The sequence below is a fragment of the Homalodisca vitripennis genome, chromosome 3 (assembly GCF_021130785.1).
Source record: "Homalodisca vitripennis isolate AUS2020 chromosome 3, UT_GWSS_2.1, whole genome shotgun sequence".
Lineage (NCBI taxonomy): Eukaryota > Metazoa > Arthropoda > Insecta > Hemiptera > Cicadellidae > Homalodisca > Homalodisca vitripennis.
In genome coordinates this window covers 132079918-132215000 of record NC_060209.1, presented here as the reverse complement: position 1 = coordinate 132215000, position 135083 = coordinate 132079918, and the positions used below count along the sequence as shown (strand labels likewise).

The 135083-nt window shown below is 33.7% G+C and overlaps 4 protein-coding genes across 9 annotated transcripts; 2 read left to right on the top strand and 2 right to left on the bottom strand.

Annotated features, from left to right (window-relative positions):
* The first annotated feature begins 39601 nt into the window (after positions 1 to 39601).
* On the top strand, positions 39602 to 48813 carry LOC124357516 (coagulation factor XI-like). 3 transcript variants are annotated; one of them, XM_046809393.1, is made up of 6 exons: positions 39602 to 40001; positions 44104 to 44250; positions 44366 to 44586; positions 44787 to 44854; positions 46263 to 46431; positions 46638 to 46822. In XM_046809393.1, the coding sequence occupies exons 1-6, from the start codon at positions 39681 to 39683 to the stop codon at positions 46696 to 46698; spliced, it is 987 nt and encodes a 328-aa protein (XP_046665349.1). In that variant the 5' UTR covers positions 39602 to 39680; the 3' UTR covers positions 46699 to 46822. The 3 variants fall into 3 exon arrangements, with proteins under 3 accessions (XP_046665349.1, XP_046665348.1, XP_046665351.1); XM_046809395.1 differs by lacking the exon at positions 46638 to 46822 and adding an exon at positions 48665 to 48813 and having other exon boundaries at positions 39603 to 40001; XM_046809392.1 differs by lacking the exon at positions 46638 to 46822 and having other exon boundaries at positions 46263 to 46605.
* A 79-nt stretch (positions 48814 to 48892) lies between these two features.
* LOC124357515 lies at positions 48893 to 105425 on the top strand. 4 transcript variants are annotated; one of them, XM_046809390.1, is made up of 21 exons: positions 48893 to 49017; positions 70337 to 70490; positions 71265 to 71416; positions 71930 to 72092; positions 73504 to 73646; positions 75159 to 75315; positions 77972 to 78117; positions 78609 to 78771; positions 81647 to 81753; positions 83434 to 83596; positions 89492 to 89631; positions 90126 to 90285; positions 91667 to 91812; positions 92471 to 92628; positions 94521 to 94645; positions 96574 to 96740; positions 97729 to 97813; positions 98228 to 98385; positions 99525 to 99667; positions 100804 to 100905; positions 105253 to 105425. In XM_046809390.1, the coding sequence occupies exons 2-21, from the start codon at positions 70390 to 70392 to the stop codon at positions 105352 to 105354; spliced, it is 2781 nt and encodes a 926-aa protein (XP_046665346.1). In that variant the 5' UTR covers positions 48893 to 49017; positions 70337 to 70389; the 3' UTR covers positions 105355 to 105425. The 4 variants fall into 4 exon arrangements, with proteins under 4 accessions (XP_046665346.1, XP_046665345.1, XP_046665344.1 ...); XM_046809389.1 differs by lacking the exon at positions 48893 to 49017 and adding an exon at positions 68974 to 69095 and having other exon boundaries at positions 71933 to 72092; XM_046809388.1 differs by lacking the exon at positions 48893 to 49017 and adding an exon at positions 68974 to 69095.
* Positions 50315 to 59202, bottom strand: LOC124357517 (vacuolar-sorting protein SNF8). The gene is made up of 3 exons (XM_046809396.1): positions 58997 to 59202; positions 52503 to 53064; positions 50315 to 50589 (listed from the first exon to the last, which is right to left on the bottom strand). The coding sequence occupies exons 2-3, from the start codon at positions 53061 to 53063 to the stop codon at positions 50377 to 50379; spliced, it is 774 nt and encodes a 257-aa protein (XP_046665352.1). The 5' UTR covers position 53064; positions 58997 to 59202; the 3' UTR covers positions 50315 to 50376.
* Positions 105426 to 112153: 6728 nt separating the features above from the next.
* On the bottom strand, positions 112154 to 130363 carry LOC124357514 (mitochondrial import inner membrane translocase subunit Tim8-like). The gene is made up of 2 exons (XM_046809387.1): positions 130091 to 130363; positions 112154 to 112408 (listed from the first exon to the last, which is right to left on the bottom strand). The coding sequence occupies exons 1-2, from the start codon at positions 130229 to 130231 to the stop codon at positions 112238 to 112240; spliced, it is 312 nt and encodes a 103-aa protein (XP_046665343.1). The 5' UTR covers positions 130232 to 130363; the 3' UTR covers positions 112154 to 112237.
* Positions 130364 to 135083: the final 4720 nt, after the last annotated feature.

Below are 135083 nucleotides of genomic sequence, written 5' to 3'. Positions count from 1 at the left end.
CTGTCCAACGAACCATGTACGAGTATTGATCACACTATTCTGAATATCGCCCAATCCCTTCACATTATGCCAGATACATGTCGCACAGCACTAACCAGGCAGTGCTCATGCACTACACTAACATGCCACTGCCACATAAAGCCCAATAATTCCTCAAGGGCGTGCCGCTCCGCGGTCGGTTCCACACATTACCTCGCTAAACTGATCACACGCGGCCTAACCGGCTATGACAGGCGCATCTTCCCCACCCCAATTAACCCACAAAGACAGTGTCTGTCTGTCCGTCCGTCTATCCGTTTGTCTCTCTGTGTGAATTTATTATATACCTCGTTTTTACACTCATTACCTTTTTACAGTTACGGATATTTACCCGTCGCGTTTCGGCTTCATTTGGACATTTAAATATTTTCACGCTCGAAAACCCGCGTTTTAATTTGAATCGTTGGTACAATTCACACGTGTGCACTAGATTTAGTGGATCGTACGTAATGCGTGTTCTTTTGAAGTTTTTTGAAATTCAACGCGCACAGACTCGGTTTTATTTTTCTCTGTTTAATTCGTTGAATCGCTGGAAAAGGAATGGTAAAATGGGAAGATTGAGAAATTACAGACAGTTTAATAAAGCAACTTTACTTTCGTCAGTATTTCGTTGCTTTCACAAAATATGAAATAATATTTATTTAATATAATTCTTTTAAACTAATTTTCGTATTTTTTTAAGTACGAGCCAAACCAACACGTGTATGCGACCTAATTGAACACAATTTCACATTAAGATCAGAAAGTGGTACACTATTGCACTTTATGTGTGAGGCAAACCCGAGGGCAGAATATAAGTCCAGCACAGAAAGCGAAAAGGAAAAGACTAAATTTAGTTATAAATTTTGTTATAATTAAAAATAACAAAACAATAAAAGAAATAAGTATTAATTACGCTATCACCTTTCCAAATTCGCAACTTATAACAAGAATGTAAAATCCTCAGTTGTCATTTCCATCGGTTATTTCTCAAAATTAGAATCTCATGTTGAAGGTGCGCGGTCGATCATTGACAAAGAGTGATATAATTAGTCAATTTGACTGGAAAAAAGTTGAAAGTAAGCTCTATATTTGGTTTGAATAGCAAATTTATTAATAGCCTTGTTTTCATATTCGTAGGACCCCAGCGCTATATAAATAACTTTAACAAGGAAAGACACGGTGCAAACTCACTTCTATACAGCATTTACGTAAGAGAGTCGGTCGACTTTGGGTTAGAGATAATATAGCTTCAAATCTTGTCTGTTACATTAGCATTTTTATCAGTACCATCAACCTTGTACTGTACTGACTCTCCCCTTCTTCTGTTTAGCCTCCCACAGGCCAGCGGCCCACGAGGCCAAGCAGAGTAGGATTATAAAGTGGATTCCCTGCTCCTTAGCTTAAAAATAATGTATTACAATAATTATTCCAGTTTCACTTGGATTTATGTTGTAAATTTAATCCAATTAAGGGTGATAATAAACAACTAATAAATACCACTAATGAATTATAACACATATTTCAATATTAATTTAATTTTGCGAGGCCTTTCAGAATCGAGGATTTCATCCTCAGACACTTCACAAATGAATATTAATATTGATATATGTGTTTTAATTCATTAGTGGTATTAAATGAAAACATTTCCAATGCTCCAAGAATCTTTACTCGACTCTGGAATAGACTTCTGAATTGCTCTAATAAATGTTCCCTAATTTTTTGGTAAACACTTTCTGCGATAAACAACTTTGAGATCCAATCAAATCAAGTGCTCCCCTCGGAAGGGGTAAGATATGCAAGGCAAGGCAAGGGTAATGGCTCCTGATAGGTTGCTTCAAGTAATCGTCCGCTCAGTCTATCACTTCGCTCCAGTCTATTATTATTCATGATTCCAATTCCCTCTCAACAACCTTGTCCTCGTCCACTTAGATCAATCCACGACATCAAAACACCGATGGTTTGGACAGATTGTGACTACCCCATTTACTTTAGTGCTTATAATTTCTGCTTCAGGTAGTCTTGATTGGGTAATTGCACAACTTGCAAAGTAGCAAAGTCGTAAGATGCCTTCCCTAAAGGAAAGAAAAATAGAAACAAAGTTTTTAGTCACTGAACTAGGAATTATAGACATTTGAATAAATCATTCTGAGCATATTTGTAGCTAGACTTCAAGGGATAACGAATAAAGATAGAGATATCCTTTTTTTACAATATGGAATAATCTTACCCAATATTATAAATTCAAAAGTGATTTTGTTGTTTGTTATGCTTTCACCAGTAAAACTATTCAACCGTTTGTACTAAAATTATACAAGGACATTCTTTGCTTCAGGTAGTCTTGATTGGGTAATTGCACAACTTGCAAAGTAGCAAAGTCGTAAGATGCACTTCCCTAAAGGAAAGAAAATTAGAAGCAAAGTTTTTAGTCACTGAACTAGGAATTATAGACATTTGAATAAATCATTCTGAGCATATTTGTAGCTAGACTCAAGGGATAACGAATAAAGATAGAGATATCCTTTTTTACAATATGGAATAATCTTACCCAATATTATAAATGCAAAAGTGATTTTGTTTGTTTGTTATGCTTTCACCAGTAAACTATTCAACCGTTTGTACTAAAATTATACAAGGACATTCTTAGTATCCCTGGTTACCATAGGCGAATTATTAATTCGAAAATCCCTCCGGGCTTCGACCCAATGGTCTTTACAGTTGCGAAAAATCCTATCTTGGTCTCTAGAGTTGCATCACAGAAAACAGATATTATTAATTCTAAGAACCTCTTAAATATAATCAACTGTTCTGTGTAACCATGTTTTATGACAGCACAACGACATGTATAATTAATTTAATCATTATAATCAATTTGTTTACAAATATAATGTGGACCACACTTCTTCTTTCAACCTTTTCTACAACCGCTGTTGAGCATAGAGTAAGAAAATATTCATTTAGGACGCCTAAGAGTTTTAGAAAGAATTGCACATTTGAGCAAATATTAAGTATGCAGTGTTTTGTCAGTATTGTAATGCAGATTTAAAAGACAAAGTTACTACCTAATATTTACAATAAATTTAAGACTGTTATCAGAAGTCTTTTGATAGAAGTAGGCGTTTCAGACCTGTGTAAGTGTAAATATTTTCTTGGTGTGGAAAAAAACAGAATCAACTATGGGACAAAAAATACTAAAACCGGAATAAATTACAATGGCCATAAATTGGTAATTGTTCTTGGACGTGGCTACAAGGCAAACTCAACGTTGAAGTAGGAAATATAATTCACTCTAACAAGAAATGGTTACACTTGCGAAGCCGTGGGGTGACAGCTAGTCTTTTATTAAATTTAATAGAAACAATATCTTCAAAAAATATTGTTTGATAAAATTACAGATATTTGTAGTGATACTATGTTTTACTATATTTTTCATACAAAAACATTCAATCCCCTCTGGTCATATTTCACATACATACTCGTACAATAAACGTATACCGCCTAATATTCACCAGTACACTTAGTCGGATTTCAAAATTACTTAAACTACTACGCTAAATAGATATTCCTTGTGAAATTATTAAACATTTTTTTACAATTTCACTTTTTGCAGTGAAGGTGAATTACTATTAATATGAAAGACAGCAAAATGTAACCAGTTGCACATTATTTGTTGTATAAATGACTGCGGTGGACTATAACTTTATTAGCTGTTTGTGTTACATGTTTGAAAATAACTTTGTACTGAAGAGACACCAATATAGTAGACAATAGATAAATATAATATTGTGCACAGTACTATTCTGTTTTTGGAATTGATCCTTGACATTTTCTAAGCAAAACCGAAAGAAAGGAAAAACCCGAAGAATTTCCACATTTAAAGACAATGTCTTGGTTAATTGTCTTGGATTGAGTTGTTCCATTACTTAAACAACTTAATTACGGTTTGAATGTTATATTATTATTTATTTGTTTTATTTAAGAGATAGTTATATATTTTTATTTACCATTTCTATTTTTGTAATTTCTCATAAAGGACAACTTATTGAAAACCCATCGTGTTTCGCATGAAGAAATATATATATGAACCGAATTTGCTCTCTTTGGACATATGGACCCATTTAATTGGTTCAACAAAGGTTTTTGATTGACAACTGCTTGTTAAATATTTCCACGTTATGGGTCTGAAAGGTTGCAGGTAGCGACATCCGCCCAAACATCCAGTCCTTGTATGATGACAAATATTACACAATAACACGCTTGGACCTCGTCGTCTAGTAGGAGGGCGGTTTCCTGTCATTCTTCTGGTGGGCGTTCAAGTGTCCTCGGTTTGAGAAGCTTCATGACAACTTTAGGGGAACTCTAGAGAGCATAGCTTTAGAATGAATATTATAGGTACTTCGACCTGTATGTATAAAAGGATTTAGCTTTCCATACGTTTCTAAAACACTCATGGATTTTTTAAATAGCCAAGTTTTGTATTGGGAGTAATTAGGGAAAACTATACGGCATAGGTATATAACTACTTCTAGAGGTTTATTTGGCACAAATTACCCAAACTTTACCCTTGAAAACTTTTTCTCCAGCTTCCTCAAAGTTAAGCAATTGCAAAAAAGTAAGAAATTAATATTATGTTGTATTTCCATAATATTTATGCTTTGTAACGGAATAAAAAAACATATATCAATATAATTAAGTGTGCGTTCAAACAAATTTGTGTTTATCACAAAACAGTGTCGTTCGCAAACACCGTAGCCTACATCCAAAGATGTCAGAAAGAGCGGTTGTTTAATTCTTTAAGTATATTATTTTATTAATGGCACAATAAAAACATGATATAACCTTCAAATTTATAAACTTGCAATCGATTGTTTTCTGAAAATCTTTCCTGAAAATTGAAAAATATAACATATTTTGTAAATTTCACAAGTTAGTATTGAGAAATACTAGCTGGAGGAAATGAGTATAATATGTATGTACGTACATATGTATACAGTTGTGATAATACATTTTACAAAAATAATGTACTTATATAATACTGGATTGAAATACTTCTACGTTTCTCAGATTATTGTAAATTTTAAAATTACTATGACCTTAGACATATAAATTTAATTCTAGACTGCCTTCATTTAATAATTTAACGAGTTGCGACAGAAACATCAGTAGGATTCAAGTTTTCCTATCAATGGCTATATGATATTTGTAACACTTTCGTTTCCATGAAAAATAATAAATAATTTGAGAACTCATATGGTGCATACTATTGCTGATTACGTTAGCGTGATTTTGTTCCCTTTATATCTACCTTTTTCTTTTCCATGAGATTGGAACAAGCAGACATCAAGATAATGAAATAACAAGTTATTACCTGCTCAAAAGTGAATGCAAAAATAATAGGAGAAAATGAATGTAAAATGTCTTAGGAATCTGGGTTATGTTTAACGGGGTTTCTTATTATAAGTGTATAAGTTAACTTATTATAAGTGTATAAGTTAACTTATTATAAGTGTATAAGTTAACTTATTATAAGTGTACAAGTTAACTTATTATAAGTGTACAAGTTAACTTATTATAAGTGTATAAGTTAACTTATTATAAGTGTACAAGTTAACTTATTATAAGTGTATAAGTTAACTTATTATAAGTGTACAAGTTAACTTATTATAAGTGTATAAGTTAACTTATTATAAGTGTACAAGTTAACTTATTATAAGTGTACAAGTTAACTTATTATAAGTGTATAAGTTGTGGGCGATCAAACTCATGAGTGTGATGTTTTAAATACTTCTTTTTAGTAATATTTCTTAATATAAAACAAGATCTTACATAGAAATGATAAAATTCTTCTATCAAAAATTAAAACATATAAGTACGTATGAATATTTAAAATGTTCTTTTATTTTCACTATGTATGAAGAAAGGATAGTTAGTAAAACACAACGATAAGTATTTGTGTCAATAGATTAGTTATACAAAATCTAAATATTTTGAAGCACTGTAATTATTTTATCTAGTTTCACCCGTTTTCCTAAACCTTATATTTCAGGTTATACTGCAATTGAATGAGTAAGTGGAAAAAGGACAAAATTCCAAAAAAATAGGGAAATAAACTGAGATAGCAGAATTGTTTTAAGTTCCAGAACGCATTTTTTGAGTAGAAAAAGGATAAATTTCTTATGTTCTATGATGTAGTAACACGGATATAAATTATAAGTTGAGTGGAAGACGGATAATATTCCTACACCGGTCTTGGAATATTATCCTTCTTCCACTCAACTGTTTGCCGCGCACCGGTTTGAAGTCACTGAGTGCATGGGAATACTGTCCTTTTTCCGATCAACTAAAAATGGGTTTGATTCTAATCCTATTTATTAACGATTGAGCGCTAGTTTCGCATTGCAGCTGTAGATATTGAGAAACAGATGTTTTCCTTTATTTGTAGTTTGTCTCACAATGTGTTTAACTGCGTGTTTGAGGTTATGTTCAGACTGCTAACTTACCGTGTGCAGAACAGTGTTAGGGTAAACGCGCACTAGCACGGCCAAGACCAAAACCAAGACCACGACCAAGAACGTGCAGCCAGGATAACCTGAAATGATGTGGAGCAACGCGCACTAGTCAGACCAAGATACGACAAACGCAAGACAGACGCACGACCACAGCTGTACGCTCTGGCCGCACAGACCAAACGCGAGACCAGCTTGACGTTGCGGCCAGGCTTCCATGAGCTGTTATAGAACAACGCGCACTGCCTACGGCCAGGCTGCGACCAGGAGTAGTTGAGAGAGGTTGTGTGTGCGATTGATTTGTTTATGATTTGTGAACAAGTTTAGTAGACAGTATTGTAAAATGGCAACAGAATCAGTGTTTGATACAGAACGTTTGATACAGGAGGTAAAGGAAAGGCCTTGTTTGTGGGATTTTTCATCAGATGATTATGCCAATAGAATAATGAAGAAGCAAAAATGGGAAGAAATAACATTGCTATTCGGTGGCGATGTCTGTACAACAGCGGCACAGAAGAATGAATTATGTAAGTAGAAAGTGTTTTTTTTACCTGCCTCTCTGCTCTCAAGGGGTGTATCCAGTGTTTTTTTTTTACCTTTTACATATTTACGGTACACATACACGGCCACTGCTATTTCCTCGACATCCATTTTCAGACTGACTGTTGTCTGTTTAGTACATTACAAAACTGTCTTGGTCTTGGTCGAGGTTGTGGCCATGCTGTTCCAGACCAGTACTGGTCTTGGTCTTGGTCGTGGTCTTGGTCTTGGCCGTGCTAGTGCGCGTTTACCCTTAACAGTAGTTGTGTCTTATTTAAGTGACTTGTTCATTTATTAAAATGTCAGATTCGGAGCAAGATGCAGATGAGCCTAGGCGCAAGATTAGCAAGGTAAATAAACATTTACATACCAAAGAAATGATGAAAATAGCAAGAAGGAAAGGTGAAGAGTTTGTTACCGATAAGGGCAAACTAGTTGAGGCTAAAACGACCGGCCCAGACTGTACTTTTTCGGAAACTTTGTATGGAAACTTTTTCGCCAGACGAAAAGAAGGCTATTATAAGTAACTTATATAACGGTAGGCCAAAAATGAGGGAGATGTTTAATACAAGATGTTTAATAATGTTGTATGTTTAATACAAGGCTTAATCGAGAGGCGTGATGTTGCATGACATAGACCAAAGACAGCAGCCTCAAAACAAGCTACTGCCTCATTTACATTTCTCGCAATGAAAGGGAATGAAAGAGTTGAGGTTTTTCGTCAGGCCTATGGCAGTTTACATGCCGTATCTAATAAGGCTGTAGCCCGTTTGACACAACTGTTGCAAACTGGTAAATCACCACAAGACGGCCGTGGAAAGCATGGAAACAGAGGAAATGTATTGGCTACTGATGTAGTTCTTAAAATACATAACCACATCAACTTTTTCCCTAAACATATGTCCCATTATGCTTCTCAAATAATAACGTACCTGGACGCTGAACTTACGGTTACAAAAATGTACCAGTTATTTATAGAAAAACATTTTGAGCTGTTAGGAACGGTGAAGTATGAATACTACCTACATTACTTTAAAGACAACTTTGGCTACAGATTTGGACGTCCACAAGTTGATGTATGTCCAACTTGTGAGGAATTGAACACAAAAATAAAATCACCATTTTTGAATGATGCAGCAAAACGTGTGGCCGTAGCAGAACTAATGGTCCATAAGCGACGAGCACGTAAGTTTTATAATAAGATGCAAGATATAACAGAGCTAAGCAAATCTGATCCAAAAGTTAATGGAATAGTATTTGACTTTATGCAAAATTTACCTGTTCCGTTTATGCCTGTGCAAGACATGTTCTATTTGAGGAAGTTGTGGTACTACGTATTTAACATACAAGAGTTTAAAACACAACAGTCCATTTTATACAACTACACAGAGGGGGAAGCTTCCAAGGGTCCTAATGAGGTCTCCAGTTTCGTGTTGGACTATATTACCAAATATGTCCCAAAAGAAGTGGAGGGCCTCCATGTTTTTTGTGATTCCACAAGTGGTCAAAACCGTAACCACACATTGAGTCGTCTGTTAATGGCAATCTCCATGAGTGGACGATTTAAAGAAGTCCATCAATATTATCCTGTTAGAGGACATAGCTTCATGCCATGTGACAGGACGTTTGGCACTATTAAACTTCAGTCCGAAAATTTGATCGTATATACACACCCCATCAGTACATGGAAATAATTTGTAATGCAAAAAAGATTGCACCTCGTCATATTGTAACTCATGTTCAAACCGAAGACATTCTTGACGTAAAAAAATGGTGGCCTCCCTACTTTAAGAAGACACCAAAGAGTCTGCCTTTTGGGAATCCACCTCAAAAGGTTCAATTTGCTATTAGCAAGTACCTCAACTTGACATTTAAAAGAGAACAAAAAGGTGTTGTGCAGTGCTCCGAGTATATTGCCAGCGAGTGTACTATTCGTTCAAATTATGTAAACATAATGATGTACCTCTTCCTTCTGAAAGAGCATACGGCGGGAAAGTACCCATAAAGAAACCGAAGATTGATGACATTGGAAAAATCATCCAATACATACCCGATGAATACAAAGCATTCTATGAAGAACGTTTGGCGTGGCCTACTTCTGACTTAGCAAATGATGAAAATGAAGAGCAATGTATCAATATAAGTTAAACTAATGTTTCATTAAATTTCTTTTGATAACCATCAAAATTGTTTACAGTTTACCTGCGTTTACTACTTTTGAGTGGAAAAAGGATAATATTCCAACAAACAATAAAAAAGAAAAATAATTTTGCCCCATAACTATTAGGAATAAAAAACTTTCTTGTACATACATTTAAAGCCAAAGAGTTAAGGTACAAATCTTAAGTAGTAAATTTTTTGATAAAAAAATTGTAGGAATTAGAGTTTTTTTTTTATTTCCCAAATACTCGGGTTTGGGAATGTTATCCTTTTTCCACTCACTCATTCAATTTTGTACTAGCTAATTTTGTAAAACAGGTCTCAAAATTCAGCTGAAGACTATAGAATATGGCATTAAAATTAATCCGATTTCAATCCTATATTTCGGAAACATTTTTATTATTTTAAAATAATAATACAAGGATAGTTATTTTTACAATTTTAATACTGGGTTTCATGAGCTACCACAGGGTAATAAGAAAATATGGGATAAATATATAAGTAATTGCTATTTCCGAATGTGTTACCAACGAATACACACAGTTATTGTGTGGGTTTTGCTAGAAAAAACTTCAAAATATTATTTAAACAATAATTTTGACTTCCTAAAAAGGTAAACCCCATAGGGACACTCGGATTTTGGTATTATATATGTTTTGAATTGGGTGTTAAAATAAAAAAAAGAAGTGAATGGTGATTATTTTTACAACTAGAAAACTCAATTTTTATGTAGTAATTAATGTGAGTGTGGCAAGTAACCGGCAGGGGAGTATATGACATCGTACATACCAATGTTATCTTTATAGACATTTACCAGTGACCCGAAAATTCCGTAAAAACTAACATGATAATATAAGATCACTTCAGTACACTAGCACATAACTTATTTACACAGTACTTTAGAACCTCTTTATCAATCCATCACCCGGACTCTTTCATATTCATGTATGCAATATTATTCAGCATGCTTAGAGCTCTTCCAAATAATTAATGAATTTAAATTGCGTTTTTTCTAATTTAAAATACAAAGTGAAAATAAAATATCTATATAAGGAAACAGTTCTTTAGGAGATATGAAACAAAAGCAGGTGAGAGTACACTCTGTTTTTTTACAACAAACGGTAGCTTTAAGAAATAGAACATATTGAAAATGTATTGTTAAAAACTAAATTGTAGTAATGTGTCATTACATTTTTCAACAGTTCCAAATAAAAAATGTATATTCAATACTTGCCCACTACCACTGTAGGGTAGTCGATTTTCAGCCGCTCATTTTAAAATACTGCTCGAAAGTTGTAATATTTGGCAAAACATAATTTTTTGTAATAATCGAAACGAAACAAAGCATGAAATTCTTTTAAATCAAAGTGAAAGGAACTTGATACTTTAAGGCTGAATACATTTTAATTAGTATCAATTAGTATACATATTGGTTATTAATGATATTTAAAATTTAGATGTAATCACAAGAATCGACATTTTTTTGAAGAGTAGGTTATTGACTGAGCGCAAGTGAAGTCTATCAGCTAGGGAGCAGGAATGTTTCTCTCCAAACTCTGCACAGATTGAGCTGTACACTTCTGTATGAAAACCCCTTACTACAAGGCGAGAATGAGTTCGATAATTGTGCATGTCAGTCTGTGTGGTTTGGCCGATCGTTAAAGAAGTCTTACACTCAGGAGAATATTTCAGAAATGAGTTGAACTTAAGACTCTAAATGACGTTCTTGTGCAGGAGCCGAGAACCAAAATTGCATTGTATAAGCATACAACCCAATTTTTTCTTGAAATCAATAGAGTAACTACCCCTAGAAAAAATATATCGTCAGCCGCTCTAGTTTTTGCGGACGTCAAAATTGGAGTGTATCAAAAGCGTTAAAAGAATATAAAATTAGATTTTATGTCAGATCGTATTTCCACACTTAAACACTACCGCCATGCATAAAAATAAAATGTTAAATCAATGTCAGACAACTATTATACATACACTTTGCATAATTATTGTATGACGTTGATATAACTATCATATACTTGTATTGGTTACACTAGATACGGGGTTGCAACAAGCTGTGCTCAACATCCTCCCTTATTACTAGGCCTCGGAATCCAGCTTTCATCATTTGGATTTTTTGTATTTGATGCTTTTTCATGTCTAACACAAAGTATTCGGCCTATTGATTTAGATGACTTTACTCTATACTCCGGTTGAAAACGCCCCTCTCTAGCTGAATCCTACAATACACCTCCACTCCTCTTTTACTTTGTTTGTATTTTGTCCACTTTGAAATCCCAACCCATCTCCCATGCTCAGATTTTATTTACCCAAGTTTTTATTGGAAATAAACTGTTTCAGATTCATATTTTAAACTCGTTGGAATCCATTTATGAAGTTGATATGTGAGAAATTCTCACAGTGAGGGGAAATAATTGCAAATTAGCTCATTATACTGTTTCCCCAAGATTCATCAATCAAGCGGCCTGACCGGATGTGATGAACAATGCGGGGTGTAACAGTAGACCAGCTGTAATTGTTGCCACTTCCTGTAGATGTGCGATAGGCTAGAGTTACCTCATTACTTCCCCACCCTCAACATGGTAGATGTCGGCGGTGTCACGGCAGCTACGCTGTTAACCTCTCCTCTACCGCCTATTGGTCCGCGGCTCTGGACTTTATTTACATAACTTCCTCCTCTTTCTGCCATGTTATAGAGAGGATGTCCCATTAACTAGTCTGATATTGCATTAGTATATATTGTAGAGAGGTTTTGGCTCCAACGGTTAGACTATGAATAGTTCTTTCTCTAGCCTCTATCATATCTTTTCTCCTACATTAATAGAGAATGTGTATTTTACCTATAGATATGGTTATTCACAAAAATGTTGTTTCTGGTTGGAAGTACAATATATGAATTTCCAAAACCTGTACTGTACAATTATAGACATACCAACCATTTCAACAATTTTACAAATAGTCTAATGTTTCTTAATGTGTAATGTGGACATGGATATCCAGAGTATATTGTATCTGTTTGTGAACATTTCGTATAAGTAATTGTACAGCGAGTCAGTTAATGTTTAAAAATAATGTCTTTACTCGTTCTAAAATGGCGACAATTCCAAAATGTTTTACGCCAATTACTACTGAAACCGATATGAAACTAAGCAAATTACGAAACGTAATTCTCTCCATAAAGGTCACGTATATGTTTATTGTATTTGTAGTATGTCAAGCAATTCTTATTTTTATTTGTGTATAAACCTACGTGTGTTTCATTAAGTCATTTAAATATTTATAAATAACTGCAGATTTGTAATATATTATTTTTTTTTTCGACGAATTTTAATAAAGTAATATATAGACAGACAGACAGACAGAACTATCTTGTGCATAACCACATTATACCTATTGTGACCAAAAACAATTCTACAAATCATGTCCATAGAGCGTACGCATGTACGACAGTACATGTATAGTCTTGTTTGTTTGTTGAGAAATTTGGCCAAAGAATTTGGCTCAAAATTGGATTTATGTGTAATTTGTATGAAATGTTTAGTTTATGACGTTATATTTATAACATTTCTTACTGATAATTAAAATTCTCTCAAAAACCATTTAATTTTCTTTTGGGAGGCATTTGTTCAAAAAATATACAATATCTTGGTATACGAGTATAATAAGAAATTTACCTATATATATATATATATATATATATATATATATATATATATAAAACAAATTTATATTGATAAATCATTGGTTAATCAGACTTTTATAGCCAATGTATTGAGATATTACGATACAGAATACATTTATGAAGAAAATAGGACTATACGTTGTAAGGATTATCTGTTTTTATGTTAGAAACTTTATTACTATTATGTTATTGTAAATGATTGTGAACATTTTCATTTTTTATTAATTACAACAAATTAATAAAAAAAACCTATGATATAGAGTACATATCTTCTACCTTGATTTTAATTTTTCAAAGTTCATTTCGAAAAATTATTAATTGTATATGACATTATGCATCCTATGGAAATATATTTAGCGGGGAAGGTAAAAATAATTTTGACATTTAGAATTCATTTAAGTGGGCATCCCTTCCTTATGTTGCTATAATTACCTTTTATTCCAACTTAGTTCTTCTTAGGGTTGAATGATAAAGCAGGAAGCATTGCTCGAGTCTAAAATAAGATCTAAAACGGAAGTGATTAGAATATTGATAGACACTGATATTGATATTGCATTTTTACATTCTCTCAAGACTAAAATGTACATGATTAATATTTTACAAAAACATACCAAGACAAATGGCATTATGAATGACAACTGGGCTTTCAAATAACTCAAAGACCTCTATAGGAAGGTACAGGACGTGTTTTCAAAGTACCGACAGTCAGTGCCACACAGTATCTATATCTTGATATCCCTGTATCGTACATGTAGCAGTGAGTGCATGTCTGAATATCGTACAATCACCCGACATGGACACGGGTTTGGACAAGACAGCGTTTGATGTGAAGATGTCAACTGATGTGTGTATTATCTGTCTGTGTGTCCATCGGTCTGTCCCTCATCCCGACGTCAGTGCCACACATACCTATATCCCTGACTTGACATGTCCTGTATCGTACATGTAGCAGTGAGTGGTGGTGTAATGTACATACAGGTATAATAGGAGTCGGAGTTGGCTGATGATGAGACTAATCACCCGCACATGGACACGGGTTTGGACAAGACAGCGTTGATGTGAAGATGTCAACTGATGTGTGTATTATCTGTCTGTGTGTCCATCGGTCTGTCCCTCATCCCGACAGGTCATTGCCACACGGTTACCTATATCCCTGACTTGACATGTCTGTATCATACATGTAGCAGTGAGTGGTAGTGTAATGGACATACAGGTATAATAGGAGTCGGAGTTGGGCTGATGATGAGACTAATCACCCGGACATGGACACGGGTTTGGACAAGACAGCTTTGATGTGAAGATGTCAACTGATGTGTGTATTATGTGTCTGTGTGTCCATCGGTCTGTCCCTCATCCCGACGGTCATTGCCACACGGTTACCTATATCCCCGACTTGACATGTCTGTATCGTACATGTAGCAGTGAGTGGTGGTGTAATGGACATACAGGTATAATAGGAGTCGGAGTTGGGCTGATGATGAGACTAATCACCCGGACATGGACACGGGTTGGACAAGACAGCTTTGATGTGAAGATGTCAACTGATGTGTGTATTATGTGTCTGTGTGTCCATCGGTCTGTCCCTCGTCCCGACAGTCAGTGCCACACAGTACCTACAGTATATCCCCGACTTGACATGTCTGTATCGTACATGTAGCAGTGAGTGGTGGTGTAATGGACATACAGGTATAATAGGAGTCGGAGTTGGGCTGATGATGAGACTAATCACCCGGACATGGACACGGGTTGGACAAGACAGCTTTGATGTGAAGATGTCAACTGATGTGTGTATTATGTGTCTGTGTGTCCATCGGTCTGTCCCTCGTCCCGACGGTCAGTGCCACACATTACCTATATCCCTGACTTGACATGTCTGTATCGTACATGTAGCAGTGAGTGGTGGTGTAATGGACATACAGGTATAATAGGAGTCGGAGTTGGGCTGATGATGAGACTAATCACCCGGACATGGACACGGGTTGGACAAGACAGCTTTGATGTGAAGATGTCAACTGATGTGTGTATTATGTGTCTGTGTGTCCATCGGTCTGTCCCTCGTCCCGACAGTCAGTGCCACACAGTACCTATATCCCTGACTTGACATGTCTGTATCGTACATGTAGCAGTGAGTGGTGGTGTAATGGACATACAGGTATAATAGGAGTCGGAGTTGGGCTGATGATGAGACTAATCACCCGGACATGGACACGGGTTGGACAAGACAGCTTTGATGTGAAGATGTCAACTGATGTGTGTATTATGTGTCTGTGTGTCCATCGGTCTGTCCCTCGTCCCGACAGTCAGTGCCACACGGTACCTACAGTATATCCCCGACTTGACATGTCTGTATCGTACATGTAGCAGTGAGTGGTGGTGTAATGGACATACAGGTATATAATAGGAGTCGGAGTTGGGCTGATGATGAGACTAATCACCCGGACATGGACACGGGTTGGACAAGACAGCTTTGATGTGAAGATGTCAACTGATGTGTGTATTATGTGTCTGTGTGTCCATCGGTCTGTCCCTCGTCCCGACGGTCAGTGCCACACTGTACCTACAGTATATCCCCGACTTGTATTTATACCTGACTGTATTACAGACGTAGTAACATTTCATAGACTAGAAACTTCTGTTATGTAGTAGGGACCTTAACTTTGTAATCTTTGTAGTTCTTGAAATAGATCCGGCACGAAATAAAAAAGTTAATGTAATTATGTTATTGTCCTAGTTGTGTTCTTGTTGTCTTTGAAAATGTATAAATCTTATTGAGATATCCTCTGATAGGCAATTAATTAGGAAAAAGTCCGTATGGATTGTAACATTGCAGTAGGCAATCTTACAAGTTTATATAAAATAGTCTTATTAAAATAGTCTTATTTAATATACTTTGTGTATAATATATTCATTTTATGTGTATATTATAGATTTTACTTTTGTGCATATTCAACTTAAATATGCCATACAAAAGTCCGTTTAACAAAGCTACTGTGATTTAATATAAATTCGGAAAAACGCTAGTAATATACTTTAGAGTCTTATAAAATGTTATTTTGGTTCAGTGAAGGTACCTCATAAGAAATGCGCCTCTTGTTGACGCATACATACTACACGCGTTTCATAATGCCGCTATGAGACGGCCACTTCATTAAAAATTTTTGTTTTACTCACGTATTATTACGCTGATTTGTCTTAGTAGTGCTTTTTTAAACTTAATTAGCACAAATGTGAATTGCACTGTGTAGCAATAATGGCTTCCTTTGAGCGAATTGTAAATCAGAAATGAAAGCTGACGAAGCGTTTCCACTATAAACCCAAAATGTTAGCATATAACTCAAACAGGCACGAACATTGCATGTACACAAAACGGACGCGACTCGTACTTCGCAAAAACGTCTTTCATGAGATGAGCTCCATTTAACTATTTGTACGATTACATTTTCTCCATAACGGTTGCAAGCGAGAAAGTAAATAAAGAGGGTATGTGTGGTGAAGTGTTGGCGAGGTGGTGGGGTGAGGGGGACGGTCCAGCTGGGATACAGGTTATTAGCGGACTGTCAACTGCTGTCAGACGAGGTCCCCTGGGACCCTGTTCTTGCGGGTATGTAGAGTGGATCGCCCGCCCGCACCAGCACCCGCACTCGCCTGTCACACAGACCCCATCCCCATCCCCATCCCCATCCCCATCCAGTCTTCAAAAACACATTTCAGTTGTTGAGAAGATAAATTTTGTCCTCAAACACATACTTGTATCACCACGATGTGAAAAGGGACAACATTTATAGTTATTTGTATCATAGCAGAACAGTAACATGTCTCTTAATTCCGTAAAAAACAAGACACTGTTACTCAGTTATTGGATCGTAAAATTATTGTTACAATGTAATAGAATCACTCTTATCTATAATAGTGTCAGGAGTTAGAGAATATAGAAAGGCTTGCTAAATTAACATAGGAATTTCACAACTCAAACCAGATTAATTATTCAACAAAACATAACAAATACAATGGAAAACTAATAACAAAAGTCAATAGATTGTATCAAGTATTAAAAATTTCAATGGACATAAAATAATGTAAAACCACAATACTTTCTAGTAAGATCATTTAACTGCAATCAGCTGAACGAACACGCAGTGTTAATGCTATATCCTAATACATGACAATATTTTTAAACTTTTCAAAAATGTAGAAATGAGAATTTAAAAACACATTGTATTACGTGATCTTGATATTGTTCACTATACTGGTTTAAATATAGTGTGTCCACAAAGTCATGTCACACTTCTAAATAAATATATTTAAAAAAGTATATACAGCACAGGAATGAGATTAACATAGAATTAAAGAGTACTTTGATCAGTTTTACGTCAGTTTATCTGAGCTCAACATGAGCACCATGAATCGCCTTGTAGCGAACAATGGTCTCCTCCAATATTTTGATCAGGACCTCTGGGATAACTGATTTAATCACAGCTCTGATTCGTTGTTTTAAGTGTTCAATATAATGACCGTTTCGGTGATGCAGATTTTCAGAGAAGTAAAAGGTAGCCTTTATTAATATTATTAAAAAATGTATTTCATTAATAAAATTAAAAACAATTCTGTTTATAAATTGTTGATACAGTTCGTGTTCATACTGAGTAACAATATTAGCGAGATAAAAAGTAGGTTACTCCAAATGGAAAAGAGATTTGAGAGATTTAACAATTTAATCAAAGATACCGAAATATTTATGCAGTTTGTTATGGTAATATTGGTGCACAAAATGTAAAGTGAAAATTAAGTATATGATTTTAAATATAACAGTATTAATTATGAGGGCAGTACTATGTTAGGTGTTACCCCTATATTAAAAAGTACTCAACGCTAACAATTGCGTCACAAAATAGTCGTAGTCGTATTAAAACTAATTTAATTTAATGGGACAAAAACTCCGTTGAATTTAGTTACATATGTTGATATAAAGAGAGCAAAGGTAACGAAGAATGAACACTTTGGCACATAATTACCTTTATGAAACCAAATTGTTCTTGTTTTGATCAGGTTTAACGAGGAATGGAAATTTTATAAGTTGTAAAGGTAAATCTCAAATAATGATTTGTTATATTTTAAGACAAAATCTATGGAGTTCAAAACGAGAGTTTCAAATATCAAGCCTTTTATAAAATATGGGAAAAATTATGAATTCATTAATGTTTTATATGCGATTTTGTTTAAACACAATACAGTTTAGATTTAATCATTTTATTCCCATGTTGGATTTAAAGTTTTGCAATGTAGTTCAGGAAAAATGAGTGAACTTTGACTCCCTCCTCACTACACCTCGTCTTATCTGTTGTGGGGGCCCAGCCGACCGTATAGGCCGTTAAATGAACCGAGTCCTGATTGTGGCGCATTCTGTATGTGAACTGCACAGTTTATTTGGTAAATATGGCGACTGCAGCAACCTGCATTGCCGACATCTAACGATCAACCTCGTCAGTAGCGAGACTGATCAGAGTACAAAAAAATTATGCATTGTAACAGACGCCATTACAATATGACAGCATTAATGATGAGGGCAGATATGTGAATGTTGAGTATAACTCTGACAATATCACAGACTTCTGGAGTCATGTTCGTCTGAGAAGATCCAAAAAAATCGAAGACGAAGAAGCTCGAATGGAATTTTCGCATCATTTCGCCATCAAACAACTAAACAACAAAATATAGTGTAATCTTGATGAAGAGTTATTTTCATTCTCATCGGGTGCACAATTGAATACCCAAATGAATGGCTTCTTCATTCATTTTTGGATCCCTTCAGACGAACATGACTCCAGATTCCATGAGTCAAGTCTGTGACAGTATCAGATTCCAGACGCTGGTCTAAGAGGAAGGTACAAAGGAGCTAAACTCAATATTCACATTGAATCAACTCTTCCCACCATAGCTACGTCATGTGTAGAGCAGAAATGTTGGAAAATGCTGTCCATCTGATTACTTTTCATGGTACTATATTTTTCAGCCATACCACATATTAAAAAAATAACATTTTAGAACAAATACTTTGGGTTCTCCTCAAACATCTCAGATCAATAACTTTTTATGTACACAATAATAATAATAATCTATTATTGGAATGTTAGCTCAATGTCACACGTAAATTATTTACCAGAACCGATGGATTTGCGGAAACAAATCTGCAGCAGTGGAGGCTAAGGTCGTCCTCAGACTAACGTGATTCTCAATTACTTCGTTCGTCTTTTGTAACTTTGCCTTTTAGCAAATACAGTTCAGACGTAACTTTTAACCATTCAATATTTTTGGAAGGAGTACACAAAAACCATCCTTTATCATGATGATGGCCTATTCTTTTTTACTTGTCATATTACACCACAAAGGGCTGTTTATTACCAGACGGCGAGAAGCTTGGTAATGGTAATTTATGGTAATATACGAGTGCTAGGTACTGTAGTTCTTTAACACAGGGATTTCAGTGAACGCACGGACAAAGGTTGTTCAAGTTTATGCTTGAGGTGTAGTTAGCACAAGATTGGTAATATTATTAGGAAAACAAGTTCCACAGTGACGCCTACTTTATTAGCAAATTCTCAGCCAAGAAATTAATTTGCACGAAAATTATAACTGTTCTCACAATTCTAAGTAGACATAAATTTAACGAAAGGTTTTAAAACCGAACGAGTAAAGTATTTGTTAAACTTAGTTAGGCAGCAGCATCATGCTAACTTCAATAAAACTGCTATTTTCAACGAAGTTTCATTAAAGTTCTTATTACATTATGGCTGACGCTTAGTTGTATAGGCTACTGTTACATGTTAATAACTGAATTATTTATTTGTACTTATGGCAAGTCCCTATCAATGCCATCATGACTTTTATATCATCACTACATTCCAGTGTAAAATTGCACGATTTGAAAATAATCCTACTAATTTTGAACTCTAGAGAAGTTTATTCGAGTTTGGTATTTTAATTCATTCAATTGTTTATTTGTGGAAGCGTTTTAACTTCGACACAAAAGTATAACGGTAGGAAGTTAAGAAAAAAGTATTTACTTAAATAAAATGGGCCGTGTTTCTAAAACTATATATACACACCGGTGTAATCTATGATATCATATTCGATGTCGGTTCCAGTCCGTCGAGCGGAAAAGTCTCGCATATTTTCGGTCTCAAATCCCTTTCATGTTGGGATGTCGGCTTCGCTCAAAGAAACAATAAACAACAGAATCTTGGTGTAACCACCGCTTTACCACAATGTATATATAGCGCAATTTGGCCGCCTTTACTTTTGTAATTTAAAGTTTGCATTCTTATGGCTAGGATCGACTGCTACACATAGCAAAAGAAGACTTTACGAGAATATAAAAAAACCGTCAGTAACAATGTGCAATACAGTGGAAAAATAACTTCTCGCCACAGAACACCTGTTTAGTACTAAACGACTATTCATTTTCATTAAAATTATTAAAGATTTACCAACGTTTAACTTTAAAAACAAAATCTTAACTGACGGCTGAGATTGCAGCTGTAACAAAACAGTATTTTTGTGGTTTTTGGTCGTTTTGTTGCAATTTTTTTATTATTTTAGAGTACTTGTCTATTTACTTAATAATATTACAATGTAAATAAATATGATTTGAAATAGCTGTTAAACTACGGCTTCCCACGTTGGTTCCCACAATACCACAGGGGTCGTTGGCAATCCTTTACAAGCGGTATTTGATTTCTTAAGTTCCTTAACTTATAGGATCAAATAACTTTGGTAGTGGATAATTCATGGTACTCAGCAGATTTATCATGTATGGAACTATTTACGAAGTTGAGTTATTAAATTCGAAGTTTATTGGTTCGAAGAGAAAAACTTTGTTTGTAATTCTAATGTAACTTCTACAAAGTAACGTAAGTCTATAAAAGGTTTAAAGGCATGTGATGGAGTAATTTTTTGGGTTTTCGTAGTTACTGTTAAATATTTTGACTTAAGAATATAAAGCCCATGACATGAGACGAGAAACAATGAATATCTGTTCAATGTTTCACGATGGTTTTTGAGTATTTACAGAAAAATCATATGATTAGAGAGCGAATGAGTGAATAGACATATGAATGATAAATATGCGGTAATACAACGGATTGTAAAATGTATTATTTAGTAATTTTTTGGATTTATAGTTGTTTTAGTTGAGTATTGTATTTACTATTAAGACTGTCACTAGTGTACTAAACCATGTAGTTGATTGAGTAAAGCTAGATGCGGCCAGTAATAACAACATTTCTCAATATTATTTTATAAAGGAGTCACTTAATGATGACACCTCTGGTTTTGAAAGGCCTAAAAAACTAAATAATATTAGAAAATAGTTACATCCAACATCTAGTTTCAAATTACTTTCAACCGCCCAAGAGCCTTCAATTTGATTGGGTAGTTTCTGAATTGTTGTAGTAGACTAGATTATACTGACATTGTCAAGACATGAGGACGGAGACGTGGGTTCTAATAGCAGGACTTTTTTTAGCGCGCTTACATGAAGTAAAGTTTCATAGTATTAGGTTGGGTAGTTCAAGACAATTCGAGATCAGCGGGTCAGCTTGTGAGTTCATACGGTGAAGTAGTGACGCTCTTCTGCCTCACTAGCCTCCCAGAGCATACAACTTTACAATAGGAACTTTATGAGGAATGCTTACATTCTTACAAGCGATCTCAGAGAAACACGAGACTGTGCTTGGCATCGTGATTACCATTTTGAGTGCTGATCAAATTATGTCTTATTGTTCGTTGTAACTCGACCTTTGATCACTGCGCTTGGTCAATCCAATTCATTTAGCAACCTCAGACAATTAGTAAAAAGAAAGGAAAAGCATTAATAGTATAAAATTTCAACATATCTTAGTATTTTTGTTAAGTTTGTTATTGACAATGGGTGATTAATTAGGATAATACGATTTTGGAAATATGGCACAGTTTGGTCATCGATGGCAAATGTCCGAAATCATATAATCCTTCCAGATCTTAGTCATTTTAACATTGAAATTTATATTTGACATAGTATAAGTATACCAATATTCCTAATTGTCTGAGCGTTAGCGAAGCATTGCGCTCCAAAAAGACAATGGGTGATTAATTAGGATAATACGATTTTGGAAATATGGCACAGTTTGGTCATCGATGGCAAATGTCCGAAATCATATAATCCTTCCAGATCTTAGTCATTTTAACATTGAAATTTATATTTGACATAGTATAAGTATACCAATATTCCTAATTGTCTGAGCGTTAGCGAAGCATTGCGCTCCAAAAAGACAATGGGTGATTAATAAGGATAATACGATTTTGGAAATATGGCACAGTTTGGTCATCGATGGCAAATGTCCGAAATCATATAATCCTTCCAGATCTTAGTCATTTTAACATTGAAATTTATATTTGACATAGTATAAGTATACCAATATTCCTAATTGTCTGAGCGTTAGCGAAGCATTGCGCTCCAAAAAGACAATGGGTGATTAATAAGGATAATACGATTTTGGAAATATGGCACAGTTTGGTCATCGATGGCAAATGTCCGAAATCATATAATCCTTCCAGATCTTAGTCATTTTAACATTGAAATTTATATTTGACATAGTATAAGTATACCAATATTCCTAATTGTCTGAGCGTTAGCGAAGCATTGCGCTCCAAAAAGACAATGGGTGATTAATAAGGATAATACGATTTTGGAAATATGGCACAGTTTGGTCATCGATGGCAAATGTCCGAAATCATATAATCCTTCCAGATCTTAGTCATTTTAACATTGAAATTTATATTTGACATAGTATAAGTATACCAATATTCCTAATTGTCTGAGCGTTAGCGAAGCATTGCGCTCCAAAAAAGACAATGGGTGATTAATTAGGATAATACGATTTTGGAAATATGGCACAGTTTGGTCATCGATGGCAAATGTCCGAAATCATATAATCCTTCCAGATCTTAGTCATTTTAACATTGAAATTTATATTTGACATAGTATAAGTATACCAATATTCCTAATTGTCTGAGCGTTAGCGAAGCATTGCGCTCCAAAAAGACAATGGGTGATTAATAAGGATAATACGATTTTGGAAATATGGCACAGTTTGGTCATCGATGGCAAATGTCCGAAATCATATAATCCTTCCAGATCTTAGTCATTTTAACATTGAAATTTATATTTGACATAGTATAAGTATACCAATATTCCTAATTGTCTGAGCGTTAGCGAAGCATTGCGCTCCAAAAAGACAATGGGTGATTAATAAGGATAATACGATTTTGGAAATATGGCACAGTTTGGTCATCGATGGCAAATGTCCGAAATCATATAATCCTTCCAGATCTTAGTCATTTTAACATTGAAATTTATATTTGACATAGTATAAGTATACCAATATTCCTAATTGTCTGAGCGTTAGCGAAGCATTGCGCTCCAAAAAGACAATGGGTGATTAATAAGGATAATACGATTTTGGAAATATGGCACAGTTTGGTCATCGATGGCAAATGTCCGAAATCATATAATCCTTCCAGATTCTTAGTCATTTTAACATTGAAATTTATATTTGACATAGTATAAGTATACCAATATTCCTAATTGTCTGAGCGTTAGCGAAGCATTGCGCTCCAAAAAGACAATGGGTGATTAATTAGGATAATACGATTTTGGAAATATAGCACAGATTGGTCATCGATGGCAAATGTCCGAAATCATATAATCCTTCCAGATCTTAGTCATTTTAACATTGAAATTTATATTTGACATAGTATAAGTATACCAATATTCCTAATTGTCTGAGCGTTAGCGAAGCATTGCGCTCCAAAAAGATATATATATATATATATATATATATATATATATATATATATATATATATAAAACTTTGTTATAACATACATAGAAAATTATTTATAGACTGTTATTTTATTTAAATGGTTTGTTACTGTTTAGAGCATTTCTAAGTGGTTTATGTCTGAAAAGATCACATTCATCATATCAATTAAATACAATGCAACCATCAAAGAAAACATACATATAAATACACAATAAATTATTAGTTTGACTGTTTAATAAAAGTTGGCAACACTGAGTTATTACGAAACTAGGTTATGCCGAATGATGAATGTTATATTGTTATTAAGAGTTATTAATTTTCGATAGGGCCAAGAACAAGTATTTTTACACGAAATAAGATACAATGCAGAATAAAATAGAAACGTAGACCGTCATAAAGAAAAGCTGATGTTACCTTGGTTAGTTGCTTGATAGGCTAGTACAGCAACTGCCTGAGTACCGCGTGTTTTAGCAATCAGCTGTTTTAAAGTAAATTAATCTAAGTAGATTGAAAATAACAGCCTTTAGTCCTCCTCCGTAGACTAATGGTTATAGTCTCGGCTCTCTAACTGAGAGATCACGGGTTCAAATCCCGGGGAGGGCCAATCATGTATAGACACGAAACAGTGTACTTTGAAAAATAATAATAATAAACCAGTGAACATCGCAGCCTACATAGCAGAAGCTAAGGCTTAAAAGAGATTAAAAAAATAAAAAAATAAAAAATAAAAAAAATAAAAAATAACAGCCTGGGCAACACATGGTTATAGTAATTAGCTGTTTTAAACTGAAAAAATACTCTCAAAAGATTAATAAAAGTGTTAAAGCAGTTAGTTAGGCAGAGTCCTATTATAGTCGGATATATTTAAAATCAAGAAAAGGCATATCTAGAGTTTAATAGCTAATGTCTGAACAACACTCTCATAACATTAAAATTGGAACTTTAGAAGCCAGTGAGGCAGTGTCATATTCGAATATATCTTAAATTCACAAAAGCCATATCGAGAAATCTTTTTTAATAATATAGAAAGACTCTTCTTTAAAACATTTGTTGAACTTTTGGTATAAAAGTGCACTCAAATCTGAGAGAAATGTAAACCAAAACAAAGGGGCTCAGTTTATTTACTGCTTGCCGAGCTCGAGTAGAATACTTCCCCTCTGGATTTGCGTAATCTTTAACTCAAACTTACGTCCGGGTTAAGTTCCAGACCGAATATTTATGTCTATCTTCCTTGTTTCCCCGATTATAGTCAGACTTGTCTACATTTTTGCTTTTCCCGTCTGCAATATGTTCCTCTAGAAATGAATAATCGCTTATCGTATAAAATAAATGAACCCATTGAAATATAGTTCAAGATATTAGAAAGGGTTCTTTCAAATTCTAAGATGAAATAAAATTTCGAGAGCGGAGCTAATTTTTTTAACCCAACAACTTTATCACGATTACTTTGTGTATGTGTGCGCATAAGTGTTTGCTACGCAATTTAGCCAGCTGTTTCACATTATGTATTCGGTATTTTCTTGGAATATTTCTTTATTTTAAAGTCGTAGTTTTCCTAGGATAAAAGGCACCACAACTGAGGAAAATGATACCTTTTAATATGGTAAACCATTTTACCATACTTTTTCCCATACTGATTTCTAGAGACCAGCTTAGGACCTCTTCTCTAGAAATCATGTCGAGTTGGTGCATTATTCTTCTTTAGGCTGGATGCTCGATATCCGAGAGGCGTCCAGGCTCTCATGTCGTTTATCATCACCATCAGTGGACCACAGCCTTTCCTCCAAGAGTTTAATAATGACCTTCGTTAGGACACCTTCAGGAGGATTTACTTCCAGTAGCGACCATGTCCATACATTGAGCCTAATACAAGAACATCTCTTCTGTGTAGGTGCTTCCCGTATTGAGTGAAGCCTCTCTTATCGACACAACAAACATGTACACCAACATTCATAAACATCAACTTAAGTTGTGTGTTGAGATCGTGCAAGGTTATGTATGACAGGTCTCAACACTGTTGAGATAATTTGGGAAAGAGGACCCCAATTAGTAACTAAATTATTAAATATACAGAGACTAACCACTTAATTTTACATCATTGCATAATTTCTTCAAGGTTAGGAAATATATCTGTGAGTATTTTCGAAATACCAAATACCCCTATTGATATAGAATTTATATAACCACGCTACACAAAACAATATTTAAAATAGAATATTGTGATCTTAACTGAATACATTTTGTGCAAGAATTCGAAAACCCAGGAGTTGAAGACAGTATAAATCCCAATTATAAATTGGGCTTGCTCTGTAATGGCGTATTGTGTTTTCCAGATTCAGCCACCACTCCTCCTTCCCTCTACAATCATTGTACATTAGTTCTTATTTATCTGCCGTTTTATTTTCACTGAAATTCATTTCCCCCTTCTCTTTTGAAAAGTCTGTAAAATGGAGCTGCAATTGTGCTCAGAATGAAGGCGCATTGTTAGAAGTTTCAGATCATTGATTTTTGAGACTTGGGGGATAACTGAATGAAAAAGTACACAACTCATTAAAGATCATAAAACCTACTAAAAACATTATGAATATTGCAAATAATTATGTTTTTTATCGAAGAATTAAAAATTACTGAAAGGAATAACGCTAAAGAATGATAAAAAATGTTCAACACGATACAAACTTTAAGTAAAGACTTTGTGCACACTTATATGTATAATTCACATTGCTTCAATTACTTAAATTAAACTTCCAGGAAGTATTAAAAAAATTAATTTATTAATCAGTTAATCATTTATTTATTTTAGTATAATTACAACAAAATGTAACAACCATGATAACATACATTTTACTTAATGTAAACAATATTAATATTCAAGTTTTGTATTTTTGTATGATTATTATCTTAACCGATTAACGTGTTTAGTTTTTAAATGCATTGATTAGTTACTTTGATATTATTGTAATATATTATATTATGCAATAATATTACATGTTGTAATATTGATATTATTTCAATAAAAAAACGACATATTTTTAACCTTTTTGTATTTTTTTAATGAAGCTTGCACCTCATTTCCAAAAAATGGAATTATTATCCGGTACCACTACCTCCGATACCTACAAACATTTTCCAAGCATCTAAAGTTAGTTATTATAGTTGAGAACATACCTGCAACAGGCTCAATGAGGACTCCACCTGGAGCACAAACGGGCACTAACTAGATTAAGAGTCATCCAAAATAAGAGTTGAAGTCTTTTGTGATTATTAGAAATATTCATCTCTACATCCCATTTAAAATTGAAGGCTCTGCGGCTAGTCGACGATGACCTTTTAATAGGGATCTCATTAAATATATTTAGGCATTCTTGTATTAGAGGATATTACAAACCACCCTAAATATGATCATTAACAAACATGGGGATATATCACCACACCAACACCTATCCTATCTTGGTATTCGAAGACACCAAATCACAAATATGTGTGACCTTCAACAGGATTTTTATTGGCATGGCTCTGGTGACGAAATTCTCCAAACACTGTAACTGCCATGTTTTAGGAGACATTCTCCATTTCTTCATTACGCAGCGCTGGATTAAACATGTAAAAATTATAAATTAAAAAATTACAATTAAAAACTGTAATCGGACATTTTTAATTGGAAACCATTCAAAATAGTTCTTATTACCTCTGATTTCAAAGCTGTTCATTATGGAAGAAATCCCTTACTTCAAGTCATTTATGAGTCGGTTCAACAAGACAAGAGTCTTATGGGCTACATCAGAGGCGTCATCCGGCATTTTTATCTTGATAGGAATGCAACCGAATCAAACCTGAGATCGACAAGCTTGGGAGAAATCTGAACTAACACTGCCTTTTTTCTCGGGTCACCAAACCAACATTGGATACTCCTAACTAAACAAAGATAGGTAGGCCTACTCTTAGCGCTAATTACCTCAGGTGATTTATACAATTTAAAGATTATTGTCTGCATGGTAATAAAAACCAATATATTTGTTAAATCTATGTCTTTTTTAGGCTGTGCGTTAGAATTTTTCTAAATTACTCTACCACTCGCACAATTACTCTACTAAACCTCTTTAAGTAGCACATTTTTATAACTGCATAAGTGCATTTCAGTGCAGTTCATAATAAATTAATACAAAGAGCATATTGAACATTTCTAAAAGATTTTATTTTAATCCTTTTTATTTCCTTTATAGTTTTTATCTTTTAAATTGTTGAGATGTGTATGCTTACATTTCTACGTGGAGTATATAGGCTATGCAGCAAAGAGTATTCCTTTGTTTGGTTCGATTTAATTTAATATTGTGATTAAATAATTTAATACATTTTGTTATTATAGTGATTGAAATTTAATTTTTAAATGATTTCTGAACGATTAATCATAAAATTAAAAAGTATAAGGTGAAAAAATTTTAAATATCTGTACAAGCATTGATAGAACAATTGATAAATTTTATGATAAGGGAGCTACAAGAATGTAGCCAGAAAAAAAAATTGTGAGGGGATCAAGACAACTTATATTGTTACAGTAAGGAAAACTCCACCAAAAATAGTGGCTTTAGGATTCTAAAGTACCGTACAAATCCATGAGTTACTATCTTAGTAATGTTGTCTAGAAATTACTAATAACGAAGAATTTTGATTAAACATTGTCAGAGAGAGAGTTCTTAATGTTTATGTAGTAAAAAAATCTGTAAAAGTTTTGTTTATTACGAGGTCTTAGCTGGCTGTTTAGCACTTGGGAAGACTATACGGGGTTCGGTTCGACATGTCTTATTCCTTGCAAAAGACTCCTGTTCTCGCCGCTTCTCCCCTAGTACCCCCAGGGTACGACAATACAGTTTGGTACTCTTTGACACTTGCTTTTGATCATTTATCCTTATCACAATACTCCACATAGCGCGTGTAACAGATCACAAGGAATCCAACATGGCTTTGATTTTTCTTCTTTTTACTACTATAGTATTTAGATTACTCATTTATAATTCTCATTCTCATTGTAAGTCACTGGGTTCTTTGTGATACTCGATACAGAAACTCAAAAGTGATATGTTTACTCATTAATAAATTGACAATCCAAAAATCACACACAGTATCTAGATCCATAGTCATTAATTAGCGTTATCCTTATTTGCTCTTTATTTTCTTCTTCTACTTAGAAATAAAATTGTACAGGTATATGTGCAAAAGCAGTGGTAGCTGTTTTACTATACTGTATAGTTTATATACAATTTGAAATCTTTCTTCTGTGTCGGTCAACAACGTACTCTCAGTTTGTACGACTCAGTTTCCACTCAGTATACGCATAGTTTCAGTTATTTAAGAGCCGGCTGTACTGGTTACCATCTTGATTGCAGTTTTACAAGAACTTGTATTTTGTCCTGAATCTACCAATTATAAACAAAACGACCCTGAGTTTGTCCACATAAGAACCATATTAAATTTTATAAACTGTTGCATCTTATTTTTATCCACCATAGATTTTTGTAATAGGGCCTATGTCTCATTTTAAAGATATAAGTAATAAACATTAAAACTCTTATTTAATTTTTTCCAATATTTTTAGGATATGCAGAAAATATCTCAAACTTTCTTGTATTTCATCGGTTAAATATTTAAAATGTTTACACTTTACAAGAAATAGAAGAAAGTGAAAATTAATTCGTGCAGGAAACAGGGGTTTTCGAACATTTGTCATCGTTCAGTGACGCAATACACTCAGTAACACTACGTTTCGAGATGCAATCTGATCTCTTCTCCAGGTGAGGAGAGTGACAGTTTTTCAGCCACGTTGTGTGTCTACTCCATGAACACTAACTCTTAAACATACTCAATAAAAACTAAACACTAATTATTAAAACTGAACCACAGAATACAGGTCACAATAGGTACCTATGCACTCCACCTGTCAACCGAATAGAACTCCTGGAAAAATCATGTTTCCTTCACAATCCTTCCATCGTCAAAAACAAACTTCAAACAAAGAATTAATTTGTGGCAATACATAATATATCTTGTTATTTATGTATTACTGTTGCAATTACATAGTTTGATATTTCCAGGAGCACTTTATAATAATTTTATGTCTCTCATACATTACATTAACATTTTTCTATCAGCGCCTACTTGGAATAAATATGCATAAACGTTTGCTCAACAACAAAAATGAGATCACAAAAACACAAAATATCATTTAGGAACACTGCCCCCTTCGTATTTGAATTCTTTCATTGCACTATGTACTTGTATTACCACATAACTGAGATTAAATACATAAAAAATAAACGTATTAAGTTATGATAAAATACATGATTTTTTAAATCTTTGTAACAGCACGAGTCATTAAATATCACGGCAGCTTTCGAACACTTGCCATCACAAGTTGGAGTAGGACTAATCAATAGAGTACCTGATGGCATTAAGTAACTCAATGAAACAAAAAAATTAAAAACTCGACAAAAACATTTTCTTGTGTCAATGCATTCTACTCGACTGATGAGTTCATGATGGGCCGCTGGGATGAAAATTTTTGAAATTAACAACAACCACGAAACCCCCGGTTCTGATACATATAAGAAATGTATTGCGTTGTATGTATTTACCTTCACGAACATCATTTATATGATATAGTTATGTATTTTATAGTTACGTTGACGCATGCCATGCAATATTGTAATTGTTTCCCGCAATAAAGAACATTATTATTATTATGATCATCAAATTTTATTAGTGATAATTCCTCTTTAATTAAATTCTTTTAGATTTAAAACACCCACTTCTCCTCAAATTCATGAATATATTGCTTTATCTATTTGATCTTTAGCATTGAAAGATTGATTGATCGCTTGGCGATAACACCCTTTACAATAAGATTATTAGATGAAGTTGTAACCAGGAAGTTTAAAGTACTCCTCTACCACAATCGTACAAAATGTGCACATACATACACAAAATCCTGGAGGAGTTCCTTGCAATTATTGTCTTTGTCTTCTCTCATTTTAGAAACTTCAACTTTAAAAAAGTGACTAAGAAAAGTCCTCGTCTGCAGCCATACGACACGTCTTTAACCTCTGCACTTATACCAAAGAGTACACCACTACGTTGTACGTTTAGTAACCCATAATATTGTAGACAACTCCATGACCTGAAACTAAAGTCGTATAAAAATAATAACTATTAATTGGAATAAAAATCCTATAAAAATTAGGATAAAAATGATATATATATATATATATATATATATATATATATATATATATATATATATATATATATCTTCACAGACATTAACTTATAAAAGTTAATGTTTGTCTTTATGTCCTTTATAGACTCAAAACCTTGTTGACCGATCATTATGAAACTTGTTATGTATATGTATTTTTCCACGCAGAAGTTGCTATGCCCATTGATGCAGCTCATCACCAGGTAGCGCTGTTAAATACAGTATAACAGTTATCAAAGCGCCAGCACTTTATAAACTGCAATTACGAGAGAGTTACGTATATTATAAATAGCCAAACACTATTTGAAGGCGCTATGTATGTTTGTATTTAAAATACATTTCTGGTTGAACTTAGTGATAGACCACTTTATAATACAATACATATACGCGTTCAATTGCTATAAACATATACACTTTTGACAGATTTTCTTGATCGTGGCAACAAGGTAATCCCTACATCGGCGTTGGAAATACGAGATAATTTAACCAGAAGTGTTTATGCACGGGCAAAGCTTTCGAAAATCGTGCGAAGCCGCTACTTATAGATAACTGGTAATTACCTCTGTTAGTCAGTTTTGTAAGGATTGAAAATCCTTCAATTAACAGTATGAATATCACCACTGAAGTGCAGAATAAGAACGTGTTTTCCAAAACATGTCGCAATTACATTTCTAAAATTCCTTAACTACTCCAAAGTTTATTTCAAATTGCTTTCCCAACTAAATCTATTTTGTTTTACAGAGTGAGAACTGAGTAAGAAATCGTAATTACTCTGCACGTAAGCCTCAACAATATTCCTAGAGACTAAATTTGTTTAGGTCTTTAGGTGGTTGGTCGGCGAGTTCAGACCTATTGTGACCTGTATTCTATAGTTCAGTTTTAATAACTAGTGCTGTGTTCAGTTTTTATTAAGTGCATGTTTCATTAGGTTAGTTATTTACCTGAAGAAGAGATCAGACTGCAGATCTCGAAACGTAGTGTAACTGATGTTTTTGTATTACTGAACGATGGCAAATGTCCGAAAAAATCCTGTTTCCTTCATAAATTTTTTGTCAAAACACGGATTATACATTATTAAAGCTTTGATCAGATATGATAATAAAGTTCTATAGAAGTCTGCACCTTGTTATAATAAAAGTTAGTCCATGTTGTGTTTTAAGGCATCACACAAACCGGTGTAATCTATGATATCATATTCGATGTCGGTTCCAGTCCGTCGAGCGGAAAAGTCTCGCATATTTTCGGTCTCAAATCCCTTTCATGTTGGGATGTCGGCTTCGCTCAAAGAAACAATAAACAACAAAATCTTGGTGTAACCACCGCTTTACCACAATATTTATTGCACAGTTTGTCCTCCTTTACTTTTATATTTTAAATTATATTTTTCCATTCTTTTCCTCTCGTCGACAGTTATTTCAAGGACATTACATACTAGCTAACATGGCAACCGTGTATAACTTAAGAATACAACCTAAATATAACACTCTGGTTTAATTACGTAATGAACCTTCTAGCCAAACACTATCAAATCAGTATTGACATTAATTGTGGTTGTTTAAGGGCGATAAATGGATACTTTAAAGCAAGTACAACATAAGAAGCTGTTCGTTATAAACTTACGCTTGGAAACTTGCAATGAGGCAATGAGAACTCCACATTTTTTTTTATACGTTTTATACTCACAAATTTAATACGTTTAATATGTTTTGCTTTATAGCATAAAATCATGGGTTTTACTACGCAATTTTACTTTGTCGAAGTCATTTTTGGAAAACCGTATCTTTTAAATGACGACCTTTAACCCGTTGAGGTTTCTCAAAACTGCTAAAAAAAACGCCGAACACCTGTTCCGGTATTTTTTTAGGAACTTCCTAACTTCCTCTGTAAACCTTTGATTCAGTTCATTCAAATTTTTTGGACTAGTTTGAAAAATATTGAACTTTATCACAGAACACAATTATTCTTCTGCCATAGTCTGGCTCTTTAAGTTCTTGCAATTTGAATTTTGTAAGGGTAAAAACTAAGGTGCTGGTGCAAAATCCACACCAGAGATCTGTTTAAAAGAGTAAGTGCCAACTTTTGCTTCCTGGCCTACCGCTTTGGAAACAGTTTGTAGACTTCCCCCCACTTTTTTTATACAGGCCGTATTTCTAAATAAACTTACCCAGATTTAAGTTTGTTTTAGACCTGGAACAGCGCCATGTTGACAAATGTTCAAGTGAATACTAAACAATCTTTGAGTTTTTACATAAGCATCACTGTTTTTAAAAACATTTCTACAGCAAAAGTACGGCGTGTAGAACTTCAAAACCCCATGTTTACTAAAATTTTACAGTTCATTTAACACACAGCAGATAATTTTATTCATCGTTGCAATATTTATCATATGACAGCATAAACAAATTGAGAAGTTTTGATTGCCTCATACTGTATAATAAGTGATACTTATATATTGCCTCAAATACTTTAACGCAATTTTATGAGTCTTCTAAGATTCAGAGTTGAGGTTTATAGGCCTACTGAACAAATAAAGTTCCAAGAAGAGCAATAACGTATTAAAATTATTGTTCTTAGTGCTTTGATAATAACGAGCGTTTACAAAACCTAGGTGAAACATTTACATATAATTGATTCGACGTATATACGACTGTTATTTACAAAAATAAACGTAAATACATTCAATTCTGAACAAAATGTAAACCAAAACTAGGAGGTTTCAGTGTATTTACTGTTTGCCAAACTCGAGTACAAAACTTCCCTCCCGGATTTGCGTAATCTTTAACTCAAACTTACGTCTGGGCTGGGTTCCAGGCCGAATATTTATATTTATATTCTCTTGTTTTCTCGGTTACAATTTGGATTTCGTTTACGTTGGTTTCCTGCAACTTTTTGTCAAAAACACAATAACAAGCTTTCTTGAAAATAGTTTTAACAAAATATTGGAACCTAATTGAATCGGTTTTTTTTAAAAGGGCGTAAGTCAAGAAATGAAAACTTTTGGAAAAACTAAAAAAAACTGTGTAGGTAAAAGATTATGTAACAAAAGTTGGTTTTTATTTTATTATCCTATAAAGTATAAGAGTAGAGGTATTTTTACAAAGTTTCATTAGTGAACGGTAAAAAACAAACGTAATATTTAACTTTAAAAATTTGAAAAAATATCGCCCTTTTAAAAAAAATCAAATCTTTGATAGAATGATTTACAAGATATTTCATGAATAATAGGCATTTATTTACATAGCAAAGTACAAAATGTACATGAAATTACAATGTGTGTCCTTTATTTAAAAAATAGTAACTAACAAGTTTAAATAAATGTAGAAAACCATCAAAAAGTTTTAATCAAGTTCTGTTTGTTCTAATTCAAAATCACTATCAACCACATTATGTTCACAGTCAATAGTTGGCCAGTTGTAAATTTCTTCATAAAACAGTGAGTGTTCCTGTGGGAATGTAACTTCTTAGCTTCTTTATGTCCTCTATCTTAGGTTTTTTTATCGGTACTCGGTTTTTCTGGATATGCCAAATTGGCTGGGGGACAAACTGCTTCTTTTGTCTTTGACATTAAGAATGTATGCGATACAATTCCATTAATATTTGGATAAGCTTTGATACATCCTTTGCTGTCACTGTTTGTACTCAAACATGAACAGAGAGCTAATCTGAAATGGACACCTTGTCTTCTTTTTTTTGTTTGTTTTGCCTTTTGTTTCTTGCGAAAACACATGACTTTTTGTAAAATATCCCCTGCCACTTTCTTAAAGTCAAACACAACATCAGATGACACTTCATGGACTGTAAAATTTGTCAAAGCGTGAGGAACACTGCAAAATGATTTGTGTTATCTCATGAACAGTAAAGATTCGGTCATTTTTCTTCAGGGCCTTGGAAAATGATCCCAAAATCCCTATCACAGGGAAGAAAAACTGTGACCACGTAAGGGAAAGTATTGAGTCACTTTCCTAAATCTCCCCGAGTCTGTTAGATACAGACACAATCTTGACAGGGCCTGATTTTTGTTCTGTCCAGAACAATTATCACTAAACAGTCGAAGTTCAGTATACTGATCAGACACCGACTTTAAGTACTCATTGAGGAAAGAACAAACTTCATTAGGGGTTTTTTTTTGCCACTCCTTCATGGTACAAAAATATTGTTGTCTTGTTGTCTTTTAGGTTGTGTATCCCAAAAACATTAACTGATATCTGCCTCATGTAATAGAGCTCTTGAACCGGTAATTTGGAATTGAAATTGTCTTCATGTAGTCAAAGGCTAGGGATAACACGTGTTTTCCATTTTTTACCCTCTTCTGATTGCTCATGTTGTAAAGCTGAGTAAAATTTTTTACTTTTGGCTTTATGGACAAGCAGTTCAGCAACTGCTGCTCTTTTCGCCACATCATTCAAGTTTGGAGATTTTATTTTAATATTGAGCTCCTCACAAGTGCTACATACATCCACTTGTGGGCGACCAAATGGATAGTTAAAATTATCATGGTAATATTGCCAAAAGAAACTTAGGCTAACCTTAGGTATAACTTGCGGATGTTTTTCTTGATACATTTGCCACATTTTTTTAATGTTCAGGTCTGCAGACAAGTAGTATTTTTTTTTTGCCACAATAATGTGTTTCTTTGAGTGGAAAAGATTGTATGTGCTCATGCACTAAATGATAGATTTCGACAGGTAAAGCATGGCTGACACCTTTACCTCTTTTGTCCTCAGGAGTTTTGCCTAGAAGTTTTAGATTTCTAATCCTCCTAACTCGTTTCTCCACTAATGGAGAACACGGATAAAAAAGCTTTGAAACATACCTCTTTCCGTGTAACTCCTACCATAAGATGATAAGAAAATGAAGCATTTTTTCTTTCCTCTGTTCACGACGTTTCTTCTCTAGGGCCGTCTTTGTTGCACATCTACAGCGTCAATAATCCTTGGATATACAAGTCTTGCTCATTTTTGGAAGGAATGTCATAAAATTCTTTGGAATACATCAAGACAGTCTTCCTCACCGAGGTTTTTTAAACATTTGTTGGCACATCTGTAACAACATACAAGAACTGTATGCTACAATACTTAACCATGACAAAGAAAACCTGTAGTCCTATTCATAAACATAACCTAACAATCTAGGTAAAACTCATCATGATAGGTAAGAAAGCATTAGTGAGGTATGCCATATTGAGTTTTTAATTTGTTTTAAAGTTTGATTTGTGATAATTAAACAACTTAAAACATTTATTTAGCTTACCTGCAATCAAATGGTGGTTTCTTGGCTGGCACTCTCTTTCCCCTTATGGCTGACATAAGATTGTCCCTTTACTCGAGCCTCTTTAACAATATTTAGTTTGTAATTAGATGGATCTCGACGTTTCCTCTTACGAGGACTTCCAATCACAACATCATTCATCATCTGCTTGTAATGAAAGATAAAATATCTCAACAAAGTAAGGTTAGAAAACACAAACAACACGTCTTCATTAAGAATGAAGATGTAATGATGAAACAGCTGGCGTGTTTCAATTTTTTTTGAAAGGGCGTAAGTCAAGCATACACACAGCAGCTTTAAAGGTTTGCAGCTGACTTACGCCTGTTAAAAAAAAATCTAATACTGACTTTACGCCCTTTTTAAACTGAATCAGAATTTCAAGTATTTTTTTTCTACCATAAATGATAACGATACAAACGCCCTTTTAATGAAAATCAATGTACCTAGTAGTATAAGAGTTCGAAAAAAATTAAAAGTGGAAATCGGAAAAATGATGACTTACGCCCTTTTTAAAAAAAAAACCGATTCAATTATAAGCTTGCGATTGGTACTAGATAAAATTTTCAACATAATAATACTTAATAATTTCATGAAATTTAATAAATAAACCTTCATTTAAACAATAAAATAACTGTGTAGCTGTATATGGGTTAATTGAAAACAAATAAATGATCGCACAATAACAAAATATTAAGTAACATGCTTAAGAAAAGATCAAGTTAAAATAAGGCAGCATCACTCGTTCCGATGTAGGCAAACAAGATTAATTTTTCTGATTGTATTGACATTTCCGCGCAGTGAAAAAATCTACTCACACTCAAAGAACCCTTAATACAGGACTCCGAAATTCATAATCTCAGGCAAGACGGTGTTTACCGAGTAGTCCTGTGATCTAGTCCGTGAAGGAACTCAGATATTCACTTCTTCAAGCAATCGAGAGCATTGGGGCTATTTAGCGCTTTATGAAAAATACATCACTGGCAGGCACAACACCTTGTCTGAAGATTAAGCTCAGATTGGTGTGATAAAACATTTTCATGTTCCAGCAAGGTTGGCCTTACCAGACGCCAATAAGCCTAAGAAACCTCCACTGGGTGGACTTAGTCCTACTCTTTTGACCAAAAATATAAGGTGACTAGACAATACTAACATATTCAAGGAGTTGATCAACAACGAATGAATACAGCGACCTCAGTGCCGAGGGACTTTGCAGCTTGAAAATCTGAAGTCGAAGCTCAACTATCCAATGCTCGACTGCAATGATTATAAATATCAAAAGAAAATCGTTTGAAATCAATGTCGCATGCAAAGAACCCCTTGGCTAAAAAAATACAAGCTCAGTTTAGTTAACTTGCAATTGTCTAGAACTAACATAGGTGTACTTAATTATTCGCCGTTAATTCAAAAACATTGTTTTTAAGCAGTGTACATTTTGACAGGGTTTAATGACACTCATCCAAATCTGATGGATATACATGCATCAACATCGGTCTCATTCTTGTATATGTAGTTTAAAGAAAAAATACAGATAAAATCTTTCTCGAGATATCCTGCGGATAGTTAGGCTACGCAAACGCTCAGCCAAATCCCATAGAAGATATGCCAATCATCAAATACGATTTTGCCTATGCGGAAATGAAGTTACATGTAAAAGTGCTTAGCCCACTTCGTTCATGGGATATACAGACACAATACAGACGTACAGAAATGCAGGCAGAAAAGTAATTTTGCCAGAATCCTTACTGATAGCTGAGAAATATAAGCAAAATTTCAAATATATATAGCTCAATTAGTTCATTCTCGATATATCACTCTGAGTCTTAGGTTTTGCTAACGATCAGCCGAATATTGGAGGGACATACAAATATATGTTGTCTATATACAAATAACCGATGCAGTGGAGTATGAAAGGACTCGAAAGAACGTAACGGAAATCTTACCAACCAATCGGACAGCGTTACTTCATTACATGTGTTACAAAACTACATGTTAAAATGTAATTTGCTTGTACACAATCAGTTTACTGCGATTTTCTGTTACCATCGTGGTTACATAATACCAAATGTAAATTAATGTAATCGCTAAGACTCAGCCCAATCCTATGGAAAAACATGCACCATCATTGACGCGATGTTATCTATACCATTAATAAAGCTTCAAAATGCAGTAGTTTGGTTTGTTCTCGAGACATCGTGTGGACACCCTGAAGTTGAAGAAAGTACAAAATCCCAATTATAAAGTGACCCTCTGTTCTGTTCAGTAATAGGGCATTGTGTTTTCCTGATTCAGCCTCTGCCCCCTTCCTCATACAATCACTGTACATTAGTTCTTATTCCTCTGCTTTTTTTTATTTTCACTGAAATTTCCACTGTTCTTTTCAAAAGCCTTTAAATGAAACTGCTATTGTGCTCAAGATGAATACTTATTGTTAGAACATTAGAGGTGATTAATCAGGAGCGGTGTGGTTATTCTTAAAAACAAACACTTTAAAAGAATTCGACATACTGAGAAATAAGTATTTATTATAAGCTTAGAGGTATTGAATCTAAAAAAGTTAAATGTTTCTCAATAAATCTTCAAAACATTTTTTTAGTTTTTTCTCACCAGTTTACTGATCCACACAGAGGTTTTTTCGTGTAACTTTCTAAACTGCATTCCAATTTTATCATCTACATATTAAAATGTTATATGAATACATGTAATCCATCTAATATATTGATTACTGTCTGTCCGTTTTTTTCAATACTTCTTACGCGACGGTCAGCCGGGTCCTTCGATACTCTGTTGTATCCGTTTAATAACTTCAAATCATCATTTTGCAGGCTACAGTTTTGTAAGTATTTAGCAATATTCACAATAAGTCCTTTTGACTTCTTCCTTGTAAAGTGCATTTTTCAAAGTTAAACGTACGGATTTAATAAATACGTAAATTATTTATTCAATCGACTGTCAACACGGCTAGTTCCGATTGTCGTGGGTTAGTTGTAAACTTAGGAACGAAATAAATTGAAAATAATAACTTGTCAGGGATTGACTCCTGAATACATTTATATATAGAACTATTTAGACCTAAATTACGAGCGTGAGTTTAAAAAATGGAATGTTAAATTAATAACTGGTTGAACCGTGGAAGCAATGTTCAGTTTATATGATATTTTAAGGCAAGGAATGCTAAAGATCAGAAGCAGAGAAAATATAACTGGTAATGATTTTTATTGAAATAATATTATTTCAAAGTTAACTTTAAGTATGTAATAGTTTCTTTGTATAGTTTATGCATCATATTGTTAGAGTTAAATGTCCAAATGAAATTTAAAACCAGCTGTTATAATTAGTGTCGTAATGACATAAATTTCAAGTTTAGTGTTTTTAATTCTTTAAATTTAATGTTTAACATAATTCAAATACCTCACTTGAGTTACGTATCAGGAGTATGCCTTCGTATACTCGCAGTGATAGTTCTCTTGCATGTTTGTCTTGAGACATGTTGTTACGCTCAAGAATCTGCTGGCCTCAATAGTACCCGCGGGCACATCACTGCCCACGATAGAGCTCTGCAGAAGAACTTCTCCAGTCTGGTGATGGTGACCTTAGCTCTGAAGGGAGGCACTCACCAGATCTGCTCGGGAACCTTGATAACTCCGAGCTGGGTGCTCACTGCCGGACACTGCTTGTTCTCCGACGGGAAACGTCTGCCCAACATTCAGGTGGGTTGTATACTGTATATCATGGTGACATTAGCTCTGAAGGGAGGCACACACAAGATCTGTTCGGGAACCTTGATAACTCCGGGCTAGGTGCTCACTGCCTGTTCTCCGACGGGAAACGTCTGCCCAACATTCAGGTGGGTTGTATACTGTATATGATGGTGACCTTAGCTCAATCATTGAGTGCTGATCTGAGCTTCAATTTGGGAACTACCTCAAGAGGATTGTGTGCACTGATGGTCAGAGGGATTACCAATCGGTACTTTCCCGACCTGAGATGCTTTAAGACTGTTATGGTTTCTTTATATTTTATACAGCCAGAGTCATAACATAAAATGTTCACATTTTGCCGTGTGTAATAGTATAAATTTTTACAATAACTGAATGCTACATCCATTTATCAGCATTAACTGATCACTCGTCGTAAATGCTTTTCTCATTACTTCATTCACATTTTCCGCATAGAGTAGGGGAGATCGAGGCAATACCGTACATTGAGGTAATACCGTACACAAGGTTTGTGACGTCTAAAAGGCGACTACAGCGCTGGAACTAGTGCTGCTACCTCGCGGCAACAATACGAAACACATCTGGAGAGAAACCGCCGGCAAGCTGCACCGCGTTGTTTAACAAATCAAAGTTTTTATAGTTTCTTCAGTTTTCTTCTTATTTTGAATTCTTGCTTCATCAGAGGTAAGTAAAACTCTGCTCCAGTTATAGTCTTTACAATATTGGTATTATAATCTTTACATATAAGATCATAAATTAGTAGTCTATAACTACGACCTTCCTAGTCGGTGTATTTTTTAGGTTATGAATTTTAATCCTACGCAAGACAGATCGGGGCAATGCCGTACAAAGTGTACGGTATTGCCCCAACAAGTGTACGGGATTACCCATAATGCAATGTTATGATAAAAATTGTTCTTAAAACATTTATCTTAATATCTAATTCTAAATTCTTTAATATTTAAATGTCTATAAAAAATACTTTTTCAACAGATGGTGAGAAACCGTCCACGGCTGACGCAGAAAGCAAGCTGGACCAATGAGATGATGAAAGCTGCTATCAAGGCTGTGAAAGAAGATGGCAAGAAACTTCGAGAGACTGCTCGATTTTACAACATTCCCGTGATGACACTCCGTGATCGACTACAAACAAATAATTCGAGTGAGGCACAGTTAGGACGAAAACCCACGTTCACCAAAGAACAAGAAACCGATATAGCACAGCAGGTATTAACTTTGGCTAAAGTATTCTATGGACTGACTCCAACTGAACTTCGTAGACTAGTGTTTGAATATGCAGAAGTGAACAAAATAAAACACAACTTTAATATCTCATGTAAAATGGCTGGGTGGGACTGGTTGCAAGGGTTTCTCAAAAGAAATCCAACTGTTAGCGTAAGAAAACCAGAGGCTACCAGCTTGGACAGAATATCAGCTTTTAATGTTGAAGAGGTAAAGTTGTTTTATTCAAACTTGAAGTCTGTTATGGATAAACATGCCTTTTCTTCTACAAACATCTATAACTTTGACGAAACGGGCATATCAACTGTTCAGAAACCTGGAAATATTCTGGGTCCCAAAGGGGTAAAACAGGTTGGTGCTGCTACTAGTTGGGAACGGGGGAAAAATATAACCATTTGTTGTGCTTTTAGTGCTGCGGGTACTTACATCCCGCCAATGTTCATTTTCCCTAGGTTGAGAATGAGCCCACTTTTGAAAAAAGATGGCCCTATAAATGCAATTTACGAATGCAGCAAAAATGGCTGGATTAATGAAGATTTGTTTTTGGTATGGTTGGACCATTTTATTGCCTACGCAAAACCAACAAAGGAGAGTCCTGTTTTGCTAATCATGGACAACCACACCACCCACACCACCTTAGCTGCCTACAACAAGTGCAAGGATAACAATATTGTAGTAGTTACAATACCTCCACATACATCACACCGGCTGCAGCCTCTGGATGTAACCTTTTACAGTTCCTTGAAGGCAGCCTTCGAGAGTGTGATTCATTTATGAAAGTAAATGCATTTACCAAGATAACTCCTTACGATATTGCATCCCTGTTCAACAAGGCATATATCAGAGTTGCAAACATTGAAAAGGGAGTTTCGGGATTTGAAAAGACTGGAATATTTCCTTTAGATACAGAAACATTTTCAGAAGAGGATTTTACAGTATTGAATCCTAATGCATCTGCACTCGTATCAGTTGTCGATGAAGAGCCACAAAAGAACATCCACGAAATTGCTGTACCAACAGTCGGGCAGGTTCAACACGAAGCTTTAAATCATGGTCCTAAACCATCAACGTCAAGACAGGTCATGGATGTTGACAAACCAACCCAAATGAAGATCTTCATCCTCCGAAGTCAGACACTGCATCACTTGTACCTTTTTCTATTATTTCTCCTCTTCCATGTCCCAATAAGACTTCTAAAAAACCGAACTCAAGAAAGCAGCATTCATCAATTCTCACTCTCACCCCTAATAAAATAAAACTTGAGTTAGCAGCTCTCGAAAAAGAAGAAAGGAATAAGCGTAAGGAAAACAACAACCTTAAAAAAGCCTCTAAAAAGGTTCTGAAACCAAAAGGTAAGAGCAACTACAGAAAGTCTGACTCCAAATTGTTCAAACCAAAACATGAGATGACAAAGGCAAAGAAAAAGTTATGTCGCAGAAACATTTCGTTCAGCTCATCAGAGGACGAAGATAAATGCAAGGAAATAATTCTGTGCGATGACAATGAAATGGATGACGTAGACCTTCTCAGCTTTGGAGATTCTGGGGCCATATCAGGAAAGGAATTGCCTACTGAAGCTGGTTGCTGTCTTCTTTGTGGGGAGTTTGGGAGGGACAATGAACTTTGGTTCAGGTGTGGTTTTTGTGCAGGTTGGGTACATGCAGAATGCAGTGCTGCCGATTCGGTCGAGAACTTTGTATGTGACTATTGCAAAAATGTATCATAGCTTTTTGTAATATTTTCTTACAACTTAGATTTATTGTTTTCTTATATTTTTACGACAAAATGTGGGCTAACTTAGCTAATTTGTAATTTGTTTGAAGATTGTAATTAATACGTAACACTAAATACATTTTAATTGTGTTGTATTACAGTTTTTTCATAGCTGTTATAGTGTACGTTATTACCCCAACACAAGTACGGAATTGCCCCAAACCTTGGGGCAATTCCGTACAGTGCAATGTTCTAGTAATTTTTATCTTAACTATGTTCTACTTGTAGAAAAAATTTCAAAAAAAATCTATTTTGTAAATAACCTTTTAATAATCATTGTATACAAATTTCAGGTAGAAATATTGAAAAATACAAAAGATAGGTACCCTCTTTTCTTAAGTGTACGGTATTGCCTCGATCTCCCCTAAGACTATGGGGAGGTCGTGATAAAAAAAAAATGTAGCGAGTCCTCAGACTCCAAAAAAGGCTGTTTAGAATAATTGGTTAAATTAATTATAAAGAGACGTGTAGGAAAGATTTCAGAGAATTGGGATTGTTGACTTTGCCTTGCCTCTTTATTCTTGAGATGATCGTGTACTGCAGGTATACTTTGATTCGTGGCGGTGACGTTCATTAATATGATACCAGAGCAGGAACCAACGTAGACTGACGTTATCTCAACACCTACCACAACAACTTGGTGTCAGACTGTCAATAAACTCCCTGAAAGTATAAACTAATCTAACAAAAATCAATTTAAAACTCTTCTAAAACGCCTTTTGGTGTCCAACTCGTTGTACTTTGTTGATGTATCCATGATGAGCCACTGGAGTATTTGAAAGTGCTGAAGTCATTGCGACTGTGATTTGAATGCATGTGTGTACATGCATCTGAATACCTTGATGAGGGAGCTACCCATTAAATTTAGAAATATGTTGACGATTTTAATACAATTCATATTGTGAATATAATGCAATAACGGTTTATTATTATCTTCGGATGAAATCTATGAAATTCTGGCATTGATCGTTTGCTACATTATAAGTCGTCTGACGAAACCTACTGGTACCGAAGTTTCACTAACACTAATTAAAATAAATATAACAAAATGTAATACATCGGTATTTTGTAATTATAGGTGCATGCTGGTGTTGTGTCCTATCAGGAAATAGTCGAGAAGAACACGAAGAACTCACAGACACGTGTGGTTCGTATAAACGCCACCTACCTACACCCTGATTACAAGTGTTGTGAATCACTGGTCAACGATTTTGGTCTGCTTCAGGTACGTAACACACAACAAAGTACAATACGTATATACTTGTATTACACATTGAGTCTTACGTGCTAGTTAATAATGGAAGTCTGTGAAAGTAATGGAAATGTGGTATTGTTGCCAGATAAAACCCAAGTTCAATCTGACCGACACTGTTAGCACTACTAACCTGGCCGGCAAGCCACTGGGGAGTGAGAAAGACATATGTATTTTAGCGGGCTATGGGGCTCAGAAGGGTCAAATGTTCGGCAAACTCAAGATTCATAAAATTAGCTCCAAACGCTTATCAACACATAAGGAGTGTCCATGTAAATGGACGAAAAGGAAGATATGGAGTGTATCAAGGTAAATAAAACACGAAACTAAATTAAATTTGCTAAAATGTAAAGAATAACCTATAGCGCAAGAATTATTTAATATACTATAAATAATATAGTTTCTTAAAATAGGAATAACCTTAATAGAAAAAGTAAAAGAAACTGCCGAATTTTATTTTGTAGCTTCAGTGCCACAAATAAAGTCTTTGTATTTCTGATAATTTTCAGCCCTAAAAAAACAAAAGATTATCTCTGCCGAATCAATCAAGAAGATGATCAACCACTGGGATATGGTGGTAAGTGTTGTAATTTATTTGTCTTGTACATATAATTTTGGGAAAATGTTCATAACAAAGAACTTGCTTACTCAATGAGGCAGAATCTAGATACAAAAACATGTTATGACATTTTTATTTGTTTTACTGTAATTTACTTTAAATATAATTAAACACACAGTGACGACCCGAGCCAACCTTTTCCAGCTAGTTATCGCGCATTTTAAAGTGTGTCCCAGCCCGGCCCAAACTTTTCTAGCTGGTTCATTTTAAGGTGTGCACCAGCCGGGCTCCACTCTTTATATATGTCACATATAATGAAAGAGAATTGAAGCTAAATAATAATATTTCGAGGGCTAATTTAATATTAGAGGATATATTAACCAAACGCCTACACTTAGAACAATAAAAATAAAAGCATATATTGGGTTAAAATATCACCTGGAAACTTTTTTTTAACTCTGTATATTTTAACTAAGTATATTATACTTCAAAGTATTGGCAGCTCTGAATATATTTTACCCATAGCTGACTTTTTCCATATTATGCTGCTAGTTACAAAATCACCTTTTACGAATAAGTATCTGAAAACGTATTCGAGAGATTGTTGATATTCACCATGATGTTAGAAATAAGTCTGGATTTCCAAATCTATCCACCACCCAGAAAAATTATATGATAAAATAGCTGATATATATTTTTATAATGTGCTTAAAGCTTACCATTTACTTATTCTACAACATTCGGCATTGGTCATATTATGGCACTCTTAGTCATTACCTGGAGGGTGTAATTTTCAAAATCACTATTTAATTTTTTTTAATTTAATTTTTAACACAGATTAAATTGAACAGGTTTTGTTAAATCTACTGTAACCTGTATCTGCTCATTTTAACATGCAAATCGTCAGACTGCTTAGGGCGGTGTTGCCTCATAGTGACAACGAATGACAACAATCCAACACAGTTCAGGACTGCTCAGACCTCAGCAACTGTGGGACAAGAACTTTTGTAAAAAATTATTCCAACTGAAGGCTGCTGACTTTCAAGGGTTTAAGCACAGTATTTGGAAGGTTCCAGTTCAATACAATTTGCCTTCATGATCATATGCTAATTGCCTCATAATTCATAAATAGTTGAATGATAGTTAATGATGGTGTAGTTTCAGGGGTGAATAATTTACAGCAGCCACTAAATAATGGGAATAAAAGTATTATACACTGATCTCATGCAACAATGTTTTTCATACTAAATATATCAGTATATACAAGTCTTAGTATTTATATTACAAATGTTATCGATATACGCACAGTTATATATGTTTTATTTGGTTTACATGAGAAATTAAAACAATCAACAGTTTGGCATTATAAATTTTACAGGTTATTTTTATTGCAATTCCTCTTTATGACATATTAAATTACTTTCAGATTATGGTGCGGCTATTATGAAATCAAAACGAGTGTATGGGGTCTTTAGCTCAATACTACATGAATCCTTCCATAAGTCATGCAGTCTCAAGATGTTCTCTCGTGAAGAAATTTTAATTCACTCCAAAACTGAAAAACTCACTACCGCTGTGTTCTCAGACACTTGTAGGTATGTGAATTGGATCAACAAGTACACTCATTCGTTAAATCTAGAAGATATTGACAGCGACTGTGGCAACAGGGGGAGACTTCTAAGTCCTTCTGTCCTTACCACTGTCCTTGTATTCTTAAATATTCTTATTTTACTAATGCAAAATTAAAATTAGCATTATTTACCACTGGCTATGGTATTTTTTCATAAAAACTTGTCCACAGATATAATAGAGAATATCTCAAGGAACCAATAATACACAATAAATTGGCTTGCTTCTACTGATCAAGATGAGAAAACTGTCAACACAATTGATTAGAAAGCCTTCAGCTCCAAAATACAATTGCATAACAATATGTTTACTAGATAGTTCCAATATACAAACAGCTAATTTTTATTACACCAAAAGATATGTAATACACTTAAAGAGGAGAACTAAATTTCGTAATGTTTAGTAAATTAAAGCAATTTAATAATTTTCCTATTTGGCTTTAAGTTTTTGTTCAATTATTTGTATAGATCAAACACATGCTAATCATGAATAATTAATATCTAAATCCACTGGGAAGATTGTGGCCAAAGTAAGAGAGTGAGGCTTTTGGGTCTTAAAAATCTATTGACACAGTCCTACCAAAAAATGTTATCTTTAATAATAAAATTAGAAAACTGTGAAATTTTAACATTGTGCACGGTAGCATGTTATGAACAGAAAACTGAACAAATTAGGAAACAAACTGGCTCATAGTCTTATTTTCCAGTAAGATACTAACACAAATTATGAGGTTCTCTTGTAGAATCACTCAGTTTCAAACAAATATAAAAAATATAAGTCTCAAAATATATTGTTGTATACGATGTTGACAAGAGAAATACATTAAACAGCCTTGAAGGACTCGCATTCGCCACATAATAAACAACATCCTGGCTTGGAGAGCAACTCCTAATGGAAAGATGTTAGTTTTGATATAGACGTAGTACAGGTGGAGTTCCACATCACATTCTAACCCTCATTTGAAAGTTATCGTGTTTAGAGATGGGCTCACACAAAGACACATATCTAATCTGTTTTCATCTCTGCTAAAAGCTCAGCCATTTGAACTTCATATATACAGGGTGTTCACAAAAGGATGTCACAAACTTCTGTGACTAATAGTACTCATGATTTCAAACAAAAAATGTCATATAAATATAAGTTGAGAAATGTCTCATTTAGCTGATAGCTGCCATTTTGTATTTTACATAAGCCATTTTGTGTTTTTTATAAAAATCTATTATCTCTAAAAACTAGTTAAGATAAAGAAAGCAAATTTGGCACATAAGTTTCAATAAATAAGAAGAAAATTTTAAAATATGTGTTATTTTTTTAATATTAATAAAATGGCATGTGTTGAAAATGTTTAAAGTCAAATAACAAAAAAACCAGTATAGTTAAAAAAAAGTTTACTAAAAGTCAACTATGTGGACAGTACAATTCCAACGGTACCTGTTTGAACAAAATCTGTCTATGCATAAGCAAGCTTGCCCACTTTAAAGATACACATGCACAAGCCGGGATTTGCTAACATTTTGTATTTTGATAGGCATTAGCTGTATTAAGTTATAAAAAATTTACAAAATATCAACTAAAGCAGGAACTTGGACTCTTGATCATGGAGAATCATCATCTTCTGGTAGATTTGTGTTTTTTTCACAAAGCACTCAATGGGAGCTCAAATCTCAATGTTTATGTTGGTTTCAAGGTTCCAGCATATTCTGTACGATCCAGAACAATATTTGTTGACGGATCTATTGGTGTCTGTTATCCTGTGTCTTGTTTGGTACAAGTTGCTAACCAGTGGACAGAGAGGGCTGACTTTTTTAATCATGAAAGTAAATTCTGTAAGGCAGCCAAAGTGGTATTGTAAGATTTTATTTAATTGATGTACCTTGAAATTCTTGGTTAATTCTTTTTTTTTGGACTTCTTGTCCATTACCATTGACAAGTTAATCTCAAAATCTCTCTGATCAACTAGGGACATTATAATACAGGCTTATCGTCCCTTTTCTTTAGTTGATGGAACAGCAGGATGTAGAAGTGTGTGGGGGCCGTGCTAAAAATAAACATTTAATCTTCTTAGATTGTTGTCTAATAATGAAAACAAGCATTATTAAATCAAATATATGGGAAGAGATTAAAAAACACATTATTGATGAATGCATTTTGATTGCTGCATCTCAGGTAACTGAGGGCTGATGATGCATGAGTTTTCAGGTATCAGTATGATTAACCACAACAAGATTGCTCGAACTTTTGCTTTCCTTACCAAAAATTCATTGTGGATGAAGCAGTGATGTCTGGTCTTATCCAAACGTTGAAAAGACTTGTGTAGAACGTGGTCTTCATATAGCTTACTCAGGATTTTTTTTAACAATTTGGGAACTTTAATATGTTCACTAATGAGTAGTGTACGAGACGAAATCGCACTCAGTTATTTTGCTGCTAAAAGTCATGGAATTCTAGAGAAATTACTCAAGCCTCACAAGGACAATAGCATACAGAAGGTGGACCCGACTGAAGCGTTCACCCAACATTACATGGCTGCAGTTCCATTGATACAGCCGCACGTAAGTAATGGCTACTTACCTCACGTTCCATTAGACCAACTTGTATTGAATTACCTATGTACTCATCTAAAGATTTTGTCATTCACTTTTCTTTGAGTTCCTGTTAGCAAGTTATTGGATATGAACCCATTGGCTTATACATATTTTTACTATCAGCTCAACTGGAGTTATCCCATTAAAAATGCTAAAAACGTAAGAGTTTTGTTATATGTTTATAAAAAATTTATTTTTCAAGTTATTTGGTTATATTTTATATCTTTTTGGATTAACATGAAATGGGCTTTAATAATAAATAGATAGTGATATATTTGGTCATAATTTTAAATTTAAATTGTTTTTTTACTCAAATAATATAAAATAAAATACCCCATTGTAGCTTTTATTTTATTTGAAATGTATTTCTCTACCTAGCAATACTAGAATATGTGTATATATATGCATAGTTTGTCATAAATGTTTGTGATAAATGTTTTTTCTAAATACTGAAAATTCCAAGAATATTGATTTTTTTCTCTTGTAGTACACTAATATTCTTATAGTAACTTTACACTAATATTCTTATAGTAATTTTACACTAATATTCTTATAGTAACTTATTATTCATTTAAATTTTAATTAACTGTAGTATTGCAGTTTTTCTTATGTGTTACAACAATATTAGTCTAATTTATACTAACATTTGGTTGAAAAAGGAGTTTAAAAAAAAATTATTTAGATGGCGGTGTACTTGTCACGGAACGGTTCCGTGATATAAATTTTGAGCCCAGACTAGCTGTCATGGAACCGTTCCGTGATACAAGGCCAATGGGGTAAATAATCAAGTATGCTTATATTCTATAATAACAAAAAGACTGTCAACAACTGTTAATACAATAATAACATAAATAACTGCTAGGAATGAAATAAATTTATAAAATATTTGTAAATACGTAGTTAATTCATAATATATAAATTCTCCTTCGCAGTCTTGTTACCTTATATTTTAGGAAAATATAAACGAGAATTCCTTAGAATTTCTCAGAGATTTGATTTTCATTTCATAAAACTGATTTCCCACATTATTTTAAAACAAATTGAATGCATTAATTTTTTTCCCTTAAGAACACATTTTTGCATTTTATGGAAAAAACAAAAAAATTATAGAGGGCCTAATTAAAATGCAATATTTTGTCATTAGTTTAAAAAATACAATTCAGCTTGAATTTTTTAGATTGGGTTAATAAAATGTTTTATCTTGTGCTATGTCAATAATGTATGATAAAGGGAATAATTAAAGGTAAAGAATTGTTTCCTTCACTGACAATTGAAAAACACAGAATATAATCTAAGGCTTAAAACATAACAATATAAATAAATCTTTTATTGAGCAACAGTTGAGGATAGAGCTTCAGAAGTTATACAAGCAGAAAATAAACTAGGAAAGTAGTAAAGTGTTTCTGGACTTTGAGTATCTATCCATGCGAGCCCCTCCTTGATCATGTGATTGAGGGCTTTGAGACTCCTGTCACTCTCCCAGCCCAACTTGTCCTTCAGTGTTGTGACAGACACAAAACCGCAGCCCAAATTTGCCGCCTGATAACAGAAATTACCAGATTTTACAAATTACAGTACATACTGATAAAATAATACTAAACAAATCAAAACATTCCTGTTCTAAGTAATAGAAAAAAGTACAAACAAGGAAATATGATAAAAACCTAAGTGAATTTTAACACTGAAGAATATTACAAAATAAGTTAATACTATTTGCATTAATATATAAATGCACCAAGGATCCTTACATTGGAAATCAAGTAATGCAAATTACTTATGTATACTTTAGAATCTACAAAGAACCATTCTCCACTGCTTTACACACCTTTACTTACAATGTAACAGAAAAGTTGTACGTAATTCCTTTCCAACAAACAGCATTAAGAAAAATCCCTGAAATGGTTCTTGTTATTAAAAGATATTCTTATCTTCAGAATTACTATCAAATTCAAAATATAAAATTTACATGAGTTATTCACAATATAACAACCCAATTCGCTGTAGCTCAAAAACAGTTTATTTTTAATCTATACAAAATTTTTATTGCATATCAACATATCCCAACAATATTTATACACGTTGGACAATACAATCAGCTGTTTGCATGAAGAAACCATTGCAATGGATGACTACAATGGATGACTAAATGTTTTGATTCTATTGTTGCTGATTTAAATCTCAAAGGTGGGGTCATTAATGTTCCTATTAAAGTAACGAACCTGACATTTTTTCAGTTCTGTGTATGATTTTAAGATGGTAACTCTGTGTCTTGCGCTCATCAAGCTTCCACAATTTACATTTAGAATATTTCTCGCATTAATATTAACAATAAACCACAATAATTACACAACTGCTGTCAATTCTGCTATATAATTATTCAAAGAAGTTTTTTTTTTTAAATCATGTTATAAATAAGTGACTGTGCCATTTGTTCTTAACTATCACCACTGAACATTGTCATCATATCCCTATAGTCCTCCTGCTAAGTCCCTTTCTGCATCAGCCCCACATCCCTTCTCTCATTGCCTTGTCAACAGAATTGTAATCAAGCTCCCCAGGTCCAGTGTAAACCAGACACCAGACACCTCTTTTGTGGTCTGCATGTTTCTAATATTTAAATGCAAAGAGATTGTTTTGAATTTTTTGCCATCACCAACTTTTTTTGTATCTCTGCAGATTGACTTGAACTATAGATTCTAGGAGTCATGTGATAGTGTCAGATTTTAGACGCTGCACTAAGAGGAAGGTGAAATGGAACTAAACTCAACATTTGCAATATTTGAAATGTTGAATACTGAGGCTTAAAATATGGATTGAATATGGATGTTTGGGTAAAGGTCAAAACTAACATAAAGGTTCTTAATAATCCTACAGTCGGAACTGGAAAAAAGCGTCTTAGTCTTGTAAATAAATTTGTGGACCAATACCGGATTCAATGCTGGTGTTGGTGTTATGAACATTTTTATTGTGACAAAAAGTGTTCCTCCGCATATTATGGGTATTTCCAGTAAACTGCATTTAGGTTACAAGATATTTAAAATAATTTTTACAGGCATTCAAAGATTAAATTACATTCTACATTTCAACCCTCACTTCCGAATAATTAAAAAAATACAGTTATAAGTTCTATTTTAACCCCAAAAGTATTACTTAAGTATTATTTAAGTGCCAAAAATTCAAAAAAAAAAACTTTATTGTTATTTAAAAACAATGATGTTAGGATTTGTTTAATATCACACATAACTTATACATAATAAACAGAACAAATTTAATGCCAGGGTGAAGCTAAAATTTAAAATTTAATTATACCTGAGAACAAATGACTGATAATGCTAGTGTTATCAAACTTGAATTTACAAATCAGAAATAAGCTTTTAAGTTACACTTTATCTCTGTACGGTTCACAATAGTTAATATCAATGTAATTATGACTTTAATACCATGAAAATTACCTGTTGTAACACAGCAGTGTGGTCCATACTGAGCTCTCCTGGTACAGATTGTACCAGATATTGTCCCTTGCCAACTGGGACAACTGTGAAACCATTTCCAAATATTTTCAACTTTCTAGCCGCGCAAAGAAGATCTTCAATTGTTATTTCCTGATGATGTTGACTTTTTCCCCGAGCTTTAATCAGTCTCTGTCGAACTTCTTCTAAACTTATAAGTCCTCCATTTTTGTCATTTGTAGCAAGACACACCTCTACTACTTGCACACCGAGTTCATAATAAAAGTCACCAATACCGAGCACTGACCAGAAACCCTTGCCTGAAGCCAAAGGGTCAACTCCTATTGAGGCACACATTTCTTGAAACTGACGTCGGAATGTGGAATTCTTCTTGATTTCATTTTTATGTTTTGCTGCAAACTCTTCTAAATTAGTTCTGAAAACTTCTAACTGTTTGGACATTTGCTCAAGCTGGTTTTCTTGTATTTCTGTCCCTTTGTCCTTATATTTTTCTTGTTCTAGTTTTTGTTTTTGGATAGCACCGACTCCAGCTCTGCGCCTCATCCTAAAATAACATTTTTAATATATTTTCAGTACAATTAATTATTGAAAGGAATTTTATAAACAATTCCCATATTGACATTTTAATTTCAGTGCAACCACAATTTAATATACTATTGAAAAGAAACAAATACATATTGTTGAAAGTAAAGTTGTTGTTTATTTAAGGATTGTATAATATTTTACTCATTTTTTGGGTATATATTAAATGAACGTAACAATGTTTTGATTTCCAACATTTTAATAAGCAGTTTTAAATATTTATTTTTAGTCTTATTTACTTCTTATCCTTTAAGATCCGGATATGATAACAGCTTATTAGACCAAAGTGGCTTATGTTTCACACATTTTTAAAAATAGTTTATTTTGCTTACCAGGAGTGTCAATATCTTTAAAAGCCTTGCATCTAGTACATATGCACTATAGAACTAAAATACAACTTTTATCACAACAAAGATGTGGAACTGAATAGGTAACAGATGGAGTAAAGAAATTGAGTGTTCAAGTATAACTTCAGAACGTTAACTAACCATTTATGGTTGAGAAATACTACAAAAATGCTATTAGTAGGTTAAAAACACCCTCGCATAATAGTCATATGCTCCATCTACATATAAATGTGATTTATTCAACATTGAATGAACTATGTTAACTATAGTTCTTTTCTTTTTGTTAATGAGGGGTATGACATAATAAATTGTTGATTTTGAATAGAGCAAAGTAGAAGCGTTATATTTTCCTCCGTATCCATTTATATCTTCTGTATCTTGCAATACATTTCTTAAGTTATGATTGAGAAACAAATCATGAAATACCAAGTGTTACTCATTTTCTAAGTGTATTGGTGTTTTCTTTTGTAAAATGTATTAGTGAAATTTTCTTAAATCTGTAAAAATTGTACCGAAAACTCCATTATGTGAAATTTGTGGGAAAGAAACTACTGTAACTGTGAGAGGAGCAAATATGGTCGTCTTCAGTTTTCCTAATTTTGCTTATAATAATTTGTTTCATCACTGTAAATATTAAATCCATATTTTAATTTAAAACATATGATTGTTATTGAGGACTATAGATACTTTTATATTGATTGATAGTCTAAGATTTGAGATGCGAATATTAGGTATCGATGATTACATTTTTCGATATAAAAAACCGGGTCCGCTTATCGTACCCTACCCCAGAGGGTTACTCAGTTAACGAACATTCAATTTTTTTCTGTCTTTCAACACCTGTAATCGTATCAAATGTTATTAAAACCATTCACTTTGCACTTACAAACGCCTTTAGACCTTAGTGAATAAATCAGTTTTTAATTAGTATAAAATAGTGTCAATACAATTTTAAAATGAGACTCAAGTTCATTATTTGCGGACCAGTAGCCTTTCAATAGTTTATCCATGGAATAAAAAGTATGTTTTGTACAATATTGTTTTATATTCTTTTTAAAGGATTCAGTTGAACAGGCCTTTAAACTATGCAACAAATTATCGAATGTTTTTATCCCAATTATGCATAGAGATTTTGAAGGCATTGCTGTAGCGATGCGGAGAGATGCGTATCGTTTCTGATTAAGATAGAAAATATAAACAATGAAAATTAAGCCTAACATAAGTTTTCATCGGCGAACCCTTCTTGACAACTTTTACGGCTACTGTACTTAAAACCTTAACGGCACCGTAAAACACTCCATAATGGGTTTTACTCCATTATGAGACTGTTCGTCATAAGATTAGACTTTATATGTCAATAAGAAACAAAATATACAAAATAAAGACTAATAAGTTTTCTACTTAAAAAATCGTACAAACATCCCATTACTCGTTTGTACAGACAATTTGTCCTTGAAATATAAAATTAATATATTTCATCCAATCCAAGTTCAATGTAAAGTTCTACAAAACATACTGATGTCGATTCCTAGATAAAAACATTATAAAGCATGAAAGCTTTCAGTTCAACAGTTCAACACTCCTATTACTTTGAGAACTGATATGGACTATTGTGGTTTTCCATTGTTTTTAATCATAAATCATTCACAGAAAAATATGAGTTGAGATGTATTTATTATATACAGTTAAATGTTGTATAAAAATTCTGAAATTATAAAAACTTAAGATGATTTTATTGCAAACTTTATACACTCTGATCATCCACTTTGCTCTTCTTTTATTGGTTCAAAAGTACTATAAAATAACCATTTTAAGACCTAATATTTCAAAGATTTCCCGGAGAGTGCCCCCGACCCCCTACCGGTTTGGAGATGTTTCCATACCCGATTGAACATTGTACCGGACACCCCCCAGAGAAGATTTCTGGGTGCGCCACTTATGTACTGTATAGCAGAAGCTTCACAGACTCCTATGATATGTGAAGGTCATTGGAAGGTTTTCCCACCTCCAAATCCATTTTAGAATACTTTGATATTTAATTTTATTGGACGGTGTGTCAGAGCCTTGCCCTGAAGTAAGATAGATCAATAGCTCAATTAATTTGATAACAATGATGTGGACTGGTATTTGTTTACATGGAAACCGTAACAATCCGATTTTTTTCAATTTTAACTATTTCTATGGATACAAGGTGTCTTCATTTCAAGATCTTGTGCTAGTTGGACGTGTTTTTAAAAGCTCTTCTTTCCAGCAAACAAAGCTCAGTTCGGTTTCAGTGTAAGGTTTTCTTCTAAAGAGAAGTAACAGCAGAGAAGCTCAAGAACTAAACAAAGAGGCGTTTGTCATCCCGGTTGATAGAGAGGTTTTCAACCAAGAGGAAGAGTTAACCAAGTTTCCGGCTACCAACTACCTTTTTGAAAGGTTGATCAAAGAATTCTAGGAGGTCGTCACTAAGAAATCCACCTCCGTAGAAACCACAAAAAGAAAAGGCAGTCTACGAAAGCCCCAGCTACCAGCGTAGGCCTATCTCGGAGAAGTCCTCAGCGAAGAAGGTCTAACCTCGGAAAGTCAAGGAAGATCTTCAGGAAGTACATCTCTCTGTTGCTCCTTGAGTTAACGGAAACACCGAACACTTTCTGGTCCATCTTCGACCTTCAACTCCAGCAGGACAGGCGTACAGACAGCCTAAGGTAGATCTTCAAACTTTCTTCTATTTAAAAAAAGTTACAACCTAAGGAGGAAAGTTTCTGCGACTCATCGGATTCTTCATCTTATCCAGCTCGACTCCTAAAAGCACCCTCAAGGTCGTCAAGAACCTCTTTAAGCAGACACTATTTTCTACAACCATCTGCAACCAATCGGCTATTGTGTCTACTAGTAAGGCGATGTGGGGCGGAGTCTTGATGTAACGACCATGGGAGCGGTAATGAAGTGGATGACCGCTACACTATGTCGCGATGGTCGGGGCGGCATAGACACGGGGGGAGGACACCCTCAACATTCTCCCCCCCTAACTTGTTTCCATCTCAACACAAGTATGGAGACAAGAGGACTTCTGATGAAGAATTCACTGATGGAGTTCACTGATGAAGAATTATCTAATGAAGAATTCACTGATAAAGAATTCATGATAAAGAATTCGCTTATGAAGAATTCGCTTATAAAGAATTCGCTTATTGAAGAATTCACTTATGAAGAGTTCGCTGATGAAGAATTCACTTATGAAGAGTTCGCTGATGAAGAATTCGCTTATGAAAAATTTGCTGATGAAGAATTCGCTGATGAAGAATTCACTGATCAAGGATCAAGGATTTCTGAATGTCTTTACCTACAAGGTATAAATGATTGATAATTGAGAAATAAATTACCTCTGTTCCTTTTTTGTAATTGAGAAATAAATGACCCCTGTTCCTGTTTTGTAACTATGTTTTCATTCTTTAGAAACTTATTTACAACCTTTGTCCCACATCAGGTTCCAATTTTGAATAATTGAATATTTAAAGTTTTAATAACAGTATATGGGAGCCTTGTAGGGAGAGAATGAAACTAATTCAATGAGTAACAATGAGGAAATTTAAATTTTTAAGAAACATGGAATTTGGTTAAATAACATAAATTTCAGAAGTTGATATTAAATTAAAACCTTCACTGCAATATACTTAGTGGGACTGAGTACCGCAATCAACGTGTTAAACTACTGTCCGACTATAGTATGAGTACATTATTTTAAGCCCCAGAAACCCAGAGTCCTTAACGTTTAAGTGTATTTTAATCTAGTATGAAGGAGAGTTAAAATTGAAACGTAAATAGGATTTAATGCAAACATTTTAAGAACCTTTGATATTGTCTCTAAATGCCATAGGAGGTGACACTATGAACAAAGATTCAAAATCAAACTTTCATTTGTATTGGATTTGTATTCTGACATACTAGAATAGGTAGGCATAGTCCTTTCTAATGGCATATCATTACAAATACACAGCAATAATAATAAAAATAAAGATTATCCTTGGCTGCAGTATAATAAAGCAGACACCGCCACAACTAAATCATCGATATCCATGATTATCTAACTACTGAGACTAAAATGCCAAAAGAAATTATATGTTATAGGTATTTCAAATTATAGTATAGTTCAGCTGTTTTTACATATAAAAATGTAATAATGTAATGATGAATAAAATACTATCTAGGCTATATGTATTTATAAAATGTAACAAACAAAACCGTGTAACATTTGGTTATTTTTTTGACTATTTCAAAGAGCCACATGTCTAACAGCTTGTGACTCAAATAATTACATTGTACATTGCGGCCATTATTAAAAAACCATGGGTTTAAAAATTAAATACTTTGTTTAAATCAATCTGGAACAATATTGTAATTGGGTAGGGTACGATAAGAGAAACCGGTTTTTTATATCGAAATTGGCAAACAATATTACTTAATCATAACCATCGATATAATCAATCGATACTAATTAATTATTTTGAAGAACTTAAATAATCTATATCAACAGCTGTAAACACTTTCAAATAATACACGTAAGGTAATATTTCAATTTTACATAAGTAACATTTGATTAGAAAACTACACAACATTGCTTTGAAAGATGATAAAACATGTTTTTCGTGGCTTCAACATGTAGGACTCGGATATATATAACTCGTACCGAAAAACCCATTATGTGAAATTTGTGGGAAAGAAACAAATGTAACTGTGAGAGGGGCAAATACGGTCCTCTTCAGTTTTCCTAATTTTGGTTATAATAATTTGTTTGATCACTGTTTATATTAAATTCACATTTTAATTTAAAACATATAGGCTATTGGTTATTGCGGACTATAGATACTTTTTTATCGATTGATAGTCTAGGATTTGAGATGCGAATATTAGGTATCGATGATTACATTCTTCGATATAAAAAACCGGGTCCGCTTATCGTACCCTATCCTTGTAATTCAATACATTAAAAAAGCTGACAATAATCAATTGTAAATATGTATAATTAGAATGTTTTTGTATTTGACAGTTTAGTTATTTCTAATCGATAATTTGGATGATTTGGTTGTAGCAGTGATGGCAGCTTACTATACAGCAGCCATAAGCATACCTTAACTAATTATTAACTTAAGTCTGCTATGATACAAACTTTTATTCATACATCGTTAACATGACTAAACCTAAGATTAGTAATTTATTAAACACAGAAACAAGCACATAACATATAACAATGTGAACATTACATTTGATATTTTTACCAAAATATTATAGTTATTGTTCATACAAACTAAAATAGCTACTATTTATGTTGAAAATATTAAACTTTATTAAAATTTTAAGGTTTCTTACTATTTAATGTCTCAACAATTTGTGTATTGTGCTGTTTATGCTTCGCCAGGATTAAATATGTTAGTGTGCAATTAATTATAAAATAAGAGATCAGATTAACCTATTATACTGTTAATCTAAATTTTTTTTAATGTATATACAGTAAGCCTATTTCTAGTTTCTGGATAACCTATTTTTTCAGAAGTGTTGGCTTACCTATATTTCTTGTGGCTCTTTTAGAAGTTTACCTATGAATATGATTTTAGAAACAAAAATAAAATTATATCATTAAGTTACCAAACACATACAGCATTTATGTAGTTTAAATTATGAAATTTGAAATTTTCTTAAAAAATTCTTATTAACCTAACAAGTATGACATCAACATGAAAGCAACAGACAACTCTGGCAAAACACAAAACAGCTAAAAATAACTAACTCAATGACAGTCAGCTGATCAGTTTATTGTTTATTTTGGGCATCCTCAAAATGTTTTCATATAGCTTTCTTACTTTCGTTTTCTGTCCTGTTATACAAAATAATGAAAGTAATCACGGTATACAGAATTAGAAATTGTATTACTCTGTTGCTTGCAAATACGAACAATTTGTTCGTACTCTATGTATAATTTGGCTACAGTTGAAGAGCTGTAACTGAGCTATTAAAATTATGTTCGCGTTAGTGGATTCCAGAAAACTCCAAGCAAACGTTGAAATATCAAACCAAAATTCGTAGTCCGAGTTTGACTAATATTCTTCTTGCAAGCCCTATCAATAAATGTGCGTTCTAATAGTTTTTGTAACATAGTATTAAGGTAACAATAAGGCAATTATCATAACTCGCTGATTCAAACAATTCGATTGGAAGGATATTAATGCATATAAAACCGTACACATCTGGCAAATTAAAGTATAATCTTCAGATAATCTACCTAATATGTACCTATACAATAGACTCCCGCCTATTATGACACCCCACCGGCCCAAGTTTTCTCTCAAGACGTATTGTAACTATTTATCTTTATCCTTTTGATACTGCCGCCAACAGAAAAGAAAAACGGAATTTGGGAAAAGATAATAAGGCATGATATGCGTAAGGCTTATGCCCTTTATTTTACCCCATTCGTCCGTGGGATGGAGAGTGACTACCTAACCCCGCTAAGCTCTAATAGCTCTAGTAGCTTTCTTGTTCCACTAATAAAGTTCATATAGCTGCCTCAAAGAACCCTTAAGAACATTGTTAATCTTCAAAAATTGATATGATATTGGTTTTATTATTATTAGCGTGAGTTAGAAATATTGGTGATATTGATCACTTTAAGGATTAACACACATCCCAACGCATTTTAGTTTTTTCTATATATGTATTAGTATTTATAGAAAAACTTTTTATATTATTGTTACATGTTAATCATTCAAATTTGTTTGATTTCTTCGAAGGAAATTACAGTTACGTACGCTTGGTCAGATATTATCAAATCAGTACGTATATTTATAACTCAGGCAGTTGTCACTGGCCCACTAATCGTCTCTAAGTGAGGCTAAGACATGGGATTTTCATAGACATTAGTTATTTGTTTTAGAACATATGTGAAATTAATGTAGTAAGTCTGAAGTCAACGGTAAACAAGGCATGTTGAGTATATGTACTACACGAGTAGAGCTGACTCACAGTATGGCCAAATGCCAGTTTACCTGGTAAAATGCTCAAAATTCAAAATAGTAATTCTTACAGTGATTTAATGTACGGTTTTGGGTTAAGAATATTCTATGGTACAAAAATATGGTTTATAAAATAATTTGTGGTTGCACATCTCTCAAAGACTATTACGAAAAAAATAATATTTATAAATAACTCTTTTAGACAATCCATTACCTGTAAATTTCCAGGTTATTGTTTTTAATAACACTCATGATTTGTTATGGAATGGCATTTTTATTACAAATATTAACTGTTCAACAACTGTTTGAATACAAAGAAAGCCAATTTTACTAGACCTTAGTATTTAATTTATTAAATAATTAAAAGTAGGCCTACAGACTTTTCAAAACTTTTAAAAATTACATCAAGAAGAAAAAGTTTTGATATAACGACACCACCTAATTATAGGGCCACATTATATATCGCTAGTTAAATTAATGGAATTAATATGTCGAAAAATATTTCTTATGCTGTATTTCCCTGAACTTCATGTGGTTGGTTGGCAAAAATTTATGCTGGAAACGATGTGAAGAATTGTGTCAGGAAATATGTTTAAACTGAGATCCTGATTAGTGGATATGGAAAACTGGTAAGAATTGTTTCATGTAAATCACTGTCGTCAAAGTCTTTCATCATACATAGACAAGAATAAATTCTATGATGGTGCGTGTCCAATCATGGAATTTAGCAGAGCGTCATTGAAGCCTATAGCTATGTAGGATGTAGACACAATTAGTCTTTTCTGATTCAGATAGATACAAATATTTTTGTGTGTGTTGTATATCTGCCTATCTGTCCGCCAGGACATCTCGCGACAATGTTGCGTTGTGTGGCATGCTCCTTCCTTGTATAACTGTCGGTGCGCTATAATTTTATCTCGTAGTTGGGTTCTTCTGACTGTAATACGAATCCCTTTATTAAAAGCTTGCAAAATACATGAACGAAACAGGCAAAAGACAATTCCAAATTAAAAAAAACGTATAGTTTTATTTTTACAGAGTTTTGTACTACGTATTTGTAAATATGTTTTCAATATAAAAAATCAAGGAAGTTTTCGGAATTGTCCCGAAAACCCGGTCTGAGTACGGACTTGGCCTCATGTCATCCAAGGGGTGGCAAAAATGAACTAGAAGTAAAGAGTAAAAAAGTACCTTTTAGTGACTGTTAGAAATTTTAGTAAATAAACTGTTCTGACTGTGCAGAACTCCAAGCCAAAAATTTTACAAAAGTAAGGGAGCAATAATCAAAGCTAAAACAGCGCTTGAATAGCTAAATATAAATATTAAAGAACCATTGCCTTCTGTTACCCGAAATTTTTATATTAACTATAGTCGATGAATATCCTCGGTTTGCCTTTATGCTTTCCGAAATGCTAATATGACATCTTCAACAGTAATGCAAAGTCTTATCCAACGCATGACTCAGCTCTGTGCACCAAGCTATATCCATTCTGACAGGTCAAGTAACACGTCCTAATAGATCAAATAATTTCTAACATCTCCACGGAGTCATAACACGCCGTACAACTCTCAATGAAATGGTCAAGCAGTACGATACAATGGGATCACGTGGCCAACAATAAATCTGGCATTAAGGTCAAGATAAATTAGGATGCCTCAATGAGAATACATATTACTTCACGCCGCTACAATCTATTCGTTTCCTTTCTTGTGAACCTCCACGAATGTGACCTCTCACGAACGAAAGAATGTTTAACCGTAACAGACGTTGAACTCAATGGTAGTCACTTCCTGTGTAGCTATGCTATTCTGTGTTATTAAAAACGTCATGCTAGAAAAACAAACATGAACCTCTGGTGTCAAAACAACTATGAAGGTTGGGGACACACATAACCGCACCGTGCCCGACACGTGAGTCGGCCGATTGTCGGTGCGGGCCCGGCTCGGTTACCGTGAGGGCCACACATGTCCGTATGCAGTCCGAGCGCAACAATCTCACTGTTTGTACTAGAGCATGTTTCTTTTGAATTCGAAGTGACAAATACTTAAAAATATATTTGGAAGATTAAGTATTGCTTGAGAAAATTGTTAATTTCATTGTTGTTATGTTTATTAATAGCTGTGGTGAATGATACATTGCAATGCTACAGTAAAGCTTTGTACAATCAGCTAGTGTGTAAAGTTTGTAAATAATATCATTATCTTGGTTATATGTTTAAATGTATAATGTATAATTCTTGTTCATTGTGTTTCATTGCAGTGAATTTCTGTCAAATACACTATAAACAGTGTATTTGGTGTTTTTTGTATTAAACCCAAGAGCTATAGTGTGATGCCAGAGAGTTTGCCATGTTGCAAGCCCGTTTATAATAATTTGTAAAACATAGTAAATATTTGTAAAATATATACTGGAGAACATACAAAAAAAAATTTTACAAAATTATTTCTTTTATAGCTCCGAGGACAAATAATTTATTGCCAGAATTAGTCAAAAATAGTAGAAACATAAATATATTTTTCTAAAAAAATTAGAGTATGGTTGATTGGTCAAAATGATATTGAGTATATGTTTAAGATAATAAATTAGTGTATGATTAGTCTTGTCTGCTAAGTTATAATAAATATTTAAAGTTAGAACATTATAAAATAATTTATTTATAATACAATATTTAATGCTACATGTGTAAAGCCTAATATTTGAATTGTAAATCATGCATAAATGCTTTTTGTTTAATACAGCACAATAGTTATACTAAAATTTAAACCTTGAAACGTAATAGTACATTATTTACTACATAAGTTACAATAACTAATTTTTATCAGTTCATTCTTGCTCGATTTTTTACCCTTTTTGTATATAGTATCCCCAAACACAGGAACAGCCTCTTATGGGTACCTAAATTTCCCTTATTTTGTAAATCTATTGGCCTAATTTATTAGGTTTAAGAAAAGAAAGAAAATCTAAAAGGATGTAACCTACTTTTTATATTTTATTACTCTAAGTACATAAATTAGAAATAAAGTAAGTAGAAAACATTTCTTTTATTTGTTATTTACTGCTATTGTAAATACGTTATGTCTTATTTATTACTAAGCACTGGCAATAATATTTATTTGTAATATTCAGTTTGTTATTATGGGGAAATAAATGATTTAGTATTATTATTATTTATTTTAACATGGGTTTTTTCTTGTTTGAAAATCTTATTGTAAAAAAAAATTTTTTATTTCTACTTTATTGAAGTGAAAAGAATAATAAATAAAAATGTCATAGAGACATTCTAAATATGACTCTTACAAAATACCGGAATAAATTTATCAAGTAACTTCAAATAACATCAAAGAAAAATAGATTTTTGCTCAAATAATTTACATGCTTGTTATTTTTTAATTAATGAAAAAATGTGTATAGACTTTTTAATAGTTCGAATTTAGTTGTTTAAAATCACTTAATGTACAACATGGTTTTCAAATTTGTTGTAATAAGAAAAATATGCACAATAAGAAAATATGACTAGTTTACTCTAATGGTAAGAAAATGTAATAGCCTACTTTTATCAATAAATATGATTTTGTACGCGAACACAGGATGTAGAGTTAGTAGGCTATACTAAATAATTCAATAAAATAGAACGTGTAGACTACATAAAATAGTTTTAAAAAAGAAGAACGCAACAGTAAACAACATATGATGCCGCTCGTAGACCGCACCGTGCCCGTCAAAATTCAAAACTCCACATATCGGTGACGGTGCGGGCACGGTGCGGCCAAGACGGTCTGGTGTCGGTGCGGACAAGTATGGACTTGCAGGTTGAAAACTGCGCTGCAATTCTTTCACCGTATGATGGCCAGCATACGGCCGACTGACGTGTCGGGCGCGGTGCGGTTATGTGTGTCCCAACCTTGAGTCATTCTGAAATGAAATACTTCATATATGTACTGATTTCCTAGTCGCAGAGAAACCACTGTTTATACTCACCATCTAGCGCCCTGGGAAGGAAGTGGAGGTCATCAAGAAATGGCTAATGTCGACAATCACTCTCTATCTGTGCGACCTCGTCTCGTCGCGACCGGAAGAGGGCACCTTTCCAGAGGACTAATAATTAACCGTGGATCCGCCACTAGATTTTCTCTATCCAAATTCAACCAGCTTTGATAAGGAAAGATAAACTAATAATTTAGATCTGGTTCCGAAAGTTCCCTAACTATGATATTTAAGCCTAGACGATCTACAAACACTTCTACCTGGCCTACTCTACCCGATAGCCGCACAACGACTCCGACACAACCTCCGCTCTCCGCTTGCTCACCTAGGCAGGAATCATCCTACAAGAACCTGTCCAGTAGAATTCCTGAAAGTAGGAGGCTCCCATAGTTAAACTATGACCTGAAGGTCAGCGCAGCTGGCTATTTAGTGTTCACGGCTACTGAAAGATTATGCGCGCCAAATTCAAATCTATATTGGCACTCACTGCACTTGAAGACAATTACTTTGAATCTCGGGAAGAGGTTCCCCTGGACCTGAAACCCCCTTTGACTGAACCTAAGTGTTATGACCTTGTCAAGAAACTCCCACAACAATTACATTACCTACTACATCTTTAACATGAGGGAAGGATAGAATGTGATAAAACCGCATATAAAACTGACACTTATATGTCAATGTTATACCTGTATTGCTTTGCTTTTTTTTTTTTTTTACATTCTTTACTTTGTGTTGCAATGTAGCTGAATTATTGTAAAGTGAATAAAGTCTACGTTTAGGTTGTTCACTGTTTTCTTACACCCAGCTATTAATTAATTAACTACAACTACACTAGTAGTAAATACTGGGTATCTTAAAAGTCTCACCCTCTCTAGTAACTTTCTTATGAATAGAGATGTAGTGATTTACTAAGGGGTATGTTTATTTGACCAACTGAGGAGTTTTTTTTATTTATGACATTATTTTAATCGTGTAAACGTGTAAATTTAACATGGGAGAGAGTAGGTGAAACATTATGAAACAACCCTTATTCGTGTTGTGTGTGCAACACGATAATGAATATGTATGTGGGCATAAAATAATCAATTTGGCAAATCATACCCTTGATACCTAAGCATTGATGAAAATGCTATGCAATCACATCAAATTTCAGCACTGGGTAGTTACAGCACAATGCATGTATAACGTATGTCACCATAACTAGACCATAACTTTAAAGTAACATTTACTCCCAACTTAATCTGCTTCCTTTTTATTCATAGTCACCAGATAGTTAGATTTTAAATGTTAAAATTTATAGTTTTATACTTTTTATTTATTTAAAACAGTATTAACCGCACGCCTATGTTTATAACGATGCTTACTTAGGGTCAGTATAAATTATTTCCTTATAACTCGTCGTTGAAAGCGAATCTTAGTAGACTACATACCTGAAATTAGATCGGCTTTAGATATTTCCAACTAAAAGGCAAAAACGTCTACATAAGTGCAAAAGAATCACACATGCATTCCTGATCTTTTCGGTAATATAGGCCTATCTATATTTTACTGTTGTTATCACAGTGTAACTACATATAAAAATTGCAAGTGTTCACTAAATTACTTTTCGATTAGTCCTACACTTCTAGAAAAGAAAATGCGATTGAGTTTGATTTATCTTGAAGCCTCTAAACAATTAATAAAACAAAGAAATTAAATTTTAACTACTGAAAATTGGAAATATCACTTATCACTATAATAAATTCTAACTAATTAGAGAGGTTTAACACATTCACTACAACACAAGTTATGTAGGTACCATAATGACTTGAAGACAGGAGGAACAGTAATAATGTGCGTAATCGTAATCGATGTGTTAAGGGCTATAAACAGTTAAGGCTTTTAACCTCTTCAAGGAGCAAGGCTCATATGGGTACATTAACTTTTATATTTTATTTCAATATTATTTAAGAGCCATCTTATGAGAAATGTACTCAATACTAACCATTAACATCCCATAAGTTGGCTACGCTGAATACATTTTGCTGCACATGTTCTCTATGTCAGCTGGACCAGTTGTTTTGAAGGCGTACTGGGTTAAGTTGTGTTTGGTGTTTCGTGAGTTTGGTGAAGTGTTTTAGATTATATATCTTGTGAGTACTTGCATAAGAATTTTATATTAAGGTGCCAAATACTATTAATTTCAATATTATTACCTAATTTAAGCCAATTTTAGAGTCAGGGAAATAAATATAAGTAATTTTTGAAATGTACTCATTTGGGTACAAAGCTCGAATAGAGGTCAGTATTAATGTTAGCCTACTCATTTGGGTACTTAGCTCTAACTTGGATAGTATTTGGACATTGTCTGTCTATCTGTAAACAGTTTTTTTTTAGATAGTAGTTCGTCTATTCAACTTATGCAAGAACACACAAAAATATAAATGTATTTTTACTTTATAGTAGTACTTCAATTGCTCAAAATATTGAAAGGCAAAGGCATTGAGGTTGTTGGCGTTTTTCGTAGTGACAGACTGTATGGAGCAGATGCAAGCTTGGAAGAACCCAAACAATTTGGTAAAATGAAAAGAGGCTCAATGAATGTTGCTACATCTGAAGACAACATAACAATTGTCCAGTGTGAAAGGACACAGGAATTGTTTATGTTGGGTCAACGTTTGCGGGCATACAGCCAACAGATCTAGTTAGAAGATGGGACAAGACAGAAAAAAAACATATCATGGTAGACCGTCCTTATTGTGTACAAATCTACAATAAGTTTATGGGAGGGGTTGACGCTTAGTAACAGAATGGTTGCCCACTACCCCCACTCTCTTAAAGGCAAACGCTTCTAATCTTAGAATATTTTTTTATCTAATGAATGTTGCGGCAGTAAATGCTTGGATAATTTTTTAAGGAGAAAACCAACTCAAAGATGCCTTTTGTAGATTTTAAGGGCAGTATTGCTAAGTGCAATGATTCAAATAGCCTGCAACAAGAGAAAAGTTGGTAGGCCACCCTCCATCACCCCGCCTTTGAAAAAAAGATGTCGCCCAGGAGTACTACAGGATGTTCGGTTTGATGGAAAAGACCACTATCCTTTCAAAAGTAATCCTGGCCGCTGCAGGGACAGAGCCTGCACGAGCAGAACCCGATATAAATGTGGGAAGTGTGATGTTTCCTGTCTGCCCAGAATGTATGGAAAACTTTCATAAAGCAAACCAAAACTGCATAATACTAATTATATGATCATTACATAATCCTAAGATTATTATTTTGACAAAATGCAGATTTTTAAAATCTAGATTGTACACTATAATTAATAAATATTTCTCTTGTACTGATTTGTTATTTCTCTTTTCCTAAAAAATTGTTACCAAATGTCAAACCATGGTCAATATTTTACAATAAGTAGGCTACTAAACATGTATTTATCCAATATAAGGTTTAAAATATTTCTAAATACAAATCACCTCTAACTAATTTTGTCTAAACCTAAAAATAATTCACATAATACCTCAAGCTACTTAAATATGCTGTAAAATATTAATGTACTCAAAACTAACCATTGACCATTACGGTAGTAAAAAAATCACATGGTGATCGATGTAGGGTCTTTGTACACATATGAGTACAAATGAATTTTAGCTGATGATTATTATAATATAAATACAGGTTTTTATGGAACAAAAAACATGAATTTTGTGTATTTCAACTGCAAATGTCACAAGAAAAAAAAAATATAAGTGCTTAGTAAAAATAATTCATTGAAAAACGTCCCTGAAGAGGTTAAAAAAAACAATCCGTTTACAAACATTCGGGTTAAGGAAAATTAGCGCCAGAATCTTAGATATATTACTCGAATATACAAATCCCTATTTTAGCCTCGTCCCCAAAAGTTGTTGCTCTGCAACAATAGCTGTCTATTAAACAATCCACGTTATACTCGTGCTGTAGTAACGTACGCTTTTATTTCGCCAGATATGCGTCCATGTTACCATGATGGCGTGGTTAGTCTGAGAGTTCGTGATTATTCATAACAATTAAACTAGTTTGGTATAGTTCTTGGTATAAACTGTTCGAGTAAAAACGAGCAAATCAAAACCAAAATTTTAATCCAAAAGTTCTATTTAAACTAAATGTCGTTAAAATATCTACAGGTGGTTAGAGACCATGCCGTATATGGCGCCAGAATTGCATGCGCCGTCCCTGTAAGATAATACTAATTTGTGGGTAGTTTAAAATACTCGGGAAATTGTCAGAGTAATAAATAACCGTTTATTTATCTTGCAATTGATGTGAAGTCAAATAAACATTGTACTACCGAGAATGCTGTCTCATATCTTGTGTACTTTACTTTAGCTTGTAGTTTAGGAATTCTAGTAAGTCTAAATGAATAGTTTAGAAAATTAAAAACAACAAGATTTGTTTATCAAATATAGGAAAGAAACCACTTATTAAACTGGTGCAGTGTATAATCCGGAACAGTGACCTTGGAAGGTTAATGGAGGTCATTAAAGACAGAATCGGAAAACCCCGTTTTAACCTCTTGGCACGATAACGTGTCTGTCACTGTACAGTACTATCCGTCATCAAAAGCCCAGTGGCCACTGGCCAGTAGTGATCAGGAACGGCAGCGTCATGACAGAGTGGCAGTGGCTGGCTTATCAGCTGTTATTCTGTTATTTAGGTGAGTTTGTTTAGTAACCAACGATTTAAGATCACATATTTAATTGGTTGAAGTTATAATTTTTAATAAGATAGAGTGGCTGAATATTGAAGCAATTAGAGTACCTAGTAAAACACTCACTGTAATAACTCAATTTGCTGCCACTAAAAGCTATGTCCAGACTTGTTAATTTTAAGAAACATGATCGTTTCAAAAATACTAAAAATAGTTTTGACATGGGAAATTATTGAAGGAATTAAGAATAAGTTCTCATAGCACATAATGTGACCAAAAGAAGAAATAAAAAATGTATTTCATTTTCAACTGATTCATTAAAAGTTGTCATTTTAATATTTTCGTGTAATAATATAAACAAGGGGTGGATCTTACTTTCCCTATTTAGGGCAATTATAAATGAAATAATAATGGCGCAGAAAATAGAGTTTTATGGGATTTTGAGATGTTTGGAGTAAAATAAATAACACCAAAATATGACATAGTCTCCAAAATCAATAGGTTTGTTTGGTTACAGTAGACACCTAACACAGGTACTTATAGATGGATATAATTTTCACAAAACAACTATTTTGAGATTAGAAGGCCCCAAAAATGGAATCTTTCTCTAACAACACTAGGATCTCATTGCAAATTAAGTACATTCTCATATACTACTACAAGAACATAGCCAGGAAAAAATTGGGGGGGGGGGGTCTAGACAACTGATATTTTCCCGTAGTGGACAAAGAGTAAGGCCCTATTTTGTTCCTTAAAAAGTTCTTGACCCGTTTCTTTGCTGGGAACAATCTTTCAGCAGTACATGTCAGTAATACTAAATTATTTAAATAATAACAATAATTTATTATCAGTAATTGAAAAAATTGATAATTTGGGGGGGATCTGGATTCCTTGGACCCTTAGCTGGCTACGCCCTTGCTATACTATGAATTGGAGAATGAATAAAAATCAATCGTGACTAGATAATGTTTTAAATGAAACTTCCACTTGTGAAAAATAAGTGTCCAAAACAGCATAACGGCAATGAAAATATGTCTGATTTTAAAATGAGAAGTACAGAACACTGATAAGAAATGGTTTAAATGATAATTATTTCTTATTGGTGTAAGAAATAACTATCATTAAATGAACATCCATTTGATAGGTGAATTTTGAAAAATAACTATGATAATACTACATATTTAAATATAAAACTAAAGAGTAGGCTCCTTGTGGGATTGGGCTGATTTATATTTGGAATTGTGAAGGCGTTGCTTATGGCGAGTACCTTGGCTGCTACAGAGAGACAGACCCCCATTTGATGAATGGACACCAACAGAATTTTGTCGTGACTCTGACTCCAGACCGCTGTCTTGAACTTTGCTCAAACAAGGGCTTTCAGTATGCTGGCCTTAAGTCCAGGTAGGTAACAAAATGAGTCTTTCAACATTCACACTCTCTCTAAACTCTGGCATAATGTTAACTTACAAGGTGCTGTTGGTATTCAAGTGTTAACATAATGCACTGTAGTTTGATAAACGTTATAATTTATTGTATGTTAGCTGTTACACACTACTATTATCACTATATAGTATACAGATAGGGTATAAAGAATTTACTTGGGATTGGATTTCAGGGCAGGTGTTGGAACTATTATTAAAGAACGCCCTTGTTTGGTTGCTGTGGCAACACTTATTACATACCATACATGAATGTACCCAGAATTTCATAGCATAGTAAATAACAGAAGTACTTAAATAAATAATCACTATTGCCTAATTTAATTATTGTTATTAATACTGCAATAAAATGTGTATTTATCAGTAAACGTTATTGACTAGTAAAAATTAATACATATGCTCAGATGCGAACTCATTATACATTAAAACATTGAATGTAGCAGACATGCTTGTGCAACGTACGTTGTTACGTAGAATCAGAACCACACAGTACAGAGCATCTGTGAAGGTATTAAGCATGTTAGACTCCATTGGATAGGGATTCACCCACTTTCCCCCTTATCAGATATTCCTCTATACAGATTTCAAATCTATACAGGTTCAAACTAGCCAAAAAATACTTTTAAATAATACATTAGTGGCAAATAAAAATATGTAAATCAAATGAAAATAAATATGTATAAAACTGTCTAAGGAAAAATGTTTTATGTCTATAGTGACCATCTTTGATTAACAGAGTAACTTGTTTTTGTGACAACAACGAGCCATCGCTTGGACACAAGACCGAGGAGTCGCAGTGTCAGACTACTTGCGTGGGGGATGACAGCAAGATTTGTGGGGGAGAGGAGGCCTTGAGTGTATTCACCACCAACAGAGCAGTGGAGGACGGTTGGTTGATAAATTTGATCACTACTCTTTTATTAGATTTTACTTCTATCATAAAGATAAAACAACGGGAAATTCCACTAGTAAATAAAGGATTAGCACAGTATTCAAAAGTGACAAGTACTTCAAGAAAATTAGCTTTTAAACTCTTGTTTTGGGAGTACTAGGGTTTGGAGAAAATTGTTTGACACTTGTATTGAACACTTGTATTGTGTTTTCATAACATCTTATTAACTGCGCTAGTTCTCTGTATTTGGAGATTTCTCTTCAGTCCTGATCATGTCTCAATTTATTTGGTTTTTAAATGCGCTTTTTGCTGGATTTTTGTTACTCATCAAAGTTTTCTTTTATTTGCGTTTTATTAAAAGCCATGTACTGATAACTGATAACGGATAAGTTTTTGGGTATTTTAAATTTCAACATATATGCTTTTGGAGAACTTAGACTTTATTGTGTTTAAATCATAAAAACAAAACAGTACTTATAAACTTACTATGGTTCTGAATTTTCTGGTAGAAGTAGTGGAGCCGATCTCGCATAACTATGTCGGCTGTTACAAGGACAACAACGATGATCGACTGCTTACTGGTTACAAGCAAGAACTCGTCAACAACTCACCAGAGAGATGCAGGGCACTTTGCTACCGGAGAGGTTATTTATACTCTGGTGTGGAATTCGGGTAATTTTTTTTATTTCTAGATTTTTCTTTACCTATTATAAGTTTACAATTAAACTAAATATTTTTATAGTTTAAAATTAATTTAACTTTAATTTTGTTTCAACTTTTTTTATAAAGTATTGTTTAAAAATTGTATACTGCCTTATTAATTTGAGTCTTGAAGAAAATTATATTTTAGTACTCTTAAATGTAAAATTGGTGAGTTTTTTTATAAAAGAGCCTCTTTATAAGATGGTCAAATTAAAGGAAATAGTGGATCAAAACCAGAGGGGTTTTGAGATTTTAATCAAGTATTTGTTAAACTTACCTACAAATAAGGTTCAGCAGCTTTATATCGTTTATCTTTCCGTAAGCCTGGTAAATGCTCTAAAATGCTCTTTGTCGTCAATTTTAGGGGTTTTAAATCTTGCAACTATAATTAGTGCGATTCATGCTGGTTCCAGATTGACCTTGTATTAATACGTTAACTAGTGACTAAAACCCCCCTCCACATCGGGATTTGGCTGAGCGTTAGTGAAGCTTCAAAAGTAGATAGGGACAGAGTTTTTTTATTAAGTTCACAGACACAACACCCTCTAAAATAGGCCCACGTGTGCCATTAACCCCTTGTAACATTAACCCCCCCGGGAATTTGTTCATATGACCAGGCAATATCCTGACTAAATTAAACCCCCTGATGTCTTAACCCCCTTTAACATTCTGCCTGATAGTGGTTGAACGGTAGGTCGTAGATCAAATCTGAGGGCACAATCGAAAGATAAAATTAAATTTCTGACAGGAAAGGTCCAGTTACTTTTTCTCGTATCTCTAACGGTTAACCCGTAAAACGCCATTAAAGTCAAAACTTTGATTAAAACTGAAAAATTAAATAACATAGGTCCAAGATAATTCCGAATTCCGCTTATCCCCGAATTTGGCCAACACCCGAAAGGGAGCCTGGGGTGTGTCGTTAACCCCCGGTAACATTAACCCCCCCGCGCAATTTCCTGTTATGACCAAATAACCAACTGAGTAAATTAAACCCCCTGATGTATTAACCCCCGGTAGCATTACCCCCCCCGGGAATTTCCTGGCATGACCTCATGTCCGAATTTTACCAATCACCAAATCTCTTAACTCCCCCCCCCCTGGGAAGTTCCTGGTATGACCAAATAACCCCCTGATGTCTTAACCCCTGGTAACATTAAACCCCCCCTGGGAATTTCCTGGCATGATATCATGTCCGAATTTTACCTATCACCAAACCAATCTTATCCCCGAATTTAAGGCACTTACTTTGGGGGCCTGGGGGCGTAGCCCCCAGCGAGCCGAAGGCGAGTATATATTATAGTTTTACTGACTGCAAGTATCCAAGTATTTAGTGAAAGTTCAGATAGATCAAACCCTGTATTGTCGGTTCTCCTGTTGTCAGGGTGGAGTGTTTCTGTGGGGATGCTCACCCCCCACCACCCCTGCTGCGAGCAGACTATCAGTGTTCCATGGCATGTCCTGATAGTTCCACACAGAAGTGTGGAGGCAGTGGCATGATATCCATATATGACACTGGTATTACCGGTATGTAACTAATGACATTATTTTTATCATTTTACTATTATATCTAGTTCAGTTATAGCATTCATCAGATCTTGACATTGCATTCTAAAAGATTAAGGGATAAAATAAATTTGTTTGTATTAAAAATAAATATTAGTGTAACTTTTATTGAAGTAATTATTTTGGATACACTGTCTTAGGAATTTTATCCTGGTATAAAATTTAAGATTGTGTTTTAAATGACATGACAACATTTTTGCTTGACTCCTTTAGGTAGATTTCATAGAAAGATGCCAATCGCAATTGTAGAATCGAAAATCACAATAATCCAAAATTTATATATATTTATGTATGGGCTTATGCAATATAATACGAGGTTGTGAACATGATGACTGCTGTAATTTTTAAAATAACCAGATTTAACTTGGTGCAAAGGTAGTATTTGTATATAACTTGAGTTTATTTGTATATAATGAGTTTGTCAGTTAGTCCAATTAAAACCAAATTGGTTTTTTAAAACCAAATAAAAGTCTCAAGATAATGGCCCATCACATTCAAGCAAAAATTGACTCATCTAATTCCACACATAGACTCAAACCAGTACTTTTTCATACACACATGGTGATTCACAGAGATATGCTGAAACAAATTATTAAAAAAGGCCTCACCCTCTTGCTACAATCAATTTAAGATTCACTGCAAAACCTTTTGTGTTGATTGTTCTCATCACTTATATCTATAATCTCTTAATACACTAATTTGGAGGTTAGACTAGGTTTGGTAATAGGCAACCAATCTTTGATTGATTATGAATTAAGTGGCTGTTAAATTTACTCAGTATTTGGTAATAATTTATTTTTGTCAACCAAAGTTTGTTGGAATGCACAAGGCCAAATTCCAAAATGTCTATACATCATGTCTTTTGGTCTTAAGAAAGATTGAACCTGTTGCAGCCAAAGCAAAAATCAAAGTTGGAGCCAAGGATCTGGATTTCATCCTAGTAAACTACATTTGACCCATGTTTTATATTTAAGGTTTATGTAGATCTCTTCTGCACAGTGTCCAGCATGATGTGTAAGGGGTGCTTAAATTTTGCTATTGTATCTGCATACTGAAATTGAAAATTTACGCTCTGAGGCATAAATAACATGATAGTGTAACTCAAGTTTTCGGTCACCTGAGTTAGAAATAGCCTTACTTGTCAAATATCAAAGATGATTTTCTTCAACTGTAACTATATTACATACTATATCATGACAATTTCAAGCAGCTATTATATTTTATTATACGATAAGAGTAAGTTCAACTGGTTATTAAATCTTGAATTATATTTAATAAGCAAACATGTTGTATTTAAATAATTCATCTAAGCAAACAATGTGGTTGTTTCAGTATTGAACTGAACACTTTTTTGGATTGGTTGGTATTTTTCCTTAATACCACTACAACAATGTATGGTGAATTGTAGGGTATTCCCCGATGATACTTGAACTTCTTGTAAACATTTTCAAAAATGTATGTAGTATGTTACAGATATTCGTGAATTGGGAATGAAGGTAAACTGTTTCAATGATGAAGACCCAAGGATTCTGCAGGCGTACAAAATTGATCTTGAGACCACCAATTCTCCCCGTAGGTGTATGAACCTCTGTAGAAGTCTAGGTTACGATTACTCTGGAGTAGAGTATGGGTAAGTTCATAATGTTTAATTTTGCATATAGGTAAACATAAATATACAGGCTGTCAAAGATTTATCTTGAACCACCTTGGAACACTGTAATGAAAGGCCCAAGGTTCTATACAAAAAATAATATTAAAATTCATATACTTCTATACCATTTTTAGTCTTTGAATTAAGAGAGAAGTCTCATTTTAATGCTATAATATTCACATCAACAACTTTTGAACTTTTTGTAAAAACTGTATGTTTTTTAATATTTCAAGGATTAAGTAAAATTAGCCTTTAGATTTTTTTGAAAAACCAATAATAATATTGAAAATCTTATTAACTTATATGTATTAATCATAGTTTTAAAATGAGACTACTTCTGTATTTCCACAAAAAATCAAGGACATGAAAATGTTTGGAATTCAACATGGTTATTATAAGGCTCTAATCAATAATCAAAATCAGTCTTTATTGTTATATAAACGTTTATACATAGCATTGCTATAAAAACAGATAACATTGTCAGAATATAACGTAATAATGATACACATAAAAGAGGTCAGGCTGGTATAACAAATTTTGTAATCTATGCTAAAATACAATTTTAAAATTCAGGATCCATCAAATACTTCTTAATGCTATAATAGTTTTTTCCAACAAAAATCTTTGCTTTTAAACTTTTTGAATCGATTAAATGTTTGTATTTTATTGGTAACTTCACGAATATCTGTAACATACTACATACTTTAAAAAAAAATGTTTACAAGAAGCTCAAGTATCATTGGGGAATACCCTACAATTCACCATATATAGTTTTTTTGCTGTGCATGATAGAGTTTTTTCTACAAGGCGCAGTCGATGTATGGGATATTAAAAATTGGCTTTAAATCTTGTATTGAAATTATGATCAAAGTTATCACCTGACAAATTTTCAAAGTTTGATTGTACTGTTAGTAAGATTTTCAGAATGTATTAATTCGGAACCGATAAGATGTTTATTCTTTAAACAGAGGTTTACAAGAAGTTCTAAATAAAGAAAAAGTCAGTAATCTTATGATTGTTTTTTGGATCTTAAAAACTGTTCACAGCACACAATACTTACTGAAGCACCAGTTTCATGATGGCATGCCACTATGTTCTTGACAACATTTTCAGGTGGAATCATATCTCTCATACAGCCCATTGGGGAACAGATAAGTTTTTTAAGCTCTTTGGCCTTGAAGTCCTGAGTCAGTTGGGCGAATGCATCATTGTAGTCCTCAATTGTGGGTTTTCCATAATACACTGCTTTGGTAATTAGGCTGTATATGCAGGCACCTTCCTGGCTCACCTTTTGACAGGTAAATTTGTTTGAAAGCTGTGACCTACCAATATTTTTCCTGAATACAACAGTTACACCAGCTGCCATATTTCTATCATGGCAAAGGTTACCAGATGTAGCGTGGGCGAAACCCACAGATGAATCAACCATATAATTATCAATTATAAGGCCCATGCCCTGCTCAATAACACTGATCCCCTGCTCCCCGATCACGGAGATAAACCCAAAGTCCAATTGGTAGATTGTTTTATTTTTTAAGAGCATTTTCAGAATCATCTCAGCAAATTTCACTTTTCCTTTCTTATTACAGTGCATACCATGGGTTGTCTAGTAATGCCGTGGTAAGATATGAAGTGAGAGAATTTGAAACTGATCTGTCTTAGCCTCTTTTTCAAGCTTTTTATTTTTAACTGAAATCTTCAGATCCAATTTGGGTTTATCATGCCTCATTGGCAATGTTGCAAGTATTAAATTTGTGTGAGAGGAGTCTCGAATCTGGCTATGTACATCTTTCATCAATCGATTCACACTTATACTTTCTAAATTGTTAGCACCTGTTATCACTAAAAGATAATCATTCTTCGTTAAGTCTGTAGCTAGCTGTTGGACCTTCTCAATAACTTTGTTAAAATTTGCACCTGATCTAACAAAAGAAAATTTACAGTTGCTTTTTGGCGAATTAAATCACTCCAGTTTTTTCAAATGACTATCAGCCAATATAGTAAGTTAAGATTGGTTGGGTTTACTCAATACAAAGCTGTTCAAATTTTTAGACCTACTGTCTTTGGAACTATATTTATGTTCTTAGGTAGGACTATGTCTTTCTTGTGTACTGATAATCTGTCAAGTGTCTTCAACAAGTTTGTTGCACTCCAAAATGTCTATGGAGAACATTTCAAAAGGATTTTCAAGATCACCAACTGTATAGTTAGCTCTTAATCATGTAAAATGGTTTGATTTTCTATAGTAAAACACATCATATCAATGTTGAGAAAATACTTTTTATGCTATAACTTTGTGGGTCAGCCCATGAGGAGTTGGAAAATCTTTAATGTAGGCATAATTCACACTCAGAGAGTACATCTATGTGGAGAATAGATTCTGTATTTGGTGAATTGATCTATTTAATAGCCTATCCTGTAATTAATGTGAATAAATTTATCATAAATTAGAATTTGAGTTCAAAATTTGTATTATGTTAAAAGTATTTGAGAAAAAAAAGCAATAATATTAAAAACGTTTTTAAACATTTGTTATTAAAAGTTTGCACAGTTCAAATTCAAAATGAGACCTTAGATTAATCATGTTACTCATAATGAGTGAACATTCTTGTAATCTCCATAATAAAAATTGCAGCAAGGAGTGTTTCTGTGACAACGATGTGCACACCAAGAGCATCAGAGATGCTCCAGATGAGGTGTGTAACACCACCTGCTCCGGGGATGTGTTTCAGAATTGTGGAGGAAATTGGAGGCTCATAGTTTACCGAACCGGGCTATCAGGTAGAGTTAGAAGGGAGTAGTTCTTTTTTAAATATATCAAAATAAAGTATTATCTAAGTTGTGGAACATTGTTGAGCTATTTTAAATGTATTTGTTACTAACTTGATCCATAAAAATGTGATTAAGTCAGGAAGTAAACTCTTGTTTTAAATCAGAACAGTTCATATCAAAATCTTGGTATCATAATGGGGTATATCAAGTAAACAACAATTTCTGTACTAGATTTTCTATTTTAATGTCACTAGTGATAATTATAATTGCTTCTACTTCTGTCTATTTTAAGAAATTGTCTTAAAAAACTATCACCAATAAAAAATTACTAATCAAAAGTTGATTGCATCACCTTTATCTTCCTTTATGTACTACAAAACTCAAAACCTGTACTTAAGAGAGTTGGTTGGTTGGAAATAACTGCAAGTCATACTTCTGTTAGCGAAAGTATATACCTCAAGAGAGTTCAACTCATTTTTAACTTCTTGTATGTTTCACAGACCCAGGACCTGTGCCTAAGAGAGTTGGTTGCTTGGAAGTAACTGCAAGTGATACCTCTGTTATGGACAGTTATCGACAAGGATACAGAGTAACTACAACTTCTGATAATTGTGCTAAACTTTGTTATAACAAGGGATTCTACTTTTCTACTCTAGTAACCAGGTAAAACATTCATGTTGAATTTTTTGGACACTAACACACTTACTGCTGATTATACTATTGTAACTAACATTGAATGTGGCCCTCAAATAGTTGACATATCAACCTTCAGGTTTCCTGTATCAAATGGAGATGGACATTTCGATAGCAAGTAGTTTTACAAAACGCTCACAAATGGCAAACATGTGCAAAGACAATGCTTACTTTAAAGCCAATTGGAAGATTCTTTATTTTATTTTCCCTGCCTCCTCTTTGGGAAGGAACATCGTGGAAAGTCTTCTTCATTTTCAGATTTTAATAAAGGCTTCAATGACTGAAAACACTTACTCATTTACAACCACAAAAACTCGTCCAGCCACAGGTTGTGTTGCATGCAGTGGAAAGATTTTCAAAACCAACAAAAGAAAACTGTAGATGCTAAATTCAAGAAAATATTCAGAAGGAGGTAGAGAAGTGGAGGAAAAAACTAAAAGTAGTCATAGATGTAATTCTATTTTGTGCTAAGCATAATCTACCATTTCGAGGAACAGCAAAGAAAGGAGTGAATAAAATAAAAAAATGGAAAATACTTTTCTATTATCTTTAACTGCCCACCAGACAGTGCTCACATTAAGCAAATGAGCCAAGTTATTAGATTTTTTGATTTTTCAGATGGGAAGTGCCAAGTTAAAGAAAGTTTTATTGACTTTATCAACACTAATAAAAAAACAGGAGAAGGCATTTCATGGGCATTCTTAAAAAAAACTTAAAGAAGATGATCTAAGTAAGTATATTTTTGAACAGTTCAGAAGATATTTATGTTTTACAGTGGCTCTACAGGAAGGTGGCAGGCTGTGTTAAGTATCTTCAACATTATGTTGAAGGGTCATTGTAACACTAGATGGTCAACCAAGGGAAGAGAGTCAGTGCTTTAAAAAGAACACTGAACAGACTGTATGCAAGTCTGGAGGAAATGGCTGGTATTAACTATGTAACTGGTATAAATGGAACTTTGAATTGTTAGTGGGGGCTCAAGGACTCATCAAGCAAATCGACTTCAAGCTCCTATGTCTTCCATCTGTGGGAAAGGGTTCTAGTCTAATTGATACAATCAATAAGTCACTTCAAAAAAAGACTTTTTACAGTCAACAAGGCAAGCAAAGTGATAAAGGGATTGTCAAATACGATTCAGGAAATCAAAGATGAAAGCATTGATCGAGCAATCCAACCACCTATGACTCGATGAATGCAGACCTATTGTGACTTGTATTCTCTAGTTTAGTTTCAATAATTAGTGTTGTATTTAGTTTTTTTATTAAGCATATTTTAGAGTTAGTGAAGTTGACACCAACATGGTGGTTGTGATACCTGACTTAGGCTACGCGTGTTACAACGCTCTGGTATGATTTGTTTATTTTAACCTAGTTTGTAATCATGTGTTAGGTTAGTTATTTAACCTGAAGAAGAGATCAGATTGCAGATCTCGAAATGTAGTGTTAATGATTTTTGTATCACTGAACAATTGCAAATGTCCGGAAAAATCTGGACATGTGTTCTCTTCACAATCCTTCCATGGTCAAAAACAAACTTCAAACAAAGAATCTTTAGTTAGATGAAAACAACGTAAAATCAAAAGAAATCAGTCCCATTACAGTAATCACCCAAACAAGTTTACAGAAATTTGCCAGTTCTCCAGTACATCTAAAGCTGTAGCATTTTTACTATTTCTGTATAAAAGAAGGTTTTAAACTCTAGAAAGTGTCAAAATTTTCCTTTGACATTCTAGATTTTTCTGCTGTGGTTTCTAACAGAACAATATCTTTTGCATTTCAATTTGTTTCTGTAACTATAGAACTTATTAATCATTATCAATAAGTTCAGTAAAATAATCCATTGGTTTGTTTCCTGGAAAAGATATTCGCAACCCAATGGATTGGAAAAATATTTTTTTTAAGTTTTTAAATTAGGGGTATCAGACCAAGGCACTATATTGGTCGGGCTGTTTCCTACAATTAGGCTGCTTATTTGGTGCAGGATTTGGCTGTGGCACTGGTTGATTACCTGACACTGATGGCTGAGATGTGTTTATTTGGAGTGGCAATTGATGTGATGTTAACGAAAATGGGCTTGGAATGTGTCTTGACATTATTTTGGTTGTTAGAGGTTGAAGGTTAGAAGAAGAACCCAATTTTAAACTTCACAGCTAAGTGATGAATTTGACATCAGTATTGGGCACAAACTATGGGTCTTGTTTTAAGTACAGGGGTATGGAGACCCTACTAATGGAACCAGGGGTGCAAAATAAGCTTAGATTCATGTGCTGGGAATTTGTTATGCCCTCTTTAAATCTAATATAAGACAGAAAGGCATTTCTGAGAATGAAGCAGCAGGTGCTCTGGACAATATGGGCTGTAAAAGTCTTTTTGCAAGCAAGAGCTCCTACAGTCAAGAGGATCAGATGCGAGACTTGGAGAAAAGCCTAAAAAATCAGGCAATAAAAAATGTTTATCTCTCCAATGCTAAAGGATGGACTCCTAGATCTAAGCAAGGAGGATATATGATTAGTATTTGGGATGCTAACAGGACTAAAACCAGGAAAATATTCCTAAGAGCTTATCTCTTGAGGCCAAAAGGCATTAGATAATAGGAACCCACAAATCAAATCGGTTTTTGCAGAAGCCTCAGCTTTGAAGGTTAAATACAAGGGAGGCACCAAGGTCTTTTTAGGACTAAATGCAGAGTATTAGACTCTTCCCTCATTTAGCTTTTAAGCAATACTATATTTTAATTACCATTTTGATGTTCTACTTTTTAGTAAAGAAATCAAATCAAAAGTATTTCGAATTCAAATTTAATTTTAAATCTAATTTCTAATTAAACATCAATGGTAATGTTTTAGTACTGAGTGCTGGTGTGACAACAAGACACCTCCACAAACTCAATCTGTAGGTGAGGAAGACTGTGAAGAGAATCTTGCTGTTGTATATAACACTGGATATACTATAAGTAAGTGTTCTCAATTTGTACAGTCTTAGAATAGTTTATATATAACACTGGATATACTATAAGTAAGTGTTCTCAATTTGTACAGTCTTAGAATAGTTTACGTTAAAGAAGAATTTGGAAACTTCAAGAAGTCAGCTTTCATAAAATGTACAGTATAATAAAATCGAACAAATACAATGTTATTTTTATAAATTATCAATTGTTATAAGAATACTATATTTTAGCAAACAACATATGAAAGCCTATTCCTTCTCCCTCTTTTCAATTATTGAGTAACAACTAAAGGGAGTTAGTACAGTCACTAAAGGTGAAGATGTGGTAAAAACGCCCAATATTCTCAGATTGCATGAATTTACTTCCAAAGTTGCATACCAGCACATCTGACCATCAACATCAAAAGTTATATTGTCTCGTTGTGTGCTTTTTGAAATTTGGGGGTAAAAACTATCCTTATACGAAAAAATTGAAAAGTCCAGATTTACACATTTTAAAGATTTAATTCATGTTCAACTATGTTGCATAAAATGCCTTTCAAGTTGTAATATATGAAATTTAATTACTTTCCTACCCTTAAAATCCTTAAAGCTATAGATGACTCACCAATTATATAAAATATACTACTTTTTTGGAAACATTGGGTAAAAATTTATTTATGTAAAAATTGTGTATAAATTATATTTTACATGATGATAAAATCAATTTTTTTAAATTTTATTGAATTTATTTTTAATATTTGTTTGTCAAACTATTACACAAAATGGTGTATTTACATTATCAAAGCATGTATGAATAAAAATTTATTTAAAATTGACTATTATATTTTAATTATATACATATAAAACAAAATAATAAATAATAATGTATAGCAAATTATTTAATTCAATATTTATGCTCATTATTTTCATGAGGCACACCATGTGTTTTATATTCAGTTTTTGAAATATACTGATTATACCATATACTAAGTCTCAAAGATCTTTCACTTTGCGTGACAGGTGCTTTCTGCTCTCCCTCCAAATTATCTTTCAGCAACTAGTCTGTGGTCCAACCTATGTATACATGCGTGCATATAATATAGTATATAATATGCATATATATATATATATATATAATATATATATATTATATATATATATATAATATATATAATATATATAAGTGTATGTGTGTATTCAAAGATGATGTTAATTTATTACTTGTGTTATATACCACCTACAAAAATAAAAAAGCACTCTGTTATTTAGTCACCTCTTTTTGCTTTTTACAAGTTTTTTAATAAACTTGTAGTTTTTTAGGAATTTGAAAAATATTGTTAAAACGTGCATTTTTGAGCTAAAAACTACCACATTTCGGTGGCAATTACCCCAAAAAGTATTGACTGTATAAAAAATTCTTATGTAACATTTTTGCTTTGAATTTGTCCCTCACTCGAATGGTAAGGTTATTTTTTATAAAAATAGTCCAACCCCTAGAAGTTGGGACATTGACCCCTTGGGGCACTGAATAACTTTTGTTTCTTGGGCTACTTCCTAGCTCAATTCCAAATTTCACGCCAGTCCATCCAATCCAAAAATTAGGTAGCCAAAATGCTTCAGTGACTATACTAAGTATTTAACAAGATATTGAAATATGTCTATGTCCTTTAGTACTAATATTTCTTATATCCTTGACTGTTCCCAGATAATCATCCAGGAGGCAATGATGACTACATTGGATGTTTTAGGAGCTATAGCACTACACCTCTTGGTGGATTCCATAAGAAGTTTGAAACTCAACTGACTCCAGAGAAGTGTACTGAGCTGTGTTTTAAAAAAGGATACCTCTACTCTGGCACCAAGAATAAGTAGGTTTAAGCCCAATACACAGAAAAGTCCTGTAAAGTTCGCCCAGTCAATTTACTTTTATTCAAAGAAAGTTGTATGTGTGTGTGTGTGTGTGTGTGTGTGTGTGTGTGTTTTTTTTTTTTTTTACTGTAATAATGAGTAATATATTTAGGGATTGTTTTGTATTTAAAGTGTATGTGTATGTAAGGTCAAATTGAATTTAGAAATCCTATAAATTTTAATTAGATTCTTATGAAAAAAGCAAAAACTAAACATTATGGCATTGATTCCTTAATGAGCATTTCTACAAAATACCATATATTTGATACTTAACTCCAAGAGTATTATTTGAGTTATTATTATCACATGGTAAATTGGTAGAAGTTATTTTGTGTTTATTTATTTGATGGTTTATTATTAATTTTGTTAACAATAATACATTTAAGAAATACAATAAACGGGTTTTAGATAGATTTCATAGAAAATCCATAAATTTACATTCATTTATCCATAAAGGTAATACTGTGCCTGTCTAACTAGAGGTCACGTATTTGATTCTTAAAGTTGACTCCCCTGATTGTGTTTTCATCAAAGAAGAGTGTCAACGACATGATTCTGAATGAGGCCACGTCACACATTAATCTTAGGAAAATCAAAGACGCACTAAAACACTTCATTTGGTAGCTGGGAGCCACATATTTGGCAGTTATGATAGTTCATACAGCCATTAATATAAAAAGTTGCCCATCACTAAAAAAAATCTGTTGAGATACGTTTGATCTATGTGAATGTGATTCAGGATATCATGCGATTCAGAATATCAACAGCTAAGTCAACACGTTTACATTGGTCTTTAGCCTCCAAGTTCTTGATGTTGCAGTTGGATTTTGCAAGCATGTAGTCTCATTGTTTATGAATAACATTTGAATTCTGGTTTTTGGGATACCCGATTCTCAACTGAGTTGAGTATTGGACTTCTTAATCACTCCACATTTTCCTCTGATGTCCTTGGCCGGCTGGCCAATTTCTTAATGTCTACACTTCCAGTGTCTTTCAACCATTGAAACCAACGAATAATAACTTTATTAACAAGTAGGTTTTCCCCAAACACTGCATGAAAACATTGGTGCACAAGATTCACGGACTTAAATTCAGCATACCACAAAACACTCAGTGCTTTTTGCTATACACTCTCCATAATTACTTTGCCCCTGTTAGTTAACAATCAAAAATACAGTAGCAATATATTTGTTATTTGAAATTTCAAAATTACACCTAAATATGAAATGTTTTTTTTTCTTAAGATAAAAATCCAACCTTTCTAATAGATATTAATAACCAAGAAATTAGATTTTGCTGATGTAGTCTGAGAGATGAGAGCAATAATTCGCATTATACTGCTATAAGCAAACTTCCTAGTTTTGTGAAATCTGTAGATGGAGTTTCCTTAAGAAAGATATCAAGTCAAAGAGATCAAGCTTAGTTATTTTGGAGGCCAAAATGGGTGGGTATCAAAAGGGTTAAAAATGTCAAACGATACATAATGTTTACATTTCATATTCTTTTAGCGTAACATATTCAAAACCAACAGACACTTAAATAAAAGTTAAATAAGAAAACAAGGCAATGAATACTCACTCTTTATCTAAAAATGTTGAATTTCATTCTTTTATTAATGAAAGGCTAAAAAGATTATTAGAAAAATGTTACCATCATTATTTTGTATAAGAAACTGAGACACAATGTTTTGAAAACCTTTTGATGTTAAAAACTTTTCTGTTTTGATAGTTAAATTAGGCACATTCAGTGCCATACAGTATCCTAACCTGTTAATTCTTTTGCATTGTACCGTTATTGTAGTACATATATTGAATTTGTATGGTTCTAATACTTTATAAATTAGAACAACTTTTCGGAAATACTTGATTTATTCCGAAATTTAAGTTCACCAAAAAGTTAACAAAGTTTACAAACTTTTGATTCAATTTTCTTCAAAATGTCACTCAATCGAACAAATCTAATTAAGAGTCTGATCAAAAGGTATTAAAATTAAAATTAAACTAAAAATGTATACTTCTCCAAAAATGGTTTAAATTAACAAAACAAAATAAAAAGTTCTCTTCTCAAAATACTCAAAATTAATATAACACAAAACTTGATATTTACTTTATGACCAAAATTTAATTCACAATACTTCAAAAAAAATTGAATTAAATTTTCAGACTCTGAAAGATGGGAAACTTTAGAAATTTTAATTACAGTATTATAAAAATAAAAGATATTAACTATACGCTGGTACGGAACTTACTACTTTGAAGATTACGGAGGCAGATCGGAAAATAAAACGCACTAAAGAAAATTAAATACTTGAAATTGAATTTACACGCGATAAAATAATTACTCTAAATCTCAACTATAGGGTTAGAGAAAGAACTTCAGCTTCGACCGGTACACCTTCTCGTGGAAAACTTCAAGACTCGACTGACTCCCTCTCTCTCTCCAGCGAGCCGGGTCGGAACGTATCACCGTAGCTCGATCAGCTGATTGACCGGCCTAACTGAACAAACAATGTCCACGCACCGCGTCTAGTTAACAAGAGCCTACTTCCTACCGCGATTCAGCATAAATAATTAGAACTATGGTACATATCTTTCCCTAGCCCGAAGCTGAAATCACGGTAGGAACCTAAACCTTTAAAACACTCATCCCGGATTAAGTACAATAATATCCCTCCACATGCACACTTTTAAATAACAATCTTGGTACTTATCACTACGTGGAGGCCGTGATGCGTAGTCCGAGGGGTGGTGTGTGGTAGGATAGCCCGACGTCCAGTATCAGTCTGGAGGTAGCCATCGCCATCGCCATTGCCGAGGGATGTGGTTGATGTGGAGTCGATGCACAGCTCCCCCAATGACCTGGCGGTCGGTGCAGTGCGGCGGCCTCGTAGATCTTGTGGTTGGCTGGCTCTCTTTACTAATAGCACTGCTACCTGCTCCTCCAATCTAACAACAATTTCAGCCCGCGAGGCATTGAGCTCTTGGAGGACATTCCTTTTTTACAAAATATTCCCTCCGTATAATTGTATGGCTGTCAGTCTTTCACGGTGTTCTTAATCGTACGCCTGCGCCAGTGTCACGAATGTAAACCATTACCATATGTTGTTAATTACAATACACTCAATTTACAGGGATTACAATGGCACAATAATCAATTGTTTACACACAATAAACCTCATATAGTGATAAAAAACAATATTACCCTGTCCTTCTACATTTGAAGGAACAGGGAAGAAATATCACTATCAATACAACTCATTGTATACCAAAAATATTACCCTGTCCTTCTCTATTGGAAGGAACAGGGGACAACAACACCACAACATTACCAAAATTACCCTGTCCTTCTACATTTGAAGGAACAGGGAAGAAATATATCTCATGATATATCACAATACCTCTGTGTATTAATTTCATACACCATTAATGCCATTCATTGTCCCTGAAAATTACATGGTTTACTACAACACTCCTATCACACACTTACACTGGCATTTTATATCATGACTTCTCATTGTTTAGCCATACAATTGCTGAAATAAAAACGTCGTCACATCACCCTTTTATATTCCAATATTTATTTGTATTATTATAATAAACTACTGGACTCTCATACTTAACTTGTTTTGTGTTTTGGGCCAAATTAATACATAAATACTCGTATATAACCAATTCTTGAAGTTAATTTAGAAATAAATTATATTGCCAATTTTATTGTTTTAGACCCATCTTCAATTCCTTTTCGACAATATAATTGTCCTGAAAATAAAACATACTGACCTTTGCGGGGGGGCTAATGTTTATTGAGTTCTCAAATTTCACATTTCGAATTTAAATTTAAATTTAGAAATATGCACCTTTAAGAAAAACAACCTATCTTTACTTTTAAAACCAAAAACACATTTAACCAGGATCGATATTTCCTTGTTATTTCCGATAAGCATTTAACATCAAAATATTCAATCATATTGCCCAGTCCTATCTTTACTATCAAGTCATAAACTCTTTCACTTATCGGGCTCACTTAGTTTTCACTTATCGGGTTCACTTGTAATAAAACTTTACGATACGGACTCTTACAAACAAATACTTTTACAAGGGGCCGAGTTATTCCAGCTTGATTACAACCGGACCTTTTCAAAATTTACACAGGAAGCTCTCAACAATATTCCTATCTCCTGCCCTCATTGTTCTTGAACCTTTCATAACCATAATTATTTTATAACCCCTTTCCGGTTACTAGCACTGGCCCTTATATTAAACTTTAGAAGGGACCTCGACATTTTTCTAAGATTCTAACGGTGTCGCTTTCAGAAGCATTTCTGCCCATAAAATTTTATTTCAAATATTAATTCCTTTTTGAGCAACAGATCCACATGCGCTAGCTCCATTTTATTTTAAAATAATTTTCTTAAAATAAATCAAATATTCTAAACTCACAATATTATTCTAAGTCCTAAGTCTTACTCACTACACAAAATTATGCAGGTTTATACACACTTTTCAAGTTTATACAAGTCTTACACAAGTCTTATACAAGTTACACACACTTTCATGAATTATACAAGTTTATACCAGTTTACAAGTTCTTTCCTGTAAATAACCTGTTGTACAAGTTTATGCTCAAAAAGAAAAAAGCAGAGTTGCGCAAATTATGTACCGTTATTATAGTACATATATTGAATTTGTATGGAGCTAATACTTTATAAATTAGAACAACTTTTCGGAAATACTTGATTTATTCCGAAATTTAAGTTCACCAAAAAGTTAACAAAGTTTACAAACTTTTGATTCAATTTTCTTCAAAATGTCACTCAATCAAACAAATCTAATTAAGAGTCTGATCAAAAGGTATTAAAATTAAAATTAAACTAAAAATGTATACTTCTCCAAAAATGGTTTAAATTAACAAAACAAAATAAAAAGTTCTCTTCTCAAAATACTCAAAATTAATATAACACAAAACTTGATATTTACTTTATGACCAAAATTTAATTCACAATACTTCAAAAAAAATTGAATTAAATTTTCAGACTCTGAAAGATGGGAAACTTTAGAAATTTTAATTACAGTATTATAAAAATAAAAGATATTAACTATACGCTGGTACGGAACTTACTACTTTGAAGATTACGGAGGCAGATCGGAAAATAAAACGCACTAAAGAAAATTAAATACTTGAAATTGAATTTACACACGATAAAATAATTACTCTAAATCCCAACTATAGGGTTAGAGAAAGAACTTCAGCTTCGACCGGTACACCTTCTCGTGGAAAACTCCAAGACTCGACTGACTCCCTCTCTCTCTCCAGCGAGCCGGGTCGGAACGTATCACTGTAGCTCGATCAGCTGATTGACCGGTCTAACTGAACAAACAATGTCCACGCACCGCGTCTAGTTAACAAGAGCCTACTTCCTACCGCGATTCAGCATAAATAATTAGAACTATGGTACAGCATATTTGACCAGTTGATCATATGGCGAACTGTTATATCTGAAGAGGGAAGCTAATCTGAAACATGTTTTGGTTTTCAGTAAAACATGATGACAAACGTCTGTACCAATTTTGTTACATTTTGACAGTGCTTTTACTATAAGTTTTTTGTGCATTAGTAGTTAATAAAACTAGTTAAAATAGAGTTCAAAAGAACTGAACCAAGTTTTATAAAACCTGATTTAGAGATAAAGCTTGTTCATTTGACCTAAACTTGAAAACCCAAACCCATAAATTCAAACCTAGAGAAACTAAAATTGGATTTTAAAGTAGATAATTATACTCATACTTAAATCAGTTGTTTAATCTGTCAATACTGCTAAGTTTGTAAATGTTTTTGTAACGTCTGATTCTTCCCAGTAATGAATGCCACTGTGGAGATAATCGCTTGAGTGAGAATAAGGTTGGAGATGATGGATGTTCATCCCCATGTTCTGGTGATACCAAGAAAAGGTGTGGAGGCATTGGCAAACTATCACTTTACTCCACAGGAATTACAGGTAATAATTTAAATTTATGGATCTAGTTGTTTGAATTCTAGCAACATCATGAAGTTTATTTATTATTTTATCAGTCAAAATTAATTATTCTGAAAGTTAAATAAATTTGTATTATACAAAAACTTTCTTATTATTCAATATACTATTTTGTCCAATCCGTTAAAATTTACTAATTAATATTAATTTATAACATGCTGTGATATAAGTAAAGTTGGAAATAAGCAAGATTTGAGTTTTATATAAAATGCAACTCAAATTAAAATTTTAAAGGATTCAGTCAAATGAGTGACTTTTGTTTTGGAGACAGTCCAAACATAAAATCGGTTCATTAGTTTTCAGTGACAACATACTGCTTGTCTACTAATTCTCCAAGTGGTAGTGTTGCAGGGCCACTAATAGTGACTGCCTCAATTTAAAGGGTTAAATATACTTACATCAGGTGAAGTAGGTATGTGTCGCTTTCATGAAATTTAACAGTTATCTTCGTTCCAAAGATGTTTCAGCAACAGGTAAGCTGATCGGTTGTTTCATTGATGAAACTCTACCAAGAGTGTTGGACCAATATAAGACAGACCTGGACAACACAAACAGTCCTCGTAGATGTCTCAACTATTGTTTGGCTCTTGGCTACTTATTCGCTGGAGTGGAGTACCAGTAAGTCTTTATTAAATAAAAGATTTATTATTTTACAACAAGATGTTTTAATATTCTCTACTTAAAGTTGGTTATTGTTTATGGATATTTTAAAATGATAGCAGTTAGTAAACATTTGCAAAGTGCAACAAAAATTTAAACATTATATTAAGAAAACTAATTTTGTGAAAGTGTCAAAACTTAAAACAAGATGAAGCATGCAACACAGTTACAATAACTAACAAAGAAACATGGTGCTTACTTAACAGAATAGATATACATCAAAACCTAACACAAAGTAAAGAAAAACTAAGAAAATCATAACACTGACCATATGGAGAGACATAAAGACCACTAAATGTGAGATTTAAGAACACAAAGACAATACAAGGGAGTGATAAGTAGACAAATCTAAAACTGCTGAACAATGCAGGTCTGAAAACCATAAATGAAGATTGATGATGCCAACCCAATACAATGATAACTAGAGGTAAATTAATCAAGGCTTACATGGAACCAGTAGACCAATGTCCAAGTCAACTCTGTGAAGTCAGTCCACTGTAGTTACAAAACTGTTTTAAAAATATTATAGTAGGAAATATTATCAAATTGTACTTTGAGTTCAATAATATGAAACAGGATTACAAATCCCAAAAGCATCTGACCAGTTCTCCCTACCACGACTATCCTGTCTTTTGTGTGTTTATTACAGGATCTGTTGTATTGTGGTGGGACTTCTATTAGGTTTCATCTTGCCATCAGTGTGCATCATGTTCTCTATTGTGTATTTCCTTTATTTATTTTTTTTATTTCAGGTAATGGTTTTGATATACAATTTGTTATGTGAAGTTTGACTTTGGTGTGTCAGAGCAATGGTTTTTTAATGTATTTACCATTATTCATATTTAACGTTATGTTTTAGAAGTTATTGGCTGAGCATTATCGATGGCTATCACTCGGGAGGCTGGAAAAATTTCATTTCTGTCTGTTTGCACGATATCTCAAAAACGAACTAACTTGGACTTTGAATTTTGCATGAAGCTTAATTTCTACAATAGGCAATAATGAATTCAATAATGATGCATATACACCATGGGATTCAGCTAAGCATTAGCAAATATTTCATATAAGAGAATTAATAAATTGCAAACAAACTCAGTTCTGGCATAATTATGAGATTTCAACATACAACATATTGAATGAAGATTCTTGGAGCAGTTGGAAAGATTTTAAATTTAATGAATTGAATTGATTTAATGAATCCAGTGTAAATTTGTATTTTGTGTGAGGCCTTTCGAAATCAAAGATTCCACCTTCAGGTGACTAAAAATATAAATTTACTGTAATACTTTATATTACTATTTAAAGTCAATAGTGCTGAAAAACACAAATGTTTGTACAGGAGGGAATGTTTCTGTGGTAACACTCGCCCAAGTTCTTCTCTCAATTCTCCAGACAGTGAATGTAACTCCATCTGTTCAGGAGACAGCTCGGAGATATGTGGTGGTAACTGGCGAATAGCTGTATACCGCACTGGCAATGGTGACAGTAAGTCATAAGTGTCCATTTGAATACAATATTTCAATTAGTAGTTTGTGTTCATTCAGGGAAGGGGACAGATTATACTTCTGGCTGTGTTATACCTGCTTGTAGAACCTTCACTAGATACAGCAAAAACTAATTTTGTCACTTACATCTTGAAAACCCAATGGATGTTGACAAGTGGTATCCCTCGACATCACTAACCGCAAAAGTTGAGATATTAGGGTGAAGCTATAAATAGATCAATAAGTTTAGTTTACTGTGGAGGATGATTGTTGGTTAGGTTTTTGCAAGCCTGAACATGAGGGAGATCATTTCCCTGCCTGCTTTAACTAGTAGAGGCTGACATAGTAAGAGCCTCCCCTTCTCAATGACTGCATGACTGAGATAGTGCCCAACATCCCTCATGATGGTTAATGTTCCAAGGGATCATGGCTGGAGGCAGTCCTACCAAATATCCTGTCACTTCAGGGATTGTATGGGTTTTACTGTAATAAGTAGTTTCCTCACTTCTTGTTCTAAAAATATGTAGTAATGTTAAAAAATAATTTGGTTTTGTATCAAATGCGTTAATTAGTAATAATTTCTTTTCTGCTGATAAAACTCAATCCATTTAACAAGCTTTTGTTTCAACTGATTAAGTTGGCATTGGTATGTTCCCCAGGTGTGTCTCCACCAGACAAAGTTTCACCATGTGAGCCATCAGTGACTCTGATGAATGGTAAGCCCGCTTGTCGCGGTGCCACTCTGTTCATAGATACCTTCTCCAATAGCACACTACATCCACATTGGAAACACGAGATCAAGATAGCAGATACACCTGTCAGTAAATAAAACTAGACATTTTGTAGTATTATGCTAAATTCAGTCGTTATTAAATGTGGTATAGTCATTAATCAATTGAATTTACAAAGCTTATTTGTTAAAAAAAATTCAACTTCTTTATTTTGAAAATGTTATGAGATAGTAAAAAATAAGGAAACACATATTTTTCTGAGAGTGACTGAAAAATTTAAGAACTATGTAAAATTTAATTTTGCATATTTATCTCTACATAGCTTGGTTAATCCATACAAATTAATATATTAAAATTACTGTAGGTAGTACTTTAAAACTCTTCTGATGAATGAGGTATATACTATATTATAAATATTATAATAAAAAAATCATTCTAAATTCTAGAACGTAATAACTTATTTTTGTTATTTTAAAGGCCAATTGCAATCTATGGAATTTAGGTTTGAATTCCTGTAGGAGAGGTCCTAAAGGAATTGTAGATATTGAAGAAAGGAGGTATTGAAGAGGAGTAGTGCTGTAAGGAACATACAAAGGAACTGAATTGATAGAATGAAGAATACTATGCTGTTTAAAATAAAGTAACAGGTTTAGCACAATTTAAATCATATGCTTCATGACAAATTACTTTCATACTCTAAAGAAAAATCCATAATTTTTCCTACTGACTAAGGCTGAAAAGAATCACTATTGAATTAACAATTGCAATGTTTCATTTTGGTTTCCTGCAAATTATTATTTAACATTACCTACTGCAGTAACACAATATTTTTATCTAATTTAATATTCCAAAATAAAATAATATTCTAAATTCTACTTTACTTTATTTACTTGCACCAATGATCCTTTCAAATGGTTATATACTCGTATTAATGAAAATATAATAAGTAAATATAAGTGAATTTAAAGCTGCAATAATTAACTGACTGTAATTGCCAACTTGATATTCACATAATAAACTAATAGAGATCGTCACACTCATGTATGGTACATCTAAGGTATTTAAGTCTGGAAAACCAATATTAATTTTATATGATCTGTTAATGATGGTAATCTAATTTCTCTTCCGAAGTGACTTGTGTGCTCAATTCACTTTTAAAAGATCTGTTAGCATCTTACCTCATTTATCTTCTGTCTCTAAAAAATTGTTTTGCGTATTGCTTCTTCTATCCACATAAATATAAAATATAGATCAATACTACTGTGTGAGCTTATTAATAGTTTCTCTCAGTTTTCTTTTTTTATTGTCATCATAATTTATTAGTGTTGATATACTTGTATATAAAGTTAACGAATTAAACATTCCTTTGAAGTAAACAATACATGTTATTCAATGTAAGCAATGTTAGAGCTGCAGTGGACCCCTAATCCTGAGAGGGCTAGTCGAGGTAAATAAAAAATAAAAGTAATATTAGATAGACAAATGTTGTCAAATGTAACGTTGAACACTACATTATAGTCAATCTAAATATTATATTACAGTTTTTTTGCTTTTAACCAATGGTCAGTCAGCAAAATTGTGTAGAATAAAAACATATAGATATACAATATATATGATTCATTAAAGTTGAATTTCATGAGCACACTCATACATGGTATATCTGAAAAACTTGATATTGACCATTACTACGCATTTCATGGACTTCCAAAGTAACCTTCAACAAATTGGTCACGGTTTCAACCTGTTTATGTAATAAAAAAGTGTAATCGATTGAAACATCAAAACAATATTACAAACATGTAATATAGTTCAACCACACAGTATAGTCTGAAACACCCAGTATATAGAAGACTTCTTTGATAGGCATGCAAAAGTTTGGTTAATTTAAAAAGATGTATACTTTGAGGTGTCATATTTCTGATTTATTTGATTACCTGTTGTATATAATCTCTTATATCACTAAAATGTATGTTTTCAGGATTATGAATTCGTAACTTTTAATTCCTTACCCGCCAACTCATTCCAGAGGGATGGAAAATTGATTATAAAGCCTGTCGTTCTCTCAGATAGGGATGTGGAACAAGGGCATATTAAACTGAATAGGTTAGACTCAACTTTTTAAATTAATTTAATATTATTAATAAGAGTGTGAATCTTAGAGATTAAAATGTTTAAACTATACGAGCAAAAAATAATGTGGAGCAAAATTTCATTTAATAGCATTTACTGTATCTGGCTTATCACCAATACAATTTTTGAAATGTTCATACTAAGGTGTGAGTAAGCCCTTTGGTAGTTTAATATTTTGGGACTTGTTTTTTCTATAAAGGTTAGTTCTTCCAAATGTTCATAACCGAAATATAATTACAATACACTAATGTTTTATCATCTTGTCATGGACTAGGGCAGAAACTTAATTTTAGTTTGTTATAACTATTCACAATCATTGGTTTATTTACTAACAATTGAGTGGCATTTATTGGATTATATCCAAAAGTATTAAATTAAGATAATTTGAAATCCTTACAGAATTATTTGAATATGTAAAAGTGATTTTTACATATTCTGTCTGAAAAGTGATTTAATCTGTTTTCTCAAAACAGATTAAATCTTTAAAAAACTAGACATATAAAACATTGAATGTCAATTACTACACAATTTGATTGCCAATTTTAGTTTCAGTACCTCATTTTTGCAGGATGAGTGAGGGAGGGCAAAAGTGTATTTTAAGCAGAAAAACATGATGAATCAAATCATCAAAATGTCAAATGACTGTTTTATCAGCCTATTCATTTATTCAAAGGGATATATGTGAATAAATAAAAAGTAAAATGTAAAATCTGGAATCAAATTGATAAAAATTATTAGGTTCAATCTAAGTTTTAAACCTTTTTTAAAAACTTGATCAGTGGATCTATGATATTGAATAAAATGTATCAGGTATTCAATCAGACTGTCAAATCTGTTAAACTTTAGTTTTACATAAATATTAATAACAATACATTAATAAGACTGTTAGATTTCTTTTGAATGATAATCATTCAGAGCAGTTTCAAAAGAAAACTACAGTTGTTTTCTGTATAATATGTCGTTATTACAACTTTCTCAAGTACACAAGTATAAACTTACACTGAATAAAAATAGCAAAAAAAAAGAAACACCTGATAACAAACTTTCTCAATGTAGTCTAAATAACAGTTTTGCATTCAAATAAATTTTGATTAGTTGTTATGATTTTTTAAAGTAATATTACATAATATAATTTTGAAATTAGGTAAATTTTGTAGATCAGAATCTGAGGATTCAAGTGAAAAACAATAATTTAGTGAACAGGTGTTGTCCACTGTGGTTGTTTCGATTTTAATATGATGTGCCAACTCATAATTCCTTAGATTCAAATCTTTTCGAGAGCTATAGTTATAATTTTGCTTATAGCTTTGAGTTAAAGCTTTTACCAGTAGCATGTAAAGTTACTGGTTTTTTCCATCTTTGTGATTAATAGAAACACGGTGACCGATCATTCTTACCCGAAAAGAGTTTAAGGTTTGTCCAATGTAGTCCTTGGGACAAAACCTACAGGTAAGCTGGTAAATTGCATTGCTTGAGGTTCAGTCCAATTCACCAGAAATCTGTCTTCTTAGTGACACTACTTTTGAACTGATCGGTCTTATCCATAATTTTTTAAATACCACGATGTGATATATGACATGGTTCACAGCCAAAATATAAATGTTGATTATTTTACCAACATTAATTTTGGGCCTTACAAGCATATTCTTAAAATTTTGATGTCTCCTAAATACTATTATATTGTGGCCTGGACAATAATTTGTCAGTTAAGGGTAAGTTCATTAAAATTCTGTAGCCTATTTTTATAGCTCTATTGAATTTGTGCAAACCAGGATAAAATTTTGTTCACAAGTACATATATATATATATATATATATATGTATATATATATCTAGTTCTCAATACCTCATTTTATACCTTTGCATGTTTGATCTGTATCTAGTTCTCTTGTTTGCCCTCAGTTGTACCGGACTGGCTAACAGCCGAGAGTGTGAGCTGTCAGCATTCTCCTACAACATCCTACCTCCTGTCCGCTCTGCCAGGATACATACACGCAATAGCTTTAGCTTCCGCTATGGAATTGTGCAAATAAGGGCTAGGCTACCAGCGGGAGACTGGATAGTACCAGGTAACTTTCATTTTGGTGTCCACACTAATTGATTTTGCAAGCTAATGATTATGTATTAATCATTCGCTTCTCTATATTAATATCAATCCAAATTTGAAACTCAAAAACATCAAGCTACTGAATAAAGTTATAAGAAAAAGAACAAGAACAATACTAAATATTAATAATACATTTTCTGTTTCAATATTACATACATTGAGCCCCACCATTTATTACATCGTAAGTGCATTGACTGAAAGCTAAGGACTTTGAATTTATGATTCCTCTACACCAGCCTAAAATAGTTCAATTGTTGAAGCCATTCAGTAAATAATCATAGAACATTAGAGAGAAATTTGATTCATTTCACAGGTAACCAACCGACTTTAGAGTTCCCTAAAGCTGCTCTTTAAATTTAAATAGGTCATGAGGTTGGAATATCTTTCAGTAACTACCATTTATCTCAGGAGTTTAAGGATGACGTTAAAAAAAAATAAGTCCACTATGTCCCAGTTTTTCAGTAGGAAATTGTGTGCGAAGCCATGGGTAACTGCTAGTTTTATGTATTGAGACAAACATTGTGCAGCCTCTAAACTTCTTGTGTGTGCATCATTTGTGCATGCAGTGTGCTTGTGGCATGATTTGTGCTTATGCTGACTGCTCTGGATTTACAGGCACATGCTTGAATATTTTTCAATCCAGAACTTGTTCTGTTGTCAAGTTAGACTTTGATGAGTTCAACTACATTTTTTTTTTTTTTTTTTTTTTTTTTTTTTTTCTTTTTCAATCTTAGAAAGAAAGAAATATTTGAATAGGTAGTTTTAATTTTTGTGCTTGGTAAACCTTATGCCTTGATCCCCTTACGAAGAGAACAGATTTTAATCTTTGAAACGTACTGCTCACTTTAAAATTGAGACCAAAGCATACCTATTATATCATACCACATACTGAAATGTATATGCCATTTCAAGTAAATATATGTAAACATACAGTGTCACTATTGTTGCAGAGTTGTGGCTCATGCCTAAAGACCAGAGTTATGGCAGCAGTTATCAATCAGGGAAGGTGCGAGTGGCTATGTCTCGAGGTAACCGGTATGTAGTATTGTGTTGATTTTATCCTCAAAAACTGTTACAATTAATATAATCTTCAATTGTTTCTTGGATTTTATACTAGGAGATCAGAATAATAATAATAATAATAATTGTGTTTTGAATAACTTTATTTCTTATTTAAATAAATCACTTCACAATTCAAACATAAACTTTTTAAAATATATTTACTATATAACGTATGACAGAGCTAGTATCACAAATACACTAATTTACTGGAAATATTACAGAGAGCTAATCTGAAGAGGGAAAAATATTGGTTCCTCTGTCTGGGCAGTAGAGTTCTGGTAAGAACTAAAAGCAATGTTACAAGTCACTCAGTTTTTAATAGTATATATGATAGCTGGTATAGTCACCCCCACACTGCACTGTTCTGAACTCCTGGTAATTTTACAGACAGCTGACCTGTAATGGGAAAGACATGGGTTCTTCTGTCCTGGAGAGTGGTGTTCTAGTGGGAACTGAAAGCAATGTTTTAAGTCACTCAGTTTTGAATAGGATATCTGACAGCTGGTACAGTCACCCTCACAACTACACTCTGATCTGGACTCCTGGTAATTATTGTGATAGACATATCTTACATAAACATGATAATAATAGAAATTGTCTATCTATTAAGTTGAACAATATTTTGGCTTCAATATTTTGGTTTATACCTAAACCATTTCAAATTTCTAAACTCAAGAGGAAATTGTCATTATGAGTGAATAAAGACGTTTACATTTCAGGCTATTCAACACATTAATATTACTACACTTTGGAATAACACTGTTTTAATCAATGTGAAGTAATATTATATAAAACAAATATAGGTACTGCAACAGTAAAACAATTTTATATGTTTGCCTTTCAGTACATTGTTTGAATATTTAAGCTTCAATATATTTTCTCTCCCCCCCCATTCTAATATAAATCTAATGTGTAGTCCATTAAAAAAGGAATGCTGAAGTTTCCTTTGGAAGATACTACATGATTTCTTGGTTTCTTGTGAAGAAATTGTTTATAGTACAACATACTTGCAGTTTGATAGTTGTTGTAACAATAGAAGAATTTGTGTAAAACATATATCTAAAACTTTAATTCTCTACAAGTTTAATACAACATTTTATTCTTCAGTAATTTAAGAAAACTTCATGTAATTATGTGTGATATTTCAAGGTATAGAAAAAATTCAAGTCTACCATAAATATTATTGGAATAAGCTATTAGTTATATTTTAAAATGTTCACCTTCATAACAAAGCAAAGAATTAAGTTAGAGATCACATACAAATGAATGGATTCAATTTTACAGTTGCAAAAGTAGTGCTATTAGAATAATTTTAAAATTTGACATAAGAGATTCTTGCGAGACACATTTTACTGAATTGGGATTTTTAAATAGTTACTCCTTGTTCACACATATATAAAACTATTTTAAATTTTTTAAATAACTTGGATTTCTTCACAAACCAAAAGACATTTATAATTACAATAAAAGAGGAAAAGACATCCCAACAATCCAATTATGTAATATAATTAGTTTAATACTGTTAATCGTTTTGATGCTATTTGATGTGTATAATCTTGTATATTGTATAAATAGATTTTCAATTCAATTAAAATCAATAATCAAAAATGATAATACCGTCTTTTAATCAAACAGAATTATTTTGTGCACAAGCTAATTTCCTCCACTTTCACTTATGTTCCAGACAACCTGTTATTTTATGTTGATGGCCAGCCCCAACAAGCACTGCTGCCACCTGGTGTCAGACTCACTGAACTGCTTGGCTTCAGGGATGATGAGTTGTCTGCCTGGAAAACAGGATCCAGAATAGCTCCCTTTGATACTGATGTAAGACATGACAGGAAATGTCTACAATTTTGGGTTTTAAGGTTTATTTGAAATATTAGGAATCTGACCCAACATTAGCATTGTTATGATGACACAAGTACCACACCACAATTGCAAGAGAATTTCATATTAAATTTCTTGTATTACATGTTTCACTAACTCCCTCAGGATGAGCTCTTTGCCTCGTTCTGTTCAAGTATTATCAATTAAGGGGTGTATGTTTGACACCTTAACCGCGGCTCTATATTGAACAGACTGCTCTCAATCTGGTTATATGTTCTTACGCGTCTGCCACATTGCTACATATGATATTGACTTTGTGATATTATAGTATGCATTTTGTTACCCTGTGCTATTTAATATCAGAGACAACAATATAAATTTAACCCTTTTAGTGCCATGTAACTTTATCACCTCTGGTGCAAAATATATGTTTATTTTTCAACATATTTTCTTCTAATTTTTACCATGTTGTAAAAAATTAAAAAATGTAGGTTAAAATATTGTTTATTTTTGAAACTAAAAAAGAAGTTCTGACCTTCAACTAATGTACCTATACATTTTTTTCATAATAACCACAGTAAAATTTATACAAGTAGTTTTATATTTTACTAAATTTTTTTAACAAACATTTTCATTTTTGAGGTGAAACCAAAAAAGCTACATTTTATGCTTGACAACATTAATATATAAGTGACAATTTAATGAATGCCTTCATTTATGTTATGTGTAAATTATATTGTTTAAAACAACTATGCTCTATAATATAGAAAGATAAATAAAAAGAAGGATATGCTATTAAAAACTTAATAGTGTTGATGTCAATGACTCCATTAGTACAGACCATAGCTTAAGCAATCCTCAGCACTGAAAGATTAAGTAGTTCCCAATACCTATAGAATTTAGTAGGCATTTTTGTCTCTTGTATTAAGTATTTCTATGCGAGTTTGAGTATTTATACCAATAGAATATCTGTATTATGATATTGTATTCTAAATTAATTACAAACTTCTGTATCCCTTAAAACCTATAATTCTGACCTATATGTAGGCCTTATGGGGCCATATTCTTTTAGAACTTAAGTTGGGCACCTTCAGAACATAACAGATTTACTAATATCTCTTGTTTTTTTTTAGTTTTACCTGTCAATGGGAGTGTCAGTAGGTGGTTCTAGAGATTTTCCAGATGGCTGTATCAACAAGGACAGGGTGAAGCCTTGGACCAATTTCAAACTTAAGGTAAGTCTTAGCTCAGTGAAATTAGCCATTAAAACAGTGATTAGGAGAAAACATTCTAAGTTTTGAATATTGGTGCAATGATACCTTAAAAGGTCCTGATAAACATACTAAAGTTCCTCGGTGGTGGGGATGAGCTAAGAAGAAGAGTAGGGTTTAAAAGTACAATTTTTTCGCAAATATCTCAAACATTAATAAGTGTAGTGAAAAATCACTCAGTATAAAATTATGTAAAAAAGATCCTATGCATACTTGTTGTAGAATTAATATTTGTGGTACAGTATATGTGGGGAAAACTGGCCTAAAAGTGTAGATTCCTCAAATATGATTATTATTCTCTCACATAACACCAAAAGCCGCACAGATTTTGTTTATAACCATTACTAAACAATAAATAGGCTAGGATGTCTAGAAAACCTTACCACATAACCTTGACTGTGCCACAGTCGTTCTGCATCACCAACCGTCCCTGGCATCAGCCAACTCAGAGCTATGCCGCCTCTTTCTCTCTCACTCCTGCCTAGCCAGTTGCTATGCTAGCCTGGCTGTTTACCTATGCCAGTGAGATTAATGCTTATTTTCTAGTTCCATACTGCTTTATCTCACACACAGTGATTGGCAATGTCGATGTTACAGTACATAAGAAGGTAATCATATCCAATCTGATCATGGCTCTCAACTTCACTCGTTTAAAACAATCCAAAATAAAAAATGAACTAAACAGCATGAAGCAAAAAGGGCCCACGGATTTAACTATGGATCCAGTACTTTTACATGGTTCATCACCATTATGAAACAGTTCACTGCTGTACAACATTGCAGTTACTGGTATTCTCACCTTGTCTGAGTAAAAAGAATGATGCCAGTGGTCACTTACAGTATGGAAAATATGCTCATATGATGCCAAGTCATACTATCACGGAAGGTATTAAAGATACACACATTAACTTCCTCTGCTTGTGAGTTTGTGCAGACCAAGTCTATGTATGTGTAGCGCTATGTTTAAAGGTTATTTTTTGACGATGGAAGGATTGTGAAGGAAACAGGATTTTTTCCCGGACATTTGCCATCGTTCAGTGAAACAAGAAAACAGTAACACTACGTTTCGAGATCTGCAATCTGATCTCTTCTTCAGGTAAAGAACTAACCTAATACATAATTACAAAACTAAGTTAAAATAAACAAATCTTACTAAAGCGTTGTGGCAAAAGGAATCTCTTCATGTTGTTGTCAACTTCACTAACACTAAAGACATGCACTTAATACAAAACTATACAAAACACTAATCATTAAAAGTAAACTAACGGAAACAGGTACCTTGCGGAAACTTTAAATACTGGCAAATATACAGTTTTAAATAAAGACCCGACTGATTCATTTGAACGCAAAGTAGCAAACACCTTAAGAAAACATAAAGAATTTTTTTCAGATAAATTTTAGATCTAAATTAACTCCTCACCACTCAAAAATCCCCCATATGTATGGCCTTCCCAAAATCCACAAACCTACCATCTCTCTTCGGCCCATCATTAGTTTCTCGTGATTCACCTTGCAGGGAATTGTCTAAAGTCCCTCTTGGACATCTTAACGCCATTGGTAGGAAAAAACTGACTCTTTCATCAAAAATTCCAGGGATTTCGTAGAGAAGTCAAAATCCTTAAAGTTGACTGAAACTGACAAACTGGTAAGTTTTGATGTCGAAAGTCTATTTACAAATTGTACCAGTTCCAGAAACTCTCGGAATTATTAAATCACGTCTCAAAGAAGACCAAACATTAAAGGATAGAACTAAACTTCCCGTGCCAGTAATTATGGGAACTGTTAGAACTATGCACTCAATGCAATTATTTTGAGTTAGAGGGTAAAATTTTACCGTCAAGATGAGGGGATGGCAATGGGTTTCTCCACTGTCTCCTATTTTCGCCAATATCTTTATGGAGGAATTCGAGCGAAAAGCTTTGGCTTCAGCTCAGTTCAAACCGAAGATTTGGTGGAGGTATGTGGATGATACCTTTGTTATTTTTTCTCATGGAGACATTGAATTAAATAATTTTTTGAATCACATTAATAGTATTTCTCCTTCCATCCGCCTCACAATGGAAGTGGAAGTCCAAAACAAGCTTCCCTTTTTGGATGTGTGTGTATTAAGAGATAGGGATGTCCTTAAGACAACTGTTTTTTTTCGAAAGATAACACACACAGGAAAATATTTAAATTATCAATCCAACCATCAAAAATCTGTCAAAGAAGGAGTAGCCTACTCGTTGTTTGATAGAGCAAGAGCTTGTGCTCAGATAAAGATGGACTAAAAGAAGAATTTAAGAAAATTGAATCGGATCTCAGAAGCAATGGATACCCTCAATTAGTAATTAATAAGTGCAAACGAACCAGAAGAATCATTCCTGAGTCAGAAAAACAGATTTGTGATAAATTTGCGTTTATGTCAATCCCTTATGTGCCGGGATTATCGGAGAAAATTAGAAGAGTAGGTAGAAAGTACAACATTAGAACCGCGTTTAAAACACACAACACACTCTTAGACAAAGTCTCGTAAAAACAAAACCAAAAAATGGCACACAGGATTCCAAAAACTGTGTTTACAGTATAAAATGTAGCTGCAATAGGGAATACATAGGCGAGACAAAAAGACCACTAAACGTAAGGATAAAAGAACACAAAGAAAACACGAGAAAGGGTTTCACAGAAAAGTCAAAAATTGCACACCATTGTTGGTCCGAAGACCATCATATGAATTGGGATGAAGCCCACATAATACATCGGGAACCACATTTCTTCAAAAGGAAATTAATTGAGGCAACATACATTAAATTGGCAGACCAACCAATCAGTCAACCATCAGTCGAGATTAGGCCGCTTTGGTTGCCAATTCTAAAAAATGAACTAAAGAGAAAACCAAAAGTATCAAACGGATCGGATATTTGTAATAAACCAATGCGGAGTCACAATATGGTTTTAAGAAGTTTCATCTCGCGTGAACCAATAATAACGAAAGGGCCCATTCCTGTTCCCCTTCCCTTGTATTTCCGCCATCTTGTTTTAGCCAGCCGTCACGATTGCCCATTGGCTAGTCCCTCTGGTCAGTCGTAGGTGGTCAGTAGACGAGTGGAAGACGCATTGTGACCTGTTTCCCGTAGTTTTACTTTTAATGATTAGTGTTTTGTATAGTTTTGTATTAAGTGCATGTCTTTAGTGTTAGTGAAGTTTGACAACAACATGTAGGTTGTGATTCCTGACTTAGGCGTGCCCACAACGCTTTAGTAAGATTTGTTTATTTTAACTTAGTTTGTAATTATGTATTAAGGTTAGTTTCTTTACCTGAAGAAGAGATCAGATTGCAGATCTCGAAACGTAGTGGTTACTGTTTTCTTGTTTTCACTGAACGATGGCAAATGTCCGGAAAAATCCTGTTTCCTTCATGTAGCGCTATGTGATGTAATTCCTAGTTGCTGGCAAAAGGAATCTCTTCATGTTGTATGTCATATTATGTTCCCTTAATAGTGTGTCATTCTTTTTGCGAATAACTCTGTCTATACTTATGTCTCCCATTACAATGACAGTACCATTCCATGTTGGTGTTTCATCAAAATTTTTTGCTGTAATAGGAGGGGACTTCAGTTTCATGTTTGTTTTTAATTTTAGTTGGATTTTCCCGTTATTAGTAGCATACTGACTGCTTGCAGCGAAACACTAAACACATTATTCTTTTTCTGGTTAGTTGCCAGTTTAAAAAAATATACATTCACTTACCTTCTGTTGTTGACTTTCGGCTTGTATCAAAGTTGGTATAGGTAGTGGTTTTTTTTTTAAACTGTTCGGTTTTTTATTACAGGTTTGTCTTTCTCCTGTTATATGGTGATAATTCTGGTAGATCGCGGTCAAGTGGGTGTTCAGTTTTTGCATACAGGTTTGCCTGGCTCCTGGTGTCATGCTGGGATTCTTGGCTGGAATCGTCAAGCAATGTTCATTCAAAATTTTCTCAAGAAGGTTTTAATTGTTTGTATAAAAAGTTTGTGATATAGGATTTTTTGAGCTTGTCTGAGAGAATGATTTTAGAAGTATCCTAGTAGCCTCCTTTTGCTTTGTTAGTTTCAGAAGAAATTCCCTGTAGTCAGCTTTATTTTGCTTGTATTTTGTATGTAAGCAATGATCACATTCAGATATTTATCTCGTCTAATAGACCAAAAACTGTTGGCCAAGATGAGAAAGAGATAAAAAATGCTGTTCAAATAGAATTCCTGTCATATAATTTACTATTATATGTATATATACTATTGTACCTTCACCTACCTAAGTTACTATTAAAATAAATACATCTTGCATAACTTTCAGGCAATGCTAAATTTCTGGCTGGATAAGGAACATTGGTGGCCATCTTGGGGTGATGTTAAGTCATCGATGATAGTGGAACACGTTCAAGTGACAGCTCTCTGATGGCCTTTGCTGCTATGTTTTATTAATTGTAATAATTTAATATAATTTTAAAATAAATGTGGATTTCTAATGCTATGTGTCATTTTTAATACCTTAGAAACTGAACGGGGTCATATTGAACATGTTAATGCCTGAGTTTAACCGATTTTGCTTCCTTTTACTTGTATTTATTGGTAAAATCTATATTTAATGTTACTGTGTTTACCATAATAAGATATTACCATTTCAGTACAGTTTATTTTGGCTAATACTGTATTATCCCTTTTTCTATTTGTTTAGACAAGTTGCTGGCAATATACAAATAGCATTAAATTAGTTTTTTGTAAAGCTCTCAATCATTGATCCTCCCACTGATCAGCGACTCCCGGATGGTAGAAATATACAGAAATTAAATGTCTATACTGCCCCAAGACCTAAGCATGTATTAACACCTTCGTTGTCATACAACCACATATTCAATCCCACTTTTTTTATCAACTGCCATACCTGTGTTATCACGTTTCCAAACACCTCCTACATTACATGACACCTATGAGATAATAAACAATGACCTCTAATTGTTTTTTTTTTTAAACTCATCACTCCACATTAGTTCTGCTTAATTGCAACTATACTTGACAGACAACTATGGAATTATTAAACACTGAGGACATTTCATCATTGTTAGATTTGCATCGGTATCAAGAGCAAAAAAATAGCTTAAATGTAGAAACTAGACATAGGCCTTCTTTAACACAATTTCCCAGGAAGAAGAGGGAAAATTTTATTATTGGTCAGTCAGATGTTGATGACAACCTAACCTCACCTGACAGAAAAAAGTTTTTGTTTGTCTCCCGCATGGCTCCAAAAATAAGTTGTGAAAGTGTAAAATCTTTTATGCAAGGTAAGATAGAGGCAAACTATGTAGTTGAAAAATTACAGTCTAAGTATCCTGACGAATACTCATCTTTTAAAATAGGCGTACCTGTAGACCTATTTGAAGACATTTACAATCCTAAGTTCTGGCCTAAAAAATTTTACATTGCTGTTTATAAACACAAAATTAAAAAGAATAATTTAAATAGCACACCAGAGCTTTTAAACTCACAGGACATCTGCATGCAAAGCGGAACTTAGGTCCAAAAGTGACGTTATCTGTAGATAAGCCTAGTATTAGTGGCCAGACATTAAAATATGACATATATGTAATTAATACACAGTCACTGGCTGATAAATTGGCTGAACTAGAACATATCCTTGAAAATGAAAACTATATCGCTATCTGTGTATGTGAGCACTGGTGTTCCTCTGAGAACATAGCCTATGCACAGCTGAGAGGTTATTTTCAAGCAGCAGCATATTGTAGAAGCAACAAGTTGAGAGGAGGGGTTGCAATCTACATTAAACATGGCGTTGATTTCCAGATGATAAACGTAGAAAAATTCTGTGTGGAAAGTCATTGTGAAGTGGTGGCTGTGACTTTGTGTTTCAACAGTTGCAGGGTAAGACTTGTATCAGTATACCGCATACCAAATGGTGACCTTGAAGTTTTTTTTAGACTCGATTGAACAGTTGATATTAAGTATGTCAAACAAGAAGTGGCCTATCTTAATTTGTGGTGACATAAATATTAATGTCCTAAATGTAAACAACACGGCAACATTAAAGCTTCAAAACATGTTACGAAGCGTAAATTGTTATTTTGGAAACAATACGCCTACCAGAGGGTCTGCATGCTTGGATAATGTTATTACAAACCTTCCTAGGGAATATGTGTCTGTTGAGGTTAAGGAACCTATCTCAGATCACTTAGCGTTGGCAGCTAGGATCTTGTGTAAGCCAAACTGTTTAGAAGAGGATAAAAATGGTACTGACAAAATTAAATCCCGCAGCTTTACTCAAGGAAATATCAGCAAATTTATGGATTTCATCAGTATGATAGATTGGAATAGAATAGTCGAAAACCCACCTTTGTCCTTTGATTCATTCATAAAAATCTTTATTTTTGGAATGGATGAATGCTTCCCCATTAAAGAAATAAATAGGAAGAAATCAGCCTTACATCGCAAAAATTGGTATACTAGCGAACATCAAAAATTGAAGAGAGAAGTGGAAAGCTGGTTTCATAAGCTACAATGGGCCCTCCGTTACCGCCTGCTTGTGGAGGAAACCAAAAATAAGTATACTGCAGTTAGGAAAAAAATACAAAAAATCGTTACATCTAGCGGAGATACAGGCAAATGCAGAAGCAATAAAAGCAGCGCCTAACAAAGTAAAAAAGGCATGTAATAAATTCTTCAAGAAAAGAGACTGTCCACAAAGACACTCACTCTCTCTCTGCTGATGACTTCAATGCGTACTTCATCTCTGCAGTGGCTGATATTGCGAAGGAAGTCGGACAATCACTTACTACGGCTATGGATTTCCTCTCCAGTACCCAAGACGCCACGGATCAATTCCAGTGGAAGACAGTGTCTTGTGAGCAGGTGGTGGAATTTGTAAATAGCATGAAGAGCAGTCACAGTAGAGATATATATGACATTAGTGCAGTGTTAGTAAAAAGTGTCCTACCTGTTATAGTTTACCCCTTAACGGTTTGTATAAATCAGTGTTTAAAAGCTGGCACATTTCCAGACTCCCTCAAGCAATCTAGAGTTGTACCCGTATATAAGAAGGGTGACAAGTCATCTGCTAGCAGCTATAGGCCCATCTCAATGGTACCCATATTTTCAAAAATCCTTGAAAAAGCAATGTAACACCAGGTAAGTGAGTTTTTTTGAAAGTAATTCACTTTTTTCTAAATTCCAATTTGGTTTTAGACAAGGTAGGTCGACGGTTGACGCGGTCGAGGGCCTTATAAGATCTGTACTTACAAGTTTTGAAAATCATGCTAGTACACACACTATCCTTTGCGATCTTTCTAAGGCTTTCGACTGTGTGCCGCACGACATCCTTTTTTCAAAATTACACTTTTATGGAGTAAGAGGTGTGGAGCTCAAACTGTTTGAATCATATTTAGCAAACCGAACACAAAGAGTAAATATTCAAAATTCACTCTCTGATATTGCAAAGGTTGTAAGTGGCGTGCCACAGGGATCGGCCCTAGGCCCTTTTCTGTTTTTAATCCTGATAAACGATTTACCATCTAGTTTAAGCTGTAATTCTGTAGTTTTTGCTGACGATACTACACTGTACTATAGTATGCCAAATAAGGATCTAAACAATCTTAGCCTATTTATGTCAAACGCTCTTGAAGAAAGCATACATTGGTTTAAAGCGAATGGCCTATCTTTGAACCAAACTAAAACACAACACTTAGTTTTTACTCTAAGCAGAGCCCATGTCAGTCACGAAAATTACAGTAATGTAAATCTCCTTGGCTTTGTACTTGACCCTTGTCTAAACTGGAGTGCACACATCCAAAAGGTTTGTGCTAGACTAAATAGAGTAATCTACTTATTAAGAAACTTAAGAAATAAGTTACCAGAGCCACTATTAAAAAAATGCTTATTTTGCTTTTTTCCATAGCATTCTGTTGTACGGGATAAGTGTTTGGGGTGGAAGTCACCATCTAAAAAGTGTATTGTTACTACAAAAAAAGCAATCAGAATTATGAGAAGGGCGTCATTAAATGCTCATTGTAAACCTTTTTTTATTGCTGAGGGAATTTTAACTGTAGTAAATGTATATATATATATATGTATGTATTAGTAAAGTTAAGGAAAATTTTGATAGTTTTAAGCTGATTTGTGATAACCACCAACATAACACCAGAAATGACTATCAGTTGCAAGAACCCTTCTGTAGGCTAAGTCTAACAAAAAATTGGTTTGATAGTGTCAGTCTTAAAATGTTCAATAAGTTACCACCTTGTGTTCATCAAGTAAGCCTTTGCAAATTTCGGTCTTCCGTGTACAATTTCCTAGTGGTTAGGCCATTTTATGATATTAAGGAATTTTTTGAGTTACCATCTAGGGAATTCATTACTGCTTTTAGTTCGGGCTAGCCCATTTTTTCTGTAGGCTACCTTGTTTTATTGATGTGTTGTTTAAAATGTCTATTTTATTGTACTGTGAATGTTTCATGTATGCCTGATCTATATTTTAGTGTTTTAAACCAGTTAGATGTTTTTATTGTAAATGTTGTTTTAACTTTCCGACAAATCAACCATTTATGTAAATAGTTATGACATGTAGGCATTGTTATGCAACTATATTAATTTGTGTTCTAGGTACAATGATACTGTACTGAAACAGATTGACTTACTATATTGACATTGTCTATTGCTTGTTAAAGTTTAATGACAGAAATAAATCTTGAATCTTGAATTTGCCTGAATGCATAGTTAATTCTGGGTTACATACTTAGCAGTGTACTGTATTTTGAAGATGATGATGACTGGGAAGCAAACCCAACGTATTGACTAGTCACGTGACATTTAGGTGATTCTGGCAGCAGTTTGATAAATTAATGTATAGCTGAAGTTAATCATGGTGGATTAGTAGAAACATGCCACATGTGTACTGACTGTGGAGGAGCTATGTTCAATGCACTTTGCTGCCTAAATACCATTTACTCAAAGGAGTGAATTTTGTTGTAAATAGTGTACTTTTAGTACAAAATAAATAACTATTCATCCTTCGAATATCTCACCAGTTTAAGGAAAACAAATTTAATTCCTAGTAACCGATGCCAATTTAAACCCACACCCAACTTTTCACCTCTCCCACATACATAAATAGGTTTCCCCACATTGTACTACACACTTCTAATTTTTTCATGTTTACATTATGAGAAAATGTCTCCAACAGTTATGTTGCAGAGCTAATCAAGTAAACTTGGCAATAGCCTATTACAGCATAAGTTGGAAACTAGGCACTTACGGAGTTGATTGAGAAAATGAGGTCTCACTAATTTAAAAAAAGAGCCTTCTAAGTAAATTTAAAAAATATGTAGTTTAAGTCTTTTGTACAGGTTTTAAGAAAGCAATAATAACCTATCAAACATTTTATAATTTTAAAAATATAATAATAAAACAATTAGATAATAATAAAAATCTATAATGCTTCTAAATGTCTCAATCATTATTTTTCATTTATTTGGTTTTAATATTTATAGATAAAAACTTTTTAAATCTATTTTTAACCATACTAAAAATACCTTTTATAAATTACAAAATGTTGAAAAATGTAACTTTATTTTCGATAGAATAAAATATATCTCCAAAATCTGTATCAGACATTTTTATTACACTACAGTGAACAAAGATACACTTTTAACAGTATGTTTCTTATTGAAATTAACTGACTTTTTAATATTTTGGAAAATTAATGTGAGTTTTTTTGCTTATAAAGACTATAAAAAGGATTTTCTGCCAACCAAGCATACATTGCTTTTATTAATCTGTCTTAAGGTACATGATGCACATCAAGATGTATTTTATTGAACAAACTACTGTTTTGTATGAAGATTAAATGTACGCTTTTCTATTGCGTACATTCAATTCATTATTAATTTCTATGTACGTAAGTATATATCTATTTTTTTAATCGGGACAAAAACACAAACCCAACTATGGCATCTGAAATATCTTAGCTAGAAATATATTGCAAGAGGTGGTAGTTAATATTATATATTCTTATATAAATATTTTTTCTTGGTAAGAGCTGAGCTGACACTTTTTAACTTCAGTATCTTTTTAATATTTTCTTCACTGGGACATAAAGGCAAACTCTAACTATGGCACTTGAAAACCCTTATATAAGTAAATTTAAAGAGCCAAAATCAATGCTTTTTGATTGAAATTAGAATATATTTTCTTGATTGGAACATAAGGTATAAACTCAACTAGGGCAAGTTAATTAAAGTTAGTTAATGACAGAAAGTTAATTTAAACTGACGAAAGTTGACACTTCTTGACCAAATTAGGTTTTTGAGACTTGTAAGTAAGTAATTTTTCATACAACAAAACCTAAAATAGAACCAGTCAAAATTGTATTTAACTTTTTAATCTATCAATCATAGATACTGAAATAATATGTACCTACCTAATATCTCTGCTTCTGTTTGAAAAATAAGGGGCTCCCATCATATTAGATCAAAATACTTCCAGTACGAAAGCTATGCCCTTTGATTTAAAAAGATGAGTATTAAGCCGCAAGTAACTGCATGTTGGTCAGAATTTTTAAGATTTTTTAAAGATACACTATAGAAATAAATAATAAACAAAACAAACACATTTTAACAAAGTTAAAAAAATGCTATGTATTTTAATATTTGGGACAAATTTTGGAAATTATTAATTAACAAACTAAAATTATATATTTCTATAATTTACGATTTTTTAACTATAAAGTGAAATCATAACATAGGTAATGTGTGTTGAATCCACATATATATTTGATAGATATGTAGTTTATGTAAAACTCTATAAATGGAGAAGAGATAGAATTGTAGAATTCATATTAGAGATGACTTCATCATAACATAAACTTTGAATATCAGCTAACTCTTACCAGCAATATAAAAGAATTTCTTGTAAACCTATACTACATGCCAGCATAATCTATTGGCTGACACTAGGATGATTTGGTTGATCCAAAAAAATCCCCATTCGATTGGAGCCAATATGTGAGCCACTTTCCCCCTGTATACAGAATGTCTTCTTGGTACACCAAGTGCAAATTCTCTAAAGCAATGCACTTCAAATAGAACTAACTATACTTTGAAATCTATTTAATTTATAACAGTGCTTTTTATAGATAAATAATTGTATCCACTAGATAGATTTTGGCATACAGAAGTGGTTGCAAACAATTCATAACACCTGTTAATAACTCGCTTTAATTTTCATACGACTAAATACAAAATAATATAACAATTGAATACATTTGGTGAAGACTGACTATAACCCAGAGCTTTTCTGAAGTAGTTGTGCAAATCTATTTGTGACAAGGAGAGAGACATCTATGAATCTGTCAACACAGTTAACCATGCAGGTTTCTGTGCGTGAGTCCAGCTTAGTGCCAGGCTTGTCCATGCAGATATCCCAGCAGGTGTCTGAGAACTCGTGTATCTGCAAAAGTAAGAGTTACATTAATGTTTTATTTTTTGTTTCTTGAATTGTTAACAGATTACTATAATAAAATATGTAAAAATTCAAAGCACTATTAAATCCTACATTATAATTTTGATACAAATTGTATTAATGTTGTAGTATATAACAACATAAATTAAATACACATGTTAATAATATAAATTATTACGTGGCATTATATTATTTTGTAATGTATTATATTAATATCAATATTAGTTGTTATGCACAATATTTAGCCAAATATTTAAAGAAAGAAATGTAAGATATACTGTGTATACAAATACAGATCCAAAACTAAATAACAAACAGAAAATACGTTTTTTCATAAATATTAACAGTGAAAATATAGAAAATTGTAAGCATTAGGGAAGTTTAAAGTTTAAGAAATCTTGAAATTTTTTTAACTTGAAAAATAAAATAATAATTTACTTACACTGGAGTTATCTTTTAGCCCCAACCCTCTGTAATAATGTAAGAGCCGAGACCAATAGTCTATTTGAACTGGATACACACACAACGTTGTTTTACTTAAAATCAATAACAGAATTTTTCTTAAGGAAGAAACTGTTTATCAGCCGTTTAGTGAAGGTCAATATTTATTATACTTATTTTCCAACCAATCAACATCAAATTTTGTACCTATATAGAGTATAAAGCAACTGAAAATATAAATTTACCACAGTAAAATTATTTGTTGTACTTGGTAAACTAAGGGTTAACACAAACAAAAAAAACACACAAGAAACCAAAGTAAAAAATATTTTAAACATTTTGTTATTAAATAATGTTATATTGTGAAAATTTTATTGTGAATGATAAAATACACAAAAATTAGATATAGGCCTAACCTGTATCTTTCTAAAACCTATATTTATAAAACGTTTGCATTTTCCCTATTTTTTTATCTTTGTCTTCTTCAGTACACCCTTCAGCAAAGAATAACTTCGATAATAATTGTGTTCCTCCTGAAATGGATTATATCAATACTGCATGGTTCAAATTTGACTTGACTTACACTGGTGGTGAGAACTTAATAATTAACAATGTTTTGTACCATACAGGAAACAGTATTTTAATTGAGACCTGATTTCAGACTACTTTTTTGTGGGGATACATTTATCAAGTTTTATTGCTAAGGGTTTGTTTAAATAATTAGACCAATCTTAATGTATATGATAAATCAAAAATTCTTCTTCAATATACTGGTGGGAATCTTAACTTTAATTTCATAAAAACAGTGATATACCTCAAAATTCTGTTACACTTAGATTATTTAATCATAGGATAATGGAGACGTTATTTTTGAAGATATTATTAATGCATTATCAAAATTCTTTATAGGTATTTGAAGCATCTATACTGATTAAGAAAAATTGGAAAGCGATTGGATGCATTCTTATTATATATTAAAAACGAAGTCCTGAATTGCATATAGTAACCTATATTTACTTCAACTACATTAGACCATCTAAAGTGATCTAAAACCATTTTTAACAATTAGTTAAAACAAAGTAATTTTAAATTATTAATTCTAAGAAAGAATTCTTAGATGCTGATAAACCATACATTGAACAAAAATTATTAAAATATTAGACATTTAAGGTTAATTATCAACAAAAGTTCATCGCTCTAGGCGGAATTGATGTTTTGGGTTAGGAGGGAAGATAACTAAAGAAAGATTTAAGCATAAGAGTGAAAGGCAACAAATTGTGGCTGTTTACTCCGGACAGCCTCATTACCTAAAACCCTCCAAAACCACTTTAACATTTCTTTAGATAGTATACTTTCATTTCTAGAAAGACTTTTTTAGTCATCCCAACTATATATTGCATACAAATTATTAGCGTTTTAATGTCAGGTATTATCTTTATTAGTCCATTGATCAAGTGGAATCAGGGTTTCTGGGTGGGAGTAGATAACCAACTAAGGAGGTTTAAGGGGAGGGGGATATCAAGGTTGTTGTCAACATTTAAGTTACATGAGAATCTGAGCTGGAAGAATGCCTACTGTGATTGAAGGTAATTTTCTTACAGTACTTTTTCCTGTTTTTCATCATTTTAATCACAGTTTCCACCTCATGGTGAACATTACTGCTCTTTTTCCTTGATTGTTTCAGTTCAGTTGACTAATGCACAACTTCTTTGGGTATTTCGATATAGCTTTTCCATTGGTTAGATTTGGTTGTGTACTCATTCACAGAAATAGTCATTATAATTCTCGTTTGTGGAGCTAACGAGTGATGTTTTTATGTATATTCAATGTAAAAGTTAGTGTTGTGAGTACACTTTAAAGTACAATTTTTCTCAGAATGGGCAGAAAATATGTTATGTTGTTTTTTTAATTCTTAATACGAATTAAATTTGTTGTGTATTTCTACTGCGGCCAGTAGTGGCCATTGTCCTGCTATGTAGAATAATATGGTTAGATTATTAGAGATACATATTAGAGGTGTAGTACTAGAGATCAAATTTTGGAATTTGATATTTTACTGATCAGTATACATCTTGAGAGACATTTTCTGTCCATCACCAATGTCTTCAGTGCTGCTCCACGCTAACGACCGGAGGCTTTACTTCAATCCATTAACTACTATTAGTTCCTTTTACAAGATTAAAAGATTTTGTAGCCTTTCCAAAATTTAAATATTTCAAAAATTTTCTTTGGTTGTTTTTATTAAATTGTTTAATTTTTTTATCCGAATGAATAGTTTGATATTAAAATTTATTTAACAAAACATATGATTCCTACTTATTAGTTACAGTCATTTGTCATGTATACAACACACAGCATGAAGTAACTAATTTATTGAGAATTTGAAAATGACGATGAATATGAGGAAATTATGTGATGATTTCTAGATATCCATGTGGGTTTGGCTACTGCATTAGCTCACTGCAATCCGTGAAATCTATAAATATTGTAACGTATTTTTAATTTGTAGGTCTAGGCCATAGTTAGGCCATTTGTTATTTTGTAATGATATTGTTGCATTTATGTTATTAAAAATTGTAATATATTACTCTTGTTGTTACTGTATTATAATTCCTGTTTTGTACGATTAATGTATAATATCGAATTTGGGTAATATATCAAATAGTTCGATAATAACATACAAATAACGTGTGTAGGTCGCTTATAAAAGTCTCCCTGATTTTCCTTTTGAAAAACATCAAATATTGTGAAATGGATAAAGCAATCATTTAGCCAAATTTTGTTTATATGGGACAAAATTAGAGGTCGTTATTACAGCAGTGTGAAACTGGCCATAGATTCCATCCATAAAACGAACTAATCCGCTGACTTGAATCCTAACCTGGTTCATGAACTACTCATGACCTAGTTCCTGAACTACAACTAACCTAGTTCCTGAACCAGTTCAATCACTTCAGGATTAAATTATATTATTAAAATTAAATTTTATAATTTAAAAAAAGAACAAATACAAAAATATCTATAGATTATACTTAATACATTACTTTGAATACATGGTCTACTGTATTATATTACTAACCTCATTATAGACCTCTTCTATTTTTGGACAAATACCAATCTATGGACGGCCATATCTCAAAAACGTAGGAGCCAATTTTGATAAAACTTTCTGTACACATTCACTACATGGTCTAGTATACTAAAATACAAGCCTCGTTCTTAGGCCACGCCTATTTCCGGAGCTACATCGATTTTACAGGCAAAGTGCTGACAAAAACCAATCTATGGACAGCCATATCTCAAAAACGTACGAGCCAATTTTGATAAAACTTTCTGTACACATTCACTACATGTGTAAGCCCTCCGATATTAGCCAGAGAGGCTCATGGTTAATAAAAGGGATAGCGTTTTGCTGCCACCACCCTAGCTCGTAGGGAAATTTAGAATAGTGGTTGAGAAGGGTCTTGAAATAATTACTCACGTTTCTCCTTTGTTTGAGTCCAATCTATATTCAAAATGCACTAAAACACTCGTAGGCGCACCCAAACTACTATATGTGTACCGGTGTGTTCGCATCTCACTCCACCAAAATAGACTTACTTCACACACTCTACATTGCCAATCCCTCCGCCTACCTCCGAGCCCTCAACTCGACTGCCGACTCGTGCTGACGAGTGCTGACCCTTGCATTTCCTCAGCACGGCCAGTCACCTCACATCACGCGGTTAAAGGGACTTGGGTTAGTCCAGTTAATTTACACACTGTGTAATTACTAAAATACCATCTAAAAATTACTATATTAAAAATAGTAGTGTGCGTGCGCGCTACATCACTCTCCCTTTCAGGAAAGATGGATCATACAGAATTTTCATGGTGATACATCTTAGATTCTCAGAATATAACAAACATTTACAATACTTCAAAAAAAAATGTATAGGATAACATTTTACATTACATCATTTTTTCACAACTTAAAAGGACAAAATAGTATTTTAGGCTGCGTAAGTTCTTATAATCTACAATTTAATTCTACTTGACATTGACAATCACTTAAGATATACGTCCTCCTAACTACATTACATTTCTTGAGCTTGGCAAGTCCCCACATATTTATAACAAATATAGTCTTTGCAACACTGACCTGACTGGTTCAGCACTACAATGAATTTCACAATACCGTACTTCAAGGCGGGCTTGGTGTATTGAATTGAACAAAGGAAGACTCCTGAATAATTTCTGCGAGCGGAGTTCCATGTTCTACTCGAATGGTTGGGGCTTGCCGCTCAGCAACTGAGGACATCCTCGCACAGGTTGGCATTTTCCTGTGACAAAACAAAACTACGCAAAGTACACTATTCAAAATGAACAAAATAAACATTGAAACTATGATAATGTAGAAATAGTTCAGTGGGGTTTCTATACTTTCTTTGATACTAGGGTACAAAACATGTGTATCATTTAAAAGCTTGTTAAGGTCTAGTTCTATGTGATTATCTTTAAGATTGTCCTTGACTTTTTGCATTGTTTCAAATAACAAGCTACTGTTTTTAAAGATTAGATTTTCTTCGTGAGATAGCAACAGGTTAATCTTTGGGATGTGCAAATGGTTAATGTCAAATTTATATTTTATATTTCCTTGAGTCCTCGAGAATAACTTATTATATTTACCAAAGATAGCGCAACTTGAAGCCTGTTTTAATATTCCAGACTTGTTTAAAGTTAATTCTAAATAACCTAGATGTGGTGGAGAGATAACTGAGTTTTCTCCATCAGAACTCCTCATACAGTTAAGTATGACTTTATATGGTTCCTTTAGGCTATAGATCCAATCATTGCCGTTTTGGATCCATACAGGTGAAGTTACATTTATGGTTAAGGTTCGTGAACATTTTTCTGTGACTAGGTTAGATCCCATGAATAGAGCGAATATACAATCATTAACGCTATGATGCAATACATTTATAGAGTTAGGACACAAATAAAAATGACTTAGTCTACACTGACTTAGTGTGTTAAAATCGATAGGTGCATAATACTGTCTCTCTTTGGAGATCAACAAATAATCAACTTGTACATTCCATTTTAACCAATGTTGAAGGTTTGTTTGGTACAATGGAATAACTTCTACTTTATAAAGTTCAAGACGTCTGTCTTGCGAACTTAAAGGTACAGTTACGATCAATCTAATTCCTGTCTTGGTGGCTAAAGCATGAGCAGTGCAAAAGGTGTAATACATAAATACGTCCTCTTCATTAACTGGTATAATTAGTTTCAAATGACGAGGTATGACTTTTCCTATGTCAAGCAATATGTTTACAAACTCATGGGGTGGTAGTAATTTGCTGCTTATTCTACCTGTGTTTACTAATTCTAAAGCTTGCCTAAACTCAACAATTCTTAACTTTGCTTCATCTATGGTTTGACCTAAATGACGTGCTAGACTGACAGATTTTAAATGTTTTGTTAATGAACGATGTAGCATAATGTTTTCTTGTTCGAATCCTTGGAGTGAAGTGATTAACATGCTATTTGAATGAGTAAGTTTAGTCATTATCTCTGATATGGCTTTAGTATTTGTTACCATCTTTTCATTCATGTCTTTCATTAAGGTGATTTGGTTTTCTCTAGAACTCAACAGTGATCCGCTAATCTTTTTTATCTCTTCAACTTTACTATTAACTTGTTCCATATCTTCGCTAGTGGGCACACCAAACAACCATTTCAATGCATATCCTCCTGCATCAACTAGTCCTCGCTTGGAGCGTTCTGTAGGTAGAAGTCTAAATAAGTCACTTACATCGGATTCATACTGGTCTATCCCGGTCTTAATTCTACTATATTCGAAAGCAAAGTCCTCATCCCACACATTTACACTAGTGTTCGTATAATAAACTAAGTCTGTGCACAATGTCTTAAGTGACTCAAGTTCGTCTCTTATTTCTATCATATTAAAATCTAATACAATCTTCCATTCATCCTCGGAAATAATTGTGTCATGAAGTTTCTTGAAAACGATTCCCTGTGTCATTTCATTCTCTGCCATTCCTGTCTCGACAAAGAGTACAAGTATTCCTGAAATCATCATTTAGATCCTAATAATTGTTTACTTCATGAATATCCTGACTTATTCGAATTTATTTTATTACGTACAGCTTGATCTTATGTTTCTTATCTTAACCTGCGTAGATATAACTTCTTTCCTTATAGTGTACTCAATCACACATTTGAATTGTTTGGATCCTTTAATTTGGCTTTTATTCACACACCTTGCATACCCATTCATCAACATTCGTTTCACAGTCATACAACATTCATACTCACGCATACAACCCATTCAATTCGGAGTAACTATTGCATTCTACTTTGTACGTGGTACTCTAAAACATCTTTTACTTACACATCAGACAAGAAGCATAACATACTAACGAGGAATATTTTAGTGTATCATATAACATCCTCAAATAACAAACAATACATAATTATTCAATACATTGCGTTTACTTTTAACTACTAAATAAACGATGCAATACACGTTCACTGTCATAACAATATGTATATACATTCCTATTATTTAATAAACTTCATAGTCTTTGAATCTACACGGTTTTCTTCTATCTCTTATGGATCTAAAAGGGCCTGGTCGCTCTTCTGCGGTTCCTGGGCTTGGTTCTCTCCTGTCTTGTTCTTCATTTTGTCCGGCTACTCTATTGAATGCCTCTTCATGGTCTTCGGTCTCTTCAATGATTTCTTCCTGTTCTTCTTCTTCTGCTACCTGAGCAGCTTTTGGATCATTTTGGCTACTTCCTTGTTCTTGCAACTTAAACTCGGTGACAGGTTTTACTCGATTCACATGTACAGTTACATTCTTCCTTTTAATTCGGAGTACGACATTCAAATCTGATATAACCTTGACAATTGTGTATGGACCTTTCCATGGTCTAGACAACTTCTTCACTCTTCCTTTTTTCACTTGGGGCACGTGAAGGTATACTCGTTGGCCCTCTTCAAATTTATTTAGCTTAGAATTCTTGTCGTATTGTCTCTTTTGCTGGGTTCTTGCATGGTCTTGGCATTGTTGAGACAAATTCCTTACGGCATTCAACTTCATCTTAAGATCTTCGACATAATCAGGGTAACCATCATCTTCTTCTGTGATCAATAGATCATCTTCTAAGGGAGTCTTCATCTCTCTTCCAAAGACTAGCTCAAAAGGAGAAAATCCTGTTGAATCATGCACTTGAGAGTTATAAGCCATATTTACCATTGGTAGGAGCTCGTCCCAGTCTGTTTGATTTCGGTTGACATAATGACTTAGCATCTTGGGTATGGATCTATGAACTCTTTCTGTTCTACCATTGCTCATGGGATGATATGCGGTGGTTTGAAGTTTCTTTATTCTTAGTAGAGCACACATGCTTTTCATTATTTCGGATGTGAAATTTGAGCCTTGATCAGTAATTAATTCGCAGGGTACTCCCATCTTCGTAATGACTCTCTGCACAAGTGCTCGGGCTATTGTTTCTGCAGTTTGGTCTGGCAATGCAATAAACTCTCCGTACCTTGTAAAATGATCTATAACTGTCAGTATGTATTTGTTTTTGGAGCTTGTTAGGGGTAATGGGCCAACAATGTCACACGAAATCCGGTATCCAAATTCTGTACTTTCTTGAAATTTACCTAAAGGTGCTTTAGTTTTTCCGTAATCCATTCTTTTATTGCATGGATCACATGCTCTGATAAAGGAGACAACATCTAATTTCATTTTCGGCCAATAAAACTTTTCTTGGATTCTTAACATCGTCTTCTTGATACCTCCATGACCTGCTGTCGGGATATCATGGTGTAAACGAATAACCTTCTCTCTTAACCGTCTTGGAACGACTATCAGTTGTCTGTCCTGCCTCTTTATATAGATGACTCCTTGTGGACTTGTTTTGAACTGAGGGTATTTTTTTCAATCTCTGGCACTCTTCATCCTTACATTGATTTTCTTTAATGCTGTCCACATCCAATATAGGTAGACTTTCCACAGTATTCTTGCACACAATTCTGCTCAGACAATCAGCGTTTTGATTTTTTATCCCTGGTTTATGGAATACCTTGTAGTCATATTCAGCCAATTTCAGTGCCCATCTAGTGAGTCTACTCGAAGGATCTTTTAGCGACAGCAGCCATCTGATTGCGCTGTGATCAGTATACAAGGAGAATGATCGTCCGTACAGGTAGCATCGGAAATACTTTACTGCCCATACAACTGCTAAAAGTTCTTTTTCTGTTACTGTATAATTCTGCTCAGCAGAGTTTAAACTGTCTTGACGCATAGGCGATAGGGTGTTCTATTCCATTAATCACTTGTCCTAATACTGCGCCAAGTGCAACATTACTTGCATCAGTGCTTAAGACGAATTCCTTGGAGAAATTTGGATACACTAATAAAGGTTCAGTTACAAGGATGGTCTTCAATTTTTCAAATGATGTTTCCGCTTCTTCGTTCCACTCAAACTTTTGGTCTTTTTTGGTTAATTTTGTCAGAGGTTTAGCGATGTCGGCAAATTTCGGTACATGCCTCCTATAGTAACTACATAGTCCTATAAATCCACGAAGTTCCTTTTCATTCTTGGGTCTTGGAAAATTTTTGACAGCTTCAATCTTATTCTGACATGGTTTGATTCCATCTCTCGATACAACATGGCCTAGGAAGTTAATTTCAGACTTTGCTATTTGGCATTTCTTCAACTGGATACTCAAATTTACCTCTTGAAATCTCTCTAGAACTTCACTAAGATCTTTAGCGTGCTGATCAATACTCGAACTGAAGATTAGGATATCATCCATGTAGGGCAAGCATGCTTTTCCTTTCAGACCTGTGAGAGTAGTATCAACCAATCGTTGAAATACAGAAGGAGAATTGATCAATCCCATTGGCATGCGTGTATATTCATAATGACCATCAGGAGTACTGAAGGCCGTCTTCTCTTGACTTTCAGGGTGCATTTTTACCTGATAGAAACCTGAATTCAGATCCAGTGCCGAGAAGTACTGACTGCCTCCTAACATGTCTAAAGTTTCATGTATATCTGGAAGGGGATATATTTCCGGAACTGTAATTTTATTGAGTTCCCGATAGTCTACACATAGACGATAACTGATGGTACCATCAGAGCCTGCTTTCTTGGGGACAATGATTACCGGTGCTGACCATGGGGAAGTACTGGGTACAATTACACCTTTATCTAATTGTTCTTGTATCAAATTTTGTAGAGTACCTCTCTGTGATTGTGGCACTCTGTAAGGTTTCTTATTGATCGGAGGATGTTGGCTCGTGTTGATTTTGTGAGTAACTAAAGAAGTACACCCCAAATTCTCTATTCCTCCTAAGCTAAATAGACGCTTGTAGCGTTGGAGAACATTTTTTAATTTATTTTGGTCTTCAGTTGGGAGGTGCTTTAATTTTTCTTCAAGTTTTCCATTGAATTCCTCTGTCCTATTTTGTGTTAGATTTACTCGTTTCCATGCTCCTTTATTTGCTTCACTGTGTGGCTCTTCTATTTTGCAGAGCAGCGTATTCTTGTATATCACTAAATTTTCAGATGTGATATTTATGATTTTGGTCCAACACATTCCTTTATTCACTTTTGAAAGGCTTCTAGCGACATTGATGCCATGAACTTTTACTAACGCTGGTTCTGTAATTACTGTTTTTCCTTCCATTTGTTCCATTTGATCCTTTTTGTTTTTGCTTAATTTTACTTGAATAAGCATTTCTGAACGGGCAGGCACGTTGATGTTTGTGCGACTATACGCTAAAATGTCAGGTATTTCTTCCTTCAGGATTTGTTTTGGTGGATTAAGGTTTGTTGAACTTGTTTCGTGGGAACATTGAACAATGCCAATGCCACTTCTCCTGCTTCGAGTTACAGGGGATTCTCTTTCATGGAAACTGCATGCTATCTTGTTTCCAATACTCAGAGACTTATTCTCAAGGTCAATCACAGCCTTTTTTCGTTTCAAAACATCGTATCCTAGGATAGCAATATAATCTTCAGGGAGATCTGTTGCTACGAAGTCACATTTTAAATCAAGTAACTCCAGTTGCAAGGTCTCTGTTACAGTGCCGTAAACGTTCATAACAGCACCAGTGATACCTCGTATTTGGATTTCAGTTGGAGTTAGCTTGTTCTGAGCCATTGTCCTATCGATCAGTGATACTTGTGCTCCTGTATCGATTACAATGAGACCGTTCACTCCTCCTATGCACCCTTGTACAATTAATTCACTCACATTTTCTTGTGTCAAAGTGGCAACAGCTTTGAAATTCAACTTCGCCTGTCTGAGTCCCGTGTGGTTCAGATTTAATGATTTCTGAGGTTCCCAGCGGCGTGCCTGGGTCCCTCGTTGTGGTTTAACGTGTTCGAAGCTGATCCACGTCCTCCATGCTGATACCCTCTGCTCCTGAAGGTTCCTCCTCTAGCTGCGCCTCTTCCTAATGCTGTATTTCTCATACCCCAACAATTGTTTGCTGTGTGTCCAGGTTTTCGGCAATTTTCACAATAATAGGTAGTTGTTTCACTTTTACTTCTACAATCCCTCTCTTTGTGACCTTTCTTCTTACATGTATAACATACAATATCTACTCGCCTGGATTGGCATTCTCTGGCTTTATGGCCTGGTTTCCCACAAGTGTAACACGTAGTATCGGTGATCGTTCCAAAAACTCGCCTTGTCTTCTCCTCAAATTCGGATGGTCTTTTCTCTAAGTTGTTTAGAGCTATCGCCGTGGTTACAGCTTCTCTGAATGTTTTAGGGAACTTGATCCTGGTCTGCCGTCCTATTTCACCATTTAATCCTCTTACAAAGGCATCCATGGCTCTTCTATCGGCCTCTTCTCTCAGAATTTGGTTTGCTTCAGCGTTGTTTGTAACTCTTAGAGTTTTATCACTGACCCTTTTTACTCGGTCAGAGAACTGCTCAATAGTTTTCTCCTCTGTTTTGTCGTATGCTAGCCAATTGCTCGAAGTAGTAATGATCTGGTAGGCTATCGCCGAATCTTTCCATAAAAGCAGCTTTTATTTCTTCTAAAGTTGTTGAGTTTTTTACATTTTTCGTCTGACTTTGCAAACTGTAGAGCACTGCCTGTTAGTTTAAGTTTTAAAACTTGAAGTTTTTGAGCTTCACTCCAATTGCTGAGCTCTCCAATTCCTTCGATGTTGTCAAAGAAGGGGGCGACTAGATCTGCTTTCTCTCCATCGTAATGGGCTATACTTGAGACAAGCTCAAATGACGGCTTGCTGTCTGCAAGGGTCATGTCCATCGGGTACGGAGATGTTTCAGTTTTGTTCACCGCGGAGGTAGAAGCGTTGGCTAACGTTTCATCTAGTGTTACTTGAAGCGACCTCACTTTATTCGATATGGCATCAAAGGCGTCTTGGACCTCAACGGTCTTCCCTTCTAGGTGTACAGTGCCCATCGTTAATAATTTAAAAAAAATTTGGTTTTCCTCTTTGGAATACAGTAGCTATACAATTCTCTAGGTTATCAGTGATATTCAATAGTTAAACTTAAACGCTCTAAATGAAATCCCTAAAAGACATTGACAGCAACAATGTGAATAACTAGTTTCCCTATTTTTCAGTAAAATAACTTTTCCCCTTTTTTTTTTTTTTTTCAATTTTCGATAATGGATCAATCAAACAATAAAGTTTTTCGATTTCCAAATGATACCAATCACTAATCGGTAGTATTGAGTTATCAATGGATCAATAGTCTAACAATGCCTCGATATACAAGTATATCAATACTGTAATGTGACTCAATACAGCTGCAATAATATTAAATAATCGTATTTGTTATATGATATACTATGTGCTATTACTTATATACTCTAATAGTTAATCACATTAACTGATATCACTTTGTTTTCAGTATAATTCGAAATTTACCCTTTTTATAAGTCAGCAACAAGTTACTTCCAACAATTATTGCTATTATACTCTTTTACACTTATATTAAAATTTCTACGGGTTTCTTTTTGTATACAGATATTAATGAATTATCAATCAAATTGAACAGTAAGCTAATATAGAATCATTGGCATATCCCTATTTCCAAGCAAATGATTTTAATCAACACGTTATTCTGCTTATATTTACGCTGAAAACATGATGGACTGAATGCCCTGGAGGTGACGACCTGACATGGAGGCTTTGGCAAAATAAAATACTAGGATGTTATCCTTTTAATTTCTCTTATTTAAATAATTCTGAATCTGTTTGTCAATAAAGAAGTTTAATGCTTAAAGCCTGGCCTCAATGCTGCATTCACCATTTATTTCCAAAGCATTTTGAACCATATTATTTAACCAACTATTTACTAATAATACGTAGTCTAATCTTAGGTTTCGCCAATGATTTAATTTAATTTAATTTAACAAAGTTCCCACTGCTCACCAAATAGTGACAGGGCTGCCATCTCGAAGGCTGTGGATGATCGTGACTGCGTTGACGGAGATGACAACATCTGCGTAGACAGTGGTCGGCAGTTGGTAGTTCCGGTCTGGATCACTGGATGTCCGGTGACGTATGCCCTCCTTGTTCCTTTCTATGTTCTATGATGACGTATGATGATGGCGTCCAACTTCCGCTTCATAGTGTAATGGCGTTTGCACATGGTGTAATAAGCACACAGAACTAATCCAAGTCCATCTTCGTTCATATAAGTTGAATTTACTCGAAATTTAGAAATATAACATTGCAATTAATTTGTAAATGAATTTAGAATAGTAGTTATTTGGATAATGGAGTGTAAACTGAAATGTTCTAATAATTTTCTCAACCACGTGGTACACTTCTTTATTTCTTTTAGAGTTCTTTTAAAGTTTTGAAATCATTTTGAAATAATTTGCTGGTTTAATTATCGTATCCCACCGCTGGTCACCACTGTAAGCCCTCCGATATTAGCCAGAGAGGCTCATGGTTAATAAAAGGGATAGCGTTTTGCTGCCACCACCCTAGCTCGTAGGGAAATTTAGAATAGTGGTTGAGAAGGGTCTTGAAATAATTACTCACGTTTTCTCCTTTGTTTGAGTCCAATCTATATTCAAAATGCACTAAAACACTCGTAGGCGCACCCAAACTACTATATGTGTACCGGTGTGTTCGCATCTCACTCCACCAAAATAGACTTACTTCACACACTCTACATTGCCAATCCCTCCGCCTACCTCCGAGCCCTCAACTCGACTGCCGACTCGTGCTGACGAGTGCTGACCCTTGCATTTCCTCAGCACGGCCAGTCACCTCACATCACGCGGTTAAAGGGACTTGGGTTAGTCCAGTTAATTTACACACTGTGTAATTACTAAAATACCATCTAAAAATTACTATATTAAAATAGTAGTGTGCGTGCGCGCTACACATGGTCTAGTATACTAAAATACAAGCCTCATTCTTAGGCCACGCCTATTTCCGGAGCCACAATAACTTTATAGGCCAAGTGCTGACAAAAACCAATCTATAGACAGCCATATCTCAAAAATGTACGAGCCAATTTTGATAAAACTTTCTGTACACATTCACTACATGGTCTAGTATACTAAAATACAAGCCTCATTCTTAGGCCACGCCTATTTCCGGAGCCACATCGATTTTACAGGCCAAGTGCTGACAAAAACCAATCTATGGACAGCCATATCTTAAAAACGTACGAGCCAATTTTGATAAAGCTTTCTGTACACATTCACTACATGGTCTAGTATACTAAAATACAAGCCTCATTCTTAGGCCACGCCTATTTCCGGGAGCTACATCGATTTTACAGGCCAAGTGCTGACAAAAACCAATCTATGGACGGCCATATCTCAAAAACGTACGAGCCAATTTTTGATAAAACTTTCTGTATCACATTCACTACATGGTCTACTATACTGAAATACAAGCCTCGTTCTTAGGCCACGCCTATTTCGAGCTACATCGATTTTACAGGCAAAGTGCTGACAAAAAACCAATCTATGGACAGCCATATCTCAAAAACGTACGAGCCAATTTTTGATAAAACTTTCTGTACACATTCACTACATGGTCTAGTATACTAAAATACAAGCCTCATTCTTAGGCCACGCCTATTTCCGGAGCCACAATAACTTTATAGGCCAAGTGCTGACAAAAACCAATCTATAGACAGCCATATCTCAAAAATGTACGAGCCAATTTGATAAAACTTTCTGTACACATTCACTACATGGTCTAGTATACTAAAATACAAGCCTCATTCTTAGGCCACGCTATTTCCGGAGCCACATCGATTTTACAGGCCAAGTGCTGACAAAAACCAATCTATGGACAGCCATATCTCAAAAACGTACGAGCCAATTTTGATAAAACTTTCTGTACACATTCACTACATGGTCTAGTATACTAAAATACAAGCCTCATTCTTAGGCCACGCCTATTTCCGGAGCTACATCGATGTTACAGGCCAAGTGCTGACAAAAACCAATCTATGGACGGCCATATCTCAAAAATGTACGAGCCAATTTTAATAAAACTTTCTGTACACATTCACTACATGGTCCTAGTATACTAAAATATAAGCCTCATTCTTAGGCCACGCCTATTTCCGGAGCCACAATAACTTTATAGGCCAAGTGCTGACAAAAACCAATCTATGGACAGCCATATCTTAAAAAACGTACGAGCCAATTTTGATAAAACTTTCTGTACACATTCACTACATGGTCTAGTATACTAAAATACAAAGCTTCATTCTTAGGCCAACGCCTATTTCCGGAGCTACATCGATTTTACAGGCCAAGTGCTGACAAAAAAACCAATCTATGGACGGCCATATCTCAAAAATGTACGAGCCAATTTTGATTAAAACTTTCTGTACACATTCAATACATGGTCTAGTATACTAAAATACAAGCCTCATTCGTAGGCCACGCCTATTTCCGGAGCCACATCGATTTTACAGGCCAATTGCTGACAAAAACCAATCTATGGACGGCCATATCTCAAAACTGTACGAGCCAATTTTTGATAAAACTTTTCTGTACACATTCACTACATGGTCTAGTATACTAAAATATAAGCCTCATTCTTAGGCCACGCCTATTTCCGGAGCCACATCGATTTCACAGGCCAAGTGCTGACAAAAACCAATCTATGGACGGCCATATCTCAAAACGTACGAGCCAAATTTTGAATAAAACTTTCTGTACACATTCAATACATGGTCTAGTATACTAAAAATACAAAGCCTCATTCTTAGGCCACGCCTATTTCCGGAGCCACAATAACTATTATAGGCCAAGTGCTGACAAAAACCAATCTATGGACGGCCATATCTCAAAAATGTACGAGCCAATTTTGATAAAACTTTCTGTACACATTCTCTGCATGGTCTAGTATACTAAAATATAAGCCTCATTCTTAGGCCCCGCCTATTTCCGGAGCCACAATAACTTTATAGGCCAAGTGCTGACAAAAACCAATCTATGGACGGCCATATCTCAAAAATGTACGAGCCAATTTTGATAAAACTTTCTGTACACATTCTCTACATGGTATAGTATACTAAAATATAAGCCTCATTCTTAGGCCCCGCCTATTTCCGGAGCCACAATAACTTTATAGGCCAAGTGCTGACAAAAACCAATCTATGGACAGCCATATCTCAAAAACGTACGAGCCAATTTTGATAAAACTTTCTGTACACATTCACTACATGGTCTAGTATACTAAAAATACAAGCCTCATTTCTTAGGCCACGCCTATTTCCGGAGCCACAATAAACTTTATAGGGCCAAGTGCTGACAAAAACCAATCTATAGACAGCCATATCTCAAAAATGTACGAGCCAATTTTGATAAAAACTTTCTGTACACATTCACTACATGGTCTAGTATACTAAAATACAAGCCTCATTCTTAGGCCACGCCTATTTCCGGAGCCACATCGATTTTACAGGCCAAGTTGCTGACAAAAACCAATCTATGGACAGCCATATCTCAAAAACGTACGAGCCAATTTTGATAAAACTTTCTGTACACATTCACTACATGGTCTAGTATACTAAAATACAAGCCCACAAAATTTCTAAAATGGACTTTGGCTGTCCATAGATTGGTTTTTTGTCAGCACTTGGCCCGTAAAATCGATGTGGCTCCGGAAATAGGCGTGGCCTAAGAATGAGGCTTGTATTTTAGTATACTAGACCATGTATTGAATGTGTACAGAAAGTTTTATCAAAATTGGCTCGTACATTTTTTTAGATATGGGCCGTCCATAGATTGGTTTTTGTCAGCACTTGGCCTGTAAAATCGATGTAGCTCCGGAAATAGGCGTGGCCTAAGAATGAGGCTTGTATTTTAGTATACTAGACCATGTAGTGAATGTTGTACAGAAAGTTTTATCAAAATTGGCTCGTACATTTTTTGAGATATGGCCGTCCATAGATTGGTTTTTGTCAGCACTTGGCCTATAAAAGTTATTGTGGCTCCGGAAATAGGCGTGGCCTAAGAATGAGGCTTGTTTTTTAGTATAGTAGACCATGTAGTGAGTGTGTGTAGAAAGTTTTATCAAAATTGGTTCGTACGTTTTTAAGGTATGGCCCCTTTTATAGGGTTTCTCAAAACTTACCTTTTAATTGAGTATAGTCTTGAAAATTGCGGCTATAAAAGGGGATTATTATCATAAAAGTACTGTTTGTTCATTTAAAATCTTTATTTGTAGTACTTATCTTCACGTTATTAATTAAATATATATTTTGTATGGTTTGAGTTGATGAAATAGGTTAGATTCATTTAGGAACTAGTTCCCGTACTCGTTCTTTTTATGGATGGAATCTATGGCCAGTTTCACGTCGGTGTTATTACTAGCCTACAGCTTGCTCCATAAGTTGCATAAAGAAATATATATCGTAGCCTAAGTCTCTATTTGCAACTAAATCAGGAAAAACAAGTTATTATAAAAATCGTTATTTTAAGATAATTTCTATGTTCATAAAATTTGAATATATGCTAACAAAACTACACTCCCCTAAACTTACTGAAACAATGTTTACTATTACTTGATTTACAATTTGTAATGGACTTTTCGATCAATTTTGATTGGTTTGTACCCAAATGGTACTTCAATTGTGCCCATGGAATTATTGGTGTAAAGAGCATGTATACCACACTCTCTTAACCCCCTTAAAAGGTACAACAAAATCATAATGATGTAATTTTACCTGTGCATTGAGTTGAGCCTTCTGTTTTTCAATCAACAAAAATTCTTGGAGTTCCTTATCAGCTTTACTTCCAGAAAGACTACCAGGGCCATCTCCTGAAGTATTGTCAGCAAAACTACCAAAATTGTAAGAGTCCGACATAATTAATTGTTTATTAATAAAATCGGTTTCAGGCAAACAGCCAAACACGCTAAATTTCAGAGTACGCCGGGAAGTATGGGGTTAGAGTTAGACTGTTGTATTAACCAAAGTTAGGTTATGTATGTCTTTTTTTCTCTTTGAGTGGTTATGATTTAAATTTTTTTGTCATAACATTTTTGTAGAACCCCAGCTGTGCTGTTTCAGTGTTGTGTCCTTTATTTTAATTTAAAATGTAGTTTTTTTTACCAATTAGTGGTTAAAACTATATAAAACAGTTCTTAAAACATTTTTGTTCATAATTTACATAAAAATGTTTAGATTTTTTTTCGTAATCTTTTTTTTCCAGTACTTTTCCTACAACTAACCTTACCCGTTAACTTTAATTGTTTTCAGTGTTTGTTTACTATTAGTAGTTTTTTCAAGTGAGAAGGTAATGGACAACTAAAATTTGCCCCTTCAAACAACTCAAAACTGTTTGGATTTTGATACCATAACTAATGATCACAATTATTGTTCTAAATAAGCAAACAATGAACATCATTTCAGGAAAAACTATTTCTAATGACGATGTCAATAATCAAAACGAGTGGCAAATCGAAACAACTAGAAACAAAAGACATTTGTCAACAGCCAACGTTTCAGATGTTAAGAAACCTTGTAGATCTACAGAGTACGTTGCAAAAACTGCTAGACCTATTGAATTGCACAACAGATTTGAAATGCTGGCGTAACGCCAACCTAGGCTCTGAAGAAGAAACGATGAATGACGACAAATGTAGGACGAAGGTGAGGCCTCCACCTATATTTGTCCCCAACATTGTCAACATAAGTAAAATGATGGTAAACATTGAACAAGTAATTAAAAAAGAGTCATATTCATTTAAATGCATAGCTAGAGATAAAGTAAAAATTAACACTGATACTATTGAAGCCTACCGCGCATTAGTCAAACATTTAACTAACATGAAAGTAAACTTCCATACATACCAAATAAAGGGTGACAGAGCTTATAGAGTAGTGCTTAAGAATATGCACTTCTCTACGGAACCCCAGGAAATTAAAACAGCTATAGAAGCTTATAACCACAAAGTTAGGAATGTGTCGAACCTTAGAAGTAGCAAATCTAAAGATCCACTGTCAATTTTTTTTGTAGACTTAGAGCCAGCATCAAACAACAAAGACATTTTTAAAATTGAATTCCTACTAAATGCCAAAATTTGTACTTGACAGCCCCCTTACAAACGTAATGATGTGGTGCAGTGCAAAAAGTGTCAAAGATATGGGCACACAAAGGCTTACTGCTGGTACCAAAACCGCTGTGTAAAATGCGGCTCAGATCATGATACTAGCAGCTGTAATAAATCTGTAAATGTTCCCTCCCAAATGTGTATTATGTGGTGGTGAGCACCCAGCCAACTATAAAGGTTGCTCTATTTACAAAGATATTAAGAAACAGGCTTTTCCACCTCTAAGACCAGCGTTAAAAAAAGACACTCCTCCCTCCAGTGCAAGATCGAGAAGTAGATAGACCTATATCTGTTCGTACTCAAAATTCAACAGGTAATCAGTCTCAACCAGTATCACCAACCTTATCTTATGCTAGAGTGGCATCAGGTCAATCAAATGTAGAAGCAAATCACAATCTGAATCAAATAATTGATGGATTTTTTAAATAAGTTCGAAATGATGATGTCTCAACAAGCCCAGCAAATAGGTACATTGATTAACCTATTGACAACTGTCATATCAAAACTAAAATGAATAGATTTTATAGGATTGGACTCTGGAATGCCAATGGCTTGGCCCGACATGGCCAAGATATTCAACTTTTTATTTCAATACACAAAATAGATATTATGTTAATTTCTGAGACCCACTTTACAAACTTAAATTTTTTCAAAATCCCAAATTTTACTTTTTATTCTACAAACCATCACCCTGACAATACGGGCGCATGGAGGTAGCGCTGTGCTAATCAGAAAACAAATAAAACATTATGAATTACCTAGATTTCAAGAAGATCATATTCAAGCTACAAGCATAGTGGTTGAGGACTGGATGGGACCACTTACATTTTCTGGGTGTTTACTGTCCCCCCCCGAGGCACAATATTACCAAACTTCAATTCAACGAATTTTTCGAAACTTTAGGGCCTCGTTTTGTAGCAGGTGGTGACTTTAATGCCAAACATGTCATGTGGGGTTCAAGGTTGATTAACCCTAGAGGTAGAAATTTGTTAAATTGCATGAATGACAATCACTTGAGTTACGTATCTACAGGGGGAACCAACCTATTGGCCTTCAGATCCCAACAAAATTCCAGATCTTCTTGATTTCTTTGTTACGGGAGGTATTTCTCCTAACTATATGGAGGCTGTTTCATCTCTTGATTTGTCGTCCGATCACTCTCCGGTCATCCTATCAATAAGTTCATCATTTGTATTGAAAGAAAAGGCACCGTCCTTATCGAAATAAAGGCACAAACTGGGTGAAGTTTCGTGAAACGTTAAATGACAGTTTAAGTCTTAATATATCACTTAAAACAAGAGAGGAAATAGACAACGCTGTGGAAATTTTTAATTATACTGTTCAGAAATCTGCTTGGAGTGCAAACGCCTGAACTTAATAATACAACGTGTGGCAATATCAATTACCCAATATATATTAAGCAGCACATTGCTCAAAAACGTCGCTTACGAAGAATATGGCAAAATTCTAGAAATGTAAGAGATAAAACAATGTTTAACAGAGCATCAAGACAGTTAAAGATTTTGCTTAAAAACTTAAAAAACATATGGTTTCAAGAATTCACTTCAAATCTCTCCCCAACTGAAGCAACAGACTATTCTTTATGGAAAGTAACAAAAAAGCACAAAGAAACCGCAAGTGCCCATTCCTCCAATATCTAAACCAGATATGGTTCTTGGGCGAAAAGTAACAGAGCGAAAACTGATTTGTTTGCTGCATATTTTAGTAATGTTTTCAAAACCATACCCTGTAGATAAACAACTTTGATAATAGACATGTTGTAAGGGAGTTTCTTGATTCACCTAACCAACTCTCACTACCTATTGGCTCCTTTAAACCATCTGAAATATATGATGAGATTAAAAATCTTAATCCCAAAAAGGCCCCTGGTTATGAGTTAATAACAGGTAAGATACTACAAGAGCTTCCTAGGAAAGCCATACTCTTTCTTACCTTCGTATTTAATGCTATTTTGAGGCTTGAATACTTCCATCACAATGGAAGGTGGCTCAAGTTATTGTTGTTCCTAAGCCAGGAAAACCTCAAAACGAAGTAAATGTCGTACAGGCCAATCAGTCTACTACCTATACCTTCTAAATTATTCGAAAAGTTATTTTTAAAACGACTTCAGGTTTTTATAACTGAATGCAATTTAATTCCCAATCATCAGTTTGGTTTCAGAGTGCACCACTCCACTATCGAACAAGTCCATAGAGTAGCTAATATAATAAGGCAAGATTTGGAATCAAGAAAATTTTGTTCTGCAGCATTTCTCGATGTGAGTCAAGCCTTTGACAAAGTGTGGCATGAAGGGCTTCTATTTAAAATAAAAAAGTCATCTACCTCACACTGTTTACAACATTATAAAATCTTATTTTAGAACGAAGGTATTTTCAAATCAAGTTTGATGATTGTCTTTCAGATCTGAAAGAAATAAACTCTGGTGTACCTCAGGGAAGTGTACTAGGACCAGTGCTGTACTTAATTTTCACTGCAGACATTCCAACTAATCAAAATTCTTTGACAGCAACATTCGCCGATGACACTGCCGTACTGGCATCCCACTCCAACCATGTTGTAGCGTCACAAATTCTACAAACTAACTTAAATTCTATCACAGTTTGGCTTAAAACTTGGAGAATTAAAGTGAATGAAACTAAATCTGTTCACGTCACATTTACGTTGAAACATGACACCTGTCCACCAGTGTTTTTAAACAACATTCAAATTCCTCAAAGAAATGAAGCTAAGTATCTGGGTGTACATCTCGATAGGAAGCTGACTTGGAAACCACACATATGGAACAAAAGGCTCCAATTAAATTCAAAAATTCTCAAAACTAAATTGGCTTTTTGGGAACAAATCCATTTATCAATAGAAAGCAAACTGTTGTTGTACAAGACTGTTCTAAAGCCCATCTGGACGTACGGAATTTCAACTGTGGGGAGTTGCTTCTACATCAAATATTGAAATTATACAGCGTTTCCAATCTAAAGTTCTCCGAAAGATATTACAGGCCCCATGGTATGTTTCGTAATGAAGTCATTCACAGAGACACGAATATCCCTTTTGTTACTGAAGAAATTCCAAAGTTCTGCATCAAGTATCAAAACAAATTAAACTCTCATCCTAACTACTTGGCTATTAATCTGCTGGACAACAGTGTGACCATCAATTTTCGGCTAAAAAGACATGATTTCTTAAACTTAGCTGATCGATTTTAAAGATGAACAATCTCTTAAATGTTTATGTTAATTAAGGTTAATGAACTTTGATTAACCATGTCCTTAAGATTTATCATCAAATTTACTTATTGTATGTTTGTTGTATATAAACAGATTGTAAATAAATTAAAGTAAAAAAAAAAAAAAAAAAAAAAAAAATGATTTAAATTGCATGGACCCGTATAGACTGCAGGGGCAGACGGATATTGGTTGAATATATGAGTACGTTGTTTTTTACATACATATGATCATATACGTAAAAACAATAAATTTATTCTTGTGATTGCCTATAGTCGTGAAATATACTTTATTTTCCATTCATGTTCTAACGGTACAGTGGTAGCACGTTATATTAATCATTTACATTTGTTAGAACCGTAG

Excerpts from the sequence above, each read along its gene's own strand:
- LOC124357516 (XM_046809392.1), top strand. The coding sequence starts at position 39,681 with ATGTTTAACATAATTCAAATACCTCACTTGAGTTACGTATCAGGAGTA. Across the intron at positions 44,251-44,365 it reads ACGATTTTGGTCTGCTTCAG|ATAAAACCCAAGTTCAATCT; the intron begins GTACGTAACACA and ends TATTGTTGCCAG. Across the intron at positions 44,855-46,262 it reads TCAACCACTGGGATATGGTG|ATTATGGTGCGGCTATTATG; the intron begins GTAAGTGTTGTA and ends AATTACTTTCAG.
- LOC124357517 (XM_046809396.1), bottom strand. The coding sequence starts at position 53,063 with ATGAGGCGCAGAGCTGGAGTCGGTGCTATCCAAAAACAAAAACTAGAA. Across the intron at positions 50,590-52,502 it reads ACACTGCTGTGTTACAACAG|GCGGCAAATTTGGGCTGCGG; the intron begins GTAATTTTCATG and ends TTCTGTTATCAG.
- LOC124357515 (XM_046809388.1), top strand. The coding sequence starts at position 69,047 with ATGACAGAGTGGCAGTGGCTGGCTTATCAGCTGTTATTCTGTTATTTA. Across the intron at positions 72,093-73,503 it reads TACTCTGGTGTGGAATTCGG|GGTGGAGTGTTTCTGTGGGG; the intron begins GTAATTTTTTTT and ends TCCTGTTGTCAG. Across the intron at positions 96,741-97,728 it reads GGGAGACTGGATAGTACCAG|AGTTGTGGCTCATGCCTAAA; the intron begins GTAACTTTCATT and ends CTATTGTTGCAG.
- LOC124357514 (XM_046809387.1), bottom strand. The coding sequence starts at position 130,231 with ATGTCGGACTCTTACAATTTTGGTAGTTTTGCTGACAATACTTCAGGA. Across the intron at positions 112,409-130,090 it reads AGGCTCAACTCAATGCACAG|ATACACGAGTTCTCAGACAC; the intron begins GTAAAATTACAT and ends TTACTTTTGCAG.